The 140005-nt window shown below is 46.7% G+C and overlaps 7 protein-coding genes and 2 long non-coding RNA genes across 15 annotated transcripts in view; 4 read left to right on the top strand and 5 right to left on the bottom strand.

The window, feature by feature from the left end:
• The window catches only part of FUCA1 (alpha-L-fucosidase 1), a 19676-nt gene extending 1506 nt beyond the window's left edge, over positions 1–18170 (top strand). The window contains exons 2-8 of the mRNA XM_020874581.2: positions 5922–6056; positions 7912–8049; positions 10996–11101; positions 13604–13804; positions 15168–15352; positions 17085–17184; positions 17409–18170. Coding sequence (XP_020730240.2) covers positions 5922–6056; positions 7912–8049; positions 10996–11101; positions 13604–13804; positions 15168–15352; positions 17085–17184; positions 17409–17549 — 1006 coding nt within the window. The 3' untranslated portion in view covers positions 17550–18170. The remainder of the gene's footprint in view (positions 1–5921; positions 6057–7911; positions 8050–10995; positions 11102–13603; positions 13805–15167; positions 15353–17084; positions 17185–17408) is intronic.
• Positions 18171–28358: 10188 nt separating this feature from the next.
• Positions 28359–46174, top strand: HMGCL (3-hydroxy-3-methylglutaryl-CoA lyase). 2 transcript variants are annotated; one of them, XM_020874538.2, is made up of 9 exons: positions 28361–28467; positions 32156–32239; positions 34057–34164; positions 34832–34927; positions 36919–37067; positions 39556–39619; positions 42891–43079; positions 44369–44494; positions 45506–46174. In XM_020874538.2, exons 1-9 carry the CDS (start codon positions 28408–28410, stop codon positions 45605–45607), a joined length of 978 nt encoding a protein of 325 aa, XP_020730197.1. In that variant the 5' UTR covers positions 28361–28407; the 3' UTR covers positions 45608–46174. The 2 variants fall into 2 exon arrangements, with proteins under 2 accessions (XP_020730198.1, XP_020730197.1); XM_020874539.2 differs by lacking the exon at positions 34057–34164 and having other exon boundaries at positions 28359–28467.
• On the bottom strand, positions 46146–47461 carry LOC139032224 (uncharacterized). The gene is made up of 2 exons (XR_011484748.1): positions 47074–47461; positions 46146–46788 (listed from the first exon to the last, which is right to left on the bottom strand). It is a non-coding gene; the product is annotated as an uncharacterized lncRNA (long non-coding RNA).
• GALE (UDP-galactose-4-epimerase) lies at positions 47406–51869 on the top strand. 2 transcript variants are annotated; one of them, XM_020874533.2, is made up of 11 exons: positions 47406–47511; positions 49104–49320; positions 49478–49593; positions 49682–49795; positions 50004–50180; positions 50390–50503; positions 50577–50643; positions 50727–50812; positions 50926–51003; positions 51216–51330; positions 51486–51869. In XM_020874533.2, the coding sequence occupies exons 1-11, from the start codon at positions 47407–47409 to the stop codon at positions 51542–51544; spliced, it is 1248 nt and encodes a 415-aa protein (XP_020730192.2). In that variant the 5' UTR covers position 47406; the 3' UTR covers positions 51545–51869. The 2 variants fall into 2 exon arrangements, with proteins under 2 accessions (XP_020730192.2, XP_020730194.2); XM_020874535.2 differs by having other exon boundaries at positions 47432–47500.
• Positions 51870–51927: 58 nt separating this feature from the next.
• LYPLA2 (lysophospholipase 2) lies at positions 51928–56354 on the bottom strand. Of its 4 annotated transcripts, none has more exons than XM_020874545.2 (10): positions 56299–56354; positions 54667–54769; positions 54387–54418; positions 54228–54293; positions 53711–53758; positions 53550–53620; positions 53334–53407; positions 53153–53254; positions 52875–53048; positions 51928–52797 (listed from the first exon to the last, which is right to left on the bottom strand). In XM_020874545.2, the coding sequence occupies exons 2-10, from the start codon at positions 54742–54744 to the stop codon at positions 52747–52749; spliced, it is 696 nt and encodes a 231-aa protein (XP_020730204.1). In that variant the 5' UTR covers positions 54745–54769; positions 56299–56354; the 3' UTR covers positions 51928–52746. The 4 variants fall into 4 exon arrangements, with proteins under 4 accessions (XP_020730204.1, XP_020730199.2, XP_070315012.1 ...); XM_020874540.2 differs by having other exon boundaries at positions 56222–56331; XM_070458911.1 differs by lacking the exon at positions 56299–56354 and adding an exon at positions 56100–56170.
• Positions 53833–75190, top strand: LOC139032225 (uncharacterized). Its single transcript, XR_011484749.1, has 2 exons — positions 53833–53992; positions 73342–75190. It is a non-coding gene; the product is annotated as an uncharacterized lncRNA (long non-coding RNA).
• On the bottom strand, positions 58495–65557 carry PITHD1 (PITH domain containing 1). Its single transcript, XM_020874546.2, has 6 exons — positions 65260–65557; positions 64581–64624; positions 64126–64203; positions 60928–61032; positions 60179–60287; positions 58495–59424 (listed from the first exon to the last, which is right to left on the bottom strand). The coding sequence occupies exons 1-6, from the start codon at positions 65455–65457 to the stop codon at positions 59323–59325; spliced, it is 636 nt and encodes a 211-aa protein (XP_020730205.1). The 5' UTR covers positions 65458–65557; the 3' UTR covers positions 58495–59322.
• Positions 75191–75590: 400 nt separating the features above from the next.
• Positions 75591–89200, bottom strand: ELOA (elongin A). 2 transcript variants are annotated; one of them, XM_020874531.2, is made up of 11 exons: positions 89045–89200; positions 84334–84390; positions 83242–83348; positions 80706–81885; positions 80253–80367; positions 79172–79327; positions 78981–79078; positions 77973–78153; positions 77608–77719; positions 76873–77054; positions 75591–75969 (listed from the first exon to the last, which is right to left on the bottom strand). In XM_020874531.2, exons 1-11 carry the CDS (start codon positions 89195–89197, stop codon positions 75908–75910), a joined length of 2403 nt encoding a protein of 800 aa, XP_020730190.2. In that variant the 5' UTR covers positions 89198–89200; the 3' UTR covers positions 75591–75907. The 2 variants fall into 2 exon arrangements, with proteins under 2 accessions (XP_020730190.2, XP_020730191.2); XM_020874532.2 differs by lacking the exon at positions 89045–89200 and adding an exon at positions 87970–88121.
• A 35418-nt stretch (positions 89201–124618) lies between these two features.
• Positions 124619–128454, bottom strand: RPL11 (ribosomal protein L11). The gene is made up of 6 exons (XM_020874592.2): positions 128374–128454; positions 127442–127592; positions 126608–126714; positions 126246–126377; positions 125125–125235; positions 124619–124693 (listed from the first exon to the last, which is right to left on the bottom strand). The coding sequence occupies exons 1-6, from the start codon at positions 128377–128379 to the stop codon at positions 124664–124666; spliced, it is 537 nt and encodes a 178-aa protein (XP_020730251.1). The 5' UTR covers positions 128380–128454; the 3' UTR covers positions 124619–124663.
• Between the last annotated feature and the right edge of the window lie 11551 nt (positions 128455–140005).

Here is a 140005-nt window from a genome sequence, read left to right as displayed (position 1 = left end):
CAAATGAAGAAGTTAAAATCTGGGAGATATCCTTTGTCCAGGTCAAATGCCCCTACTATGGACAAGGTGCTGCTGCTACTGCTAAGTCACGTCAGTCGTGTCCGAGTGGGACAAGATGACCGGCCCAGATAGAGGAAGGGAACTAATGTCCTGGACTCCAAATCCCATGAGCCTAAGACGAAGGTTCTTTCCACCACACCAGGAGTCTGTAACCTTAACTAGAGGGATCGGTCCTCTGCCTGGTTTTTTGTAAGTTTCTTGAGAAAGATTTTTACATTTTCAAAAACCTGTTTTTAAAAAGTAGAAGAAGAATATGCCACAGAGAGGACTGTGGTTCCCCAGAGCCTGAAGTACTGTCTAGCCCTTAAAATCCTGAGCCTCCCTCATCAGCCGGGGATTAAATCATCCTTTTGGGCACCATTTTTCTGTGACAAAAGTAAATGAAATGTTGAGTGATTTGATTGTTATTTCAACACTTGCCTTTTCTCCCCTTTTTCTTTAGGCCTTTTGTCACCTCTGTAAATGAGAGGCACTTGATATGGGCTTGATAAACACCTTACTTTTCTATCATCTGCTCTTTCAGTAGGGGTTTCTTTCTCCTTTAGGGCAAAGGATTGGTTTTTGTTTTTTTAAATGCTTTACATTAATACAGAAGAGCTCCAGAACTGGAGAGCCAGTTTATACATATTTTCCCTTACCTATTCCTTTCTTCTTTCCTTCCTAGTCTCCTTCTTGTCTGGGAACTAAGGACTGTGGCTTCCTCAAATTTGCTTTCATTCCTGGAACAATACCCAAGGGGTGTTGTGACTGATGCAACTTCCTGGGTATCACTCATACAAGTTCAGTTGACCTTTGAACAACACAGGTTTGAACTTCTTGGGTCCACTTATATGCAAATTTTTTCCTCAAATTTTTTCTTTGTGTTTGGGCTAGACCACTTCAGTGTCTTTGTTGTTGAACTCTTGGGGTTCTAGGTGGCCAGGGCATTGTCCAATATTAAAAGAACTTTAAAATGCAGTTTCTTACTGGCCAGGTACTTCCTGACTTCAGGGACATAGCACTGATGGAACCAATCCAGAAAAAGGGTTTTCGTTGGAAAAATTTTTGGAGATTTGTTATAATTTGAAAAAACTCAGAAATGTCAAAAATTAAGAAAAGAGTATGTTACAAATGCGTAAAATATATAGATACTAGTTTATTTTACCATTTGTATGTGTCTTCTCAGCCACTCAGTCGTGTCTGACTCTTTGTGACCCCATGGACTGTAGCCCACCAGGCTCTTCTGGCTCTTGGGTCTCCTGCATTGGCAGGTGGGTTCTTTACCACTAGCGCGCCACCTGGGAAGCCCGTATTAAATCATAAATGCATAAAATTAATCGCAGTACATACTGTACTACCGTCATAATTTTGTACCCACCTCCTATTGGTGTCCTGTTGGTGAACTCAACTGTTGTGTTCATTTAAGATGCCAAGTGATGCTAATCATTTTCACATGAGCACTTATCCCTCTGGTAAATTGCCTATTGCAGTAAAAAGTCATCTCTCATGACTTAAGTATTTTTCTTAAGTATTTTTCACCTTGTTTAGTGCAGTATCATAAACCTTGAATAACACCTTGACACCCATACAAAGCTCCCCCAGTGATGACAGAAGTGCTCCCAAGAAGCGGAGGGAATTAACATTACAAGAAAAAGTTGAATTGCTTGATATGTATTGCAGATTGAGGTCTGCAGCTGCGGTTGCCCACTGCCCTTGCAATATAAATGAATCCAGCATTAAAAAAAAATAATAATAATGAAGCTGTCATTGCAGCTATGCCATAAGGTGTGAAAAACCTTGCACTTCTTGCAAAATATCTTTTTATCTCATATTGAAAATGCAGCTTTGATGTGGGTGCAGGATTGCTGTAAGAAAGGCATACATAAAGACACTAAAATGATTCGGAAAAAAGTAAAGTCGTTTCATGACAACTTAAAGCAAAAGGAAGGTGAAGGATCTAAAGCTGGAGAATTTAAAACCAACAAAGGATAGTTTGATAATTTTCTAAAGAGGTTTGGCTTTTTAAATGTCAAGATGACAGGAGAAGTAGTTACTACCAACCATGAGTTCCCAGAGGCCACTGAGAAAATCATTGAGGAGAAAGGATTTCTGCCTATGCAGGGTTTTTTTTTTCCTCCTTTTGTTTTTTGGTGGCCTCGGATGGCATGCGAGATCTTAGTTGGCCGACCAGGGGGCAATGTGTGCCCCCTGCAGTAGAAGTGCAGAGTCGTAACCACCTTACCACCAGGAAAACCCATGAACAGCTTTTTAATACAGAGTAAAGTGGACCTTCCAATGGGGGAGAAATGCCTCCAAGAGCATTTATTAGTAAGAAAGAGAAGTAAGCACCAGAATTTAAGGCAGGAAGGGACTGGCTAACTACTGTTTGATGCGAATGCAATCAGGTTTATGATTAGGACTGTCCTTTTCTATAAACCTACTAATCAATGAGCCTTGAAGGGAAAAGATGACACAAACTGCCAGTCTTTTGGTTGTAAAGCAAGTAGGCCTGGACGACGAAAACCCTTTTTCTGGATTGCTTCCATCAGTGCTTTGTCCCTGAAGTCATGAAGTACCTTGGAGTAAGAAACTGCCTTTTAAAGTTCTTTTAATATTGGACAATGCCCTGGCCACCCAGAACCCCAAGAGTTCAACAGCAAAGACATTGAAGTGGTCTACCCCAAGCACAACATCTCTAATTCAACCTGCAGATCTAGGGGTCATAGGATCTTTTCTTTTTTTATTAATTGATTGATTTGGGCACTGGGTCTTAGTTGTAGCAGATGGACTCTCCAGCTGTGGCATGCGGGCTTTGTTGCTCCGGGGCATGTGGGATCTTAGTTCCCTGACCAGGGATCGAACCTGCATCCCCCATTGCACAGTGGATTCTTAACCACTGGACCACCAGGGAAATCCCCATGGTGGACCTTAAGGATCTTTAAGGCTCATTACACATGGTACTCGATGGGAAGGATTGTCAACACAATGGAAGAGAACCCCAATGTAGATAGCATCATGAAAGTCTGGAAGGATTACACCATTGAAGATGCCATTGTTATTATGGAAAAAGCTATAGCCCAAAACAATAAAATTCCTGCGGGAGAAAACTGTCCAGATGTTGTGCATGACTCCACAGGATTTACAATAGAGCCAATTAAGGACATCATGAAAGAGATATGGATATGGGGGCGGGAGGAAGGGAGAGGGGAGGTGCAGGGTTTCAAGATATGGGTCTTAGAAAAATTCAGGAGCTGGTAGACCTCATACTTGAAATAACATAAGACAGTTTGATGGAGGTAAGTGCTTCTAAACAAGTGCCAGACAATGAGGAAGAAGACATAGAAGAAGCAGTGCCAGAAAACAGATTGATGTTAGACAGTCTGGCAGAAGGATGCTGATTATTCAAGATAGCTTTTGACTTCTTTTACCACACTGACCCTTCTATGATATGATATGAAACTAAAGCAAACCGTGGAAGGAGGATTGGTATCATATTTGTCATTGGTTTGTCGTTATGTCGTGTCCAACTCTTTGCAACACCATGGACTGTAGCCCAGGCTTCTCTGTCAATGGAATTCTCCAGGCAAGAATACTAGAGTGGGTTGCCATTTCCTTCTCCGGGGGTTCTTCCTGACCCAGGGATTGAACTTGCATCTCCTGCACTGGCAAGTGAGGTCTCACAGTCAGAAATATATGAGATGTTTCCATAATGTTACCCTGAATGCCCACCTCTCCTGCCTCCCTGTCCACCTCCTCCGCCTTTTCTACCTCTTCCACCCCTGAGAGGCAAGACCAACCCCTCCACTTCCTCCTGAGGGTACTCATCATGAACACCTTTATGATGATCCTCTTCCACTTAATGAACAGTAAATAATCCTTAGGCCGTGTAGTTAATAAACCTATCTGTTGTGTAAGTGTAGAAGTGTCTTCATTAACTCAGTGAAATCTGAGAACTCAATGGCAAGAACTGTATGAAACGTTTTGTGTCTCATCATTGCTGTCACCGCCTAAGTGTTCATCTGTAGGTTGTCACATGCAAGACTGGCATGGAAGTAAATAGCCAATCCTTACATAAGCAGAAAGTAAGTGATACTTAATATAAAATTAATAATATCTTTCCTTTTTAAAAACACTGCTTTCAAAGAATTATATTACCATTCGGTATGTACCCCCTTCCAGTCCCCTCTCATAGTTAAATAACTATGTATCAGACTGTTAAGGAAATTAAAATGGAGGTAGTCTTGTTCAGCCTTCAGAAGCAAGACACCAGGCTCTGACCAACTTCTAACCTTGCCTGGACCCTACCTGGACTATATACATGCCTGCCTGTAAGCACACCAGTTATTACCAGGAAGTCAGGCAGCACCTTGGTTAAGAGAGGCAGTGTGTCTTGGAATTTCCTGAGCCCCTGGAAGTCTGGAAAATCTTGTGACTCACAAGATGAAATAAACAGCATTGTAAAAGTTAAAGGAAAACCAGAGCTGCGTGCAAACTGATGATGATATCAGTTGTGTCCTGAGATTATAAACAGGAGCCCCCAAATCTGTAATTTGAAGTCTCACAGTGGGGTGGACGCACCGCCTGGGACCCTTTTCCCAGCTGGGACTCCAGATTGCTGTTACTCAGGACTTTCCAGCTCTGTTCAAGTCTGGATATGGGTTGGTGGCCCATTTTGGTGATATGCACACTGTTACTTCTGTCATTACTGTTTCTTTTCTCTTGACTGTATGTTGTAATTAAGTTAAATTATCTATTAAATATTGAAATTGTTTATTGTGTATGTAACCAGCAGTTTCTTTTGTTAACAAATCTTTCAAACCTAAAACAAAATTAAAGCTTTCAGCAAAACTCAACTGATGCATGAGACAAGTGCTCAGGGCTGGTGCACTGGGATGACCCAGAGGGATGGGATAGGGAGGGAGGTAGGAGAGGGGTTCAGGACACACATGTACACCCATGGCTGATTCATGTCAGTGTATGGCAAAAACCACTACAATATTGTAAACTAATTAGCTTCCAATTAAATAACTTAAAAAAAAAAACCTCAACCTATCATCACATTCAAGTGACTTTTTAAAAAAATGTAACAATGTTTCCCATCCCATATTTTGAATGAGTATAATACCATATGCCATAAAAATGTTATAATGATTCATTCATTAGTGTATAAGCTAGGCTATCATGAAGCAATCATATTGATTGCACTAGGCTACTATAAAGCAATCATGTTGCTGTTGCTTCATTATCAATGGATGAATCATAACTGCAAATAAATATGAATGGCTTTTTCACATTAGCTTTCCAGCTTTGATATTTAGTGTTAGTAATAACTAACGTCTACAGTGTTTTGTATCATGTAAGACAGTATTGCTGTAGATACTGATAGGTGGTTCATCTTGTAAACAGACAGTGTAAACTTATGGTAATACAGTACATATGCCCTATCTCCAACTAACAGCATTGTAAAGCAACTGTACTCCAATAAAATAAAATAAATGCAGTGCAGTACTATAATGTATTTTCTCTTCCTTATGATTTTCTTAAAAACATTTTCTTTTCTCTAGCTTACATCATTGTACAAATACAGCACATTATACATATAAAATACAAAATGGGTGTTATCCGACCATTTATGTTATTGGTAAGCCTTCCAGTCAAGAGTAGGCTATTAGTAGTTTAGGGCGAAGTCAAGAGTTACACATGGATTTTCTTCTGCACAGGGGTCAGCACACCCCTAACCACCATGTTGTTCAAGGGTCACCTGTACATTTCCTGTAGTTGAGTTCCCTCAACCGTTTTAAAAAGCCTCAGGCGTGCCAGCTAAGTTGGTGTTGGTGGCCCACTGCCTATTTCCTTTGTTCATATGGTTTCATTGTCCACAGATATGTGGTCCTGACGACAAAGCATCATGAAGGCTACACAAACTGGCCAAGCCCTGTGTCTTGGAACTGGAACTCTAAGGATGTGGGCCCCCATCGTGATTTGGTTGGTGAGTTGGGAACAGCCATCCGGAAGAGGTGCGTGTCCACAGTCACTCCATCATCACGTTTGATCTAACCAGCCACTGTCCCGTGCCTTCTCTTCTCTTCTGTGTTTTCTAAGTTTGCGTTTAACCAGTACGTGGGAGGGCTTGTACTGCATTGGCAGTGTTTGAACCTTGACAGTTTTCATGTGACCAAAAGTGACAGCATCAGAGAAGTTCATGGCCCTCTGGTTAGGTGAAGGATACCCGGCATAGACCACAACGCTGCACTTGTGCTCTCTATACAGGATTCTTTCTGGTAAGCCTTCCAGCCTAGGGCCTTTTCCAGTATGTGTTAGAGGCCAGGGTTGTGTTCATCTCTGTGTCCTCCTCAGCTGTCAACCCAGAGCTTTGTAGGCTTTCATGGAAGGTTTAGATGAGTGGGAGATCTGGAGAGACCTGAAGAGGGCAGTTAAAGCAACGAAAAGGGAGGTAAGGCATCACTCCTGATTCTAGGTAATATTTCCTAATATCTGCCACTTAAGATGTAACTTCCCAAGGTCAAAGAGCTGGGAAGGGGCAGAAGTGGGATTTGAACCCAGGTATTCTGATTTTGGACCCTATTGTTCTGAGTATATTTGTCTGTAAGGAGGAAAATGGTATTTGTGTCATGCCCACTCAGCTCTGTTGTGATTTGGCAAACTTGATGTCCTCTTTAAGGGGTAGACCAGCTGACTATTTGTATAAATAAAGTTTGATTGGAATACAGTTGTGTTCATTCACTTATACATTGTCTCTGACTACTTTCAAGCTCTAATTACGGAATCGGGGTAGAGATAGCAAGGCCTACAAAGCCTCAGATATTATCTGGTCATTTAAGAAAGCATTTACTGACTTATGTCACCTGTGAAACATTCTGTTTTCCAATATTGAGCTCTGTTAATAGTCCTGCTCTGAAAGTATGAGATGTTGATTAGATTTGGACCCTAAGAGCCTTGACTTTCAGCTTCTTTCTCTGTATCTAGTTAGTCCCTGAATCACATGATGAAATTCTTAACTTCAATTCTTTCTGCTTTATCTATGCCATTGCAAATGTTATCTTTACTTCTGTATTATAGCATTTCCAAAACACTCACTCTTCTTAATTCACGACAAGTTTTATTGTGTATATATAGGTAAATTTAACCATATTTTGTTTGAGGTATATTAAGGACTATTAATAAATCTTCTATGAAACAATAAACCTATACTCATTAATTTCAACTGTGCAGAAAATGACACTACTGATTTTGTCTGAGTGATGAGATTTTGGATATTCTTGATATTTGTCTCTCTTTTCCAGTATCTCTTCAATATGTATTATGAGTAACAGAAAAAAAAATTTAATAGGACTATATATTATTGAGATAATTGACTTAAAAGACAGAAAATGGTTTAAATAACATTTTGGTGTTAAGATAATTTATATATAAAAATAATTTGTTACTGCTAGGTCGCTTCAGTCGTATCCGACTCTTTGTGACCCCTTGGACTGTAGCCTGCCGGGCTCCTCTGTCCATGGGATTCTCCAGGCAAGAATACTGGAGTGGGTTGCCATGCCCTCCTCCAGGGGATCTTCTGACCCAGGGATAGAACATGTCTCTCTTGTGTCTCCTGCATTGGTAGATGGGTTCTTTACCACTAGCACCACCTGGGAAGCCTAATTTGTTATTTGTATCATCAAAAACAAAGTAAGCCAATCATTTTGCTTAAGTGAATGATGAGATAATTTAAGAAACTGGCTGTAGGTCCTGACCCATGTATGCCCTATGGGTAAATATCACTGAGATGTAAAAATGCTGGCAACTGATTTTTCTTAAAGTATCTTTTCTTTGCTTAATGACAGTTGCTGTCCTGTTTTTCTGTTTAAGGAACATACGCTATGGACTGTATCACTCACTTTTAGAATGGTTCCATCCTCTCTACCTACGTGATAAGAAAAATGGCTTCAAAACACAGTATTTCGTCCATGCAAAAACAATGCCAGAGCTCTATGACCTTGTTAACAGGTACAAAACAGAAATTGTTTAAGCCTTATGACTTTCATCAATGGCATCTGAGCTGCTTATACTGTTGAGAGGAAGAGGGTAGGGGTGGGATATAAAAAAACTCTAGAAGACATCAAAGTAATAATGAGTAATCATTGTGTTAAGACAAAGTATGTTTTTCCTTTTTGCTTTTCGAAACTTCTGTAGTTTGGTCATGCTGCCTTTCCAAACTGAAACAAAACTGAGGGTGGTAGTAAGTCAGAACCTCAGTTACCTCCTTCCGTACCATTTTCTTTGTCAGGAGCTTGGAGAAGGGCAACATGGTCTAATGGACCCCACAGAGGGTTTGGCATCTGGCAGATTTGTATTTGAACCCTGGCTCTTGTTGCCCTCAAGCATTTTTTGGGCTGTGCCATGCAGCTTGTATTCTGCATATAAGTTAAATAAGCAGGGTGACAGTATGCAGCCTTGACATACTCCTTTCCCTATTTGGAACCAGTCTGTTCCATGTCCAGTTCTAACTGTTGCTTCCTGACCTGCATACAGGTTTCTCAAGAGGCAGGTCAGGTGGTCTGGTATCCCATCTCTTTCAGAATTTTCCACAGTTTGTGGTGATCCACACAGTCAAAGGCTTTGGCATAGTCAATAAAGCAGAAATAGATGTTTTTCTGGAACTCTTTTGCTTTCTTGATGATCCATATGCAGAGTACATCATGAGAAACGCTAGGATGGAAGAAGCACAAGCTGGAATCAAGATTGCCGGGAGAAATATCAATAATCTCAGATAGGCAGATGACACCACCCTTATGGCAGAAAGTGAAGAAGAACTACAGAGCATGTAGATGAAAGTGAAAGAGGAGAGTGGGAAAAGTTGGCTTAAAGCGCAACATTCAGAAAACTAAGATCATGGCATCTGGTCCCATCACTTCATGGCAAATAGATGGGAAACAGTGAAAACAGTGTCAGACTTTATTTTGGGGGGCTCCAAAATCACTGCAGATGGTGACTGCAGCCATGAAATTAAAAGATGCTTACTCCTTGGAAGGAAAGTTATGACCAACCTAGATAGCATATTAAAAAGCAGAGACATTACTTTGCCAACAAAGGTCTGTCTGGTCAAGGCTATGGTTTTTCCGGTGGTCATGTATGGCTGTGAGAGTTGGACTATGAAGAAAGCTGATCACCGAAGAATTGATGCTTTTAGAACTATGGTGTTGGAGAAGACTCTTGAGTGTTGGAATGCAAGGAGATCCAACCAGTCCATCCTAAAGGAAATCAGTCCTGAATATTCATTGGAAGGACTGATGCTGAAGCTCCAATACTTTGGCCATCTGCTGCAAAGATTGGACTCATTGGAAGACCCTGATGCTGGGAAAGATTGAAGGCAAGAGAAGAAGGGGACAACAGAGGATGAGATGGTTGGATGCCATCACCAGCTCAATAGACATAAGTTTGAGCAAACTCCAGGAGACAGAGAAGGACAGGGAAGCCTGGCATACTGCAGTCCATGGAGTCGTAAAGAGTCAGACATGACTTAGCCACTGAACAACAATGACCACAACAGCATGGAGCTTGTGGGATCTTAGTTCCCTGACCAGGGACTGAGGGATCCAACCCAGGCCTTCAGGAGTGAGAGCGCAGAGTCCTAACCACTGGGCCGCCAAGGAATTCCTTTACAAGCCTTAAACAGGTTACTCGTCTGAGTCTCAGATTCTCAGTCTGTAAAGTGATAATAATGCCTTCTATGTAGGGCTCAGCGTAATATATGAAAAGTTTCTATCACTATGCTTGGTACAGAATAATAGTGACTTTATTATCATTAATTATCCTTAAAATGATGACTTTCACTTTGGGGTTTGTCACTAGTCTTCACCACTTTTTATTCTGCATTTGTCATTCTTGCTCCTGGGGACCCTTAGGAGGATGGTGGACTTTAAAGATAAAGAGGCAGCCGTCTGTGCTTGGACGCTCACTGTAGACCAAAAGAGGACAAAACTCCTTGCATCCAAATGACTGCTGTAAGGAAACAGTACAGTTGTAAGAAACCAATCAGCACAAACTTCAAGTCAGAAATCCAGTTCTTTTTTTCTTACTGACTGTATAACCTCGAACAAACAACTTAATCTTTCTATGGCTCAGTTTCTTTACCTGTTTATACATCACAGGGTGTTGTGAGAATGAATGAGGTTAATGAGTTAAAAGTGCCTAGCACAATCTTTCATACACAGTAAAACGCACACCATCTGTGTTTCTCTCTCCTCTTAGGCAGCCTTTTTCCTGGACTCAACCTGCTGACCTAAGCGTTTACAGAGTACAGGGCATGATTAGCTAACAGGCAGATTTACATATGGGTTCCAGCTCCTATTACTTACCAGCTTTGCACCTAAAACAAAGTTACTGATCATTACATTCTTGCTTTCTTAAGTGGGACTAATACTGCTTACCTTAGAGGTATAAATACACACACTCATAGGGCTCAGAGTAGTAAATATGTGAAAGATGCAACTGTGGCTTAAGTAAACTCAATAGATTTTTAAGATCAAAGCTCTGGGTAGTTGTGCCCAAAAATGCATTTGACAGAACAGTTCAAGATCTTAACACATCTTAAAAGCAGAAACAGTAATCCTATAGTTCTGGAGCACTACCCTTTTCATTGGAATTAGTTTCTGGAAGGAAATCAAATTGTATACACTCTGATTACAGCTCTACTTTTTAATTTAAGACATTGAAAAAGAAGATTGGGAAAAAATACACCAAAATGCTGTGTATTAAACTGTGGTTGTGCTAGCTCAGGGGGCTGTGTGTGGTCATTTTCATCTCTTTATAGTTTTCCATTTTCTTTGCACCATGGTACTTTGAAAATAGGAGGAAATTAATTTTTTAATATGTGTGGCAAAGATAGATCTGTCAGACTTGACTGTGACTGGATTCAGCTGATAAACTCTGTTGTGATTGTGTGTCTCTCAGGTATAAACCTGACTTGATTTGGTCTGATGGAGAGTGGGAATGTCCTGATACTTATTGGAACTCTACAGGTTTTCTTGCTTGGCTCTACAATGATAGCCCAGTTAAGGTATGTGATTAAAAGACCTCTCTTATTTATCTCTTATGATAAAACACAATGTGAGGAGCCAAGATCTGGAGTAATAACTGTAATGACAACAGTGACAATAATAAATACTAATCTCAGGACTTCCCTGGGGATCCAGCAGTTAAGACTGCCTTCACCTTCCAATGCAGGGGGTCCAGGTTTGATCCCTGGTTGGAGAGCTAAGATCCCATGTGTCTTGAGGCTAAAAAACCAAAACATAAAACCAGAAACAATATTGTAACAAATTCAATAAAGACTTTAAGTGTAAGTAAATAAATAAATAGCAATATTGATATGGGTGTGGTAGGAACAAGGGAACTTAATGGATGTTAAAGGTTTCTCCTTTAATTCTGTTTTTTGCCCCTTCCTTTTTCTTTCTTTAAGCTGTTTTCCTTTAAGCTTTCTTTTTCTCCTTTAATTCTTGATTTTTATAAGATAGTTTTCAAGCTTCTTAAATTTAAGTAGTAGGATAGAAATAGTATAAAGAAGCTCCAGACCACCATAGAGAAAATAAACTATTAAGCAAACAGACATTGTAAATGAGAAAACCACCCAAAAAATTAATATACAAAACTTGTTAAATGATAGGAATAAAATGTGAATATCTATGACCTCAGATACTCTATGTTGGTTGTGTAGTTTAACTCATATAGGGAAATTTCTTTTCCATGAGATCCAAATTCTAAGGAATTTGGAAGGAAACTTCACCTGCCTTGTCCTCTCTGTCATAACCAACCTATTGCACTGCACAATAGCTGCCCGTTTATAGTTCACATTTCAAGACACAAAGTAGCAGAAGTCTTAATCTTCACTGTAGAAAATTTGAAAAATTTTACAGATTCTAGCTTTGTTGTGAATTTTAAAGAAAAACCTAAGACCAGTTTGAACTGAGCTATCTGGGTAGGTTCATAAACCTCTTAGGATGTCACTGGCTAAATATTACTAAATTCAGAAAAGGGGAAGAAAGATATGTGACAAATGGAAGCAAATTCAGATTGGTTTTTTGGAACTTTGGGGCCGCGTGGGGACCTCTAGTGGTGAGATCTGGTGGTTCTTCCCCAGTGGTCCCCGGGCTGGGGTGGCTTAGATGTGGCTCCTCAGGTGGGACACCGCAGACCCTCTTCTGCCCACTCTTGTTCTGAGTGCTTTCTCATGCGTTAGGAAAGAGGGTTGTCATATACTCATGTTAGGAAATGACTTTTAGGAGAAGTAGACCCTGATCCTTACCCCTCTGCTGTCTGTAATTCCCACTCCTGACCTCTCTGCAGGTTTTCTTGGGAAGTCACACCTTCCCCACCACCCTATCTAAAATTGCAGCATGCCCCCACTGCGCTATGTGTCTTTCTTTGCCTTATCTTTCTCTTAACCACCTACCTGGCCCAACATATTTCAGATACCATTTACCTCGTTACTATGTCTCCCTCTCTGAAGCATCACCTTTGTGAGGGCAAGAATTTGGGTCTGTTCATACCTATGTCCCCAACTCCAGGAACAGTCCTTGGCACAGTTAGACACAGAGTGAGTACTGGTGGAATATAAACTAAATCTGGCTCCCGGCAATTTATATTCTTCCCTGGAAGAAGCAAGAAACACTCCTGAACTGGTGTTTAGGTGAATTCCCTAACACTGATGTGATGTCACATCATAACTGTCCATGTGTATGTCTCAGCTAGTCACTGCTGGACCTCTGAGGGCAAGAGGTGTGACTTGTTTACTCTGGATACCCCAGTATGAGCCGCATAGAGGTGTTAAACGTTGACATTAAGTGATTTCATGTAAAGATTTCTTGAAGTTTAGCAAAACCTTGAGGGAAAGAAAAGAATGTTTGATTACTGACTTCGCCTTACTTAGGTAAAGAAAGTCAGGGTTATATACTGAAAAGCATCCTGGGCTGGGTTCAAAAACCAGATTCATAGTCTCAGCTTTCAGAAACTCTGCCTGGGAATGTGATCTCGGGCAGATCTCCTCTGCATTTCTCTTCTGTTAGAATCAGTGGTTTACTAGATAATCTAAACCTTCCAGTTCTGACATTACATATTGCTAGACCAGGGTTAACTGCAAATAACGTTTGGAGTTGGATATTTCTTTGTTGTGAAGGGACAGTTTTCTGTGTCGTAAGATGTTTACAATTTTTTTTTTTCCCCACCACACCATGCGACCATGCGGGATCTTAGTTCCCAGACCAGGGATCAAACCCCTACCCCCTGGCAGTGGAAGTAGGGATTCTTAACCACCCGACGGCCAGGGGATTCCCTTGCAATGTGTTTAGAAGAATCCTTGGTTTCCGCCCACTAGAAAGCAGTAGCCCCACCCCGAGTTGTGACCACCAAAAAAAGTCTCTAGATTTCGCCCTTTAAGTCTCCCCCAGTTGAGAACCACGGTGCTCAACTGAGTCTGCTCCTTGCTTCCAAACAGGTACCTAATTTATCAAACTGAGTTAGATAGTTTTACCCCCGATGACCTCAGTACTCCTTCCTTCTTTAGGATGAGGTCGTAGTAAATGACCGATGGGGTCAGAACTGTTCCTGTCACCATGGAGGATACTACAACTGTAAAGATAAATTCCAGCCAGAGACCTTGCCAGATCACAAGTGGGAGATGTGCACCTCCATAGACCAGCGGTCCTGGGGCTACCGTCGCGACATGGAGATGGCTGACATTGCAAGCGAATCCACAATCATTTCGGTAAGAGGTGGTTATTTGTTAACTGCAGTCCTAGTCTGCCTTCTGACAAATAGTGGTGGAAGCACTCCGGATAGACATGTGGGCCGTGGAAACCCGTTTGGGTTATTGAACATACTCATAACACTTGTCCTAAGGAGACAGGTCTAATTACAGAAGAGTTCTGTACAGAGGTGTTCTCCCCAGGATTATTTTCAGATTGACGTTGCTGCTGCTGCTGCTGCTAAATCACTTCAGTCGTGTCCGACTCTCTGTGACCCCATAGACAGCAGCCCACCAGGCTCCCCCGTCCCTGGGATTCATCAGGCAAGAACACTGGAGTGGGTTGCCATTTCCTTCTCCAGTGCATGAAAGTGAAGTCGCTCAGTCGTGTCTGACTCTTAGCGACCCCATGGACTGCAGCCCACCAGGCTCCTCCGTCCATGGGATTTTCCAGGCAAGAGTATTGGAGTGGGGTGTCATTGCCTTCTCCGTCAGATTGACGTTGGGCTGTTTCAATTCCTGGCAACCATCAAGGAATAATTCAGTAGATTTGGGATGTAATATGGATTAATGCTTACAGGGTTGATGAAAAGACAAGTTATATAGTATCACAACAATATAGAATTAACTGCACAAGAAAAAGACCAGAAGGAAACATCAAAAGTTAATGGTGTGGTGTCTTTGGGGTACTCTAAAAAAAACCTCCTTTTAAAAATTTTATGTATATAGCCTTAATTTTTCTGGACTTCCTTGAAGAGCTACTGTATGGGGTCACAGTAAACACACACACACACATGCATCCCATCCCAGAAAACTTAAAGACTATATCTCTTTACAGCATGTTTTCCTGAAGGGGCAACATACACATTTATATAGCCCAGGGTATCCTGAAATTCATCAGATCTCTTCCACACCTCCCTGCCCGCCCGCCCGCCCCCCCATCCCAAGTCTCCATAGCACCTGCTGTAAACCTCTCATCTCTAATCTCTGTATTCTCTCTGGCTGGCTCCACAGAATCCTTTCAGGGCCAAGTGCTTTGTTTTCAGCTCCCTGGCTGACACTCTGGGCTTCTGATATCTGATACACTTCCCTCTGCATATGGCACTATGGCAGGTGCCAGCTCACGGGTAAGAGCCCATGATCACTCCCTGGAATCCGAGTTAATATATCTCTCAACCTTGTAGCAGAAATTTTCAATTTTCTCATGTAAGCCTATCCTGCTATGAAAATGACAAAAATATACTGTCTTTTCCAAAAGATAGAGGATATTCACAAAACACAGGGAAACCAGCCTAGATTCTCCTTCCCTTCATCTGTGTGTGTTAAGAATTCAGCCAGGCTTGGCATTCAGAGCTGGAATTTCTTTGTTTTCTGCTCCCACCAGGAACTAGTTCAGACAGTAAGTTTGGGAGGCAACTATCTTCTCAACATCGGACCAACCAAAGATGGACTGATTGTTCCCATCTTCCAAGAAAGGCTACTTGCTGTTGGGAAGTGGCTGAGCATCAATGGAGAGGCTATCTATGCCTCCAAACCATGGAGAGTACAATCTGAGAAGAACTCTGTGTGGTGAGTCTAGTCTGTTACAGGTAGGAACAGGGGTGGCCCATCCTGAGCAGGCAACCCCTTGGGTCCACAGTGGTACAAGCCAGGCTTGGGACTCATCTGGAGGAAACACAAAAGCTGTTCTGTGATATTAAATGTGTGCCCAGGTTTATGTTTTAGGCCCCAGGGTATCTTTGACTAGTGAGGGAGGTGGTAGGTTTGGTGAAGAAAGAAAGAGCTACAAAGTATCAGTCAATTTGCTCAACCCCTAAAAACAGTCATAGCTAATATTTGAACAGCACCCACATGTGCTGGACTCCATCCTAAATTCTTTCCCCTCATTTAGTTCCCCCAACAATCTCACTGAGTGGATAATGTCACTATCCCTAGGTTACAAGGAGAAAGCAGGTTCAGGGCAGTAATCATTGGCCCAGAATTATGAAGCTACTAAGCAAAGAAGGCATGATTCATCTTTGGCATTGTGGATCTAGTTATTTGATCTCAGGCTTCAGTTTTTTTTGTTTCCAACTGCAAAATGGGGTGATGATACCTAGCTTCCTAGAGTGTTAGGATTAAATAAGCTAACGTATGTAAAGTACCCAGCAGAGTGCCAGGCACATACTAACTGCTCAGTGAAAGACCTCTGCAAATGTTATAACTCAGAGCTGGGGGCTTTGAATCAGGAGAAACACATTCATGGTTCTGTTTTGGATGAGTTTCTATTTAGTGATTTTTTTCACCCTCTTCTATAAGCATGGGCTTCCGTGGTGGCTCAGATGGTGAAGAATCTGCCCACATTGAGGGAGATCCAGGTTCAATCCCTGGGTTGGGAAGATCCCCAGGAGAAGAGAATGGCTACCCACTCAAGTATTCTTGCCTGAAGAATTCTGTAGACAGAGAAGCCTGGCAGGCTGCAGTCCATGGGATCGCAGAGTCGGACATGACTGAGTGATTAAACACAGCATGCACAGTTAAGCTCTGTGGGAATAATGCAGCCCTGGAAGACTTTCTGGGCGGTATCTTCCCTTTCCTCTCTGTTTGGGGTTCTAAGTTTTCTTAAAACATTTTTTAACTCATACTAGTGACCCATACTGAAGCCATCTTCCTCATTATTCATCTTTTTTCAATTTTAAATCCATATGAAAACATCTGAGGGTATATCAAGGGCAAGATGTGCAATGAAGACAAATTTGAATTCCTTTCTAAAATTTAAAATTTTTGGTCATCCCACGTGGTTTTGGGGATCTTTAGTTCCCCGATCAGGGATCAAACCAAGGCCGATGGCAGTGAAAGCGTCTAGTTCAATCCACTGGGCCACCAGGGAAATTCCCAAGACAAATCTGTTGTGCTGAGATTTCACCATGCTTAAAGAAAGTGAAAGTGGGGGGGAAGAAAGTGAAAGTATTAGTCACTCATCGTGTCCAGCTCTTTGCAACCCCATGGACTGTAGCCCACCAGGCTCCTCTGTCCATGGGATTCTCCAGACAAGAATGCTATAGTGGGTTGCCATGCTCTCCTCCAAGGGATCTTCCCAACCTAGGGATCGAACCCAGGTCTCCTGCATTGCAGGCAGATTCTTTACTGTCTCAGCGACAGGGAAGCCCAAACCCTAACTGGTTTCGAGTTATTTGCTTGCTAGCAGCAATGACAGACTGAAGGGCTTGAAATTGGCAGATAATCGCAAGGGGAATATATAAGGTCATGTGGCAGGATAATAAGCCAGGTATCTTTGACAATGATGTTTCTTTTTTCCCAGGTATACCTCTAAAGGGTTAGCTGTTTATGCCATTTTACTGCACTGGCCAGAAGATGGAATCTTAAGCCTTATATCCCCCATAACTACTTCAACCACAGAGGTAAAGAGCCACCATCAGTCCTGTCGGAGATGTAACTCTTTGTAAAGGAATTGGCGGGCCTTCTCTAAACCTTCCTTCCTCCCCCAGGTTTCTCCTGTTTTCATTTCCCTTCTGGCCTGTCTTCCCCACCCTGGCCCAGGGTAGTTGTTTGCCACCATATTCAGGCCATATTCTGTGCTCATCAATGCATTTGTGTTTTTCCCATTCCCTTTTGCTTTCTGCAGGTAACAATGCTGGGAATCCAAAATGATCTGAAGTGGTCCCCAAATCCAGGTAAAGGTCTCCTCGTGTTCCTGCCCCAGTTACCACCCTCTGCTCTTCCAACTGAGTTTGCTTGGACCATAAAGCTGACAGGAGTGAAGTGATCATTGGAGTTCAAGAAGAAAGGGACACCGCCTGCACTTTGATTTTCCTCTTATATTGCCATCATTATAAATGACTCTTCTCTACTCAGACATATCTTTTCCAACACATTTTAATAAATGGAATGGATTACGTTACACTGATGTCTCACAGGATCAATGATCTGAGATCCAGTGCTAGCATCTCTCTCTCTGATCAATAGAAGAGACTGAACAGTTAAGCTCATCCATTTCTAACATTGGGAATTATCTGCAATGGAAACTTCCCTCCATCCTCTGTTTCATAACCTGATTGCTTATTCAAATGACTTCAAGAATAAGCCAAGTCATCCCATTGCCTATGGGAGGTGCTGAAAAGGATTTGGCAGACTCTACTATACGCTATTTATTTAGCATCAGCTGTCACCAGCTACTCCCATCTTCCCCCAAGAGCAGGAGAGCCTAGAGGGGAAAGAAAATGCTTCCAAGGCTGCTAATAGTCAGCTTTTTAGAAGTTTCCAAAGCAAACTAAGAGCTCTGACATTCAGTCTGTTTACAGGGATTCTATGAAGAAAATGAATGTGATTCTGCCTTGATGTAATACAGTCAAATAAATTTGTATGTCAAATCATTTTCTACTAAAAAGCATGTTGTAGCTTTCTTCTTCCAGTTTCTATATGGACTGCTTATAGCCTTATGTTTCTGTTTAAAAAGAAAAAAGAAAAGTAGAAGGGGTAGTACCTGCCAAGTCTCCTCAATGCAGAGCAAAGAAAGTCATCCCTTTGGTTCTTCTGCTCCTCACTTCTAGTCCCATTCTTTTGAGTTGACCAGGTGGCATCAGTGGTGAAGAACCCACCTGCCAATGCAGGAGACGTGAGAGACGCAGGTGTGACCCCTGGGTTGGGAAGATCCCCTGGAGAAGGGATTGGCCGCCCACTCCAGTATTCTTGGACTTGCCTAGTGACTCAGATGGTAAAGAATCCACCTGCAACGCGGGAGACCTGGGCTTGATCCCTGGGTTGGTAAGATCCCCTGGAGGAGGGCGTGGCAGCCCACTCCAGTGTTCTTGTCTGAAGAATCCCACGGACAGAGGAGCCTGGCGGGCTGCAGTCCATGGGGTCTCAAAGAGTCGGACACGACTGAGCTGCTAAGCGCAGCACAGCGCGGCACTCAGCACATGCCTGCATCTACTCAGTCTCTTTAATTGTTTCAGATCTAATAAAGGTTTCTATCTCTTTTTTGTTTACTAGATGTATTTGGAAACCCTTAGCCTATATTTACAGAAAATTTGTTTTTCTCAAGCGTATGTGTATGAAACATTTACAAATGTGAATACCAAAGAAGTAATATCATAAGGACTGTATCATATGTCTGTAACATAAAGGACCATAAAAACTTGAAGGAAAAACTAATATGTTTAGAAATTTTAAAACACACTTTTAAATAGTTATTGATCAAAGAAAGCACAAGAAAATTAGAAATCTCTTATAATGATAATGAAAACGCTATGCATTGAAACTTGTGAAATGTAGCTTTTAAGAAAAATTGCTTTAGAGAGGGTTCCAGGAAGATGGCAAAGAGGAAGCACCAAGAATCTATTTCCTCACCTAGAAAACAATTTCACTGGCAGAATCTGATGTAACTTTTGAAACTGGAAGCTACTGAAGGCTTGCAATTTCTAGAGGAATACCTGGATGGTAAATGATGGTTAATTCTGGTCAGTTTCAGCTATCCATCCCTCATCCCTAATCATGGAGTACACAGCTGTGCGTGTGTTCCTGGAACAACTTGCATATAGTCTATGAGATCAAGATGGGCAAAAGACCCTGTCGTCCAAATATCAGGGATTTGGGCTCTTTTTGTTTGGGGGGGGGCGGATTTGTGCTCTTGACTGCTGCTTTTGATCACAGAGGTGCAGGCGAGAGGTGGGCAAACCATTGTACCTTTCCCGTTGTTGCAAACCCCTCCTCCAATAGCTAAAGTAACTTACAGTGGACTTAAAGGGCTGGTGCTCATTCCCCACCCCCAGTTTCCTTTTTTTCCCCCTTCTGGGAGCTAGACATTAAAGGTTAGGAAATCCAACAACTGCTCATATGGGAAATATTAGAAAGTGACCATGTCTGCCTGTGGAAAGAGTCAGGAAAAGGCCTGAGAAGACCTTAAGTTTACACCTCTGACTCAGCCTTGGCACAGAGACAACCTACAACAATCAACAAGGAAAAAAGCAATGGACAAAAACAGTAACAAAAAAACCCAGCAAACCCTGGGGAAGGAGAATCTAGACTTCCAGAGTTGCTACATTATTAGATTCAAATGTCCAGTTTTCAACAACAACAAAAGTCACAAGACATACAAAGGGACATGAAAGTATGACCCACTCAAAAGGAAAAAGTCAATCAACAGAAACTTCCTGGAAAAGACCTGATGGCAGATATACCAGACAAAGACTTAAAAAGAATTCTTTTTAAAATGCTCAAATAACTAAAGGAAAATGCAGAGAAAGTAAAGAAAAGGATGTATGTGTGAAATGAATATATCAATACAAGGAAAATGTAACAAAAATTCTGGAGCTGGAAAGTAAAATACTGAAATGAAGATTTCACTAAAGGAATTCAAGGGCAGATTTGATCAGGCAGAAGAAAGAACAGCAATAAGACAGTGGAAATTATTGAGTCTGAGGAACATAAAAAAAGATAGAAAAAAATACCATCTATTTGGCCGTGAATTAGTCTCAGTAGATTTATTAAATATATATTTTTCAGAGTATCTTCTGTGACCACAACTAAATGAAGCTCTGGGGCTTCCCAGGTGGCTCAGTATTAAAGAATCTGTCGGCCAAGGCAGGAGCCACAGGAGACTCGGGTTTGATCCCTGGGAGGGGAAGGTCCCCTGAAGGAGGAAAGGGCAGCCAACCCCAGTATTCTTGCCTGGAAAATTCCATGGACAGAGGAGCCTGGTGGGCCACAGTCCATAGGGTAGCAAAGAGTCAGACACGAGTGAGCGACTAAGCAGGCACACAAATGAAGTCCAATATCAATAACAGGAAAAACTGGAAAATTCACAAAACTGTGGAAATTAAACAATGTAACTCTATCAAAGAGATCACAAAGAAAATTAGAAAATACTTAGACATGAATGAAAACAAAAACAGAACATACCAAAACTTATGGGACCCAGAAAAAGCAGTGCTGAGTAGGAAATTTATTGGTATAAACACATTTCAAAAAAAGCAGAAGATGTAAAGTAATTAGCCTCCAACTAATAAAAATAAATGAAAAAAATTTAAAAAAAAGAAGAAAGATTTTAAATCAACAACCTAACTGTAGAATGGAAGGAACTAGAAAAACAACAAACTAAAACCAGTTAGCAGAAAGAAGGAAACAAAGATTGGAGCAGAGATAAACAAAAAATATAAAAGCAATAGAGAAAATCAACAAAACCAAAAATTGATTCTTTTTTTTAAAAAATTGAAATAACAACTTGTAGCTAAGTGTACTAAGAATTGGTGAAGACTCAAATTACTAAAATTAGAAATGAAAGTGGGGACATTACTACCAATTCTACAGAAGAATTATAAGAAGAACTATGAACAACAAATAGGATAACCTAGATGAATGTGGACAAACTCCTAGAAACACAAAATCTACCAAGACTAAATAATGAAGAAATAGAAAATTATGAATACCATACAAACCTTTAAGTTGTAAACCAGGAGTGAGATGGGGCGCCAAGTGTCACTGTTAATATTCAGTGTTGTTTGGGTTGGAAGGTCCTCATAGATGCAGTAAAACAAGTTAAAAAAAAGAAAACAGAGATCTAAGAATCAGAAAAAATGAAACTACACAATCATTGTTCTTGGATGATGTGATTGTTCACATAGCAAACTTCAAAGAATATATACAAATAAATCATTAGAATTAGGTAAATTCCCTGGTCGTCCAGTGATTAGGGCTTGTTGCTTTCACTGCGGGGACCCAGGTTCTACCTCTGATAGGGGAACTAAGATCCCACAAGCTATGTTCAGTTCAGTTCAGTCGCTCAGTTGTGTCCAACTCTTTGCAACCTCACGGACCGCAGCACACCAGGCCTCCCTGTCCATCACCAACTCCCAGAGTTTCCTCAAGCTCATGTCCATTGAGTTGGTGATGGCATCCAACCATCTCATCCTCTGTCATCCTCTTCTCCTCCTGCCTTCAATTTTTCCCAGCATCAGGATCTTTTCCAATGAGTCAGTTCTTCACATCAGGTGACCAAAGTATTGGAGTTTCAGCTTCAGCATCAGTCCTTCCAATGAATATTCAGGACTGATTTCCTTTAGGATGCACTGGTTGGATCTCCTTGCAGTCCAAGGGACTCTGAAGAGTCTTCTCCAACACCACAGTTCAAAAGCATCAATTCTTCAGCGCTAAGCTTTCTTTACAGTCCAACTCTCATATCCATACATGACTACTGAATTTTTCCAGTTTCTGGTTTTCCATAGCTTTGACTCAACGGACCTTTGTTGGCAAAGTAACATCTCTGCTTTTTAATATGCTGTCTAGGTTGGTCATAACTTTCCTTCCAAGGAGTAAGCGTCTTTTAATTTCATTGCTGCAGTCACCATCTGCAGTGATTTTGGAGCCCCCCCAAAAATAAAGTCTCTCACTGTTTCCCATCTATTTCCCATGAAGTGATGGGACCAGATGCCATGATCTTAGTTTTCTGAATGTTGAGTTTTAAGCCAACGTTTTCACTCTCCTCTTTCACTTTCATCAAGAGGCTCTTTAGTTCTTCTTTGCTTTCTGCCATAAGGGTGGTGTCATCTGCCTATCTGAGATTATTGATATTTCAATAATCCAGCAATCTTGATTCCAGCTTGTGCTTCATCCAGCCCAGTGTTTCTCATGATGTACTCTGCATGTAAGTTAAATAAGCAGGGTGACAATATACAGCTTTGATGTACTCCTTTCCCGATTTGGAACCAACCTGCGGGATGTGGCCGAAAAAAAGTTATTAGAATTAATAAGATACTTCAGTAGATCATTGGATCCATCAATAAAAAGCAATTGCACATCTACAGTACAAAAACTAGAAAACAATGAAAAATATGTTTGCCTTAACAGTTATAAAGTATTACCTAAAACAATATTTACAAAAGTTGTGCAAGAGACTCAACAGCCGAAGCTTCAGTTTCGGCCTCTTAAGTTTTCAACCACAGTTTCCCCCAGAAGACGACGGAGGGGCAACAAGATGGCTCCAGGCGGCTCCTGGGACCTTTTGGACTCCGACACCGCAGTCTCCCTGACTGTATGCAGGGTCCCCAGTAAACCACGATGGGAGGGTCTGAGAACAGATCCGATTCCTAGCAAAGTCACGGCCACAGGTGTGTCCTCAACTTATACATTTTCCAGTGGATACTGAACCTCTGGAATGCTTGGGGGAGAGTGATTCCAGGATGATTCGAATGAAGATGAATAGATTCAAATTCTTAAAGATTCCACCCCAAAGAATGGTTCCAACTCTTTCTTCAGGATTGCATGAAATGTGATGAGTAAATCCGAGATGTTGGACTTGATTTCAGGATAGTTCCAATGGAGACCAGAAGATACAACTCCACACAAACTTGAGCTCCAGACTATGTCTCTAACTCTAGGTCACATCTCCCTCTCACCCTGCCATTTTTTTTTAAATATGCTCTGGATCTTAATCGCAGCATGCAGAATCTTTTTTTTTTCTTCTTTTTTTGCAGCATATGTGATCTTTACAGAATGTGGGATCTAGTTCCCTGACCAGGAATCAAACCAGGCCTCCTGCATTGGGAACTTGGAGTCTTAGCCACTGGACCACCAGGGAAGTCCCTAGATCAATCTTAAAGTCTGGAGTAAATCCATGCTGTAGGACAGGATTCCAGATTTCAGAAATGATTACAACAGAGATTAGTAGATCCAACTTCTTACAAAATAGAGATCTGAGGTATGCTGTTTCCTTTAGTGGAAGAGCTCAGGGGAGTGTCACAGGCCAGGATGGTTTGCTGTGCAGTCATGTGGATGGACCTCCTTACAAAATGGAGGCTCAAGGTGTGTTCCCAACTCTTAAACCTTCCAGATTGTGTCAGATGTCCTTAATAAGTCCACTATGGAGGATCTTTCTCAGTGGAGAGGAGTAAGTTGAACTCCTTGGGTCTGTCTTCAATCTCAAATAATTCAGTGCTGAGATTACCAGGCTAGGACAGTTCGCAGCGAAGAATGAATTGAACGCCTTACAAGATTGTGGCCCAAGGTATGTCTAAAGGCCAGTTCCTTTGGGAGGCCAGTTCCTCCCATCTGCCATCTAGTCCTAAACTGACAAATTATTTTTTCACTGTGTTTATCTTAGAAAGCTGATGAAAGTGACTCCCGTAGCCTGTTAATGGACTGGGAATATTCTGATGGTAGGTAATCCTGCATGGTGGCCACCAAGGGACGTGTGGTGCAGCTGGTCAAGGAACTAAGATCCCACATGCTGCACAACCAAAAATAATAAATATCTTATATAAGTGGAAGCATACAATATTTGTCCTTTGGTGTCTGATTTGTTTCACTTAGCATAATATTTACAAGATTTATCCATGTTGTAGCATGTATCAAAATTTTATTCCTTTTTAAGTTTGAATAACCTAGACTGTAAAGAATCCACCCGCAATATGGGAGACCTGGGTTCAATCCCTGGGTTAGGAAGATCCTCCAGAGGAGGGCATGGCAACTCAACCCAATATTCTTGCCTGGAAAATCTCCATGGAGAGAGGAGCCTGGCAGGCTACAGCCCATGGGGCCTCAAAAAGTTGGACATGACTGAGCAACTAAGCAGAGCGGAGAGAACATTCTATTAGAGCTTCCCAGATGGCTCAGTGGTAAAGAACCCGCCTGCCAATGCTGGAGATGAAAGAGAGGCAGTTTGATCCCTGGATTGGGAAGATCCCCTGGAGGAGGGCATGGTAACCCACTCTGGTATTCTTTTCTGGAGAATCCCATGGAGAGGGGAACCTGGCAGTCTACAGTCCACAGGGTCGCAAAGAGTGAGACACGACTGAAGCTACTTAGCACTCATTCAGCACACACAACATTCTATTATACGTATATACCACATATCTTTATCCATCAGTTTTTATTTATTTATGTCTGGCTGCACTGGGTCTTCGTTGCTGTGCACAGGCTTTCTCCAGTTGCAGCAAGTGGGGGCTACTCTCTAGCTGCAATGTGTGGACTTCTCATGGTGGTGGTTTCTCTTGTTGAGAAGCACAGGCTCCAGTGCCCGTGGCCTTTAGTAGTCGTGGTGCACTGGCTTACTCGCCCTGCAGCATTTGGAATCTTCCCAGACCAGGGATCGAACCTGCATTGGCAGGTAGACTCTTAATCACTGGACCACCAGGGAGGTCCTATTCATCCATCAGTTGATGGACATTTGAATTGTTTACACCTTCAGAATATTGTAAATAACTTTGCTAAGAACATTGATGAACAAGTTTTCTCTTTGAGTTCCTACTTTTCTATTCGCTTGGGTATAGACCTAAGATTGGAATTGCTCGATCATATGTTAGTTTCATGTTTTACTTTTGAGGAACTGCCAAACTGTCTTCCATAGAAGCTGCACCTTTTATAATACATTGCCACTAGTCATGTAATGAAGGTTTCAACTTCTCCACATCTCTGCCAACATTTATTATCTGTCCATTTTATGATAGCCATCCTAGTGGATGTAAAGATTCTTTTATTTTCAATCTACTTTTTAAAGCTATAATAGTCTAGGGAATCCATTTCAACAAAGTTTTCAGATTTATTGTCCATAAACTTGTACATTACACAATGCAATGTCTTTAATTCTGTCCTCTTGTTTTATTCATGCTTTTTGTTGTGTGACCAACGTGGTCACATAATGTTGTCAGTTTTATTGGTCTCAAAGAGCCAGGTTTCTTTTCTTGTTTTTTTTTAATTGGATGATCCTCTTTCAATTGTAATATTTTTCCTATGTCATTCAAATTTCTACCTTCTATTTTGTCCTTCATTCTACTTAGAGTTTTCCAGTTTTTCTTTTTCTTACATCTTGAATTAAAATAAGATTCTTTCTCACTCACTTCCCACAAACACTCCTTCTAGAACCCTGGTTGAAATGAGGCTTTTTGAAATATTGCTTAATAGTACAAAATCCGTAAGAGATTTGACAGTACAGCATGGTATTGCCTTGTGGCTTATGTACCATAGATAAGGAATCTATGGAAACTACTGTATATAAAATAGATAATAAGTACCTACCGTATAGTACAGGGGACTCAATACTCTGTAATGACCTACATGGGATAAGAATCTAAAAAAAGAGCTGTTAGATGTGTCTATATTACGGATTCACTTTGTTGTGTACTTGAAACTAACACAACATTGTAAATCAACTATACTCCAACAAAATTTATAAAAATTCAAAAAGTGATAAAAAATAAAATGATTCCAACTGCAGGAATCTAGTGACCCTAGACAGATTCTCATACATTTGCTAGTATTACTCTTAGGGTAAATATTTAATGCTAACCATGTGCCTGGTATTATGTACTCCACAGTGAATAGCCAGTTAAAGTCCATTAAATTAACTCATCCATTTTGAGTTAATTTCTGTATATGGCATCAGGAAAGAATTCAACTTTATTTTTTTGCATGTGGTTATCCAACCTTCTTAGCACAATTTATTGAAAAGACTCTTTTTTCCCCATTGAATGGTTTTGGCATTCTTGTTGAAAATTTTTGATCATATATGCAAGGGCTAATTTCTGAGCTTTCTAACCCCTTCCATTGGTTTGTATGTCCTCATTTATGCCAGTACCACATTGTTTTAATTAGTACAGTAAGTTTTGAAATCAGGAATTGTTAGCCTTTCAACTTAGTTCTTCTTTTAAAGAACGTGTTGACTATTCTGGGTCCTTGAGATTCCTTATGAATTGTTGTTATTGTTTTTCAGTCTCTCAGTCGTGTCTGATTCTTTGCAACCCCATGGACTACAACACGCCAGGCTTCCCTGTCCTTCACTGTCTCCCAGAGTTTGTGCAAACTTATTCTAATAAATCAATAATGCCATCCAACCATCTCATCCTCTGTCGTCCCCTTCTCCTTCTGCCCTCAATCTTTCCCAGCATCATGATCTTTTCCAATGAGTCAGCTCTTCCCATCAGATAGCTGAAGTATTGGAGCTTCAGCTTCAGCATTAGTCCTTCCAATGAATATTCAGTGTTAATTAATTTCCTTTAGGATGGACTGGTTTGATCTCCTTGCTGTCCAAGGAGATTATGAATTGTAGGATTTTTCTTTTCTATTTCTGCCAAAATCATCACTGGGATTTAAATAGGGATTGCAGTGAATCTGTGGATCACCTTTGGGTAGTATTAACACCTTAACAATATTAAATCTTCCAATTCATGAACACAGATATCTTTTCATTTATTTATGTCTTCTTCAATTTCAGCAATGGTTTGTAGTTTCCAGTGTACAGGTCTTGAAAGTCATATTTATCTTAAATGCCATCTAGTACTTTGGGGTCTCAGACAGTAAAGAATCTGCCTGCAATGCAGGAGACCCAGGTTTGATCCCTGGGTGGGGAAGATCCCCTGGAGAAGGAAATGGATTCTTGACTGGAGAATTCCATGGATAGAAGAGCCTGGCAGGCTACAGTCCTTGGGGTTGAAAAGACTCAGACAGGACTGAGTGACTAACACTTTTCACTTTCAGCCCTCTAGCTGCAGGCTTGAGGATTCAGTCAGTTCTCTAACTGCTATGATGGAGGAAACTTGGGGGGCTGTGGAAGCATAACAAAACACTTACCATGTCTTGTTTTCTCCTAGCTAAAGTCTGAGTCCCTTGAAAACAAGGACAGTGACTTTCCCGCCTCTCCCAAGAATGCCAGTCAGTGAACGTACTTACCCACCCAGTAGCCTCAGTGCTTATTTGCACAATGTGTATCTTCCTGCTTAAAATCCTTCCAATGCGTTGCTATTACGATAGCTGTTATTAAGGAGTTCGCCAAAGCCCTGTGGTATAGTCCCTGCCAATATCTCCCATCTGAGTTAAGAAGACCTCTTCTCTCTGCCTGCTCTCTAGTCATTCTGGCCTTCTTTCATCCTTCAAAAACAATGTTTTCAAACATTTCTAATTGCAGCGTACAGTAAGAAATGTATTTTACAGTGCAACCCAGTTTGTTTTGTAATAACAAACAGAAACTTTGTAAAGCATTACTTAGCTTTCCTGCTATACAAGGCACTGATTTTTCTGTTTCTTTTAAAAAGTACCCACTAAATTGATTTTGAAAAACACCGCTCATAAGCATTCCATTTCTTTGCCTCGGGGCCTTTGCATACACCGTGCTCTGTCTGAAAAGCTTTTCCTGTATCCGCTTTACCTAGGTAAAGTTTATTTATTCTTCAAGGTATGTAATCAAAGAATGCTTCTCTCTCCGGAGTCGACCGCCTGCGCCCGCCTTCATTTAAGTCCTTAAGATGATGATGAATGAGTTAATACATGCAAATAACTCAGAACAGCGCGTGGCAAAATAGTAATGCTTGGTCTCATTATTGTGCGTGTGATTGTTCACATCTGTCTTTCCACACCTCCCAGATTACAAAAACTCATTAAGTCAGAGATTGTGGTTAATTTTCGTTCATCTTTATAGAGTCTTCACTTCTCCCTCGCGCGCAAAAGGCGCTCAGAAATGACGGCTAAGGAAACTGCCGAGAAGGAACAGAAAACTGGGACAGGCTGGGGGCGGGGCCAGCACATGGCGTCACCACGGAGCTCCAGAGGCCCCGCCCCGTGGGCGGCGCCATGCCCGCCGGGCCGTCAGTGGTCACGTGGGACTCCGCTGAAGCGGCCGCAGTGGAAGCTGGGCGGAGATGGCGACAGTGAGGAAGGCGCTCCCGCGGAGGCTGGTGGGCTTGGCGACCCTCCGGGCTGTAAGTGCCCCGGCACGCCCAGGGGCGGTCTTGACGACACCATGAGGGTCAGGGTCTAGGACTTGTCCGCTAGCGGCTGCTCCCGGAGAGCCAGAGCCTGGGACTTCCCTTGTGGTCTAGCGGGTTAAGACTGCGCTGACAATGCAGGGTGCAGGGGTTTGATTCCTGGTAGGGGAACTGAGATTCCCACGGGCAGTTCTGCGCAACCAAAAGATTAAAAAAAAAAAAAAAAAAACAATACCATTTCTCTGAGAGGCGAAGCTGGACGGCTCTTTAGGCCGGAGTTGGGAGGTCTTTGAAGTTTTGGACACTCCACTCTCTGACCCGCCCAGATCCCTTGAAAGGCATGGGAAACTAACGCCCAGAGATGGGGAGCTACTCTCCGGGTCGTGGAGACTTGGAACGCCATCCCAGGCCTCCTGCTTCCCTGGCTAGGGTTCTTCTTGGTGACCCTGGCATCTTTCTCTCTATCATAGAGCTTCAGACTTCTTCAAGTTCCTCCTTAATGAAGGGCATGAATACTCAAGAATACCCTGCCAGCTCGAGTGGAAAAAGTCAGGCCATCCCCCTCTGTCCGTCTCCGTTTCTAGTTCTTGTTGCGTTTGGGGACGCCTGGGGAGCTGTTCCAGCAAGCCGAGCAGGACTTGGATCGCGTGTTGCTGGATGTGATCTTGGAATTGTACTTTGGGCCAGTTCGATGCTGATGTTCCCCCTTCTCTTCCAAGCTCAGTTAGTGGAGGGAAAGTGTTGGAGACCTAATTGGGTAAAGAGTTGAATACATTGTGTTGGTTAAGGCTCAAGCTGTGATGCCCCAGGGGTTCTGAAGCTACTTTTTAGGTTGAGTGACAAATCTCTAAATTCCAGTAATATTGACCTTTAACATGAAAAAAAAAAAAAAAAAATCCTCAGGGTTGGTTTGGAGGTTAAGGAAAATGGAACTAAAGCATTTGACATTCTTCTAGCTCTTAGTAAGTGATAGGTCACTTGTTGCCTTAGAGTTTAGAAGGAGTTAAAACTGTGTAGTGGTAAAAATTAAATTGTCTTGGCAGTGGGGAAGAGGGTAGGGGGCTCTCAAAAAGCCATTTAAGTGTCTACTAGACCACCCTCCCCCACCAATCGCTCATTACAAATAAATTCGTGAAGTCCAACTTGAGAAGTTAAGAAAATTAAATGAGATGGTGAATGTCAGTGTTCTTTGAAAAAATTCCTATTATAATGAGATGGTAGTGATAGGCATTCCATGGGGTTACTAGCATAGATTTGATGTCAGAACCAGACAGTTAAGTCCAAACTTCCTCACTTCCTAGCTGTGTGATTTGGGGTCTTTCTGAGGTCATTTCTCCCTCTGTGGAGTTGGGAGAGTGATATATGATAGTCCCTCATCATATAGGGACTAAATGAGGTGCTGATGGCTGTAAGTTAGCACTGGACTTTAGTCAGTATTATCTGTTGATATAGGTACCATAGCTCAGGAGGCTGTGGCTCAGGATTTGTGTGGTTAGAGGGGATTATTTCTATCCTGAACTGTACAAAGGGAATTAACTAGATGTTTAACCCAGGCAACCCAGGGTAGCTCAAACTGTAAAAAATCTGCCTGCAATGTGGAAGACCTGGGTTTGGTCCCTGGGTCGGGAAGATCTCCTGGAGAGCAACCCACTCCACTATTCTTGCCTGGAGAATTCCATGGACAGAGGAGCCTGGTGGGCTACAGTCCATGGGGTCACAAAGAGTTGAACACGACTGAACAACTAATACTTAACCCAGGCAAGAGAAAACTGGGGGGACCAGGGTGGCAGAGATAATGTGGCTTAGGGGTTAAGAGTGTGCACTCTAGATCCACACTGCTGGGTTCAGATATGGGCTCAGTAACTAGCTAACCATGTGACCTTGGGAAAATTACTTAATCTTCTTGAACTTCATATCTCTCATAGTAAAATGGGGACTTTAATAGTTCCTACCTAATAAGGTGTTGAGAGGATGATATGGGTTAATATGTAAAAGGCTCTTTTATGTGCCTAGAAAATAGTAAATGCTTCATAAATGTGAATTGTTTTGTTGTTAGTATATGAAGAGTTCTTACGATGAAGTGTGTTACAGAATCAAGTTGATTCTGTTCTCATAAAAGGAACTTGAAACAAGCTTAACATTCTTTCAGCAACATTTATCAGTTATTTATTGAGTCCCTGTTAGGTCTCAGGGCCTCAGGGAAATATAACAATTAATAAAATAGAGTTCCTGCCTCTTGGAGCTTACATTCCATTGGGATCCTTTTAGGGTAGTGTACCAGCAGAGGCTTAACATCCCTACTGGAGGGAGATTCAGTTTGCAGGGACCTTCCAACCTAGCCTGTTGACTTCATGAAATTCAGTGGCTCATCACCTTAGTCTCTAGGAAGCTTTGCTGGCTGAAACCAAGGCCAGTTTGGGCAAGTTAAGTTCCGGCTGATTGATAGCCAGGCATATTTCCTTCCTTAAGTGTTTCGGGAATGGGGATCCTTAGCAGATTGCTAGGGTATTCCCTCATAGCTCATTCAGTAAAGAATCTGCCCGCAATGCAGGAGACCTGTGTTCAATTCCTGGGTCAGGAAGATCCTCTGGAGAAGGAAATGGCAACCCATTCCAGTACTCTTGCCTGAAGAGTCCCATGGACTGAGAAGCCAGGCGGGCTACAGTCCATGGGCTCGCAAGAGTTCAGACATGACTTAGCGACTAAACCACCACCACCAAGTAGATTGCCAGTACCCCGTCCCCTTGCCCTACTGCAGTATGTTTATCCAGATTAAATCTGGTGAAATGAAATTAATTTAAACAGTAATAAGTAGTACTAAGAACAACAGAGGAAAGGGGAAAAAAACCTCGTAATACTTGGTGGTGAGGAGGGGAAGATTTTCTATAGAAGACTTTATATAGGGCAGACTTTATACAGAGGAGACTCCAGGCCGTTTTTTTAGTATCTTCAACTGCTGAAGGTTTCATCTCTCAGACTCACTCCCCTTGTCACCACCCACCCTGCGATCATAATAGAACGGAGCCTCTCCCATGCCTGCCAGCCCACAAAGGCCAAGACTACTCCTCTCCACGCTTAGTAATTGTCCTCCTCTGGGGCAGCTATGCCCCGGGTGTGTGCGCTAAGTCACTTCAGTCATGGCCAACTCTGTGCGACGCCATGGACTGTAGCCCACCAGGCTCCTCTGTCCATGGGATTCTCCAGGCAAGACTACTGGAGGGGGTTGCCATTTCCTTCTCCAGCAGATTTTCCTGGCCTAGGGATCGAACCCACGTCTTTTGGGTCTCTAGCACTGGCAGGGTTCTTTACCACTGGGAGGGTTCAGCACCACCTGGGAAGGTTCAAGTCAAACTGGGCTTTAGGAGAAATCAGACAGTTCTGTTTGGGGACTTCTAAGTTTGAGAGGTACAAATAGTTTTGTTTAAAGAACAATCCAAATGCTCAGCTGTCAAGTGGTTGGAAATGGTCCTGTACAGGGAGCATGAATCTCTTACTCTGTTCCTAAGTGAAATACTCTTTTTGTTGTTGATTCTAAAACAGAGCAAATATGGATTAAAGGTTGAGAAATATTGCTTCTAGTCTCAGTATTAATGAGAGGATGGATACATTCTTTCTGATTTGTCCACCTGGAGAATTGTGACAGTCTCTTCCTGTTACTTTTGTTTCCTCTTTTAAACCAAAGGTCAGCACCTCATCTGTGGGTACTTTCCCAAAGCGAGTGAAAATTGTGGAAGTTGGTCCTCGAGACGGACTACAAAATGAAAAGGTAAAGATGGAAATCAACCAAAAGAGTTTTTACAGGTATTGAGAGTTCCATGTCATGGGTACAGAGCTGTACCCGACTTTGGGCCCGTCAGGGAGGCCAGGCAGGCACCTGCGACTCTTCAGCCCCAAGTGTTGTGACCCTGGGTCCACCTCAGGGCCCTGTGGGGCAGGGTGGATGCTAAGTGCCGCAGGAGTGTGGAGGAAAGGTGAGGGCGTGCCTGATCCAGCAATGACACATCAGGGGATTTGTCCAAAGGAAGTTATGAAGGTCACATGCAAAGATTTAACTTGGGGATGTCCATTACAACCCTGGTGTAACAGCAGGACAGTTGCAAATAACCAATGTGTTCAGTATGAGGAAAATTAGATCAAATACATTAATGACTTCATAAAATGGAATACTGTGAAGCTGTTAATGATATAGGAGTATATTAAGTGATATAAGCAGATTATAAAATACAGTGTGTGTATATATATAATATATATTAATATTCATTTAATCTTATATATAAACACAAAAGCTTGTGTATGTGTGGAAGCATCTTCTGAGAAAAGGATCTTAGAACAGTGCTGTGTGATAGAACTTTCTGTGAAGATGGAAATGTTGTAGACTTGAGCTGTTCCATACAGTAGCCACTAGATACATGTGGTTGTTAAGCACTTGAATTGTGGCTTGTATGGCTGGGGAACTGAATTTTTAAAATGTAGTTTCAGTTAGTTTACATTTAAATAACCACATATGGCTCATGTCTAATGTACTGGACTGCACAGATCTAAAAAGTTACATATACAGGGTGTTAAGAGTATTATCTCTGGCAGGTGTTAGGGTGGTTTTCTTTTATTTTTGGCATGTTTTTCTGAAATAATCATGTGTTAATTATTTTTTAATTAAAAAAAACCTTAAAAAAATTTTAAAGCATGCTTAGCCTACCTTTAATAGTGAATGTTGGTTGTAAAAGTAAGTTGTAAGCTCTCTGAGGGCAGGATTGTGTCTGTTCTACTCACCACTGTATCTGTAGCTCCTAGCACATTCCTTGGAACAGGGTGAGCTCTCAAAAGTTACTTGTGGAATGGATTAAATTAAAGCAGCGGGAGAGAAATTGGGGGTGGAGGGACCTGGTGAGAAGGACTTGGGGGTTTTAAGATTTTGGACCCAATCTTGTGAGCACTAGGCAGCCAGGGGAAGCTTTTGAGCAGGAGAGTGAGATAATGGAGACTGTGTTTTAGAAGGATTCCTGTGTGGGATGAATTGGTAGAGGAAGACCGTGGCATAATCTACATGGGATAATGATGGAAGATTTGGAAATAGAAATCCACAGAGTCTGGTGAGCAGCTAGACATGGCGTGGGAGGGAAGGGAAGCAGTGGCGCATGGGAGGGTGAAACCCTGTGCCAGCTGAGAGACGGAAGGAGGCAGCTGGGGCCTGTTGGAGGCCACATCTCATAGGACCCAGAGAGTTAGTCATCTCTGCCCTTTCAGGCCATGGCTCATTGGTCTCAATTTGTTTTTGCTGGGGTCATAAAGTAACAAAGCTTTAGTTTAAAAGCCCATATGACAGGCAAATATTGTTTCCATTGTAAGTATTAACTCCTTTGAAAGTGAGAAACTGCATCCACTGCAAAATGCTGTCTCTAGAACTGGAAGACAAGCCTGTACTGCACCTATTGGCAGGATTATATGTGAATTCAGGTTAGTGTCTGAAGGTTGAGATAGTGAGGGGTGCTGTAGAAAAAGCTTTGAACTGACTGCATTCTGAGACCATTTCATGACTGAATGGGCCAGCCTATCTTTTTCTGGTGTTTTCTCTCTGCATTACAGAATATTGTACCTACTCCAGTGAAAATCAAGCTAATAGACATGCTTTCCGAAGCAGGACTCCCTGTCGTAGAAGCCACCAGCTTCGTATCTCCCAAATGGGTTCCCCAGGTGAGCCCCAGCCTGCAGGCCTATCTCAGATGCATTGGAAGTAAGTGGAGGTCAGGGATGTAGGTTTCCAGGTCTCCGCTTTTGCGAGCTCTCAGTGCTTCATGTAACATGTGCAGCAAAGGAGGGCGACTTGGGAGGACGACTCGGTCTTGGCTGTGCCCTGCCTTGCCTGGTGAGGCAAGGTGAAGCCCAGGTTCAAGGTGACGTCTCTGACTCTACAAGTCTAGAATCTCTAGGCCCGTCTAGAGATGTGGCTTCTGTGTTTGTCGAAAGGGGAAGACGGGCAACTCCTGCATCACAGAGACAGTCAAGTGGGAAGAAAGATCCTGGTCCAGCTGAGTGTTAGGTGATAGAGAGCTGAGCCCAGGGCCGGGCTTGGAGCATGTTCTCAACGAGCGGCTGGAAGTATCATCGCCGCTGGTGCTGCTCATGTAGAGTCGACAGTGTTAGCCCCATGGAGAAACTGGGGTTCTCACCCGTGCCAGGGAGCCTTCTGGCTCATCAGCTGTCAAACAAGTAGTGAAAGCCTTGGGGAGACTCAGCTCTGCAAAAGGCCTCTTTTCTCCAACGGTCCTGGAGAACAGAGCTTTTGTGTTAAAAAGGCTTTCTCTACCCGAGCTCTCTGCTGCCTTGGTGGTGAGTTGGCAATGTCTCCTTTGGCTCCCAGATGGCTGATCATGCTGAAGTCTTGAAAGGCATTCAGAAATTTCCTGGCATCAACTACCCAGTCCTGACCCCAAACTTCAAAGGCTTCCAGGCAGCGGTAAGAGACTCATTTTTGGTTGGGGAGTGCCCCCAAAATGAGATGGATGGCATGGGCCCCTGTCTTGTCCCTGGGCCTCAATCTTTGTCCAGGATTCTGTCTGAACGACTTGTCTCCAGTGGTGGTGGGCACCGTCAGACCCGGGGGCAGTCCTGGCCCCGCCACTCTCAGCTCTCTGGTTTGACAAGCTGCTAAACCTCTTTGAGCCTCAGGTTCTGCCCATGAAATAAGGTTAATGGTAGTACCACTAACCATTGTGAGGATTTCAGAGGACAGGATGCACATAAATTGCTTAGCAAGAGCCTGGTAGAAGGTGAGTGCTTAATAAATGTTCACTCTTGTTCCTGTAGTCCATCTCTTTAGAGGTAAGCAAGCTGTCCACAAGATTTAGAGGTAGTTTCTAGTATCTACCAACTTTTTTATCATTTCACATGAGAATTTCTTTGGAGATGTTGATTCTGAATTTAGGCCAAAAGTGACTTCCAGGGTGGTGCCGGCAGCAGCAGTGTTGGTCCTTGGGGGAAGGCCAAGGTTTCTTTGTTTTGGGGATATGATTCACTGTATTAATTTCCTACGGCTGCCATTACACAATACCAAAAACTCGGTGAAAGAGGTGAAAGAGAACAGAAACATTCTCTCTCTCAATCAGCAGGCCGGAAGTCCACACGAGGTGGCGGTAGGTTCCTTCCGAGGGCCCTGAGAGGGCATCTTTCCCTGCCTCTCTGCTAGTTTCTGGTGATGATGAGCAGTCCTCTGTTCCTCAGCCTGTGGGCACATCACTTCAGTATCCGCCGCTACCTTTGCCGGCCTTTCCTCTGTCTTCACACGGGCGCCTTCTTGTTATGGAGTGGAGACCAGTGTGACTTCATCTTAACTCTGAGCATCTATCTGCAGTGATCCTACTGTCAGACAGGGTCACATTCTGAGGTTCTGGGGGGTTGCTGTTGTTGTTCAGTCACCGAGTCGTGTCCCACTCTTTGTGACCCCATGGACTGCAGCACACCAGGCCTCCCTGTCCATCACCATCTCCTGAAGTTTGTCCAAGTTCATGTCCATTGCACCAGTGATGCCGTCCAGCCATCTCATCCTCTGACACCCTCTTCTCCTTCTGTCCTCAGTCTTTCCCAGCATCAGGGACTTTCCCAGTGAGTCCACTGTTTGCATCAAATGACCAAAATCCTAGAGCTTCAGCTTCTGCATCAGTCCTTCCAGTGAATATTCAGGGTTGATCTCCCTTAAGATTGACTGGTTTGATCTCCTTGCTGTTCAAGGGACTTTCAGGAGTCTTCTCCAGCACCACAGTTTGAATGCAGCAATTCTTTGGCGCTCTGCCTTCTTTACAGTTCAGCTCTCACAACTGTACATGACCACTGGGAAGACCATAGCCTTGACTATACAGACCTCTGTTGACAGAATTATGTCTCTGCTTTTGAACACACTGTCTAGGTCTGTCATAGCTTTCCTACCAAGAAGCAGTCGTCTTCTGACTTCATGGCTGCAGTCACTATCTGCAGTGATTTTAGACCCCCAGAAGAGGAAACCTGTCACTACTTCCACCTTTCCCCTTCTATTTGCCATGCAGTAATGGGGCTGGATGCCATGATCTTAATTTTTTTTAATTTAGTTTTAGACTGGTTCTTTCACTCTCCTTCATGCTCATCAAGAGGCTCTTTAGTTCCTTTTTGCTTTCTGTCATTAGAGTGGTATCATCCGCATATCTGAGGTTATTGATATTTCTCCCGCCTATCTTAAGACTTTAAGCATGACCTTCCTCGCGTGGGAAATGAGTGCAGTTGTCCAGTGGTTAACACATTCTTTTAGTACTACCCTTTTTGGGAGTTGGGTTGAGGATTGACCTTTCCCGGGATAGTACTGGGGGTTAGAGGGACACAATTCAACTTATAGTAGTACTCATATATCATAAAATTCACTCTGGGTGGGTCTTCCTTCAAGAGAAAAATGCTGAAAGGAATTCACCTGGCTGTTGGCAGGTTGCTGCCGGAGCCAAGGAAGTGGCCATCTTTGGAGCCGCCTCTGAGCTCTTCACCAAGAAGAACATCAACTGCTCCATAGATGAGAGTTTGCAGCGGTTTGACGAAATCTTGAAGGCAGCTCGGGCAGCCAGTATCTCTGTGCGGGGGTGAGTCTGGCCACACTGGCGCTGCCTCTCCTTTCCTCAGAGCATTCTGGAACAGGGCCAGCCTCTGACTCCAGCAACCTTCCTCACAGGCTCCTTATCCTGGGTGCAGGGAGCCAGAGCTCTACACCCAGATGTCTTTTCCCAAGTGAACGGGGTCAGAAGAAATCCTGGCAAGTGCTTTCTCCAAACCTGATTTTTGAATCCTTTCATCCCACGAATCTAGCAGGACAGGGTCCTAAACAGGGCTTGTGGAGGTCAGCGTAACCCTGGCTCCACCACCAGCTCGTCACACATCCCCGAGGGATCCCCTCGGCCTCTGAGGTATCTCCAGCATCACATCTTTAATGGCAGTAGTGCCAGGCGTTGTCCAGGTATTACCTGATGGTAGCGTCTCAGTCACCCAGCGCGGAGGGCACTCTCCCCGCTTCCAGACAACGAAACTGAGGCTCCAGAAGGATGAAGAGTCTGCTGTAAGGTCACAACTAACTGCAGCCAGAATGTGCATCCGATCACATCACTGCCCGGTTGAAAGTCTGTCAGTGCCCGTCAACTGCAGAGTTTTCAGCCGGTTTACAGGCCCCTATGCAGTTCAGCCCCTGCCACTCTCTGCAGCTCACGTCTCCCCTCTGGCCCCGTTTCCTCTGCACACTGCATTCAGCCAGTGGGAACTTCTTTCTGTTTGTCACATGGGCCAGTTCTCTCCTGCCCCTGGGCCTTTGCACGTGCTTTCCGTAGACTCAGACCACCCTCCTTCTACATCCTACTTGCCAGGGCTTACTCCTGCTCATCTTCAGGTCCTCTCCTGCTACCAGTTTCTTCAAGAGCTTGCTTCTCTTCCCTCAGGTGGAGATGGTGCCCCCTCCTCTGGGCTTCCAGAGTCCCCTGGACATCCTCTGACCTAGCACTTACCCACTTGCTACATTCTCCGCTGCCTCCCGCCTCCCACTGGACTCTGTGCTATATGAAGGCAGAGCCCACATCTCCGTCAGTTCCCTGGCGTGTGCTGTCTCCCAGCTCTGGGCCTAGCACATAGTAGGTGCTCAGAAACCGATGGGTGGATGGATGGTTGGGAAAGCAAGGACGTGTCAGGTCTGCCTGACTCCCAAGTCTGTGCTCTTTCCTCAGCAGTTCTTTTAGCTTTTCCATGCTCAGCAGTGATTGGAGGGTAAGGAGAATGAAGATGGCAAAATACACTGAGTTGTTTGAGTCTGAAATTATTTATCCAGCAAATATTCTGCCTCTTAATATGCAGCATCTTTTGTTAGACTCTAAAAGATTTTAATGGGGCCTCTGCCTCAGTGAGATGAGTGGGCTCAGAATCTGTCTACACTCAAGATCCAGACTCCTCACCACAGCTCAACAAGACCCCGTGCTCAGGCCGGCGGCCTCCTCGCCAACCCCCTGCTGCACCTCTCTGCTCCTTGCTCCCCACTCTCAGTTTTCCTGTCCGTTGTTGTCTGTTCTTAAATCGGACTTCCCTGGTGGGTCAGCGGTAAAGAATCTGCCTGCCAGTGCAGGAGCTGCAGATTCAGTCCCTGGGTCGGGAAGATCCCCTGGAGAAGGAAGTGACAACCCACTCCACTATTCTTGCCTGGAGAATCCCATGGCAGAGGAGCCTCGCGGGCTACAGTCTATGGGGTCGCAAAGAGTCGGACACAACTGAGCGACTAAACAGCGCTTCCATCCCGGGGCCTCTGCCTTGGTTCTTTGCCTGGAACACTCCTCTTCCCCATCTCAGCTCCAGTGCCGCATCCTCACAGAGGTCTCCCGGGCCGTCCTCGCTGCTGTCGGCCTCTCTGGGTGCTCCTGCCACACTTCCGTTGTCTCTCCTTCACGGCACATCACTTTCTGAGATTACCTCCTTCCCCTACTAGAGCCCTGATTTATCATCTGTCTCCCTCACTTGAAACCTTAAGCTCCGTGGTGGTGGGGACCTTCTCGGCCTTCTGCACTTCTCCAGCGCCTGGCGCACCGTGGGCAGCTCAGTAAACACCAGCTGAATAAACGCGCGTACGCGCCCCCTGGCAGCTCACCGGAACCGCAGATCCCTTGGGCCTCAGGCCAGCCCAGTTTTCTTGTGTCCGCTCCGGTTTCATCCACTCTTGGTCCTCTCCTGAGAGGAGCCCCACCGGGGCCCACGTTCTGCTCTCCTCACCCTGTGCGGTCAGCTGGCTGCTGTAGCTTCTCCTTCCCCGCGGCTGGTCTCTGAGACCTGGGCATCATCAGCTTCCTCACCCACAGGCCTGTTGGCTTCTTCCCTTCCCTGCGTGGCACGGTGCTGCCCACTCCTGGCGCTGAGCGGCACTGCCTTTGTTTGGCCCACTGTCTGGCTCACCAGCATGGAATCGGCCTTCGCCCCTCGGCCTCCTGCCGGCCTCAGGTTTGGGTGGGGCTCACCAGGGCGATGTGTCAAACAGCCAGCCTGCCCCAGCCCTGTTAGCCAGAGGGCCCAGGCACACTGACACCATTCCTTCCTGTTTTCCCACAGGTACGTCTCCTGTGTGCTTGGATGTCCCTACGAAGGGAAGATCTCCCCGGCTAAAGTCGCTGAGGTGTGTGTGTGTGTGTGTGTGTGTGTGTGTGTGTGTGTCCGGCAGGGGAGGGGCGGGTTCACAAGGTTTTGGCTAAAGTCGCTGAGGTGTGTGTGTGTGTCCCCGGCAGGGGAGGGGCGGATTCACGAGGTTTTGGCTAAAGTCGCCGAGGTGTGTGTGTGTGTGTTGTGTGTGTGTGTTGTGTGGTGTGTGTGTGTGTGTGTGTTGTGTTGTCTGTGTGTGGTGTGTGTGTGTGTGTGTGTGTGTGTGTGTGTGTGTGTCCGGCAGGGGCGGGGCGGGTTCACGAGGGTTTGGCTCCCATGACGGCCCCCTGAGTGTGCAGGTTACTCTTGCCACCTTTTCCTGGTGGGTACTGATTTCATTCGTTCCCTCAGCTCCTTCCTTAAGATCCTCTGAGAGCACAGCCCTGCACTCACCCCAGCGGGGGGCCACCTCCTAGCCTGGCAGGGAGTCTCTGAAGCCCCTGCCCTCTACCCCAGAGCGGAAGCCTCTGACTCAGTTTCCAGTGGAAGGTGATGACTGAGGTGAGAATCCTCTGCAGAGGGCCTCCTCCTTGTGCTTGGGGAGACATCCTGGAGTGCTAAGTGAAGTGGGCCTTAGGAAGCATCACTACGAACAAAGCTAGTGGAGGTGATGGAATTCCAGTTGAGCTATTTCAAATCCTAAAATCTGATGCCATGAAAGTGCTGCACTCCATATGTCAGCAAATTTGGAAAACTCAGCTGTGGCCACAGGACTGGAAAAGGTCAGTTTTCATTCCAATCCCAAAGAAAGGCAATGCCAAAGAATGTTCAAACTAACCACACGATTGCACTCATCTCACACGCTAGTAAAGTAATGCTCAAAATTCTGCAAGCCAGGCTTCAACAGTACATGAACCGTGAACTTCCAGGTGTTCAAGCTGGATTTAGAAAAGGCAGAGGAACCAGAGATCAAATTGCCAACATCTGTTGGATCATTGAAAAAGCTAGAGAGTTCCAGAAAAGCACCTACTTCTGTTTTATTGACTACGCCAAAGCCTTTGACTGTGTAGATCACCACAAACTGTGGGAAATTCTTCAAGAGTTGGGAATACCAGACCACCTGACCTGCCTCTTGAGAAATCTGTATGCAGGTCAAGAAGCAACAGTTATAACTGGACATGGAACAACAGATTGGTTCCAAATTGGGAAAGGGGTACATAAAGGCTGTATATTGACACCCTGCTTATTTAACTTATATGCAGAGTACATCATGCGAAATGCCGGACTGGTTGAAGCACAATCTGGAATCAAGATTGCCAGGAAAAATATTAATAACCTCAGATGGGCAGCTGATACCACCTTTATGGCAGAAAGCTAAGATGAACTAAAGAGCCTCCTGATGAAAGTGAAAGAGGAGAGTGAAAAAGTTGGCTTAAAACTCAACATTCAGAAAACTAAGATCATGGCATTCAGTCCCATCACTTCATAGCAAATAGATATGGAAACAGTGAGAGACTTTATTTTGGGGGGCTCCAAAATCACTGCAGATGGTGACTGCAGCCATGAAATTAAAATATGCTTGCTTCTTGGAAGCAAAGTTATGACCAACCTAGACAGCATATTAAAAAGCATTGACATTACTTTGCCAACAAAAGTCCATCTAGTCAAAGCTATGGTTTTTCCAGTCGTCATGTATGGATATGAGAGTTGGACTATAAAGAAAGCTGAGCGCCAAAGAATTGATGCTTTTGAACTGTGGTGTTGGAGAAGACTCTTGAGAGTCCCTTGGACTGCAAGGAGATCCAACCGGTCTATCCTAAAGGAAATCAGTCCTGAATATTCATTGGAAGGACTGAAGGTGAAACTCCAGTACTTTGGCCATCTGATGCAAAGAACTGACTCAATGGAAAAGACCCTTCTGCTGGGAAAGACTGAAGGCAGGAGGAGAAGGGGACGACAGAGGATGAGATGGTTGGATGGCATCACTGACTCAATGGACATGAGTTTGAGTAAGCTCAAGGAGTTGGTGATGGACAGGGAAGCCTGGTGTCTTGCAGTCCATAGGGGTCACAGAGTCAGGACACAGTTGAGCAACTGAACTGAGAAGAACACAGGATGGGAAATGAGTTCGAGCAGCCCAAGAGCTTGTGTCATTTTGTCCTTAAAGCCACCCTGCAGGAAATTCCTTGGTAAGAACTCCATGCTCTCAATGCCACGGGCCCAGGGTTCGATCCCTGGTTGGGGAACTAAGATCCTGCATGCAGCACAGAGCGGCCAAAACAAAACAGATCACCCCGTACATCTGGAGTTATTGTTACTCCATTTTACAGTTAAGGAAACCGACCCTGACTTGCCATGCAGGTTGCATGTGGAGAAAGGTCTCAGCCCGTCTGTTTGCCTCCAAAGCCCCCTGCTCTTCCTACACAGCAGCTAGCAGCCAGAAATGAGCAATGGTTAACAGCAGCCACTCCTTGCTGAGAGTGGCCGCTGCAGTCCAGACCTCAGCCTCCTGGTCCCCCGGTCCTCCCCAAAGGCTTGCCCTCGTTTTTCAGGAACAGAGACTGCAGCTCAGGAAATTGCGGTCCGCTGCCAAGGTTCCCCAGCCAGTGAGCAGCAAGACTGGGGCATTACTTCGGCATCGCGTCACTCTGCCGCCTGCCGCCTTTGTTGCATCCTCTCCCGCCCACCGGTTGCCACGGGCTCCTTGTCACTCTGCCTGCGTGGGCAGTGGAGGAGGGGGCCCGCTGTTTCCTTTATCCCCCAGACCATCGTTGAGTTTCCGTCCTCGGCCCCACATCCTTCCTCCCCCTTCTCCCCAGAGCAGCGGAGGGCAGCATCTCTTCGTGGAGCAGATCCCGCCCTGGTTCTGCCATGACCTTAGCGGTTTACGGATGGGCTTCTGAATTTTTCATGGCCAGGTCCTTCTCATAGAACTAGCACTTCAGACCCCTGGCTTCACACATCTTCTTACCAAAGGTAGAGCCACGTGAAGGGAATCATTCTCCTCATTCCCACCCCTGGGTCTGACGCCGTGTGTGAAGGTGGTGAGGGAAGGACCAGCTGGAGTCTGAGACCCTCGGAGGAGAGCCACAGGGGTTAGAGCCAGGGGCATGCACGGATGGCCAGCGCTGCTCCTCAATGTCTGTCTCCTGATGAGCAGAGTGAGGATTATCAGTCCCACTCCCAGTTAGTTGTAAGGAGTCTCTGGTCCAAGAGGAACTTGGTGCCTCGAACATGGAGGTGTTCTGCGTAGGCCAAGGACTGCGGCTTGAGGAATCGGGGTCCTCCAAGCCCGCTTGTCTCCCCAGGTCACCAAGAAGCTGTACTCCATGGGCTGCTACGAGATCTCCCTGGGGGACACCATCGGCGTGGGCACCCCTGGGGCCATGAAGGACATGCTGTCTGCTGTCCTGCATGAGGTGCCCGTGACAGCCCTGGCCGTCCACTGCCATGACACCTACGGCCAGGCCCTGGCCAACACCTTGACGGCCCTGCAGGTAATCAGGGCATGTCCTCGGATAAAGGCACACATCCGTTTTCCCAAAGGGCAGGGTGGTAGGACAGCTGTGTTTCATTTATTCTTTCAGCAAGCCTTCACTGCATGCCCACACCTGTGTGCCAGGCCCCAGGCTGGCCACGGGGGACACGGACATGCCTCCCTGCCCTGAAAGTGCCTGCATCTGTCAGGAGAGACAGTGGAGAGTTAGATGGTAATCCTAACGCACTGTGACAATACCATGGGGACTGAGGGCGGTCCCCATCCCAGCTGGGGGTGGGGGTGGGCAGAGAGGATTCCCCAGAGAAGGCCTCAGTGCAGCTTGAAGGACATGAAGCTGAGCAGTTGAAAAGGGGAAGCGGAAAGGTGACCAGGCAGCCTTGTAAACAAGACTAAGGTGGGGTCGGGAGGACTGGGGTGCCCTGGCCCCACCACGGCGTACACGGCTGTGAGTGCGCACGCATGCACCAGTGGCGGGGGGCGGGGGGGGTGGGCAGCAGGCAGAGATCACTCGGGAGAGCACTTTGATGCTCTTTGCCCAGAGACTGGACCATGACCTCAGATTGCGTTTCTCTTGAGGTTAGCTTCTTGTGGGTTGGCCCAGAACAAGGGTCCCCTGGCCCAAGAGTCCCTTAGAAAGAAAGTTCTGGGTGTCTGACCACAGGCTGCCTTGCTGCAGGAAGTCTAGTATAGTGTTTAGGTTAGTAGAGCAACCCTGGGCCGCCTTTTTTTTTTTTTACCCATTTTTATCTCATGTTCTCTCCTCGAGGCTTGTGTCTTTAAGCCAGATGCTTCTATGACTTTCTGGGTCTTATTTTCTCAGCGTTGAGGCTTAAGGAGAGAGAAAATGGATCAGTCATCTAGGAAAGTGGGATCAACCCAGAGAAGCGACCCTGGCGTCAGAGGCCTGACGTGGGGTGCAGGAGAGTGGGCGGTACATGAGCACAGTAAAATGAGTCTGAAACCTCAACAGCTGGGAGGGGTTACTTTAGGCGAGCCATCAGGAAGGGCGTCTCTGAGGAGGCGGCTTTTAGGCTGAGAAGAAGTTGAGTCAACCACTAAAGGAAGGAGAAAAGATTCCTGGCAGAGTAAACAGTGTAGCATAAAAGACACACTGTTTTAGGAACCAGAAAGAGGAACAGTTTCTTTCAGTGGGATTTCCATAAACTGAAGGAATGAATAATTTGTGTGGAATTTCAGGCAGCCACTGAGAGGGAGGTTTCCCAGGACCGGCTTGGTAGGCTCAGACCCCCCCCAGTGACAGCCGTGTTCCACCGTCCTTGTTTCCAGATGGGAGTGAGTGTCGTGGACTCTTCCGTGGCAGGACTGGGAGGCTGTCCCTATGCGCAGGGGGCGTCGGGAAACTTGGCCACCGAGGACCTGGTCTACATGCTGACCGGCCTGGGCATTCAGACGGTAAGCCCGCCTGCCCCCTGGTGGTCACAGCCCCAAACTGACCGGAGCGCTGCCTGAAGCCAGAGGACAGAGCTGCTGGGTTTGTTCCGGGATTTTAAGGTGGTGGTGCAGTTAAGAGGGGAAGGGTTCCAAGGAACTCGGGCCTTTCCGTCCTGTGATCTGAGATAACAGAGTGTGGTCGATGGGGGCTATGAGGCCAGGCCCTTGGCGTGGGTTTGAGAGTTCCATCCGAGGCGGCACCAGGGTGCAAGGAAGGAGCCCTGGAAGGGGCAAGGCCACGACCTGAAATGAGTCAGTTCTCTCTGGACCTTTGTTTCCTCCTCTGGAAAAAATGAGGGTAATAGAATTGCGTGCTCTCTCCCCACCCCCCTACCCCCACACAGGGCTCTGCCAGTCAGTGAGGGCCCGCAGCCTGGGCGGGAAGCACTACAGCATCTGTGCTTTGAGATCAGACAGGACTGGATTTAAAACCTAGTCCTGCCATTCACAGGCTGTGTGACCTGACAGACTACTTCAGCACTTTGGGCCTAAGAAATAGGAATAAATAACAGCACTTACCTCATAGGATAAGTAAGAAAATGTAGCCCAGAGCTAAGCAAATAGTACACAGCAGTAAATAGGAGCTGTTGTTATTAATATAAAGAGGTTTTCGGTGTGGCCTTTTTAGTTGGTGTTTCTACCCCTACTTCTCTGCCTCGTGACCCTGACTTCACACGCAGTGTTTGACCCCTGTGGGCCTGGCCTGTGCTAGACCCTGGAGTACCGAACAGGACTACTGGCTCCCTTCCGGGGTGGCGGCACCCCAAACCATGCCCTGAGGGCAGTCAGAGGGGAACCCCACATGCCAGGAGGACAGCACCTCACAGCCAGCCAGTGTCCCGCCGTCAGAGGAACAAGAACATGGCTGTCGTCACCTTCGCTTTCTCAGCATCATTCTGTCCAGTCGGATGTTTCCCTGGGTGTTGAGGGCACGTTGTGACTTAACTGCATCCTCTGACCTGTTTCTCAAAGGGTGTGAACCTCCAGAAGCTCCTGGAAGCTGGAGCCTTCATCTGTCAAGCCCTGAACAGAAGAACCAACTCCAAAGTGGCTCAGGCTACCTGTAAACTGTGAGCCACTTGCTCCCCGAAGCCCTGGGGATGGTGTGGGAATAGGGACTCCTGTGGATGAATCATGGATGGTCATGTGGAAATGGGAATGCAATCAACCGGAGCAGGTACTTCACTGTCAGCTCTGTACATGGGTCTCTCCTGGAAGGAAGGAGGTGGACAGGAGCTGCCTGGCTTCAGGCCCTCCCTGCCTGACCTGAGTACGAGTGAGAGGTTTGGGCAGCTGGAGTTCTCCTTCCACCTGGACCCAAAGGCCCAGGAGTTGAAAGGGCTCTTGGGAACCCAATTCTCTGGCCTGGGTTGATCCTCAAGTCTCATCTCTGGGTGGAACCCGCCAGCTGGCCACTCTCCACAACTTGTTGCCATATTCTTGAGGGCCATCGTTCTGTGACTTTGTAGGGCAGAGGGGCCTGGAGGAATTTTTCCCTCAGCGGGCAGAGGGCATTTGGTGAAGGGGTGAGGGCTGAGTAGCTGTGGTGGCCACCTGCCAACTCCAGCACCTCTGCAAAATCTCCACATTGAACATGATTGTTGAAAACAGATTACGTAATTAAAGGTTTAATGAGAACCATTCCAGTGTTCTCTTGTGCAAATGTGTGTATACATGAGAGGCGGGGGTGGGGTGGGGGGGCCATCTTTACATTTCCTCTGAGAGGAAAACGCAGGCCTCTGGATTTTCTCCCTCCTTGCCCTCCTGAGAATTGGGGAAATCAGTGGTAATGACTCACTCAGCACTGACCAGGGATCCCTGGAGAGTTGTTTCTGAGGCTGCTGGCTCTGTGACCAGGGCTGTTCGTGGCACACGGTCCTCTGGGCCAAGGCAGGCGCAGCTCTGGGCGCCCTGGGGACCGGGGGACCAGTCAGCATCCCCCCTGGGCACCAGCAGGCCCAGGGCTCTCAGGCTGGGGGGCCACGTGTGCGTTTCTTCCTCTGCGCGGGTTTCCTCATTCAGTATGTGTCTGTGTTACTGCTCAGTCGTATCCCACTCTGCAGCCCCACGGACTGCCGGCCACCAGGTTCCTCTGTCCATGAAAGAATACTTGAGTGGGTTGCCATTTCCTTCTCCAGGGGAATCTTCCCGACCGACCCAGGGATGGAACTGGGGTCTCCTTTACCATCTCAGCCACCAGGGAAGCTCCTCATTCAGTATGTCACAGCTTTATACACACCATTCCTTAGCCCTCCCTTTATTTTAAAGAGAAACAGAACATTATTTTCCAAGTCTACTATGGTAGGCAAGGTGCAAACCGTTCCGCGAGGTTGGGGGCCACGGTGTGCGTGAAGGCTGGGCGCAGCTGGCGCTGTAATTCGTGTTCTAGTCTCTCGGCTCCCTCCAGCCCTTTGGCGGGTTTTTAAAACTAGATTTTCCAGAACGGCAGCCTGTGAGAAACCCCGACCCACTCCCTTCCGTCGGCGCCGCCCCTCCTGCCTCTCCGTTCCACGCAGCCATCTACTTCAAACCAGGCTTACTGACAAAAGGTGGGAAACCTGGGGCGAGCGTGGAGCCGCGGTCTTCCGCGCCGCGCTCGGCTGTGGCTCCCGCTGCAGGATGGCTGCCGGGCGCTCCCGACCAGCCGCATCTCCCGGGGCGCAGCGCCTGCTTCCAGGGTTCGGGACCGGCGGGTATGCCAGGTCTCCCGGGCCCCAGGTGCCGACCGCGCGTTCCTCCGCCCACCGCCCCGGCACCGGTCCGTACCGCCCTCTGCGGACTGTGCCGCGCAAGTGCCCTGGAGCCGCGGCGCTCTTGGCCCACCCGGCTCCCCGTACTGCCGGCTCCCGACCGACACGTTTCTTGGGGGCGTGATGGGGGGCGGGTCCAGGGCGGAGCGTCGGCTCTTAAAGGGACCGGTCACGGAGCACGGGAGGCGGCGCCGTTCGAGACTGCGCGGGGCGCGTGGTGCGGAGCAGGTTTGGGAGGCTGGTGGGGGGTGGGGCCGAGCGGGTTTGCGAGGGGGCGGGTGGTCCGCTGGGAGCGCGGGGGAGTCTCTGGGGTCCGGGCTGCGTTTTGGGCAGAGTTCCGCCTAGGCGGGCTCGCCCCCGCGGCTCCCAGCTCCCGCTGCCTTGGATGGGGCGGCCAGGATTCATTCATTCCCGGCCGGGGGGACTCCTAGTTCTGCCCCCATCCAGCCACCGCCCGAATCCCCTGCCTGAGACTTTAGGGCACTCGAGCTCACGGCCCTGCGCCCCCTCCCCTCCATTTTACGGACGAGGAAGACTGAGGCAACAGCTGACCGAAGATCACCCCGCGTGTCGGAGGGAGGGCAACCTCACCGGCCTTCCTGCCTCCCTGGGACCCCCCCGCCACCATTTTTGGGGGGCCTGCACACTGTTTGGTGCTCGATGGGGCGGGGGCGGCTTCAGCGTCTAGGGCAAAGTCCGGCGGGAACCAGTGGGGACAGGGGCCGAAGTGTTTGGGGAGGGGCGGGACTAGATCCAGATTCTAAACCCGCCGTCACTGACTGTGTGACTTACGCAAATTACTTAACCTCTCTGACCTTAGTATCCTTCTCTCTAAACTGGCAGTAATAACACCTGCCTCATTAGGACGTTGGAGGAATTCAGGGAGATAATGCAGAAGTGCCCAGTACAGAGCCTGGCGCGCAGCGGGCGTTCAATCTAGTGGGTTAGAAGCTGTAGGAACCCAGAACAGAATTAAGGCTGCTTGGAGGAAGGCGGCTGCGGGCCAGGCTGCCCCAGTGAAAGGCCTCAGTGTCTGGACTTCCTCCCCCGCCAATCCCCCCACCGTCTCTGCCCGCGGAGTTTGTTAAGGGCGGCGGTGCACACCTGGCAGTGAAATCTGGAGCCAAAGCCACGTCTACACCACCCTGTTGAGTACCGCCTAGAATTAGGCGGGATTCTTAGCGCCAGGCCAGGAGTGGCATCCGCACTGGCTGAACCAGCCTAACGACCTGGGGGTGGGGCCCACTCCAGGACTAACAGTGCTGCAACCCCAGAGCTGGGCTCAGCCCGCCGGGCAGAGGACCCACCCTGAGGCCATCTGCTGTATTTCCTGCCTCTCCCAGTTGACCTTTGTGGGAGAAGGTGCTTACTCCAGGAGGTGTTAGTCACCGAACCAGGAGCCAGTTTGTACCCAGTGATGGCGGAGGACTGGGGAGGTCTGGGTCTGAGCAGACTGACCTCCTCCTGGGCTCTTGGGAGTCCAGTGCTGCTTGCCTTGTTTCCTTCTGTCCAGAATTGTCCAGTCCCCAGGCGCCTCAGGGAAGCAGTGTGGAGACTCCGGTTCCATCTTCCCAACCCCCGGTCAATTAGGGCTAGAAGTTATGGCGCCTGTGTATGCGTCTCCACCGATACGGTGTGACGGACCTTTAGAATCACCTCATCTGACCCTTACGTGACCACATACTGGTACAGTTATAAACTCCATGTTATAGAGACGGAAACTAGGGCCAAGAGAGAACTGGTCTCCAAGGCCTAAGGCCAGAGAGTGATGCTCTTTGACCTTGGACCAGGGCTGACTCCAGACCCACCCTATTAACTAGGACACACCACCCCTTTGGACACCAGACTCCAGGTTGAAGGAGGCTCTGAGCAGACCACCTCGGCCACTTCTGAGTCTTTGTCCTGAGCCGGGCATAATGGCAGAGAAAGTGCTGGTAACAGGTGGGGCTGGCTACATTGGCAGCCACACTGTCCTGGAGCTGCTGGAGGCGGGCTATTCGCCCATGGTCATTGACAACTTCCATAACGCCATTCGTGGTGAGTGGGGCACGGGGAGGGGGCTGGGGCTCCCGGGGGGACGGAAGGGAAACCCTGGGTTCTACGTCCACCTCCAAGGGGTGTATGCATGGCCAGTCCCTTGGGAACCCAGCTCCCCATCGCCTCTGATTTTGATGGCCTCTGTGTGCCCAACCAGGAGGGGGCTCCATGCCTGAGAGCCTGCGGCGGGTTCAGGAGCTGACAGGCTGCTCTGTGGAGTTTGAGGAGATGGACATCTTGGACCAGGCAGCTCTACAACGTCTCTTTAAGAAGGTGGGCGCTTGGCAGGAAGGCAAGCAGTGGGCACTGCCAAGGGCCGGGCCTGTAAGCCACATCTGATCCCAGTTTTGCCACCCCGCAGCACAGCTTCATGGCGGTCATCCACTTTGCGGGGCTCAAGGCTGTGGGTGAGTCAGTGCAGAAGCCCCTGGATTATTACAGAGTCAACCTGACGGGAACCATCCAGCTTCTGGAGGTGAGACCTGGGCTGGGGACAGACCCCGGGAGGGCCCCGGGCCAGGCAGGCAGTACCAAACACGGTGGGAGAACCCAAGCTGGCTCACACATTGGACACGTCTTCAGCTCTCAGCCACAGTCTCCCCTTCTGTAAACGAGAGTTCATGCCTCGGCCTCACCCGCCTTGGGGGAGGCAGGGGCCACTGACGCCTCTCCTCCGCGGGCAGATCATGAGGGCCCACGGGGTGAAGAACCTGGTATTCAGCAGCTCGGCCACTGTGTACGGGAACCCCCAGTACCTGCCTCTGGATGAGGCCCACCCCACAGGTGGCTGTACCAACCCCTATGGCAAGTCCAAGTTCTTCATTGAGGAAATGATCCGGGACCTGTGCCAGGCAGACAAGGTAAGGGCCCCTCACAGCCTGCCCCGAGCCTAGGATGGGGTCCTGAGCCACCCTTCCCGAGGTCAAAGCTGGGGCTCAGGAAGCGGCAGTGACTTCAGGCCTTTCAGGACAGAGAATCAGCAAGGGGGGGACGGGGGGCAGCGGCTCTGGATTTAGGTGGGACATACAGCTTGCACCTCAATCCCCTCTGTCTGATCTGCATCCCACAGGCCTGGAACGCAGTGCTGCTGCGGTATTTCAACCCCATAGGCGCCCATGCCTCAGGCAGAATCGGCGAGGACCCGCAGGGCATCCCCAATAACCTCATGCCCTATGTCTCCCAGGTAAGGGAGAAGGGAAAGGGGGTCGGCTCCACGGGTGAGGGTCTGGGAAGAGCTAAGCTGACCTCCACCCCAGGTGGCGATTGGGCGGCGGGAGGAACTGAATGTCTTTGGCAACGACTACGACACGGAGGATGGCACAGGTGAGCCCAGGAGCCACGAGGGAGGCTGAGGCGGGACAGAGACCCTGACGGGCCCCTCCCCGCAACCGCGTCCTCCTCTGCAGGCGTCCGGGATTACATCCACGTCGTGGATCTGGCCAAGGGCCACATCGCGGCCTTGAGGAAGCTGAAGGAGCAGTGTGGCTGCCGGGTAGGGGGAGAAGGGAGAAGTGGGGGAGACAGAGACAGAGGCCGGGATTAATGGGGCCCAGAGGGGAAGTCGGTCCACCCCCACCGCAATCTCTGCCCTCCTTTCCTGGGCAGATCTACAACCTGGGCACGGGCACAGGCTATTCGGTGCTACAGATGGTCCAGGCCATGGAGAAGGCCTCCGGGAAGAAGGTAGGCTGGCAGCCACCCTGCCCCACCCAGCCCCTCGCACTGACATACCTGATGGGCACCCGAGTTCCGCGGTCTACTCAAGCCTGCCTGAGGCCTCGATGCCTGAGAGTGAGACCCTGCTCCACACCTCCATTTCTGGAGGGCTGGTCAGCAACTTGGTGGGTGATGCCAGGGCTGGTTCAGCTAGAGTACAACCACCCCCTCTCCTGCAGATCCCATACAAGGTGGTGGCCCGGCGTGAAGGCGACGTGGCTGCCTGTTACGCCAACCCCAGCCTGGCCCTCAAGGAGCTGGGCTGGTCAGCAGCCCTAGGGCTGGACAGGATGTGTGAGTGCTCGCCTGAACCCCCGATCCTGGGTGCTTGCCTGACCGCTGGGAGAGACTGGGGGGCCAGGAAAGGGCTACTGGGGTCCGGGCTGCCCAAGACGCTGCGGGCCCTGCATTCAGTGTGGCCCCTGAGCATGGACCTCGTCCTGTTCCAGGTGAAGATCTATGGCGCTGGCAGAAGCAGAATCCTTCAGGCTTTGGCTCGCAGGCCTGAGACCCTGGCCTCCCACGGACCAGAAAAGGGAGAGAAACAACTGCCTGCTCTCCAGCCTCTGGCAGGAACCCAGGGGCCCCAGAGGCCCTGCGACCTCGGACCCCAGCTGGGCCCACTGAGCCCACCGGGCCCGAGGCCACGGTCTCCGGTGACCGGGTGCTGGGTCTGTGTGCCCCAGGGGCCAGGAACCCACGCGGACCACCGAGGCTGAGTGGCGTCAGCAGGGCCTGAAGACACACACAAGCCCCTCCTCCCAGCACTAACTTACACGGCTATGAAGGAGCATCCCAGAGTATTTAAAATAAACAGTTTTCCTACACTGGAACAGATACTTGCACATGGTCACACTCTACCCCTTGGATAGAATCACCCAGGCCTGAGAGTTGAAGCAATTTCTTTAATTTTATCGGAATCCAGGACACGACAAGAAAAACACCCGAAACTACATGGAGACAGAAGACGAGACACAAGACTCCTCCCCAGCTCCCCCAAGACCTAGCGTGGGGACAACGTGGGGTGAAGCGGCTGGGGGAGACCTTGAGCCCCAGTCCAGCCCGGCAGGCTCCAGGCCCGCGGGAGGTGGAGGGTAATGGGGAGGCAGGGCCCAGCCCCCACATCAGAACGGCTGAGGGGAGGCCCCCTCGAAAGACTTGGCCCCGTCACCCACACTCCTGCGCAGGGGCTGGGAGCCCACAGCGGCCAGGGGTTGGGCCATGGACACATTCATGATTGAGAAGCAGCTGGAGTGGAGGCAGGAGACACACGATTATCTGGGCAGAATCAGTTGGGGGAGGTGGGAGGAGGTGGGGCCTGGGAGGGCCCCATGGGCCAAACCCTGAGGTCACCGGAGGGGGCCCAAAGCGGGGCTAGTGAGTGAGGTCCTGAGTGAGTGGGTCAGCGGCTGGGCCCCTTTCTCCCGCTGCCTACAGCCCCTCTAATACTGCTGCCAGGGGGGTGGCCCCCACCTCCAGGGAAATGGGATAAGAAAGCAGCCCACCCCCTGCAGCAGACAGTCATGGGGCTGAAGCCAGGAAGGATGGCCTGGCCAGGCTTTGGCCTGTCTGCCCCAGAGGCATGTGGGAAGAGGGGATGGGTCCAGGAAGGTGAGAAAGGGGCTCGACCGGCTCAGATCCAAGATGGTGCCACGCGTGCCAAGTACCCCCCGTAAGCGGGGGCACTGTGCTGGGGGACAGCAACTCTGGTTAGACAGGAGGCAGCAGCTTCTCAAGAAACTCCTTCACAGCTGCCATCTCCTGGGGGTGAGGAGGACTATGAGATGCGCCTGGCCGGAGGGAGGTGGGGGGAAAGGAAGGAGCCCCTCCACACTGACCTGGGGACAGGAGCTGTGCATGACACCTGGGTAGGTCTTGAACTGGACCCTGGCAGGTGTGACAACAGACCGCAGCTTCTCGGCTGTCAGAGCCCCAAACCGTACGGGAACCATGGGGTCCAGCTCCCCATGGCACTGAAGGATAGTCAGGTCCTTGGCACTGCCGTTGGCTGCCTGTGGGCCGAACAGGACTTAAGAGGGCAAAGCCCGGGGCTTGGGCATGATCCCCCCAGGCCCGAGGAGACAGAGGGCAGGAGCAGGGTCGTGGAGACGCTCACCTGGGGGAAGGCCCGATGCAGAGGCAGCCAACAGCTCAACGCCACAATGCCAGCCAGAGGGTGGGGGCAGGTGAGCGCTGTGTAGAGGGACAGAGCTCCACCCTGGCGAAAGGAGAGAATGAGGGGTCACGAGGGCACAGCTCAGCACCCATTACCCACCCACCCCTCTCTCTGCCCTCACCTGTGAAAAGCCTCCCAGGACGATCCGATTGGCAGGGATCCCGTTCTTCATCTCATGCTCAATCAAGGCCTTGACTGGGGGGAGGGGGCATAACCGGGTGGGAGGAAAGCTGCTAGAGGGACTCCAGGAAGGGAGCCAGACAAGAGATTCTGCCCAGCACTTTCCTGGGGGGCCGAGGGGGACAGGGAGGATGCCGAGGAGGGGCTGGGGCCTTACTGTTCTCTGCTGCTTTCTTGATGCCAGCCTCGTCCTCTGGCGCATCTGGACTCAGCCCCATCAGGTCAAACCTGGAGAAGTAGAGGCGTTGGCAGCCACTGGGAGGCCTGGGCTGGCCCCGGGGCAGCTCCCTCGGCTCCTGTTCCCCTCCCCAAGCTCACCAGGAGGGCATCACCATCTTCATGTTGAGTGTCACAGGGATCCGAGGCCTGCGAAGAGACAGCAAGGAGGACCGTCATGTGCAGGAGGGATGAGGCAGCCACAGCAGACAGCCTGAGAGGGGGCAGGGCAGCCCCTGGGGAACCTCCCAGCGGGCAGGGCCTGTGTTTAAGGTGTTGCCAGGCAACCTGCCACGTGGGGCTGGAGGCTGTGGTTGGGGCATCAGCAGTGGCGATGGAGAAGCAGAGCCCAGCACTCGGTGTGACGGGGTTCCAGCTCAGTGGGTGAGTACTTGGGGAAGGGGGGAAATGGGAGATCCTGGTCCCAGGAGTCCTGGGTCTAGGAGGCCTTGGGCTGAACCCCCCGTTCCCAGGGGGTTCCACAGGAATGAAGGCTGAAAAGGGCCCTTCGGACGGCTCTGGGCCTCAAGCCCCAGCATGCAGCTGGCAGCAGAGAAGAGGCCTGGGACCACAGGACAACCCCCTTCCTTAGTCCCTGCCTTGCTGGGGTGACACTCACGCATGGGGACAGATGTACTTGACGTGAGGGAGCCGGATGGAGGAGAGGGCGTCAGCCCAGCTGTGCCTGTAGGAAGGAAGGGAGAAAAGGCGCCGATGTGGAGAGGGAAGGAGGAGGGTGCGGGCCTCCCCGGAAACACCCCCTCCCCAGCTCACTCACCCTGTGTCTCCAAGTCCATGTAAAAAGATAACCTGGAAGAGGGCCGGAGACGGGGAAGAGGGCAGTCATCATCCTGCCATCGCTCTCTGTCCTCCAGCTTCTGGTCACCCCTCCCTCACCCCCGAGGACCTGGGGGCGGGGGGTCCTGAGGGAGCATCCCCCTGCCTCCTGGCTGCAGGGCCGCTCCCCCTCATCACCGCCACCTCCATCCTCCCCACACCCACTCCAGTCAGCTCCCCAGGCGGCCTGGGGGCTGCGTGGGGTAGGAGAGGACCCTTACCGCAGCTGTTTCCCGCTCAGCTCCAGACACAGTGGCAGCGTCGGTGAGCAGGGGCACAGACATGGTGTTACCGCACATACACTGCAGGCTCCACGGCTGGGGCCTGCGCAAATAGCGGGCAGTGGTCAAGGGCAAGGCCAGGCAGGAGAGAGCATCCTGACCCAGCAGCAGAGACACACACCCGGGCCATGAGCCCCTCAGTCCCCCTAGTTCTATCTCCTGGGCACAAAGGGAAGGCAGGCCACACAGTCCTGGGGCTGAGTGGGGAGGAAGTGTGCCTTCGTTCCAGGGTAGAACAGCAGAGGCAGCCACCCTGGCAGCCCTAGGTCTGGCCCCCCACACAGCCTGAGCTTGGGCTGGAGGTGGGCAGAGGCTGGGCTCAGGAGCCTTGGTGGGAGGGGAGCCAGGGGCTCCCTGCAGCCTTCTCCCCACTGACAGTCCTTAGCAGGTGACTGCCTCCTCTCCCTATTCTACAGTCACCTCCCTTCTCTAGAGCCCTTGATCCCCTCCTCCCAGCCCTACTGGGAAATGAAGGGGAGAAAAATGCCAGGGAAAGAGGCTTCAGGCCCCTATCCTCAACCCCACGCAATTTTGTCCAACTCCCCTCCCATCCAGTCCTCCTCAACCATTCTGAGAGCCCCTCGGGCTGCCCGTGTCCGCAGGAGGCACACAAACTCTGATCCACCACCCACCCCCGCCCCGAAAGAGGCTACCTGCTGCTGCCCACCACTCCCAAACAAGTCTCCCCACAGCTCGACCACGCTCCGGGATTCCCAAACACACAAAAGAATGTCAAGCTGGCGGGCTCCTCCCCATCCTTAGCATCCTCCAAACTCCCCGGAAGCTTCTGCTACCGGAGCGTAAGTGCCTACCCTTCCTGGCTGTGCCCACCCCTCCCACCCTACCAAAGGGCTTCCACCTTCCCCCTCGGACCCCGAGTGCCCCTCTTCACAGGAGGATCCCTCCTCACCTCTGACCCCGGGGTCCCTCTTCCCACACAGGAATTCATCTTTTGCCCCAAGCTGGGATTCCCTTCCTTCCCCCACTGAGCAACTTCCACCTCTCACCCTAGGTCCTTCCTCTCAGAGTGGTGCCTTCCCTCCCCCCAACCCCCGCGACCTGGGGTCTTCCTCCTCACAGTAAAAACTTCCACCCTGATTCAGGGTCTCCCACTCCCCACAATGGGAACTTCTGTTCTGACCGAGGGTCGCCAGCCTCACAGTGACATTTTGTATCCCGATCCCGGACCCGCTTCTGCCCACACAGGGGCGTTCCACTTTTAACCCTGGAGAGCGCCCCGCCCCCCCCACTCCGGCCCCACAGTGGGATTCTCCAACTTCCGACCCTGAAGCCCCTCTCATCATACCCGGACCCCTCCTTCTTCCCCGTCTCTACCCTGAAACTCCCCAAGACCGGCCGGCGCCTCTTCGCACCTCACTCCCCACCCCCATCCGTCACAATTGCGGTTGCCCCTCCTCTCTCGCCAAGACCCTCGTGGTGAAGCCGAGGCCACTCCAGTGCCCTTCCCCCGCCTGCTGGCCCATGATCAGGGTACCTCCACTCCCTGGGGGGTTTCAAGACCTCTCGGGCGATTTTCTCCTCTTTCTCCAGCACAGACACACACACTCTTACCCCCCTCGGCCGCCCCCGCCGGAACTTCCGTTCGAGTCCCGGGAACCCAGCCATCGCGCTGCCGGAAGTAGCCTGGCCAGCGCTACGGAACCCGGAAGTGGGCGTCAGGGTTTCCTCGGATGAGGGCTGCCATGTTGGGTACGGTGGGACGACTCTCCGTTATTAGGCCACGGAGTTTCCTCAGGGTCTAGACGACGCACCCGTGATTCCCACTTGCTACCACCACCCATGCGTCGGTCTCCTGAAGGAAACCTTCTTGAAGGAGAGGCAGTCTTCCTGAGGCTAAAGGCATTCTCAAACGTCGTTTCCTACCTTCCCATCCATTATGGTCTTGGGGTACTCACCACTGGTCCTATCCCAGGATCATGGAGTCATACACTCCAGCTGACAAGACCCTTTGAGACTATCTGGTCTTCCGGTCTTACTTTTAAAGATAAGGAAACAGGCTCAGGGGAGGGAAGTAAACAGCAATCTCAGGATTACTCTAATGCTGCCTCTGAGTCTGCTTCCTCAGCTATAAAACGGCGGTAATAACCACCCTGCTTGCTTCACAGCTTTGCTGTTAAGGCTCAAATGAGGTCGTGTGGCAGTGCTTTATACAGTGTAAAATCAGTGTGAGGACTTAATGACTATAAAAAGGACCCTGGGAAAAAAATGAACACTGGCATCAGCAGTGTCCGGGACCACTGGTCAGGAATCGGAAGTGTTCTCTTAGCTCTGCCCTCGGCAAGCTATGGCATGCAGACAGTGCCCAAAATACTAGCGTCGGTGAGCTCCAGTTGTTCACAAAAAGGGTTTCAGTTGGGGACCACTGAGGTCACTCTTTGCTCCTTGTTGCCCTGGTAAGATGGAGCAGGACTCAGGGCCCACATAAAGGCTGGAAGGGGAGGCAAGCTGATTTGAAGGACCACGTCCCCGACAGAGCCTGTGGACATCCGCACACAGGAAATGAGTTAGCCCTCAGCAGCTCAGGACTCACTTGCCCAGTGTAACCTAAGCTGGTTTTTCTTTGAACTGAAAGAAAACAGTATCTGGAAGCTCAGCAAAGTACTTATTCCCAAGTTAAGAGGGGCTTTGGTCTTAAGCACTCAGCAGGTCAGAGATGGCCCTGAATAGGAAAACTTTGGGTCCAGAGGTCCACAGCAAGCCAAGGACCCACGACTGGGAGAGGAATGAGTGGATGAAAAGAATACAGCTGTCCCTTCTCCCAGGCTCCTGGTTGGGTCTGCTTGTGGAAAAATAAACAATTCCTCCTGCACCCCAATCACTTGAGACATTGTGGCAATTAGAGCAAACTCTTCAACTGCTACTGCTGCTAAGTCACTTCAGTCGTGTAAAGGGAAGCTCAAATTCAGAGGCCTTGCCCCAGAGGCTACCTATGACTAGTGCTTTAATCAGTGGGATCAATGAAGGGCTAGTCTGCTCTAACATTCCTAACTTTATTTTCCCCCTACTCCAAATTAAACATAGCCATTATTTTTTATCTCCAAATAACCCAAGTGACAGCGAGCCTGTGGTAGAGCGAGTACTACCCCAGTGCATCAAGAATAATGTTTGCATTCTGGTTTATTTCAGACTGCATATTTAAAAATTCTGAGGCTTGACAGGCTTGGTGGTGGCAGACTTTCCCCAGGACAGGCTGGAGAAACAGGCTAATAACTGTATGGGCCGATTCAGAGGAATTCTCTCAAGAGGATCAAATTCAACACTAATTCCCATTAAGTGTTTCTATTTTCTGCAAGGGAGAAAATACTATTTCAAATCTCTTTTGAGTTACTTAAGTCCAACTGCTGTACTGACTTTCAAAACTTAAGTCCAAAGTCTTGGGTCCACCTTCAGACCGTATCTGCTGCTCACTTAATTTCCTCACCATCATTTCTTCTAATGAGCTCGAGAATCTGTTCTCCCTTATTTTTGTAAACTTCACCCCACAAGTTACTTCCTTACGTGAGAAATGAAATGTAAGGGTTTTAACCTCAGATTCTTTACAAAATGTGGGTTAGTGGGTGTAGGAGTGTTTTTATCCTACTATACAGAACGCGGCCTGACCTTTCCTGGAGACACTGATCTAGTGTTGATACAATTGTGGCACTTTTGATCTACCTAGTCCAAAATCACAACTGATTTCAAAATTTCATACAGTTTTCAACAAAGGTTTCATAATTACTACCAAGAACACAAAAGAATATACAAACATTAAGTCTGGCAAGGATTTATTAGGAAGCTGATTAGTCACAGTGAATAAAAAGCCATGAACAGAAGAACTCAGATCTCCAAATTCTGCCATTGGGCTTACAACACTAGTTAAAAGCTGATAAACATTAAGGATGTCCCAAAGAGAAGCATATCAAAGTCCCAATCTTACCCCGACCAGGATACCCACAAACACAGCAACAATGCTCTCCTCAGACTGCTTACCTGGGCAATAGGAAAAAAAGACCCTCTCAAGCTATTAAGCAACATCAGATTTCTGCTCTTCAAGCTATAAGATGGGACACTGGTGCATGACAGACAACTCCAAGCTGGGCAACTTGACAAGAATGTTGAAAGATGACAGGGAGAAGGAGCAAGCAGGGACAAGTATTTCTAGCTGGAGACCCTCCTGATGGTTAATACAAACACAATGCTGAGGCTTCAGAAAGTTTACTGCAGCCCAGGAATAGTTTCCATTTTAAAAACAAGTCACACAATAATCCTGTCACAAAGCAACAAGACACTTGGGATCCCATGGCCACATAAACTGGGAAGGCAGGCATTATCCACGGCTGCCAGGTACTGACCAGCCCAAGACCCAATTTCTGTAGGGCCCTAGAGAACGACGATTGTCCCTTGGCACCCACACAACCCTTCCCGGGGGTGTGGGGTCTTCCATAGGCCAGGTTTCGGCAGCAAGCCCCAAAGACAAAGCTTGGCAGAGGCTGTGGCAGCCAGCTCTCTTCGGAGCCCCATCTCTCTTTGTCCTTCCCAAAAGGATGTCATACTTCTTCACCAACACAACACCTCTGTGGGAGTCTTGGCCAGCCCTTAGGAAATAAAGTGTGTCTGTGGGGTAACCTGATGGACCTTGTGGTCAGCTGGGTTGGCTGATGCTTCATAATTGCAGATGGTCACCTCATGTCGGCGAAGCTGCAAGAAAATTAAGAGGCTGGGTCAGCTGGCCACTTCCCAGACCACACACTGGAGTAGTCCTTATTCAGGTTCATTTCTAGACATCATCCTCTCATTTCTTCCCCATTCTGATGCCTTTTATCCTGAGAAGCCTGCACTGTGTGCTCGGCTGCATCTGACTCTTTGCGACCCTATGGACTGTATCATCCCACCAGGCTCCTCTGTCCATGGGATTTCCCAGGCAAGAATACTGGAGTGGGTTGCCATTTCCTCCTCCAGGGGATCTTCCCGACTCAAGGACTGAACTCACATCTCCTGAAGCTCCTACTTTGGCAAGTGGATTCTTTACCACTGAGCCACCTGGGAAGCCCGTGAGAAGCCTGGATAAGATCAAATCAATGATTTACCCTGTAACTTCGAAGATTCATTTTTCCACTATAATGGAGGCACCATGAGAAGAACTTGTCTATCTTGTTTATCACCCTACCTCTGGTGCCTGGAACAAGAAAAGTTATTAACAATGTTAAATCAAGGAAAGAATTTTAAGGTGAAAAACCAAATTGCTATCAACTGTATTATTTCAACCCTCTTAAAATTCCTATAGCCTGTCAAATGACATAGTTTACAGTGATGAAACCATGAAATATAGAGACTCAAAGTAATCAATGTCTCAACTGCTCTTTTTCCTTTCCTTCAAGCTCCTACTAACACAGCCTATAGCTACAAATGTGCACATCATGGAAGGGCAAAAACACTTCCAACCCCATCTTACCTCAGTCCATTCTCCTCTCAGGCCAATATAAAAGACCTTTGTGGTATCAGCTCCAAAGTTTTTTGAAATATGAATTGAGAGATGATAGACATTTGAAAAACGAGAAATTCTAGAGGATGAAGGAGTAGAGAGAGAAGACAACAATTAGAGGTCAATGAGCCTGCTCGCCACCATGTTAAAAATGTCAATTCCAGCTCCATCTTGTGGTAAAACCCAGGCAAATGTCAGAGAATAATCTTGGGGTCTTAACGTCTCATTCTTCTCCTCTGGACAAGCAATTTTACAGTGAACATTTACTGAAATTGGCCAGATCTTGTCCAAGGCAATAGGGACGAAAAATAATACTGCCCCCACTGTGCGGCTACACAGGAATTTGAAAGCAGGCTCAAAAAAGAAATCAGTGAAGAGATATGTGGTCACATGTAACTTGGCTGCTGTAAGCCCACTATGCAAAGAGCAATTCTGAAAACATCTTTCCTAAGACACCACTAGGAGCTCATTCAGATCTGTCTGTTGATTCCAGGTTAACAAGTCTATGGCTTGCACTGAAACTCTGCCAAAATGTGACCAAGCCTAGGATCAGGATTCTCCACTGTTTTAACTTGTTTCTGATGCTAAGACAGCAGGAGACTGGCCAAAACCAAATTGCAAGCCTAGTAAGCGCTAATGCACAGATGCTCACTGCAAACAAGGGAGTGCCTGCTATTCTCAGGAGAAGCCAGGGAGCGGAAGAGGGGCCCAGTGCTTACTTTGTAGCATACTCTAATTCCCCTGTAAGATCCCGGTTCAGACTAAAGGTCTGATCTGGCTCCCTGTCTGTATCATCAAAGGACATCTGTGGAATGTTCTTGTACCTGAGAAAGGAAAGGGGAGAAAAATCAAGAAATGTGCACTATCACATTTTTCAGGTTCTCTAAACTTCCTATTGACTCCCCTCAGTTCTACCAAAAGGAGATAAAATTTTGGAAATGACATTTTACTGGCATTTATACACAAATATCTTTAACCCAGCAAGAAAAGAGCTGAGAACTGCAACACCAGCCAATAACATCTTTGAGTGGGTTAGGATCACATGAGAAGCAAAACACAAAGAGACAGCTCAAACTGGTCACAGGCAGCAAATGCATGGAGAAAATAAGCAACTCAGCACATTTGGACCAAGCTGAGGACGTTAAATAAAACAGCTTACTCATGGGGAAAAAAATACTTTGGCAGAAACATATTAAATACAGCTAAGAGATAAGATCAGGAAACCCAACATTCACTCTTTTCTCTCTGTCCAAAATTATCCTATATACCGAGTCACCTTACAATTCTTAAAAAAATACAACCAGGGGATTTCCATTCTGAAAAGGGTATACAAGGCCATCAACTCACACTGGGCTTTGGAAAGTCAAGTTAAAGTGCTGAGGAAAAAAAAGTTTTTTTCAAAGACATATCTAAGAAAGAACAGTCTCCTCTATAACTCACAAATTCTAAAAGACTGAGCCATACACCTCAATCTCTAGAGTGTTTTATTAACACACCCACATGGGATGGGTCTAGATATTAGCTACAGCAAAACACATGTAATATAAGAAAGCAAATGTTTGCATCAAAGTGTTTCTAAGAATGATGCACAGCATAGTACTACTACCAACAGTAAGCATTTATGAGCAGCATTATGGGAGGCAGTGCTCTGAAGCCAGACTCCCTAAGTTTAAAGCCTGAGTCACTGACCAGCTGTGTAATTTTGGGCAAGTGATTTAACCTCTCTCTTAGATCCTCACCTGTAAAACGGGAATAGTGATAGTACATATCCCATACAGCTGATGTGGATGTTAAACTGAACCAATTCTAAGAGACACACTTGTTAAAAATTTTTACTACTGAAAATTTCAAACATACACAAAAATAAAGAGAAAAATATAATGAATCTCCATATACTTATTACCAAGTTTCAATAACCAACATTATGCCAATTTTTTCTATCACCCCCATTTTGTTTGTGCTTAATCCTTTTTTTGGGGGGAGGGGTAAACTGTCAAAGATTGTTTTTTGGTGGGGCTTTTTTGTTATTGTTGTTTTTTCCAACTTATTTATTTTTGGCTTCACTAAGTGGCATGTGGGATCTTGGTTCCCTGACCAGGGATCGAACGCATGCCCCATGCAGTGGAAGCACCGATTCTTAACCACTCCATACCAAGAAAATCCCTATGTTTGATATTTTAAAGCAATCCCAAGCATATCATTTCAGTCATAAATATTTTTGTATATATCTTTATAGAGTAAGGACTTCTTAAAAAACCTATGATACTATTTTACAATTAACAATTTAACAATTAGCAATAATTCTTTAATATCATCTAACAACTAGTCTGTGTTCAAATTTCACTAATTTAAGCCTCAATTTAACTTTCCTAGATGGGTCAATGACATGTCATAGTTGAACAGATGCTATGTATTTCTTTATCATTGGTTCACAAAATAATGGTGCATTTTATAATCAATGATATCTTAGATTTAATAAAGTACAAAGTGCTTAGAATGGAGGGCTATCTGGGGACATACTAGGGAATTCCCTGGTGGTCCAGTAGTTAGGATTCTGCACTTTCACTGCTGAAGGCCTGGGTTCAATCTAAGATCCCACAAGCTGTGCAATGGAGCCCCCAAAATAACCCCCCACACACACACCAGAAACAAAACCGGGCACATACTACCTTCCAGATTTCTTCTAAGCTCTTTATATGTTACAGTGCATTTCTCCACAATCTTAAGAGGTTCAGACTATTATTACCATTTTACATATGAAAAAATCGAGATATAGAAAAGTTTACTGCCCAAAGACAAGCAGCTAGCAAGTGGTACAGCCAGAATCTAAACTCCAGTTTATTCCAGAGCCCACGCTTAACCAGAATGCAGCACGGATGTCTAGTCTAGTCCAGCCAATCCATCTCCCAAGTAAATAAGTCTCAAAAAGCATCAACTCAAACCTACTTCATTTCCTTAAAATCATTAAATATGTGGGTTTGTTTTCCAATTCATGTTTCTAACATTCAAATATAGGGTTCATTTCTTAAATCTTTCACTTAAATTGATCGATTTTTCAGAAGAACTTTTTATGTAAAGTTCTTCTGATTTCTGTTTCTCCAGCACAAGTGGTGTCCCCCTTCTTCTAGAAAGGCTGCACTGAAATAAGGCAATTTGTCAGAAAGGGAGTACTAGCTCTGGTATCAACCGATTCAGTGTTATAACGAGGTATACGTGTGTGTATACCTCATTTGCTCAGTCCTGTCTGACTCTTCGCAACGCCATGGACTGTATCCCACCAGGTTCCTCTGTCCATGGAATTTTCCAGACAAGAATACTGGAGTGGGTTGCCATTTCCTATTCTAGGGGGATCCTCCCAACCCAGGGATTAAACCAATGTGTCTGCTGCACTGGCGGGCAGATTCTTTACCACGATGCCACATGGGAAGCTGCTACAAAAGATATATTGAACTTTGCTAACTAAAGCCTATGCAAACTCAGATGGAGTTATTCCATCTCAACAAAACACACAGAAAGATTATAATTGTCTGAAACAGTAAGGGAAAACGTTGACGCTAACCCCAAGAGTAGAGTCCTTAAAGATAATTTGAGATCTGCAGCTGGGTTATTAAGAAAATTGCAAAGTCATCAACAGTTGGCATTTAGAGGATGCTCTCTGAATGAATGGTGCCGCAACAAGTACTGTGAAGAGAGACAAGCTGCTGGTCCAAAAGATACCTAATCTAAAAATGTCGTTAATTCAGGAAGAGATTAGTGTATTCTGATGCAGAACAAATATACGACTTTTTTTTTAAGAGGAGGAGGGGATATTTAACCCAGTAAAAAGAACAAAATTAGCCAATCTAGAATAAAGTGCTATCAGAGACCAGAAAAAAAGGGACAGGAGCTTCTTGAGGGCCAAGACCCTTGCCACTTACAGTCTCATCTCAGAGGGGTGTGAGTCATCATCTTCTCCCATTATAATGATGCCTTTTAGCTTGACATTGCCTGTAAATCTGCCAGAATGCAAAAAAAGAGGGTTGTCAACCTGAGTTTGAGTCTCTGCTGAGCTGTGTGACCCTGGGCAAGACCCTTCCCCTTTCTGGGCTTCAGTTTACTCACGTGTCAGACTTGTACTAAATAATTTCTAAGATCCTGTCTGCCTCTGGCATTCTGCGGTTCTAAGAAATTTACCTTGACCTCTCAGTTATGTTTTAACAGATGTGTCTTTTTTTGCACCAGGAAAAGTTTTGATCCTTTCCTACTCACACACCCACCTCAGTAATTTAGCCCATTTCTAGAAACAGATGTGTGTTCTCGATATAACCACTGAATGAATCCTGATAAGGCAACTGGGTTCAGCCTATTTAACCTGAGGCAAGGAGATACTTACGGAATATTAAACAGAAGCTCTTCATCAGCATCACTTTCAACAAACTGGAGGGGAGAAGAAGGAGAAAGCAACAAATATTTGCTGAGTGCCCACAATTTCAGGCATCTTCCACCCTGTTAACTGGCGTGCAATGCAAATAGTCAACCTCCCTCTGTTCTCCAGCACATACTAAATTCCAGGGCCGAATAGGCTCCTGAAATTGTGTGCAAAGATCTGTACCTCTGCGGTCCACAGCTTTCCAATGGCTCTGCAACCCCACAATGGTAAATGCTCTAGATAGGATCACGTGCTTCATCTCCCAAAGACTGGTCTTTGGTCTTCATCAGGTGATTAAGTTGATCAGGCAGCCATCGGGACCAGTGGTCAAACGGTAGGGAACACGCCCTCGTGGACACGCTCCCTCACTAACCCCTTCCTAAGCCCTGGACCTGCATGCTGGCCGTGTAAAAGCAAAGCGCCCCTTCCCGTCTCTGGGCCTCAGTTCCCCGACCTGCAAGATGGGGAGATTCAACCCTGTTCGCCTCTCAAAGAGCTGGAAGGGCACGGGAAAGCGCCTGGCAATCGGGCCGCGGTTATTTTTAACTTCAGGAACTAGGCTGACAGAGCAGCCGGGTGGCCTGAGCCCCCGCGCAGGTCCCTGCCTTGCCTCAGCCGCCCGCCCAGGCCCCCGAAGGCCCACCTTGGAACGGTCCGTCCGCTCCTCCCACGGCTTAAAGACGCCGCGGCCGCTGCCCTCTCGGCTCTCGTTGAGGCACTGCAGCCGCTCCAGGTCGATGCGCAGGTACAGGCCGTAGGCCAGGCCGCGCTGCTCGGGCGGCTCCTCCCGTTCGGCGGCGCAGTGGCAGCCGCCCCCGCCGTGGCTGTGGCCGTGCGACATGGCGACGCCACCGCCCGCGCGTCCCCTGCAGCCGCCGGCGCCGGCGCTCCCCGCGACTCGCTCTTTTCGCTCTGGCCGCCAAGCGCGCCGCTGCCGCCGCGTCGTAAAACGCGCCCCCTGTGTGGCGCTTGCGCCTGGGTAAAAGAGGGCGGGGCTCGGAGAGGGCGGGGCTCGGAGGGGGCGGACGTTCGCTTAAAGCGCTTCCCAAGCCTGGGAATTTCACGTTGACTCAGTCCTGAAGATGGATGCTATTGCTCTCCCAGCTTCACAGATATGGAAACTTGGGGGGGGGGGGGGGGGGGGGGGGTGGGGGGGGGTAGAGATTACGCTGATGTTCCGAGTAAATGGTGAGGCTGGGTTTCGAATCCTCCTCCTTAGGCTACAATCTGTTCTTTTCGTTTTACCCACCTGCGTTTTTTGGAGGAGCTGGTGATGGCAGTGATAAGGCCCTGAAGAGTAGGGAACACAACGTTATCACTACCTCACATGTACAGGCTTAGGCGCTTAGAGCTCTCGAACCTACATGATCACTTTCCTACAGTGGGCTTCGTGTTGGAGACCACAGGCTTTATGGACAGCTGAATCTGAAACAAGTCCCGGGTCTGTTATTGACCGTGTGAAAGCCTGAGTAAGTCACATTCCCCATCCTGAGACTTCGTTCCTCATCTGTAAAGTGGCAATAGTAATATCTGTTTCATATGATCACAGTGAGCATTAAATGAAATACTGCACTTCAAGAACCCAGCACAGTTGCTGACACATGGTAAGAATTCAGTAGTCGGGTCAAATCTTGGTTCACATCCATGCTTACTAGCTGTGGGGCCTGGGGCAATTAATTTAACCTCTCTGAGTATCAGTTTACCCCCTGTGAAGTAAAAGGATTGGGCTAGATGACCTTTAAGTCCCCTCCCGATATGACATTTCAGAGCAGTTTTTTCAAACTGCTAGTTATGACCCATTAATGTCCTAAAATCCATTTAGGAGGATTATGACCAGCATTTAAAAAACTAAATAGAATAGAATTAAAAACTCAGAATGTATTACACATTTTAGTATAAGTTTATGGAACTTTTGTTTCAGCTTCAGATTTGTATACTCAGGTGCAAGTTAAAATGTTCTTCATCTTGTGAGTTTGTTACTGAACCCAGGTCCGGCTGATTGCTGCTCAGAAGTCATTATATAGGTTGGTGGAAAGGGAAGTTTGCTTTATTTTGGATGCCTGAAATGGAAGGTGCTGGGTTTTAGCAAATGCCTATCCAAAGGCTGACTCCCCAGCTTCCCTGACAGTCAAAGGGCAAGAGTTTTTCTAGACTGAGGGAGGGGGCTACATGCAGAAACAGCACAGTCAGCTCTGACAGTCATCTTCAAATTGGTCATTGGTGGTCCAACCAGTGTCATCTTGATTGTTTTAGGTACAGTTAATTTTCAGTTCCAAGGTCAGTTTGTTTGCATTTCTTAAGGCCAGTTCTTGGAATTATGGCCACTTGTGTCATGACATTGTGTAGTCAACTTCTTCCACCTGGTGGGGGTTTCAGTATCTATAAGACAGTTCACAGGATATGGCTCAGAATGTTATCTATAGCTCTTGAGAAGGAAGTAAGGGTCCTTGAATATGCTTCATGACTACGTTATTATTATTTGGTCTCCTTTGACTGTTCTATGTTTCTGCATTTTCTCCCTTCTCTGATTAAACTTATTCTTTGGCTAAAGTTTTTTTCCACAGACAAAAGGCAGGCTGAGGACATGACAGGGGGACAAGGACTGTAGTCCTGCTCTGTTTCAGGTTGAAATCAAGAGTGGAAAACGCTGTTTAGAGCTGGAGTAATTCTGGTTTTGGGGTGAAATGCATTCTTATTCCTTGGTGGAGATGGGGAAAGATAGGATGCAGGGAGAGTTAAGGGATCCTGTGAATATCCCTTGCCCTTCACTTCTGGCTCTGAAGTATCCAGACGAGACTGAGGGCAGCCACCAAATATCCATCTCCTCAAGTTCCATTCAGAAATATTTTGATGTCCTAGTTCAATTCTTTGTGAAGGCAAGCTTGATTCTGATTCAGATAACTCAATGTCATGACCTATTCCTGCTTTTATACTACAGTTTCTGGGATGGGGCCCAGCATGTGCTAAACACTTAGCAAATACTTGTTTAACTGAATGATACACTCAGTAGTCCTTCTTTGGAAAGACTGTGTCCCACTGCAGGACTAACCCAGGCCTTACCCTGCCCTTCTACCCATTTTTGTCTTCTTTCCTGTCATTTGCATCATTGTCATACTTTACTGATTTATCATGCACCCTGTGCCACGCTAAGCACATTACGTAGTTTGTATGCGTGTGTGTCAAGTTGCTTCACTCATGTCCGACACTTTGTGACTTCATAGACTGTAACCCACCAGGCTCCTCTGTCCCTGGGAATTCTCCAGGCAAGAATACTGGAGTGGGTTGCCATGCCCTCCTCCAGGGGATCTTCCCAATCTAGAGATCAAAGCCCGGTCTCCTCCATCTCCTGCCTTGGCTGCTGCTGCTGTTCAGTTGCTCAGTTGTGCCCGACTGTTTGTGACCCTGTGGACTGCAGCACGCCAGGCTTCCCTGTCCTTCACCATCTCCCTGAGTTTGTTCAAATTCATGTCTGTTGAGTCGGTGATGCCATCCAACCATCTCATCCTCTGTTGTCCACTTCTCCTCCTGCCTTTAATCTTTCTCAGCATCAAGGTCTTTTCCAAGGAATCAGCTCTTTGAATCAGGTGGCCAAAGTATTGGAGCTTCAGCTTCAGCATCAATCATTCCAGTGAATATTGGGTTCTTTACCACTAGCGCCCCCTGGGAAGCCCATGTAGTTCATGTGAAATGAAAGTCGGTCTGTCATGTCTGACTGTTTGCAACCCCATAGACTCTACAGTCTATGGGATTCTCCAGGCCAGAATACTAGAGTAGGTAGCCTTTCCCTTCTCCTAGGGATCTTCCCAACCCAGGAATCGAACCCAGGTCTCCCACATTGCAGGCAGATTCTTTACCAGCTGAGCGACCAGGGTAGTTCATGTGGTTCATCTTAATTATTTGTCACATGATCTTTAAGAGATATAGAGTGTTGCCCAGTATTTTCTCCAGTTTGAAGGTGAGGAAAATTGAGGCTGAAAGAGATGAATTAATTTGCCCAAGATCAGATAAATTTGAGAAGAAACTAGGCTTTGAGCCTCCTTTGGTTTCCTGAAACAAAAAGGTATACATAAAGCAAACATGTTGTATCAATTAGCTTATACTGTGTAACAAATCATCCCCAAACCTAAAAGCTTTAAACAACAACATTTACTGTTTCTCATAGTTCTGCAGATCACCAGGGCAGTTGTTTTCTGGGCAAGTTGGCTTGGGCTGATTAGTTCAGAATGGCCTCACTCACATCTCTTGTTGACATGAGCTGTTAGCGGAGCTGATGGCCAGGGGTCTCCAGCAGGCTACCTGAGCTCACTTACATTGCTGCAGTTACTGAATTCCAGGAGCACAGGACGAAAGAGCAATTACACAAGCATTCAATAACCTCTGGCTTCTATCCTTTTTGTTAATGTTCCATCAGCAAAAACAAGTTTTACTGGCCAAATCCAAATTCAAGAGTTGAGATATAGACTTTACCTTTTAATTGGAAGAACTGCAAAATACTTGGCTCCCTCCTCCTCTGCCCCCAGTATACTCCTCTTCACCTTTTGTTGTGTAACAAATCACTGCCAAATTTAATCTTAAGGCAACAACTAACCTCCATCTCACAATTTCTGCAAGTCAGGAACTTGGGAGTGGCTTTGCTTGTTGTGGGGAGGGGGTCTGTCTCTTCTCTCATGAAATTCAGGTCTTCTGAAGGCTTGGCCGGGACTGGAGGATACACTTCCAAGATGGTGCGCACGGCTGGCCAGTTGGTGCAGGCTGTTGGCACAAGACCTCAGTTCTTCCTATGGACCACTCCATAGGACTGCTTGAGTATCCTCCAGACATGGTGGCTGGCTTTCACCACAGCAAGTGATCCAAGAGAGGGCAAAATAGAAAATACAGTGTCTTTTATGACCTCACCTTAGAAATCACATATTGTTCATTCTGCAGTATTCCATGATTCCATAGGTCAGCCATATTTCATGTGGGAGGAAACACCATAAGGGTGTGAATACCAAGAGGTAGAACCTATTAGAGGCCCTCTTGTAGGTGGCTACCATGTCACCATACATAGGAAGTGACCCCCTGAAAATGTCTGTAAACTTCCCTTATATTTAATTGATAATTTGGATGAGGATGGAATCTTAAGATTTTGAAGCTATTATTCTATTTTCTCCTAGCTTTGAGAAATACAGTGTCATTCTGATTCTTTATATTTCCCGCATTTCCTCCCTGGAAGCTTTTAAGATCTTCTCTTGGTCCCTAGTCTTCTGATGTGATGCTGTGGCTCTTTTATCATTCACTGTGCTGGATGCCTGATGGACCTTTTCAGTTTAGAAACCCTACCATAGAATGTGAGCGAGCATGCAGATTAGGACCCTTGCGCATCTGTGCTCAAGCCCCCTTGCAGGGAAGCATACTTAGGGGTATGAAAAGAGGGGTGGGGCTAGGGCCTTGCCTTTTCCCATTCTATGACCTTCTAGTGCAGAGTTCCAAAGGCTCAGCAATCTAAATGTGGCCCCCAGGTCATCGTTAAGGTATTTATTTGTCAAGGTGGCACAATAGGCTGTATGTTTGGTTTGTTTGGCTGTTTGGGGCCAGGCCATGCAGTCTGTGGGATCGTAGTTCCCTCACCAGGGATCAAACCCAGGCCTGCAGCAGTAAAAGCTTGGAACCTTAACCAATGGACTGCCAGGGAATTCCCTAGGCTGTATTTTATTGAACAGCTCATTAGTTCCATTTATAACTTTTTTGGGGGAAGTCATATGGTCTTTATTAATTTGACAAACTACAGGAAAATCTGCAGTCATCTATCAAAATTATACCTTATGAAGAATTTGAAAAGTATTTTTAAAAGATATGTTCACAGTCTGTCTGAATCAGATAAAAAGCAGCATCTGTAGAAGCAAAAGCCAGACAATGAACAAGTGAGGGCAAATGATTGCACTGAACTCCGCAGCCAGCACCTCAGACGTGCTACCGTCCTGTACTGGCTACTCCACCCCCATTGACTTTGAAGCTTCCTTATTTGTACTCTTGCCCCAGTCCTGCAAATATTGGGTATGGCCTGCTGGGCAAGTCGCGTAGCTTCTTTAAATCTCGTATATAAAAAGGGAATAATAAGAGTGCCTATTTTATAGTGTTTTATTATGAGGGCTTTATAAAATGATGTATGAGAAAGGTTCGAAACAACATCTGCTGGGTAGAAAAAGGTTAAATAGTGTTGATTGCTTATTTCTAGCCAGACTTTCAGGCTTCCCAGGTGCCTGTGGTAAAGAATCTGCTTGCTAAAGCAAAAGGCAATTCAAAGCCAGGCTACCCCTCCCTGCAAGAGCTGGTTTCCTCCAAAGCCACCTCGCTTAGCGATTGCAATTTCCCATTGAACCAGGCGGGGGCGCTGAGCTGAAAGTCTAGTTGTGTGTGTATGTGAACGTGTGCGTACTCGGTTGCTAAGTTGTGTCCGATTCTTTCTGACCCCATGGACTGTACCCTGCCAGGCTCCTCTCTCCATGGAATTTTCCAGGAAAGGATACTGGAGTGGGTTGCCATTTCCTCCTCCAGAAGATCTTCCTGACCCAGGGATGGTCTCCTGCGTTTACCACTGCGCCAGGTGGGAAGTCCTTCTGTGTTGGGTACTTCCCCTAATTCATCATCAGTGTCCTGGCTGACATGCTTTGAGCTCTTTTTATGTGCCAGGTCCTCTTCTAAGCACTTGACATGTTTTTATCTCATTAAATCATTATACTATAGCTCTATAAGGTTGGTGTATTTTCCTCATTTTTGGAGGAAAATATTGAGACACACAGAGCTTACCTGACCTGCTGAAGCTCAGAAGTGTGGGATCCAAAGTTGGGTGGGCTTGTGGATTACCCAAGTCCAGGCTACTATGATTGCCTTTGGAGTTAGCAAATATTTCCGGTGCTCTGCATCAAGGTGTATGGATGGATTGCACTTCCCTGTACCCTTGAGTTCTGGTGCAGCCAGTGAAATGTGATGGAAACGATGGATGTGTCCTCTGGACACAGCTTAGGGTCCAGTGCAGTATTCCTCACTTACTTTGAAAGGCCTCCCTAAGGGACACTGAGTAACAAACTTTTTTTTTTTTAAATATTTATTTAGTTTTCTGCCTCAGATCTTAGTTTCAGCACATAGGACCTTCATTTTGTCATGCAAGATCTTTCACTGTGGTGCATGGACTCTCGAGTTGTGGTATGAGGGCTTCAGTAGTCACAGCCCATGGGCTTAGTTGCCCCAGGGCATGTGGGATCTTAGTTCCCAGACCAGGGATCAAACCAGCGTCCCCTGCATTGCAAGGCAGATTCTTAAGCACCGGACCACCAGGGAAGTCCCCAAAGCTTTGTTGTTTTGAGTCACTGGGATTTTAGTTGTTACTGTACTATAGCCAAGCCCCAAGTTCTTGGGGGAACTCTTTGCTTTGCTTTGCAGTAAAGTGACCTTGGTATTATCTGATCTTTAAGGCTGAAAGAATTCCCCTACGACATCTTGGGTCTGGAGCTTTTTTTATAGGGCAAGCACTGCAACCACTTTCCCTATTTCTTCTATGGTAATTTGTCTGTTTAGATTTGCCATTTCTAAACAGAAAGTTGTATTTCTGGAGAATTATCCACTTCATATATAGGTTTTCTGAAGTATTGCATATAGTTGTGACAGGGTTTTAGAAACTGGGACACTTTACACAGACATCTAGATTTATTTAAAACTTGTAAGATGTGCCTTCTACCTGTAAACAATCAAGTGGAGCTGGGTTAATAGCTCATTTTCCTTCTGTTCCCACCACTTCTGTCTTACACCAAACTCCTGGTTATTTGTGATTCCTGAGATCACAAGAAATTAGGTAGTCTCTGCCTTCTTGGTGGTTACTGGGGGCTATGGTTTAAGGGATCTGGAAGAGACAGGAATCTGAAACAGAGAAGTTGAACTAATCTAGCTGGAGCAGCAGGGGCTAAGATTTCAGTTATCAGGAAGGACTAACTGACCTCAGAATAGTGCTCAGCTTGTGACCCTAAAACTTTAATTCCTGTCAACTGGAAACAAAACTTTGCCTTTCATTCCACCTTTAGAGAGAATGAAGGAAGGACACTAAAATTTATTGAGCTCTACTTCTCTCATTTAATCCTTATAAGAATTCCTGCGAGGTGTCACTATTCCCATTTCATAGATGAGGAAACTGAGGCTCAAAGAGATTTCACAAAGCTAGAGTGGTGGAGCCAGGATTTAAACCTGAATCTGTTTTATTCCAAAGGTCACGCATTGTCTTCCCATTGTACTAGGCATTCCCAAACCAGGCTACTTATCCAACTCGAGGGAGGCCTATGAAAGAGTTCCTTTTCCCAGATCATACTTCTGACCAATTCAGGTTTCTGTAGCGGGGTCAGAAATCTGTATTTTAAACAATGATTTTGGGAATTCCCTGGCAGACCAGTGGTTGGGACTCTGCACTTTTAACTGCTGAGGGGCTGGGTTCAATCCCTGGCTAGGGAACTGGGATCCTACAAGCTGTGTGGTGCGGCCAGAAAAAAGAAAAATACAAACGATTTGTGTTATTTCATTACTCTCTCCCCTATTTGATGAATGCTGCATGAAGGCAGGGCCGTGTCTGTCTCACACAGTGACAGAGTGGGGTCAACACAAGTATTTGCTGTGTGACTGAACATGCAAGCTCCCCAGCCAGCGCAGAGCTTTTGAACTAAGTGCTCACTTTATCTGAGTTGCCTTGCTTTGCTCACAGTGTTCTCCCCGCTGGGAGCCCGCCTTTCCCAGGAGAGCTGTGCTACAGTACAGACAGAAATCCAACGTCCTTTAAGGCCCAGCCCAGGGATTAAGATCTCTGCCTTCAGCGCAGGAACCAGACATGGTGACTGACTACCATTCTGACACAAGAAGGGAGAACGGAAGAAAGACAACAGAATATGGGTGTGTTTGTCTTTTTTTATTTAGACATGGAATTTTCCTTTCTTTTCATATAACTTATCTAATTAAAATATTCATCTTGGTAGTTACCACAAAAAAGTAACATAGAAAATTGTATTTACATTTTGGGACCAAAATACAAATGAAGAGCAAGATAATACCTTGCTCCTTTCCCTCCCACTTCCCGGAAAGAAAGAAAAAGCCCCAAAGAAACTGTTCATTACACCAAGGATCACAATGGGTTAATCTGCAATTTGGTGATTTGTGTGTAGTGTAGCACAGAGAAAAAGATTGCACAAGTTTCCACAAATGAGACCAAAGGTTCAACACCAACCTGTGTCTGTTCTAGAGGCAGCCATTCCAACAACCCAGGAGAGGCGAGCGCTTGGAAACTCAGTTTCTCCTCTTCCCTCACCCTTCCCACCACGTCATATCCCTGATACAGACACTCAGAGGGGGCGGGAGAAGATCTGGCTCTGTGTAAACAGGGGTGATCCAAAGTGATGGTGGGGTGTGTCTTTTATTCCCTCCCTGCCCAAAGACTCCTAATGAAGGAAATCAAATCACACAAAACTGAATCAAATATGGAAAACTGGTTTCAGTGGCAGAGACTTCAACACACAGGTAAAGAGACAAATTCAAGGTGTGGACACCGAGAGGAAGCAATCCCAGGCGACAGATGTCTGGCACCTGACTCAGGTGCTCATGTGGTTTTAAAGAAGAGGCTTCCTAGTGTCACATTTGGGGAGTGGGCTGGGGGACTGGTGGAATGGTAATACATATGATCAAGAGAAAGGATGCTTTTACCCAGTTCAAAAATACAGCAAATTAAAACACAGCAACACTTGCGTCGCTCAGGCACCTTGCACAGCAGTGGACACTGAACAACGCAGCTTCTGCCGCAGACTTCTTGCTGTGCTGCTCTGTAGTCTTCAGAATGAGCCTGAGGTCTACAGGATGGTTAAAAACCGTGGACTCCATACTCTGAGCTTTGAGTGACCTTGTCAAAGGGACTAGCCACTGCCAAGCTCCATGGGCTGCCACACCAACCACACCCTCAACCTGCTTCTCAGATTTCTAAAGGATGGGCATCTCCAATTTATAGTATCTACTTCTACCAGGGTCACGACCAACAGGGTTCCTACTAGGCCACTGCCTTCAACAGCCAAGAACACTGACGCTGTCCTCCTAGTTCTAATCTTTCCTCCTATGTCAACTCCAAAGTGAGATTCTCCCTTTCCAAACCTGTGGATGCCCCGTGGCTCAGACCCTTTCCTTAAACTGGTCCTTTCCTCCAAATTCTAGCTTAAAGACTCAAAAAGTAGAGAGAGTTTCAAGCTGCAAAGTTCTCTACAAATACATAGCAAATTGTGCTCTTTCAATCACATGATCTTAAAGAAAGGCAAAAACAAAACCGATTTCCAACGCAGCATCACTTTTTAAAACCATTCAGCAATTCACAGGGAGTAAGAGATTAAAGTGCTGGTTTTAAAAACTTTGTAAGTTGCATTTGGGGGCCCACAAAAGCCCAGCCAGGTGTTTGCGTTTTGCCCCATGCCAGTAGGGAGAAGGAAAAATAAGGGAGGAAAAAGGAGTCTAAAGTTTTGAATTAGAAACTGGAAACTGTAAAAATACTTGGGTTCTGTGTCCTCAGCCTCAAAAGAAGCGGGACCTGGCAAAAACAAGCGGGGGGGGAGACTCTAGAATGTCCCTTAATAAATACTATGTGATGAGGGGGGAAGAAATGCACCGGGGCAGGACTGCAGCGCGACACTGAAATAGGTCCCGGAGGGAGGGGGGCCGCCCTGCACACGTCCGGTCTCCAGGCCGGGGCTCCCCTTCCAGCACAGGCAGCCCGCAGCGCAGCGTGCCACACACAGACTCCGGGGACGCCCAGGTCTCTCTCTTGACCAGAGTCCGCTCAGGAGAGATGAACCGGGACAGGAGAAAGATTTCCACTAGGCTTCTAACAAAGAACCCTAAAAATAAAAGGCTAAGTGTGTGGAAGAGGACTGAAACAGAACAGAAAACTTGGGGGCGGGGGGGGGAGGTAATATAAATACAATCTGGGGGCAATATTTATTAATTAAAACTATGTCTTATAGTTTACAAAGAAGCTAATTAACAATGAAGGTACAATTGACCTTAGAATCCTCAGTGAGAGCGAAGCTTCACGTCTTCAGAACGGCTGAAGTGCTCGCCAGGCAAGGAGGCAGCGGCTGCGGACACCGGCTCAGGCACACGCCCGCTGACGGCGCAGGACTCGAGGACTGAAAGCTTCCACGGAGTGAAAGGCTCTGGTCTCCTCTGGAAGTTCCATTCCCCAACCCCCACCGTCCTTGTATTCCTCCCCCCAGATTTCATTTCCAAGGTAAGTCCTCGGTTTATCGTCGGGAGAACCTGTTCTTGAAAGCTTTAATCGTCTTGGCCATCATTGGGGCGATTTCTGTGAAGAGAGAGACAAGGCAGTTGTTTCAGATCCGTGGCAGTTTGGACATCAGACACCAGTGGTTTAGGCAAACCAAAGGCCTGCTAACTCATGGTGCTACACAGCCAGAGGAATGGATGCAAGGAGCAGCCCAAAGCGAATGATTCCTGAGCATCCACCAGGGCCCGCGGCAATCACTCCAAGTCTCACAACTCACTGAGGCTCAGGCTGGCCCCTCTACAGTAAGTGGAGGAACTGGGGTTCAATCCCTGCCAGACTCGAAGGCCATCCTGAGCCACAATTTAACTCTGCTTCACCAGCATCCAAACCAGCACAAAGGCCACACTCTCATACCTGTCTGTCCTGGGCAGCACAGGCCTGGGATGAGCTAAATGCAAACACCACCTAAGAAGGATGAGCCTGCTTCTGAACGGGTTAGCCTGAGCCCCGCCAGAGCTCCCACCCTCCTGTGGGCCCCGAAGTCAGTACAGAATAATGCTTAAGTCAGGACACTCCTGTAGAATACTTAGGATCATCTATGGTAGTAAAGTTAGTAAAACATGAACTAGATTCAATTAGATATAAAAAATAAATACTTGGAAACTGAGATTATAAAACTTGAACAAAATCATTCAGCTGTTAACTCCATGCTGTTGCCTAGAGAAACAAGTTTACATTTAGGCTGAAAAAAAAAAAGAACAAGCAGAGCACCAAAATGAATATTCACTACGCTCAAAACTTAATACACACAACACGCCTGTGAACAAAGGCAGAGAAGGAGGCGCTGACGTCTGGACCAGCCACGTGCAAGGTACCCCACCTGCTGCAGCTCACACACAAGCCGCACTGACGACGTGAAAGGGGCTCGAACACTAGCATGAGCTGGCTCTGAGATGTCTGAGCGGGAGCCCCATCACTTACTCTTCACGGCCGGTTTCCTCGGATCATAGGAAACAGTGCTGCTGAGCACCGGAGCCGGGTGGGCACCGCTGGTACTCGGGCCGTCGTAGGCTGGCTCCTCAGGGCTGGCGTTAAAGCTGTTGCTGCTGCCACTGCTGAAGGAAGCCCGGCTGCTTCCTGTGGGGTACGGCGCTGGCTTGATCCTGGGACACAGAGCAAAGCTGAGTCAAACACAGGAGAAACCAACCCCCGGCACAAACAGCCTGAAGTGGGCTGGTCTTCGGACTCGGTTCTGTGGCTCTGACCAGTGGACCTGGTTCCTAGAGTTTGCTCATGGCTTGGCAGTGACATGGTAGTCCTTCACGATGAATGATAATCTTGGCTAACTTCTCACTGTTTCGGTGCAAATCTGTATTTTGGAAATGCGAACGTACTTAGATAACACAGTCACTGCAGTAATACGTTTTCCGTTTAAACAGAGAAAGGGAAAGCCTTAGGGAATGTGTCCCAGAGGCAGGCCCTGTTCTCCACGTAATCCTGACCTCTCTGAGGGGCAGGGGATCATCATCCAGGCCACAGTGCAGCCACGGAAGCTGAGGCTCAGGGGGCTAGGGCCCAGTGGGTCAAAGTCAGCCTCCAGAACCCACTCTGGCCTCATGCTTCCCCCACCTCCAAAATGAACTGCTTCCTGCCCTGGGCCCTCCCACTGAGCTCTCTCCCTGAACAGGCAGAACCACAGAGGAGCAGAGATCTTACCTGATTTTTTCAGGCACAGCTGCTCCTCCAGTTCCAAATTTCTCCTGCCTCCTTCGAACATCACGAGGTGGCTTGGCCACAGAGTTGACAAAGGCCATTTTTGCTTGTCGGCCTGTGGATAAATGGAGGTTAATACCTGCCTTCCTGAGCTGAGACGCTACTGTTAATAATCTATGCTATTAAGAGACAAAGGCTTTTCAAGGCTCTCCAAAAGCAGGGGATAATGGACCAACCCTGGGAAGCCCTCTGGAGGGCAGCATGGGGAGTGGCGGAACAAACACCTCACCCTCTGCCCGCTCCTGCAAGCTCCGGGGCGCGAGGGGCCAGGGGCCCCGCCGTAACGGAGGCCGGCACAGCAGCCTCACCTTTGGGCTTGTTGGCGTGCGCAGACCGGATGTGCTTCGTGAGGACTCGCAGCCGCTGCTCCCGCGCGTCCTGCAGCCGCAGGTACATCTCCCGCCACGACTCGTACTCCTCCGGCCGCTCATCCTTGAAGTCTCGGTGACAGTGAACTTTCCACAATGGATCCGTTTCCTCAATTAATACCTAGGATCAGAACCGGGACTTCATTTACATGCGTGCACGCCTATATACCTCTTTTCCATCCTTCATCTCCCAGGGTGACCCGTCTCCTAACAACACTTTGGTCCTCACAGTAACAGCAGTAGTATGGTAAAACACCACAGTTCTAGGGAAAAGCAGAATCACTGAATTAGAATATTCCGTGCAAGGCACTACTAACTGCAGCCGGGGGTGTGGGGCTAGGAGAGAAGACAACGTCGAAATTAGTTTAAGATCAGTCTTTTCCTGTGCAGGGAAGGAACTAAGGTGAAGTCCAGTCCAAGCATTCCCCCAGCACTGCACTGAACTGCCATGGCCAGGGGCCACCTTAGGAGGAGATGTCACAGATCCTTTTGATCAGAGAGGGATAGCTCATGCAATCAAATGAGTATCTCCAGCCTTAGGAGGATTTGGGGATAGATCTCTTTGCCTCTAGAAGACACTCAGTCAATCTTATGTGTTGACACTCAGGTGTCTGGTGAACATAGCTCTATCCCTGCCTTGGATCCCAAGGGCTGTGCTTCTAGAATTTTCCCTTGATTTCTGTATCTAGGAAGGCTCAAGGGACGTGTGGGAAATGGTCCACCTCTCCCCGCTCCCACCTTTTAATCCCACCTTGATTCTAGCCTAAGGGGCCTACTTAAGATGCTAGGGGCAGGGGCTGACACTCTGCTTGTTTAAAGGCCTATAGGCAAACCCAGAACAGTGCTCTGACAGCTGCCTGCCCATCACCGTGGCAAATCAGAGACAAACCTGTTTTTTCAGACACAAGCCAGCAAACTGCCCTCTTGCCATCCAAGCAGGATACTCACGTGATTGTACTCTTCTATTCGATACAACTGATCAGGTGTACACCTCTCCAAAACAGGTTCAAGGACAGAATATGGGACACCTCCCACTTCAAAGATCGCTGAAGAGAATCAAGGGAAAAAGGGACTGAGTAGCAGTCAAGTCACCCGGTGACCCAACGTGCCTAAGAGCAGGAGAGGAGCATGTGACTTACAGTCGATGTTGTTTTTAAGCACCCGGATGCACTGCTCATGCAAGGTCATCATCTTGGGGAGATAGGCACACTTGGAGCCGGAATAGACCTGCATCTTAGAATTCATTCTTCTTCCGGTGAATCCAGCTTCCTCCTCTTCCTGGGGTGAGGAGAGTGCTGTAAGGCAAGGGAAACAGGACCGGAAGTTATGAAAGGCACTAAGCTGGACCTCCCTAGGCATCCAGTGGTTAAGACTCTGAGCGGCCAACGCAGGGGGCCCAGGTTCAACCCCTGGTCGGGGAGCTAAGGCCTCACGTGCCATGTGGTGCCGTCAAAAGATTTTAAAAAAATAAAATAAAAAGGTACTGGTTCGTCAATGAAAACTCTCCTTCCACCCCATTCTTCAGCCTCCCAGTTCCCTTTCTCAGAGGCAACCAATGCCACCAGTTTCTTATGTCCTTCCAGAAAGTCTATGCAAAAACAAGCTAATATTTATTTTATTCCTTTTAATAACATACTATCATTTTGTCATTGACTGAATTTTAGAAATCACCTCAATATATAGATTTTCCACTTAAAAAAAACCAAAAACCATGGCATATGATGCCACTGTGTGGATGAACCATGATCCACCTGTTAGTATCTTACTAAGGAACACCTAGGTAGCATCTAATTCTTTTGCTATTAAAACTAGCCTTAAAAAGAAAAACAAAAACAAAAAACCTAGACTTTTTTTTAAGCCCCTGTGGAATGTACAGAACAGAAGGCTGCTAGTAACAGCAGCAGCTAAGATTTAATAAACACTTACTCTGTGCAAAAACCCAGAGCTCAGAGCTTTATAAGCATTATCACTTTCAATCCACCTCATAGGCAGATATCATTATTACATCCATTTACAGAGTATGAAACTGAAGTCCAAGGATAGTAAGTTATTACCCAAGATCATATAACTTGTAGTCGAGGCCAGAGCTGGGATTCAAACCCAAGCCATCAAACTCCAGAACCTGCGCTCTTAGAAAATGCACCATTCATGATGTCAGATCATGAATTTTTATATCACTTTTTCCTTAACAAAGAAAAAAAAAAACACAAAGCAAACTACCTTTTCGCTTTGGTTGGAAGGATGACATCAATTCAGGGGAAGGAAGTGGACGGTAATTGGCCTGGATCACAGGTAATGGGAGGTCAGGTAATACTGGCAACACATCGCTGGGGACCTGCAGAGAAGAGACCAGTGACTGGAGAGCCCCTTTCTGCCAGCACAGCTCGTTCCCACAGTCGATGCCCAGCGGTGCTGACGTGGCAGTAACTTCACAGGCAGCCTGGAGTAGAGGCAGCAGCCATGCCTGACACCACCTAAGTCAGGAGACACAGAGATGGGCCCAGCGCGATGGAATGCCTCAGAAAAGACTTTTCTCGGCTTCTACCGACCCTGGTGGCCAGAGAGGCCAGGAGGACATTATTTCAGACTGAAATTCAGCAAGTCACGGAAAAGCCAGCCAAGCAAATCAGCAGTGGGGTTGCAGGCCCAGGTGGAAGGGGCCGCAGGGGTTACCTTTTTCAGCTTGGCTGAGTCGGCTCCAACTGGCGGAAGCTTCTCGGGCTTGTTTTCATTCACCTTAGGTAATTTCTGAACTGAGTCCAAGTTTTTACTAGTGCTTTTTGAGTCATTTTTTTTAAGTCCTTTTTCTCTGGGAGTCGTGGTTGAAGTTTTCACAATCTTTTTCTTTTTCTTCCGGGGCTGGTCATAGCTGAGGTATGACTCAAAAGACATGGTGGGCTTCTCAAACTCATCATCCGTATCTGCCTCCTCGCCTTTAGGGAAGGAGCCCCCGGACTTTCTATCTGAATGCGAAGGTTTGACTCTCCCTTCTCGAGCCTTCAGGTTGTTAGAAACCTTCTCTTTTGCCTTGGGCAACAGCTCTCCTGCCCCCTTGCCTACGTCGGAGTTTTCCAGACTCGGCTTGTTTTTGTCCGATTTGGTTTTCTCCGAGTCCCTAGGTTTTGGCCTTTTAAGGTGGTTGTCTGAGGCCAGCTCCAAGGGGGGTAAGCTCTTCCTCTTGGTGCTGCCCTCCTTCTCCTTCTCCTTCCTGACCCCAGAGGGCGGTTTCTCCTTCGCGCTGTCCCCGGAGGGCGGCCTCCGGTTTTCCTCTTTGGAGACCCTGTGTGACTTTTCTTTGCTCAGAGACTTCTCATCTCCTTTGGCATCCGCCAGACGTTTCTCTTTATGGGAAGATCTCTGCTCCTTGCTCTGACTCATGCTCTCTCTCCCCTGGGCTTCCCCCAGGTGTCGTTCTTGACTGACCCCCAGCCTGTCCTGAAAGGCGTTACTGTGGCCTTTGCCAGGCTTCTGGTGGGGAACAAAGGGTTCATGGTCCTCTTCCAGGGATCTGAAATGGTCCAAAGACATCTGACGAGGGCTGGTGGATGGTGGAGGGGACTGAACATGGCCGTAATCGGAAGACTCATGGTCTGAAGAGTAAACTGGAGAAGCTCTGTGGTACCTCTTTCTTTCATCTCTCCTCTCATGACTGTGAGATACTTTGTGAGGCCGCTCGAGCTCTGGGAGTTTTCTGTGCTTTTTCTGTCTATTATCAGGACTGTACGACTGGCTGCTGGAGGCTTTCCAGCTTTCCGGGTAGTCCCCCTGTATCTCCGCCTCCTCCCTCAGGGCATCCCTGGGGCGCTTCCGAGAACTGCTCTTCTCAAAGTCCTGTTCCTCGGGCTCTGTGGTTCTTAAACAAAAAAAAAAAAAAAACAGAAAATGTTCAGGGTAATCCTTGGTCACAGGACAAAGTCACAGAACCTGAACTCACAAAAGAGATGAAGAATTTATAGTTAGAAACAAGGGCTTGGAAAGAAGGTTCTGCTTAAAGATACCCAACTAGGTTGTTGTTTTTTTTTTTCAAGGAGAAAAATAAAGTTTTATTTGTACAACCTGATAAATAATTCTCACCCCATACAGTTCACACAAAGAGCACAATTCGGTGGTTTTCAGTACAGTCACAGAGTAGAACCTCCACTACCACAAAATCAGTTCTATAACATTTTCATCATCTCCCTCCCCAAACTCCAAATTCATTAGCAGTCACTCCCACTTCTCCCCAGCATCCCCAGCCCGTTCTCCATAGAGACCTGACAGTTCTGGACGCTCCATACAAATGGAACCACACAATATGTGGTTTTTCCTGCCTGGCTTCTTTCACTTGAAGTTCATCCATGTCATGGCGTGTATCAGCACCCAGTTTCTTTTTAACTGCTGAATAATATTCCACTGTCTGGATATGCCACATTTTGTTTATTATTTGATGGGTATTTGACTTGTTTTGATTTCTGACTGTGACGAATAATGCCACTATAAACATCTGTTTACAAGCTGTGTGGATACATTTTCATTTTTTCTATACCTAAGAGTGGAATTACTAGATAATATGATGAAAGTGAAGTCGCTCAGTTGTATCTGATTCTTTGCACCCTGTGGACTGCAGCATACCAGGCTCCTCCGTCCATGGGATTTTCCAGGCAAAGGTACTGGAGTGGGTTGCCATTTCCTTCTCCACCAACTAGGTTTTAAAGCTGAGAAAACTCAAATATTCCATAAATGGGATATGATGAGTTTAACTACAGGCTACAAAGAAGATCAAGTATTTTGTGTACATGAAAATGCTTAAAAAGCTTTCAACACAGGGAAATATTTAATTTGTTACATTAAAACTGGGCAGTAAATTATGTCAGTTTATTCACAAGTGTATAAAAATGATTTTTAAGACCAAGCTTAGAAAGAAACATTCCAAAATGTCAATAATGCTGATCTCTGGAAGGTACAATTTAGAAATTTTTAATCTTTTGAGTTCCCTGGTGGCCTAGTGGTGAGGATTCTGGGCTTTCACTACTATGGCCCAAGGTTCAATCCCTGGTCAGGGAACTGAGATCCCATAGGCCATGAGGCAGTACCAAAAAGAGAAATTTATTCTTCTATTTTTTAAATATTTTATAATATTCTTTAATGATCATGGATTGTTTTTTATAATTGAGGCAGAATAAATATTTTAAATAAGAAGGCAGAGAAGGAATAAAAAAACTTTTCCTACCGTTCTACAGGAACCAGCTTCTTCCACTGGGCCACTAGGTCCCTGGCAAAGTTTCCAACGTGCTCGTGTTTTCGCAAGCTGTTTACCGTTTTTCCAACTCCAGTCTCCTACAAAGTTGACAAAGGAATCGTTAGAAGGTTGTGGAACTAGGCTCACAATTTTCTAAAGAAATAAAGCCTCCTACTTTCCAACAAACCGATACTTCATTCCAAAAACATACAAGTCTCAGTACAAAATTAGTTCCTGTCAACACGCCAAACCTCTAAAAACCCGCAGTAGCAAAGCAAAGCAAATTCAGAAGAGGAAAACACAAAATTAAAACACTTCTGGAGGACCTCCCTGGTAGTCCAGTGGTTAAGAGTCTGCCTGCTGGTGCAGGGGACACAGGTTTGATTCCTGGTCCCAAAGATTCCACATGCCTCAGGGCGACTCAGCCCATGTGTCAGAATTCCTGAAACCCACTCGCCCTGGAGTCTGTGCTTCACAGCAAGAGAAGCCACTGTGATGAGAAGCCTGCTCGTGGCAACTAAAAAAGCCTGTGCACAGCAATAAAGACCCAGCACAGCCAAAAATAAATACAGTTTAAAAAAAAAAAAAGGCAAGCCCATGGATTATAAGACAAAAAGCACTTCTAGAACTTTACAGATAACAAGAGTGATCATGGCAGGTGTCAGACCCTGTGCTAAGAGTAGTGCATCTGGTGTCTGAGTTAATACTTTTTTTGGCCACACTGTGTGACTTGTGGAAACTTAATTCCCCAAACTAGGGATTCAACCCAGGCCCATGGCACTGGAAGCACAGAGTTCTAACCACTGGTCCATCAAGGAACTCCCTGAATTAATACTTTAGGACATTTTCATCACCTGAAAAAGAAACCCAGTTCCTCCCACCCCTGGTAATCATCAAACTACTTTCTGTCTGTGGATTTGCCTACTCTGGACATTTCATATCAATAAAACCACACAATATGTAACCTTGTGTCTGGTTTCCTTCACTTCTAGAGCCCATGGTCTTAATCTTACTGTATAATCTCTCCGATTGCAAAGGGGATGGGATACAGTTGCATAATACCTAAAATTACACAGCTCTTACCGCAAGAATATCTACTGTAATGGGCAAGGCGGAGAGTTTCTTCAAATATTTCAGTAGCTGCAGAGAGAAATTAAATACACATTAATTTTTATAAAATCATAATCATTCCCTGAACAAATATCAAAGAATAATATCTAATGGCAAAGTGCTTACTCTGTGTTATACAGTATGAAGTATGGTTATTATCCTATTTACAAGAGTGAAAACAGACTCAATAAACTTAAATTACTTGTCCCAGGATGCATGTAGGACAAGATTCACTCAGGTCTGTGGCTTTAGATTCTGTGCTTTCAACACTACGCAACACCAAGGGAAGACCTATCAGTTCTAATATAAGTCATCAACAGCTACCGTTCTGCCCCGGCTAGAATTTCTGAGAAAGGTGCCGAATGTAGGAAATTACTCATGGAGGAAAGTAAAAAGAAGAGGTCTCTACAGGAAAAGGTAATCACATTTCCAGAGAAAGTGTGTTTAACAGAACTGGAGTTTTTGTTTGTTTGCTTTTTGATGTTAAGTGGGAAGCCAAGACCAATTTCGAGTTGCTAGAATCAGAACTTTGCATTGCAAATGGTGAACGAAACTGTCTGGGTAGACTGGAGAGGTAATCCGGGTTCGGCCACACATCCTTTCTATAGTATAGTCTCTTGAACTTGATCACAATCAGGATAGCAGATCTGTTGAGATAGAGTCTCAGGCCAAGCCAGGCTTCAGTGCGCCCCTGCCAGTTTCTTGCGGGGTGATCTTGTGCAAGTCACTGACCTCTCTGAGCCTCAGTTACTTCATCTGCAAAACAGGAACTGAATCCAGGAACTGAATCCTGTCTCTACTTCACAGGTTGTGAGGATTCAAACCATGTCTGTAGCCCTAGTGCCTGGAATGCTATACAAGCTCAATAAATTCTTATTAATCATTTCATTCATCAACCGACCATTCGTTAAACAGCTACCCTTAATCTTCTACCAGACATTCTCAGCCAGTTCCTACTTGCTCCACTTCTACCCAAAGTCATGACTGCTATGCCATTCTCTAGGCAAGGTTTATGTATATATAAATAAATTTACATTCAAGGAGTGCTGAAAAGTACACGTTGTTCAAAATAGATTAACTATGACTGCCTTTATATTTAAATATCTGGTAACAGGATCTGTTCTTTTTACATGTGTAGCCCAGGCTATAATTAGTATGCCATATTGCTACTAGGTGGAGTAGCAAGTATGTTTTTCTGGTCATTCTACTTCAATAATTACTGAACACAGTCACTAGGCAGAGCAACTGGATCACATGTGATCATCTTGTTTGACTGGGAACAACTGAGAAACCAAGTAGTGTATCTATGGAGTTTTACCTTCATAGCTGAGCGAAAACTATGCTCTACTTCCAATTCAATCACCACCACCATCCAACTCAGGACAAAGTAAATGTGTATTTCCTGTCACCCAAGTGATGGGTGCAAAGATTCCTGCCAAATCCTTTTCTTAAAAAGGAAAATTTAGAATATCTGAAGAGATCAAAAACAGATTGTCTCCTCTAACACCATTCTCTGGAAGGCATTTATATATTGAATACTATTTATTGTGCACTGACTACCATGTTAAGTTCTTACACCTGTTTGCTCATTTCATTCTCATTAACCAACTCTATAAAATGGATTTTATGTTCCCCATTTTACAGATATTGAAACTGAGCTCAGTGAGATTAAGCTGACTTGCCTAACAAGCAAGTCAGTCAAGTGTGTTTAACACAGCAGGCATTGGGTTAGTAAAATGTTACAGAAAAACCCCTTTGGCCAACTCAATACTACAAAGCCACGTTAAAAAAAAAGAAAAAACACTGTCCTTAGAAGATAGGAAAAGAAACCGTGCCTCTTAGCACACTTGACACAGAGCAGAAGAGTCCCTCCCTGGTGTTACAATGTCAGACAGCTTAGAGTCTGCAGAGGAAAGGCGGTCACTACGAGGACCTCTGTAAAGGCCACATATAAGAATGGGGCTAGAAGTCACTGAAGGTGTGCTCATCTTGAAGCCTATCACTAACTCAAAGTGTAAATCCTGTCTTTCTGCTTCATTTTCGGTTAGAAGGGGCCACTTAAAAGCAGACAAAACGAAAACCCTGGAGAGAGTCAAACCAATTTAGCCCAAGCCAAGAGAAACACGTCTTCAGAGCCTCTCTATTTTCAATGAGGTTCAAAGAAGAACAAAGCATTAAAAAGGTAAAGCTCTTGGGGCATCCTCAGGTAGGTGGAAACTTGCTGTTACCAAACTGAGGGACCAGTTGTAGTTTGCAAGAACTGATAACGAGTCATTGAGAAACCGAAAACATTTGCACAGTTCATGCTTAGGAATCTCAGTTGTCCTCTGCACACTACTTCATCCCAAAGAGCTAAAGATGTTCGTAGTGTTGACCCCTTGCTCCCCACTTGCCTTCAAACTGTGTTCCTGGTAGTTTCCATGTTCAAAGGATAACATGTGACAAGTAACTTGACCAGCCATGAAAACGGTTTCCACTTAAACAGTAGGAACCAAGTGACCCTGGTTTGTCTGATACATTTCCCCCAAGTAAGCTAGATTATACATGGGCTTAAAGTGCAAACAGAGTTATAGTCAAACATCTAAATGTTTAACACTGGAAAATCCATGCACAGAGGTGTAGAATCAACCCTTTGGCTAATAATGGTTTTGAAATCAAGATTTAGTTTCAAATTTCAATACTGCTATATAATCATCTTGCAATTTCAAGAACAACCTGTGGGAGCTTGTTGGGTTAACAGAAGGTTGAGAAGGCCAGCGTGCCAGCTTGCAGTTTTCCCTCTGCATTAGCTCATTTGTGAATGCCAACTATTGTGCCCTTTGCAAAAATGATCTTCATAATGCAAAGTCAGAAGTTTAGGGTGTCTATGCCCAGATACTCACAATCACTCCTAGTTGGAATAGGCTGAGAAGTCAAACAAACCTTTTCTTACTTTGAAATTTCATGCAAATCAACAACTAGAAAAGCTACTTCAAAATTTAAGTTCTAGTGGGAAAATGGCTATAGATACTAACATGGTGCCTTTTTTTTTTAAACCCAATGGAAGATGAAACTGGGGAGATAAGGGGATTTACATAATGTTTTAAGGTTTGAAAAAGTCAGTAACAAACCTACAGTGTCTGGGAAAACAAGCTAGTACTCAGAAATAATGACCATTGATTAGAAGCCCACAAAGGGTTATTGTAAAAAGAAACTTGTAAATATGCCTGTCCACTAGGTACTGAAGCCAGGAGAGAAAATATAACACAAAACAAGTGACAGCATTTCAGTTTTCACAAGACTTAAAGCTCAAATGTCCCTGAAGAAGTGGATCTTTGAGCTAGGTACGCATGAGGCAAGTGGTCTGATGAGATACAGCCTTCAGAAACAGAAACCCCCCCACCCCAACCCCCCACCCCCCCAGGACAGACTGAGAACAAGGTGAAGAGAAAGGGACCCATCAAGAAAAACTGTGAAGAGTGGAGATTAACCCCTACGGAGCACTTCCGCCTTTGGTACTGTCCCAGAAGAAGCAGGTGAGGAAAGTGGCTTAGCAAGGAACATTCCACACCACCCCCCGCCCCCACCAAATGTCTATGGCTAGCAAATAAATGAGAACTCAAATCTCACCATTTTATCTCTAATGACTCCCTGGATTATTTCCTCTTTAAAAGGCACTCTGGGATTTACAGATCCAACTCTTAAGGACTGTACACAGCAGCTACAATGCTGACAGAAATGTCAAACACCTTGAGTGTTTTCATCACTGTATTTCAATTAAAAACAAAAGAAAACAAAAAAACCTAACATCCACCGGACCCTCACCCAGACACTGAGAAACCGGGTGAAAAGAAAAATCGGAGGAAAAAAAAAAAAACGCATTTAACTTATGGAAACAGTTAAGGAGAGGGGATAAAACTAGCCGAGCACAATTAAAAATGGTTGCCCATCATTCGCAGCTGCCAGAAACGGTAGCCCTTACCTTTCTGGCAATGCCAGAAGAAAAAGGAAAATTTAGCTGCAACTTCTAACCCTGTTCCCCCCGACCCCCTTCCTATTACAACCTAAGTTTTTAGTTAAGGTGACATGTGGTTTATTTTTGCTTTGAAAGAGATCTACTGAGAAAGCAAAAAAAAAAGGGTCCACGTTCTAATTATCAAGGCAGAAAGAAATTAAAAAATGTCTTAAAGACGCAGAGACCACACACCGAGCCTAGGTTCCATCAGGCGCAGGCAGAGAACCACCGACCCGCTACCACTTTCTCCCCAACAAACATCAAAAAGACGGGAAGAAATCAGGGGACGGATCGCGCAGAGCGAGGAGCTGAGCGGGCAGGAGTTAACTCCGGGCGGGGAGCTCTCCCGACAGGAAAACAGCTGGCCCGGGACGCCCGGGGGAGGGCTCGGCGAGCCCCGCCGGCACGCGGCGTTCGCGCGGAGCGCGCCCCTGGCCCTCCGCAGCCCTCGGGCTCCCGGGCCCGGCACAAGCCGGCCCGGGCCCGCCGAGGCCGGCCGCCCTACGGGCTCCACCGCGTGGGCAGCGGCCGGACGGCCACGAAGTTCCCCGCCGCAGGCCGCAGGCCGGCGGGGACCGCGCCGCGGGTCCGAGCCCCCCGCGGCCGCGCCCGGGCCCGCGACCGTTACCGGGCCGCGCCGCGCCCAACGCCCGCCCCGCGCCGCGCCCGCCCGACCGCCCGCTCGCTCACCTTCTTCGGGTCTGCGTTCGTGGCCAGGCGCGCCTGCAGCTTCTCCACAACTTGCAGCGCCGACTCCGCCGCCATCGCTGTCACTGGCGCGGCCTCCTCGCCGGAACTGGGCTCGCGTCGCGTCCTCGGGCTGCGGCTCCGCCCTCCGTGCATCCCCGGCGGAGACGGAAGCGCGACCGGTCCCTTCCGGGCCTCACGAAGTGGGGGGCGGGGGGCGGGGAGGTGCGTCTGGGGCGCCGCTCGGCCGCAGGCCCCGCCCCCGCGGCCGGGGACCGGGGTCCACTGCGCGCACCGGAGGGGCCGAGCGCTCCGGGAGCCGGCGTGGGGGGGTGGGCGGGGCGGGTCGCTTGGTCTCGGCGCTCCGGGTGCTCCGCACTGGTCGCCGCTGGGCAGCCCCAATTCTGGTCCTCGGGAGCGCGGAGCCAAGTCCCCGAAAAGACCACGCTCCGATGTCCAGCCGAGGCGGAATGTAGACCGCAACCCCGGACCCTGGTTTTATAAACCCGGGCCCGTCCCTTGCGCTGTTAGCCACGCCCTAAATAACACCTGTGTGTAGTTCCTGAGTGGGTCTGTGGCTAATGAAATCAGCAAGGATTAACTCTAGTGACCACTCTTGATTGGGCGCACTGAAGACCAGTGATTGAGTTAGCTTAATTTCACTCTCAGTACAACCCAATGAAACAAGTCATGTTATCCCCACTTTACAGATGAGGAACCCGTAGCTCAGGGGGATGAAGTTAACTTGCCCGTGGTCACATAACAGCAAAGAAGTGATGCTGGAATTTGAATCTAAACAGTCTAGGTTCACTGTGAACGCATATCTCTGAATAGGTCAAGGATCTGAGGCCCAGAGTGTGAAAGGGATTCGTTAAAAGTCAAACAATTTAGCTACAAGAGGTAACAACAGGCCATGTCTCACTTTCACCCCAAAACAGTGCCTGGTACCCCAGTACCAAATAAATACTTCTTGAATGAACCAATGGCTATTTCCTCTAAACCAGTAGGGCCTGAATCAGACCAGTCCAAGACACCATCCCTGAGGGTTCTTACCCTCATCCCAGAAGCACTAAATTTAACTATTAATAAACTATTATCATGGCTAAAAAGAGCTACTAAACAGTTGAAGGGAGAAGGCAATGGCAACCCACTCCAGTACTCTTGCCTGGAAAATCCCATGGGCAGAGGAGCCTGGTAGGCTGCAATCCATGGGGTCGCTAAGAGTCCGACACAGGACTGAGCGACTTCACTTTCACTTTTCACTTTCATGCATTGGAGAAGGAAATGGCAACCGACTCCAGTGTTCTTGCCTGGAGAATCCCAGGGACGGGGGAGCCTGGTGGGCTGCCGTCTATGGGGTCGCACAGAGTCGGACACCACTGAAGCGACTTAGCAGCAGCGACAAACAGTTGAAGGGGCTTCCCTTGTAGTTTAGCTGGTAAAGAATCTGCCTGCAAAGCAAGGGACCCTGATTTGATTCGTGAGCCAGGAAGATCCCCTGGAGAAGCGATAGGCTACCCACTCCAGTATTCTGACCTGGAGAATTCCACAGAGGAATCTGGCAGGCTATAGTCCACGGGATCGAAAAGAGTTGGACTTTCACTTTCACTGAGGGACTTTCACTTCAAACAGTTGAAAATTGGTTTAAAATACCAGCACTGATTATGTCTTGTTTGATTAGATCAGATCAGGTTACAAACTAACCTGATCACCATCAGCAATTCCCCAATGTACCCAGCCTGACTCCTCACCCAACCTGGGAAAGCCTAGCGGCTCTTCAGGTCTTTGCTTCAGGAAAAGTAAAAGAAATGACATAAGTTGTTTCTTCCAATGAGCTTTCATTCACTAAATTGAGAAGCCCTCCACCCCTCTGCTCCAGGTCCTTTCCTCTGCAACTAACCCTTTTTGGGTGTAAATTGTCAATTTATTCTTCAGTTTTGTCACTGGGCTGTTTATTCAGCATAAAGTGCAGGTGACTGACCTGACCAACTTTATTTAAGCCACAACGTGCAGCTTGAGGGATCTTAGATCCCCAACCTGGGACTGAACCCAGGCTCCTGGCAGTGAGAGTGCACAGCCTTAACCACTGGACCTCGAACACATGGGAACTCCCTGAGCTACCCAACTTTAAATCTCTGTTACCCAGCACCAGCCAATCCCTATAGTCAGCAATGGATAAAAAGTCCATGAAGACTAATACTCATTCGGTGCTCTAGAACTCAATCACAGGGTGAAAGGAAAAACACATCAAACGGGGTGAGGAGCCTTGCATTCTAGTCCCAGGCCTAAAATCTCCCTCTCCTGCACAGGAAACGCTTAATTTATATTTATATTTTAAATGCATTCCATTTTGAAAATGTAACATTGGTATAATGGATACATGGGCCCACTCCTGAAGCAGAACTGCTGACTAACTGACCTGGCATATACTTAGGGCTCTAGAACAGGATCTACCCAGGGAGAGAGCTCAACAGCCAGGATGGGAACAATGCTGCTCCCACCCATCTATCCCAGCATGAGGCAGGGTCACCTGCAAAGCGGAGAACTCTTACACTTGAATATTGGCCTACTTCTCACATCAGTTAATTATGTTGTCATTCTGATTACAAAGAACGTTTTTAACCTGTTTTAAAAATGGTACTCTGTATATGTTCACTGGGGGATTACCATCTCATCCTTGGTTTAAGGAACAGAGTGAGTTCCTTAAAGTCTGCCGTTGTTTTGTCCATCTTGGATCAGCAACACCCAGCATACAGGTGACGTCCCTGTAAATTGAGCTAATTACTATTCAACTTAAGGCCAGTCCAGAGTGTCATCTGAAAACCTGAGGGGGTTAGAGCGCTCAGGTTAGATACCTTTGTGAGAGAACGTAAAAGACCCATCTTTTAAAACAACAGCAAAACATGTTCTGAAGGCATGTTTAAAGCTATATGGGGGGGCGCTGTGGAATGGGCACAGACAGGCTCATCTTCTATGCACACTTGACCTTTTGTAACAAATATGTTCTACGTTTATAACAAACACAATTTAAAAGTCTTTTAATTTTTGGAAAAGAGCAATTTCAGGCTGGTTGGCAGTAGAGTCATTTAAAACACTGAAAGACAAGAAGAAAACAGAAAAGAAAAAAATAAAAATAAAAATAAAAACCAACCAGTCTGTCTTCAGTAGCAGAAAGGAGCTCTTGCCTTTCATGGAAAAAGGTCCAGTGGATTCTCTGGGCCGGACTTGCGTGTTGGGTGAGGAATCCTGGTGGATGGAGGGCTTTCCCCTCGGACCTCTTCTGGCCTGGGCTCTGCCATTCCTCTGTCTGACCTAGCGGGCAGCGTCTGAGGTTTGCGGGTGGTGGGTGAAAGGACACTGGGTTGGGGCTCAGTGACAATCTGAGCTCCAATCCCCACCGCTACCAGTGCTGGCTGTAGTCAAGTTACTTAAACTGGCTGAAATTGTTTCCTTATAGATTTTCCTATTAATATGTCACATTAAGTAACTGACATACAGAGGTATTTTCTTAAGCAGAAATTGTTAGAGAAAAATCATGGCCTCGGTAAAAAGAATGCTACAGCAAGCCTGCCTCTTGGCGGTTTCGCTCTGCACAGCTGTAGCCACTGTTCTCTTCCTCAGTGGGCTCATGTTTCTCAACTGACTACGTTCACCTTTGTTTCACATCCTTCAGACATGTTCAGCTGGTGACTTTACTTAGGCATGGCATCTTTCTGAGTTTAACAGACTGGATTTGCCCTCCTCAAATTGGTGATGCAAGTGAAAACCGCCAGCTCCAGGCTCCAGGGAATGGTGTCTGAGATCCAAAGTCCACACCTTTCATAGACTTGCCTTGAAATCCAATTTGATTAAACTCTCTATTAACTAAGGCTATTAACTGAGGCCCTCTTGTCTAAGAGAGCAAGCTCAAGCATTCTGTAATGCCCTTTAAGAGCAGTCCACTGAGAATCTGTATTTAACAGGGGAAAAAAAGCTACCATAAAAATTTAAAAAAATTTTTTAATTAAAAAGTAACAAGGATATACTTTGATACTCTTATACTATGAATTTATACAAGCTATATCCATGTAGAAACCTAATCACCTTCCCTTAGCTCTTGTTTCACATTTGTTACATCGTCTATCACAATTTGAAACTGCCTTATTTAGTGGTTCATGTTTTTATAGTCTTTTCCCACTATGTAAGCTCCATAAGACATCACTGTGGTTAAAACTACATAGAACATAGTAGGCATTCAATGTTGACTGAGTTGTATGAAAGATCTACTTCATGAAATTATTGTTTGGACTTAATGAGACTATGTGTGAACATACCTGGCAAAGTGCTATCAACCAACAATGTTTACTTAATTAACCCTCACCATTTTACTTTTGTTCAATGCTTTTGAACTGTGGTGTTGGAGAAGACTCTTGAAGAGTCCCTTGGACTGCAAGGAGATCAAACCAGTCAATCCTAAAGGCAATCAGTCTTGAATATTCATTGGAAGGACTGATGCTGAAGCTCCAATACTTTGGCCACCTGATGTGAAGAGCCAACTCATTGGAAAAGGTCCCGATGCTGGGAAAGATTGAAGGCAGAGGAGAAGGGGACGACAGAGGATGAGATGGTTGGATGGAATCACCGACTCAATGGACATGAGTTTAAACAAACTCCAGGAGATAGTGCAGGACAGGGAAGCCTGGCATGCTGCAGTCCATGAGGTTGCAAAGAGTTGGACACAACTGAGCAACTGAACAACAACAACTCCATTTTACAGATAAGGAAACTCATGCTTTGGAAACTTAAGGGACACCATGCCCTTAGCCCCAGAAACTGAGAGTGTGGGTGCGGTCTTTGCTGAAAATGCCCTTGGAAGGAAGTTGTAAGATCTGAGAATGCCCTTGGAAGGAAGTTGTTAGAAAAAGTGTGAGATAAATAAAGGCATCTTGCCCAGAACACATAGGGCTGTACAATAAAGAGAAGGAAAAGAGAAGAGGGAGCCAGAAGAAGGAGAGACTGATTGGATTCAGTCTGGATCTATTAAATTTTCACCCCCACTATTAGCAAAGGTTTAGGAACCTTCTGAGTTTGGGTATCCACAGATTCTCAAAGGGGTCCATGTCTCCCTTATCTCTTTGAGAAAACAAACTAACCACCCACTGGGTTAAGTACAGAAGAAAGCAGCACCGCCGCCGAGGTGGGGAGAACCTCGGCTTGCTGAGCGCTTTCGAAGTGGCCCTGCTCTCCACTGCCTGTACATGTGTCCTCGCTCCACTTTCCAACCATCTCATGAGGCATTTTAAGGATGGAGAACCCAAGCTTCAGAGAGGTCAAGCAACCAGTTCAAACATAGTAAATGATAAACCCAAAACATGAACCAAGGTCTCCTCAGCTTGGAAGCTCATACTGACTTACACGCCATGCCTAATCACCTGGGTGCTGGTCACCGCTCCCCCTTCTCTGACTCACTGCTTACCTCTGGTGAGACCTGCTTCCTCCCCTGTTAACTGAGGAGGCCTGATGTAGTAAAGCAATGGTAACAACAGCAGGGATGGTAACATTACTCCCATTTCTTGGTGCTTACAGTGTACCATATATTATGCTAAGCAATTTGCATGAACTATCAACTCTACCTAAAAACAGTCTTGCAATATGGATATCATATCATCTCCATCTCACAGATAAGGAAACTGAGAATGTGTGACCTACCCAAAGTCAGAGAACCTGTAAGCGGCACAGCTAGGAATCAAAGCCAGGTTTCAGCACCAAAGCTTAAGCTCTTTGATCCTAAGCCACCTGCTTTCCCTTGCCACAGAGGCCGCTTGGGAGGACACCATCCAAGTGACACACTTCACTCACTCATCCACTTCAGCTTTGGGGCTGGGATGGACCCAGAAAGGGCAAAGACAGCACTAGATGAATTTGGTGAGGACGGCAGGGGGCAGATTATGGAGGGTTTTAGAGACCATGGTAAGGACTTCGTGTTTTATTGTTGGGTAGGGGGGTGGTAAAACCTATCAATTAATTATTTTAACACTATAGACAATATATCAAGAATTAAGGACTATAATTTATTTGATACTGTGCTTTAAAACAAACTCAACAGCAACAAAAAAAACACAAACTCAGCAATGCCTTATAACAGCCATTTGATCAGAGAGACTTTCATCGCTTTATGTAAAACAGCGTACACACACATGCACACACACCCAGACCCCTCTGCTTTTCTTCAAGGCACTTATCAAGACCTAATAGATAGTTGATCCTTAAACAACACTGGAAGGTTAGGGGTGCCAACATCCCTCAAAAATCTCTGTATAGCTTTACAGTCAGCCCTCTGTATCCATGGTTCCCCATTTGTGAACTCAAACAACCTTGCATGGTAAACAGGGTAGTATAAGTATGGGAAAAATCTGTCTACAAGTGGACCCGTGTAGTTCACACCCACGATGTTCAAGGCTCAACTCTATTTTATACAGTGTCTGCCTCTCCATCCCTAGAATATAAACCCCATGTTTTTGCTCACTGTTTTATTCATCATCACCTACCACAGTGCCTGGCACACAGCAGGCAGTCAGTAGATATTTATTGCATGAACAAATAACAAAGGTATGTCATATGCCCCCTGCAGAGAACAGTCTACGTTTGCTGTCTATGCTTGTTCATTTCCTCAATCAATATGAATGTTGGTTTCTATTCTCACCACTTTACAGGAAATAACTTTTCCAAGGTCAAGAGTAAAATCCCAATCGCAACACCTGAAGATGTCTTCCCCATGGCAGACCTCTCTGCTGTTTCTGACACGGTGCTTTCTCCTCTCTGGGCAGCCCCACTTGTTGGCTTCCTTGACACTTCCTCTCCTGATTTACTCTGAAGGTTTCTGACTGCTCCTTCTCTGTCTCTTTAATGGCTTCCTCTCCCACCACTTTTCTCTCAGGTTTAGTCCTGGGCCCACTACTATTATGGTACTACATTGTCTTTGGGCATTCTCATCTATTCTCAGGATTTCCATCACCAGCTATTGACTGGTTATTCCCAAATACAGTCCCAGGCTTTAGACTGCCTGAATGGAGAGCAGGATCTATCTGGACGGACATTCCCCATTGATGTCCCCCATGGCCCCATGGCTCGGCAGATTCAAGACGGAACTTGCCATCTTCTCCTTTCCTCTGGTGAGCCAGGAGCTGCTGAGACCAAGGTGGCTGAGAACACTGATGCCCCTGGACTTCCATCTACTCCTTCCTAGAGGAGAGCAAAGGTGGGTTTTTAGCCTGGGAGGAAATTTGGGGAAGCACCAACACCAAGACAGCTGCCCCGTAGCTGGTCTATTAGAGGCTCATGTCCTCAGTCTCGAGGACTGCCTATGCCCAGCAGCTCTGCTCTGAGCCCTCATCCTGGCTGTTTGTCGGCATCTCCATCTAGGTGGCCCCAAGGGCATCGCAAATGCAAAATGTGCAAAACCGACCTCATCATCCTTTCTTCCTCAATCATTCTTCCCCACATCTATATCTGGTGCCATCACCTAGTTTCCAGGATAGAAACCTAAAAGTCATTCTTGACTCTTCTTTTCTCTCCTGTCACATTTAATTAATCCTGGTGATTTTTATTCCCCAACATCTTTTGATTCCATCTACTCCTCTAAAATTCTATTGCCCTGAACCCTTCTGGGCTCTTAAAAGACATCTGCTCTCTCAGACTCTCTGAACACTTCTCTAACAATTGCCTAGACTCCTTTTATTTGTGGAAGGGGACATTTTTACACAAAGCAAGGACCTAGCAAGAGTTTTATTTTCATTGAGTTTCTTTGTACAGCTAACTTCTTATGTCAAGTAACAATTTTTAATTTTGATATGAAGTTTCATTTCCTTCTAAATAAATTTACTTAAGTAAAAAAAAAAGAAGAAGAAGAGTGAACCTCTTTACATAAAAATTAACTGGGTATTCAGTAATACCCACTTGGGCTTTACAAGTGGCTCAGTGGCAAAGAATCTGCCTGCAATGCAGGAGATACAGGAGACACAGTTTCAATCCCTGGGTTGGGAAGGTCCCCTGGAGGAGGAAATGGCAACCCACTCCAGCATTCTTGCCTGGAGAATCCCAAGTACAGAGGAACCTGGCGGGTTACAGTCCATAAGGTCAAAAAGAGTTGGACACAACTGAGTGACTGAACACACACAGCAGTAAAAATCATGAAGGTGGTTTAAGAATGACAGAAGTGTGGGAAACACTAAGATCCAAAACCCTAAAGGGAACATATTAGCTGGAGCCATGTGAAACTGATGATATCTATTTTTGTTTTGACCTATGAAAAAGACAATTTCATATGGCTCAGCCTTCAAAGTCCTAGGAGTTCCCTGGTAATCCAGTGGTGATGGCTCCAGGCTTTCACTGCCAAGGGCAGGTGTTGGATCTCTAGTCAGGGAATGAAGATCCCACAAACCTCAGTGCAGAGCTAAAAACAAACAAAAATAACCCTAGAAAGCGTTATGCTTTCTAGCCCCTGCCTGTGTTCCAACATAACCAACTGCTTGCCACTGTTCTGCACACACCGAGTCATTTCTGAACTCTGTGCCCCTGCCCAAGGCAGCCCTTCCCCTGCACACCCCACACTCTTCGGGCTCAGGTGTCGCCACCTCCAGGAACCTCCCCTGCCATCCGCCCCTGAAGCACGGCAGGCAGCCCCCAGCGCTTCCCTGGCGCAGTCAGCACACGTGTCTGCGCGCCCGGGTTTGTCTCCCCAGCTATGAGCTCCTTTAGGGCAAGCGCGCGTTTTAAACGGGTCTCTGTAGCCTCTGCCTGCACACAGCAGCCCCTCAATTAATCTGCAGCCCACCAAGTGGGTGAGTAAATGGAGATCTACAAAGAAGGGAGGCCTGATTCTGCCTGGAAGACCAAAAGAAGCTTCAGAGAGGAATCATTTGACCTAGACCTCCTTGAAGGATGAAAAGGAAGGAATCTGCTAGGTGAGGAGTGAGTGAAAAGACACTGCAGGTGAGGCGGCAGCAGGCACAAAGGGCCTGCAGTTCGGGAGGAAATGGAAGGTTGGCTCGAGCGGAGCGTAAAAAGGAAAAAGGAAGGAGACGAGGGAACAGGCGGAACTCGTAGTGTGTATATCCCCGCACCCAGTTTTGGTCAAGGTACCCCAAACTGATAAACACATCCACCAGTTCTTTCCGTGGCTGCTGCTTAAAGGGGTGTGAGGCTGGCGCATTTCTCTACCTTGAAGATAAAAAAGATCATCTGAGTACAGAAGCAGAACCAGCCATGCAGAACCACCCTGTTCAAACCAGCATGACTGTCCTGCAGCCCTCAAGGAACTTACTCTCTAGAAAAGCAGCTGTGTACCCTAGAATCAGAGAGACTGCCACCACAGAGACCAGACTCAATGTGCAAATCCACAGGAAGACCATTCCTGGGAACAGCGTTGCCCAAGACAGGCAGATTGATTCAGAGACAAACATGCATTAGATCCCTAACCACCAGATAAGATATCCCTTCACCTAGCAGGAAGGCAGACTAGTTATGGTAATCACAACAAAAATCAAATGGGAATCTTAGTATTGTTAGGAGAAATGAATGTTTTAAATATTTTCTCATTTAAAGGACAGCCTTTTTTTTTATTGCTGTGCCAATTAACAGAAAAAGAAGCTGAGGTTTGGTGAAGTAATGAGAACCAGTGGGACTGAAATCAGGTCTCTGACTATGAAAACAGTGCTCTTCCCACTTGAACACAAGAGGCTTCACTTCAAAACTGAAACCAGTAAAGGAGGGAGGACCCTCTACGCCATGGGGAAAAGGGTACGTTCAATTCCACATATTAATACGCTGTGCTACCAAGTGAGCACTCATACCTCAGGCTTATCGTCCTCAGCCTCCAGTCAGGATAATTTCTAAGCAGTTGGCTATCAGAGTTCCAATCTCTCCCTCTTTTAAGCCCCAGTACCTCCTTCAGCAAACACTACCCTAATCGCCTACAAGAATCACTGTTCCCTTAAGGCAAGTCTTTCTACTTGTTTCTAAGTTCCTCTTTTTACTTCCTGGTTTTAAAGGGGCAAGACACAGACAAATCTCTTCATCTGTCTTCTCACCAGACTGGGGGAGGTGTGCCTGTTGAACAAGTTGATAGCTAAATCAATATTACTTGTGCCTGGAACTGTAAAATAAAAAGAAAGAAACATCATACGCTTGAAATGGGGCCTGATTCATTCAAACATTTACTGAGTTCCTATCCTGTGTGTAGCAGGCAGCGTGCTTGCTGCCGGGCCCTCTTAGGATGTGCGGACAGCCTCAAAGCTAGGAGTCCAGCCTAGTGGGCATGATGTTATTCAAGAGCAAGATTCCATTAGGGAGGCCCTAAAACGATCAGTGACTAGAGCCTGATCTGAAAACTTGAAACAAAAATTCGGAGAAAGAAAACACTTCTACAGATACATAAAGAGAGGTTCAACCTCAGTAGTAATCAGGGAAATGCAAATTAAAACCACAATGAAATACCATTTCAAACCCAGATCGAATTAGTACCCGACAGCAACACCCCCATGGACTGTAGTCCACCAGGCTTCTCTGTCCATGGGATTCTCCAGGCAAGGACACCGGAGTGGGTTGCCATGCGCTTCTCCAGAGTGATACGAGGCCAACAGACCTGAGGCTGCAGAACAGTGCGCATGACCAGGTGCTGAGGAGCACAGGCGGAGCAGGCGTTCAGTAAATGTTTTGCTAACCCAAGAACAGAAGAGCTGGAGCAGAGACAGCAGAGCGGCAGCTCGTGCGCTACATCTGGTCTGCTGCCGTGTTTTGTTTGTCCTCGTGGTGTTTACAAAATTGAGCTAATTGCCAAGAGTTAAAAATCAGAGATTTCACAACTTCTCTTGAAAGCTGGTTAACAGTTAACAGTGCTTGGCCAGTCCACAGGGCAATATGCGGCTGGGGCCAAGCAGCAGCTGAACCCCACCTCCCATGGCATATCCCCACTCTCCCACGGGCGCTGCTGCACCCACTTCCATCACTTCAAGCCCCGAAGCATGCTCCCGCTCAACTGAATATCGAAGGAGACGCACGCCCAGGCAGAAGATCCAGCAACTGGTATTACCAACTCTGCAACGGGGCCAGGATCCACATCCAGAGACAATTTCCTCAGCAAGATATTTACATACTATTAATCTAAATCCTTGGTGGGTCAGACAGTAAAAAATCAGGAGACCCAGGTTTGAACCCTGGATTGGGAAGATCTGCTGAAGGGAATGGCAACCCATTCCAGTATTCTTCCCTGGAGAATTCCATGGATAGAGGAGCCTGGCGGGCTACATCTAATGGGGTCGCAAAGAGCTGGACACGACTGAGAGACTAAAACACAACCCAACCCAAATCCTTCCCACCCTGCCAGAAACCAGAACTCAGAGAACTTAAGAAACTTGCCCAAAGGGTGGCGAAGCAGGAATGGAAACTCAGGGATCTCTGATTTAGCTAGTATTGATTAAGCATACTTGATTACTTAAGCAATTTTAAGGGTTGTATATGAACTAATAATTCTCACTGCAACCCTATGAAATAGGAACAGTTATTATTTCCATTTTACTTATGAGACAATGGAGGCACAGGAAGGCAATGGCTTGTCAAAGGCCACACAGGAGAGGCGGAACAGGGGTTTGAACCTCGCCATTCGTTAAAGAGCCTGAATCTCAGGGTTAGGCTGACAGGCCTCTGGAGCACCGTCAGAACAAGTCCTCACCTCCCAGATCCTGGGCCTCACCAACGCACAGTTCAGGGCCTCCCTTTCAAGACAAACATTTAGTGCTGGCCTTTAACAAGAAAATGGAATACCACATACCATCCTGTCAAGTATTCCCCCCACTTAACAATACACCATGGAGCTCTTTCCAAATGAACATGGTCTCCCATGTCTATGGACATGTCATGGTTCACTTAATTTATCTCCCTATAAGCATCAGTCTCCAATTTTTCCTTACTTCAAAAAGTGATATAGCAAACATCCTTGTTCACCTAAGTTTGTGCATTCTGAGTAGAGTTACCAGGCTCAGGCCATGCATGTATGAGATTTTGATAGATGTTGTCAAGTTGCCCTGCAGAGAGGCTCGATTAGCGCACACTCCCTCCACCACACCAGCAGGCCTGTTCCAAGGCCTTCCCTCCACTGGGTGTATTTTTTCTACTGCTTTCTGTGCACCATTCTCAAGCTGTCTCCCTTAAGCTGCTTCATAATTTTTATGAATCATTTTATGAACCAGTGTGATTACAACAATATAAAGAACATAACAAAATAATCTATGTCTAGCCAAAAAAGGGGAAGGGGGCAGGACACACCCCAATGATGGCAGTGACTGGATCTATGCGGGCATGATTAAATTTTTTCCAAATGTTCTTAAATGAGTGTTACTTTGAGAGTAGTAAGTGAAAACTTCTCCTAGTCTTATACCACGCTCCACTCTAATTCTTAAAGTTTTTTTAGGCCTAGACTATGTCTTTGGGGCAGCATGGAGGAGAGGAACTAAAGAGACATGCCAGCAGTCAGATTTTGTGGGAGAAGTATGGTCCACCCCTCCTTGCAAGCTCAGGTGGACAGTGAAGGTGGGAAAGAAGAAAGTAGCGAGAATTCCTCATCTTGCCTGAGGCAAGATGCGAGGAGATTAGGGAAGCCTTGGAACTTAACAGTCAGAAGGCCAGTAAAGGAGCAGACAGCTGTTTATAGAGGCCCGTTAGGTTTACAAGGCCAAGAAAGTGAAAGTGAAGTTACCCAGTTCAGTTCAGTTCAGTTGCTCAGTCATGTCCGACTCTATGACCCCATGAATCGTAGCACGCCAGGCCTCCCTGTCCATCACCAACTCCTGGAGTTCACTCAAACTCATGCCCATCAAGTCGGTGATGCCATCCAGCCATCTCATCCTCTGTCGTCCCCTTCTCCTCCTGCCCCCAACCCCTCCCAGCATCAGGGTCTTTTCCAGTGAGTCAACTCTTCGCATGAGGTGGCCAAAGTATTGGAGTTTCAGCTTCAGAATCAGTCCTTCCAATGAACACCCAGGACTGATCTCCTTTAGGATGGACTGGTTGGATGTCCTTGCAGTCCAAGGGACTCTCAAGAGTCTTCTCCAACACCACAGTTCAAAAGCATCAATTTTTCAGTGCTCAGCTTTCTTCACAGTCCAACTCTCACATCCATACATGACCACCGGAAAAACCATAGCCTTGACCAGACGGACCTTTGTTGGCAAAGTAATGTCTCTGCTTTTTAATATGCTGTCTAGGTTGGTCATAACTTTCCTTCCAAGGAGTAAGCATCTTTTAATTTCATGGCTGCAGTCACCATCTGCAGTGATTTTGGAGCCCCAAAAAATAAAGTCTGACACTGTTTCCACTGTTTCCCCATCTATTTCCCATGAGGTGATGGGACCAGATGCCATGATCTTAGTTTTCTGAATGTTAAGCTTTAAGCCAACTTTTTCTCTCCTCTTTCACTTTCATCAAGAGGCTTTTCAGTTCCTCTTCACTCTCTGCCATAAGGGTGGTGTCATCTGCATATCTGAGGTTATTGATATTTCTCCCGGCAATCTTGATTCCAGCTTGTGCTTCTTCCAGCCCAGCGTTTCTCATGATGTACTCTGCATATAAGTTAAATAAGCAGGGTGACAATATACAGCCTTGACGTACTCCTTTTCCTATTTGGAACCAGTCTGTTGTTCCATGTCCAGTTCTTTTTTTTTTTTTTTCTCCATGTCCAGTTCTAACTGTTGCTTCCTGACCTGCATACAGGTTTCTCAAGAGACAGGTCAGGTGGTCTGGTATTAACCATCTCTTTCAGAATTTTCCACAGTTTATTGTGGTCCACACAGTCAAAGGCTTTGGCGTAGTCAATAAAGCAGAAATAGATGTTTTTCTGGAACTCTTGCTTTTTCCTCGTGAAGTTGCTCAGTCGTGTCCAAATCTTTGCAACCCCATGGACTATAAAGTCCATGGGAATTCTCCACGCAAGAATACTGGAGTGGGTAGCCTTTCCCTTCTCCAGGGGATCTTCCCAACCCAGGGCTCGAACCCAGGTTTCCAGCATTGCAGGATTCTTTACCAACTGAGCCACAAGGGAAGCCCTTCCTAAACCTGCGCGTGCCAGTATTTCAGATTCCAGGAAATAGCCCCAGTATTCACCAAAGTTTTTCAAACCTGAAGAGAGGAGGCCATCCTAGATTCTCACCTGTCCACCCCAGCCACCAGATCTTGACTGTATCTTCCTAAACTCTCTCCAAATCCATTTACTTCTCACATCACACTAGCTGGGGCTCTCACTGTCTCTCACCTGGATCATTAAACTGTCAATACTTCCACCTCTAAACCCAATTTCACTCATTTCCCATAGAGTTGTCAATTCAAAGCATTTCCAATCTGCTAGTATGATTTGGGTAGAATATTTCCATGGTGTGTGGCCCATAGCCCTGATTCTTAGCCTGGACTGCACATTTAAATCACCCAGGGAATTTTTTACGTGATTTCAATGCACCAAGTGCCCACATCCTGAGATTCAGACTAAATTGGTTTAGGGTCGGGCCCTAAAAACTACAGATTTTTAGTTTTTAAAGCTCCCCCAGGAACTTCCCTGGTAGTTCAATGGTTAAGACTCCGGACTTCCACTACAGGTGGCAAGAGTCCGATCCTTGGTGGGGTGGGGGGTGGGGGGGCTTCCCCAAGTGATTTGAATGTGCAGCCAGGGCTGAAACCTGCTGGCCTCCAGGTTCCTCTGGACAGTGTTCAGGAATTCCAAGTCATTCGGTCTTCCAGCAAATACTGAGCACCAACTATGTACTAGATGCCTCACTGGCACGGAGGCTAAGTGAAGAATAAGATGTGCTCTTCATGAAGCCTATGGTCTATCAGGGTCAACCTGAGGCTCTTAGTATTTTAAGCCTTTGATCTGCCTCCTCCCTCCTCCCACTCTTTGTTCTAGTCATCTTGTCTGATTTGGGATTCCCCAAATTTGCCCACTACAGCTTCAGGGCCTATGAACATGCCACTCTCTCAACCCCAAAAATCTAGGCCCCAGCCTCCTGGCCTAGTTGAGAGCCTGTTTGAGAACCACTTCCTCTGAGAAGCTTCTACCAAACCCCACCCCCAGATCTACCCAGATTAGCAATGCACTCAGCTCTGTGCCTACGGTTGTCACGGTCCATTTCACTCTCTGGCACCCTCGCTAGGCTGAGAGCTCCTTGACGGCAGGGTTAGCGACTACGCTGTTTCTGTATCCCCAGTGGAGGTGCTAATTAATTGTTTGGTGAATCCATAAATGAGTGAACTTGAATGATGAGAGGAGGAGGGTCTGTATAAGACAACGTATGGTATGAATAAGGTATGAGCAGATAGGAGGCTACTTAGAGGAGGTATACAGCTTCAGAAGCTTCCACTTCAAGGAAGCCAGGCTCTGGATAGGAGGTTCAAAAATAGACAGCTTTACAACCACCAGGGAGTCAGATAGATACATGATGTAGTATCAAAAAACTGAGTAAAAAAAAAAAGACAGTGGTAGTTGACTTCTCCCTTACTTCTCTTTGAAGAAGTGGCCTGTGTGGATGATACAAAGGTTTAAGAGAGGATCTGTGTTCTAATTTGGACGTTGCCTTGTTTTGTGACTTCGGGTTAGGTCCACCCTCAATATTTGGAGGGCCAGTAGCAGAAGTGCAAAATGGAGGCCCACGTGCCCACACATTCGTTTAGTCACTCAGTCTTGTCCAACCCTGCAACCCCATGGACTGTAGCCCGCTAGGCTCCGCTGTCCATGGACTTTTCCAGGCAGGAATACTGGAGTGGGTTGCCATTTCCTTCTCCAGGGGATCTCCCCAACCCATGTCTTTTGCGTCTCCTGCGTTGCAGATTCTTTACCACTGAGCCACCTGGGAAGCCCAAATATCTAAAGGTTATCAATTAAACTAATAGACCATGTAAATACAGTTTTTATTCTATTCTCCTGTTTTGATAAATACATCTTCATAATGACCTGGAAGTCTAGGTTTGAATTTTGAATTCTCAAGAGTTCTGGGAATACACTGGCACAAGAAAAACTGTTTCTCTTCCTACCAGTGGTGGGCAGAATAATTTCCCAAGATGTCCACAACCTAATCCCTGGAGCCTGTGAACAAAGGAGAATTAAGGTTGCTGATCACCTGACCTCAAGATAGGGAAATTATCCTGCTGGGCCTAATGTAATCACAAGGATCCTTCCAAGTGAAAGAGATAGAATCAGACTGGGAGAAGATGTGGTAACGGAAGCAACAGGACTGCAGGCTTTGAAGACGGATGGAACCGGCCACAAGCCAAGAAACATGGGTGGCCTCTGGAAGCTGGAAAAGGCAAGTAAGTGGATTCTGCTCTAAAGCCTGCAGAAAGGAGCACAGCCCTGCAGACGCCTGGATTATAGCTCATTGAGACCCATTTCTGAATGTGGAGACCACGTTCTGGCCTCCAGAAATGTGAGAGGATACGTTTGTGACAACTTTACAGCAGCAACAGGAAATTACTAAACGGCCCAGGCTCTGCGTGAACCATGAGGTCTCAAGTTCACCTGCGGGGCCACACTGCCCCTGGCCACTGCAACACACCAGTGTTCTCAGGAGGAGGGGCCCAGGAAAGAGGCTCTAGAAGAGAGCTGGGGCCATTTAAGCAAGGAAGTGTGGGTTTTCTGTCCTTGTGGTTGGCCTGGAAGCGGGTATGGGCTCTGGGATGGCACAGTTCCTGGGTCGTGTGGGGAGGCCCACAGCTCCTAGAGGGGGGTCCAGGGAAAGACCCTTTAAAGCACAGAGGCCAGAATCCCACAGGCAGTACTGTCTTGAGTCAATTGGCTTCACCTCCCTGAGCGTCATCTGGAACACCAACCATTCGGACCATCACTGAGCAGCTCTGTGCCAAGTGTTACACTTAGAGACGGTGGAATGGTAGATAAGGAGCTGGCTGGCACAGAACAACCCCTCGATAAGCTTTAATTTCCTTCCCTTTCTATTTAATCTCATCTGAAACAATAGCCTTGCAGACTGAAAATAAAAACCCCTTGCTTAAATCCTTCGGTGGCTCTCGTTTGCTCTTGGGAGGAGCCTGAAACCCTTTGCAAGGCCCTGCAAGTCCACCCTTCCCTTCCCACTCTGCCGCCTCTCTGCTCCACACACCAACCTTCTGCTTCCTTGACTGCACCAAGGGCCTTTGCTGCTCCTGGTCTTCCCCCGCTATTCCTTCCGTCTGCAACATTCTGTCCTCCAAACATACCCACCCCAGTTTCAGCAAGCCGACTCTTTCAGGGCTCAGTTTCAATGCCATTCTCTTGAGGACGCCCTGCCCTGTTCCCTAACCCTGCTAACCACAGCAGGTTCTCTCCCAACTCTAGGGAGCACCCTCTGCAGCACCTGCCATGACGGCCATCACATGCCTAATTGTATTACCTTATTGTGGTTAAATATAAGATGAATCTATTTTCTTAGTTTTGCATTTCATTTTCTTCAAGACAAAGTCCAAAACGCATTACTTTTTATTGTGGTAAAATACACATAATACAAAGTTTACCATTCTAGCCATTTTTAAGTATATGATTCAGTGGCATTAAGGACACTTGTCATACAACCAGTACTACTGTCCATCTCCAGAACTCCTGATTACCTAAAACCGAAACTCAATACCCATTAAACAATAACTCCTCATTTTCCCCTCTCCCCAGCCCTTAGTAACTGCTGTCCTTTCTATGAACTGACTAGTCCAGGTACTTTATATAAGTGGAATCATACAATATTTGTCCTTCTGTGTCTGGCTTATTTCACTAAGCATAATGTCCTCAAGCTTCCTCCATGTTGTTGCATGTGTCAGAACTTCCTTTTTAGGGCTGAGTAATATTCCATCGTATGGATGTACCACATCTTGGTTATTCATTCACCCACTGATGGACATTTGAGCTTCATCGACCTTTGGCTAGTGTGAATAATGCTGCTTCGAACAATGGCATATAAACATTGGTTGCCCTGCTTTCCATTCTTTTGTGCATATACCCAGAAATGGGATTTCTGGATTCAATGGTGAAAAACTGAAAAGTGTTAGTTGCTCTGTCCTGTCCAACTCTCTGCAACCCCATGGACTGTAGCCCACCAGGCTCCTCTGTCCATGGGATTCTCTAGGCAAGAACACTAGAGTGGGTTGCCATTTCCTCCTCCAGGGAATCTTCCTACCCAGGGATCAAAGCCAGGTCTCTTGAATTGCAGGCAGATGCTTTAACCTCTGAGCCACCAGGGAAGCCCAAATCAAATGGTAACACTGTGGAGTGCACACTGTTTTCTCCATTCTTTTACATTCTCCCTGCCCTTTTCCTTACCATAGACTTTAGCACCATGAAGAAAGGAACTATGTCTGTCTTACTCCTGGGACCAATCAAGCTGGTGTTTCAATCAATGTTTATTAAATGAATAAATGACTTGCAATTTAGCTGACTTGGGTGAAAAAGAAACAGAAGAGTGACAGCAGTTCCTCGGGGATCTGAGCTCCTAGAAGTCCCACGGAAGCTGCCTACACTTTTTTAAGTTTTCACACGTTACTACAGGATTCGCCCTGACTATGGCTTTACACTGGAAGTTATTGGGTAGAAATACATAAAGCCACATCCAGGTGTCTGTGGTTCACTCATGGGGCAACCAGGGCACACTGTGAACTGCAGCTTTGAGTCAGAGGAACAGGGTTAGAATTCAAACTCCACGACCTCGGGGTGTTTACTCTTGAGCCTCTCTCCTTACCTGTAAAATGGGAATATTGTGATTCACAGGAATGGCAGCATTACATTATTCATCACGCAACTACAAAGATTATCTCAAGTACATAAAGGGCCTGGAACCAAAGAGGTGCTGTCAATGAAACGTGAGTTCTCCCTTCTCTCCTTTACTTGCCCCCCACACACAGTGTGTGCTCACCTGATAGGCATGATCGTCTGTTTTGGAAAGCCTTTAAGGTTTTTGATCACCATGGGGGCAATTTGTAGAACAAAGACCAAATGAAACATATTCGAGAGCACAGAGGAATTCATTATACTCCACACATTCTCCCCACAGAGGCTCAGTCCACAATTAGAGCTGAGAGTCTCCTTACAATTCCCAGTGCTTAGGCACATGGACAAACACTGACCACACATGAAATGATGATGATGGGAATGCCTCACAAAGGTAGACAAACTGTGTTGGAGTTTGCATGACACCGATATTCTCTTTTTCAAGCCAGGCAGCAAACAGCTGTAGAGCTGAGGCTGAAAGGTGGGTCTAAGGTTCCACAGCCTGCATGTGGCGGTAGGGGATCACGCAAAGCATTCAGGAGATCTGAGTTCATATTCTGACTCTGCCATTCACTCATGCTGTGATTTCAGACAAGATAAAGTGAATCAGGGGCTTCCCTTGTGGCTCAACGGTAAAGAATCCGCTTGCCAAGCAGGAGATGTAGGTTCAATCCCTGCGTTGGGGAAGACTCCTGAAGAAGGAAATGGCAGCTCACTCCAGTATCCCTGCCTGGGAAATCACAGGGACAGAGGAGCCTGGCGGGCTAAAGTCCACGGGGTCACAAAGAGTTAGATGTGACTTAGCAACTAAAAAACAACAACAAAGTAAATGAGACTCATACTACTTGTTTTTCTAAAAAAAATAATTGATAATTACTTGAGGCATATGACTTCTTGATACTTGTCCTCCAGAGTATGATATTTTGCTTCTTAGAGAGAGGAAGGAAAAACTGAATACAGAGGGGGAAAGGCCAGCACCAAGTCCTACTCAGAGTATGCTTCGAAGACCAGCGGCCTCAGCATCACTGGCTGAACTGTTAGAAATGCAAATTCTTGACTCCACCGAATAGCTACTAAACCAGCATCCCTGGGAGGCCTAGGAATAGATTATTTAATAAACTCTCTAGGAGACTTGTAAACCCACTAAAGTGTGAGAAGTACTTTGCTACACACAGCGAATAAACCGATTCATTCTATATCCTGGTTAACTCCCAAGTTTGTATCAATTTCCCCCAATGATCCAACTGCTTATGTGACTTCTACATTTGGACGACTAAAAGACATCTAAAATGAAACATGTCTAAAACCAAACTCTTGATTTTTCTCTTTGAACCTGCTGCAGCTGCAATCTTCCCACTGGGAACAAGCACAGCTACTGACCCAGCTCTTCAAGCCAAAAACCTAGGTGGAATTCTTGATGCCGTTCTCTCTCAGGTGCTGTATCCAATCCAATCCATCAACAGATACTGCACATCCAATCTTCAAACATCCAGATTCCCCCCCTGCTCACCATGGATGTCTTCACCACTGCCAACCTAGTCCCTGCCCTCTCATTGCAAGGGCCTCCACAACTGTTCCGTGACCCTACAGCCTGCTCTCCTCATAGCTAACACTGATGATGTTCATCTTTTTCTTTTTTTAAAATATTTATTTATTTGTCTGCGTTGGGTCTCAGTTGCACAATGCAAGATCTTTCACTGTGGCTCATGGGCTCAGTACTTGTGGCACATGGGCTTAGCTGCTCCACAGCATGTGGAATCTTAGTCCCCTGACCAGGGGTCGAACCCACGTCCCCTGCATTGCAAAGCATACTCTTAACAACTGGACCACTGGAGAAGTTCCCTGGTGATGTTAACCTTAATTGCCTGGTTTAGGTGGTGTTACTCGGGCGTTCCTTTATCTAGGTCTTCTCAGCAGAAAGAGCTAGAAAATACATGTGTTTAAACTAAGTCATGTATCCACACATATTTATCTCTGTTTCAAGCTCCAACCAATATTTCAAACTTCAACCCAGCACCACAGGGTTCCTTCTAGTATTTATTTCCCTTTTGCTTACTGGGAATTCTTCTGGTCACTTCTTTTTCAACACTGAGAAACCTGGTTCTCATTATCTGCAATATATTACTTATTGTTCAATCCTAGAATAAATATCAGGTAGTTTCAGAGTTGCTAACGCACACTCCTCTTCTTCCTCTCTCTTCCCCTCTCCCAGTGTGACGAACAAATTTACCAACTAGTACAGCGGTAGTCTACAGTTCTCTGTGTATTTAGCCTTACACTTTACAATCGGGCACGACTGCCCAAAGTTACTTATGTCAGATGTTTTTGTCCTCTACCTCTTCGAGGGCACATCACCTCTGAATGTGCCAACTCTATTCCTCCCCAAATGTATTAACCTCAGTCTAGTCGTGAGAAAACAGCAGACAGTCCCAAGGTGAGGGACACATTCTACATAGGAACCGATCAGTACTCTTCAAAAATATCAATGTCATATATGTAAATCCATGGCTAATTCATTTCAATGTATGACAAAAACCACTGCAATGTTGTAAAGTAATTAGCTTCCAACTAATAAAAATAAATGGAAAAATAAATAAATAAATAAAATATATCTACAAAAAAAAAAAATCATTGTCAAGAAAGACAAGGAAAGATTAACAAATCCCACAGACTAAAGGAGACTAAGGATAGATAACAACTAAATGCAATGTGGCGTCTGGACTGGATACTGGAATAGAAAAACTGGTGCAATCCAAATAAAGTCTGCAGTATTCTTCTACCAGTATTAACTTCTAAGTTTTGATATCATTGTGCTCTGGTTCCATAAGATGTTAGTATCAGAAGAACCTAGATGAAGGATCTATAGGCACTCTCCACCATTTCTTTAATTGAAAATTTTATTGAGGTGATTGTAGATTCACATGCAGTTGTAAAAACTAACGGAGATCTCTTGTACACTTCATCCAGTTTCTCCCAATGGTAATATTTTGCAAAATGATAGTACAATATCACAGTCAGGATACTAATATTGATATAATCTACCCATCTTCTCCATTTTACTTATATTCATTTGTGTGTCTGTGACATCTATTTTTTTCGAAGTCTAAAATCAATCCAAAATAAAAAAGATTTTTTAAAAAAGGTTGATGAATTGGCACAATTGACATTCCCCATCCCCACTTCCTCTGAGAAAGTGTCCACCACCATACCTGCTTCACCCATCTCTTTACTCATAGCCCCTATAGGGATTTAAATATGTGAACCCTGGAGCATGTAATTTTTAGGGACCATTCCAACAATAATCCTGTGTAATAGCATTATTGCTATTTTGCAAATAAGAAAACTGAAGCTCGCAGAGGTTAATGCACACGCTCAAGTTCAACAGTACAAGGCAAGTCTGAATTTAAAGCCTTTTTATTTCATCTCTAACAGCTGCTATGGCTCAAGGGGAGTCAATCTAGGCTGAACCCACTGGCCTTGACAATTATACGCTTCTAGGTTAGATGAAGGAGTTGTATTTGCACAAAAACTCAAACAGTCTAGACATCTTTTATATTTTATTCCTGGAGGCCCTCCTTGGACCTTATTTTGTCAAAACTTCCAAACTGACCCCAGCCTTCCACATATGCTGGAGAAGGGAAAGGCTACCCACACTCCACTATTCTGACCTGGAGAAGTCCAAGGACTATACATTCCATGGGATTGCAAAGAGTCAGACACGACTGAGCGACTTTCACTGTCACTTTCCACATATGCTGTGGTCAGTGGCATATATTCTGAAAGACTGTACCGGGATCCTGGATTAACATATCTCAAACTAAACTCCGTGACCTGAATCACTTTTCACAATCAATCAGTCAGTGGTTGATTCTGACTTCATTTGTTGCTGCCATCTTTGAAAACATGAGAAAAGTATTGCCTTGAAAATTACAGGCCAAAGCCTATCCATTCTACAGAGAACACTTGATATTCTGGAAAGAGAAGAGATTTTTAAGACTTCCCCAAATTCACACTTCCATATAATTGCCTCCAAAACATGATATAAGGTATACCTGGGGGGAAAACCCCCCAAAACCCCTAAGATATCCTACTGGTCACATAAATCCAGGACAATGGTGCTTTATAGAGCTATTAAATATGTCAACTTTTATCTGACCTTTTTCTTCTCCTTGGATGAGTGATTTTTACTACGAATGAAAATGATGGACACAGACAGCCGTTCCTCTCCGCCGCAGAGCACACGGCCTTCTGACCACAGGAGGGCATCTCACAGGGCGGGCACAAGACCGCCTCATCCGGCCTCCACTCTCACCCCCGTGGGTCTGTGTCGCTGAAACCAACTTTCCTGATGGCACATCATTTTCTCTTCACCTCCATCACCCCCACTGGCAAGTGATTTTCCTAACAGATACCTCCAAGGGTGTCCCAGCAGAATTACAAATTAAAATCTGCTACAGATTTTCAGGTTTGCTTGCAAACACCTGCAATCCTGACTAAAATTCACAAACACCAGACACCACTCAGCTATGCCTGCTTGTCATACCCTTTCCAGCTGCCTCAACTCAGGTCACGCTGTCTCACCGTTAGGAGCGTGGCTAAACGCCCCTGGGGCTTCTGTCTCCGGCTCGGTTTGATGTGCCGATAGTTTTGATGCTGCTAGGAGGAACTTTCTAAACACAAAGGGGACACTGATAATAACTTGAACATTTGGGTCATAATAACTTCACTTACATTATTTTCACTTTTGATAATAACCAAGTCAGACAGGACTTATCTATTCCTATTTCAAGGAAACTAAATTCAGAGAAATTAAGAAACTCACCAAGGGCAGAGGGTTAGCAAAGCCGGGGGGGGGGGGGGGGGAAATTCCATCCTTGGTCTCTGTGGCTCCAGAGCCGGTGCCCTCCCCATCACAGCCAGCAGACTCCCAGGCCTTCCTGTCATGCCCCAGACACTGCTCTCAGCTCCAGACACAAATAACTCAACGCCCTTCTTGCAGCATCCATATGTCAGAGATCACTACTGCCTCGTCCAAAATGATTTTTCTCAGCCCTTTTCTTTGCCTGGTTCACACTGACATTTAAATCAAGTGAGTTTTTTTGTCATTACCAACACCCCTCCCTCCTCCTCACTCACACCACCCTTCCCCTCCCCACACACACTCCTGACCCGACACAACTAATCACAGAACAGCCCAAGCAAACCTCTGCACACCATCCATCAGTCTTCTAACCTGTTGTATCCTCAAGTGTGGGATGGGTATATGGACACAATATCAAATAATAGTGAATCACAAAGTGAGAAACTTACTCCCTCTCCAATGCTTTTCCAGTCTCTGACTACAAGGAGGAAGTTTCAACACAGATAGTTATCAGGCGGTGGTGAAGAGCGTGGACTCTGGAGCCAGCCTGCCTGGGTTCAGTTCCTGCTGTGCTACCTAAGAGCCAGTTGACTTCACTGTGCTTCTTCACCTGTACTATACAGATGAGAGTTCAAATGGGGTCGTTCCAAGGACTAAGACAGTTAATAACACATTACCTGCTCAGGGCAGGTGCTCAGGAGCGGATAATTATTATAGTTCTCCTTGCTTGCCTGCTAAGTCGCTTCAGTCATGTCTGACGCTTTGCGACCCTATGGACTGTAGCCCACCAGGCTCCTCCGTCCATGGGATTCTCCAGGTAAGAATACTGGAGTGGGTTGCCATGCCCTCCTCCAGGGGACCTTCCCGACCCAGGGATCAAACCTGTGTCTCTTCTGTCTCCTGCACTGGCAGGCAGCTTCTTCACCACTAGCACCACTTGGGAAGCCTAACAGTTCTCTTTCGCTCCTTTAACTACTGCTCTTTGCTCTTGAATAGAGCAAGCCTCAGGCCCAGGATCTTTAGTAGACAACAGAATCTAAGCAGCTAGTGATACTGATGTTCCTTTTATAATAGGATACAGAGACATGGGCTTCCCAGGTGGCACTAGTGGTAAAGAACCTGCCTGCCAGTCCAAGAGACATAAGAGGCATGGGTTCAATCCCTGGGTCAGGAAGATCCCCTGGAGAAGGGCATGGCAACCCATTCTAGTATTCTTTCCTGGAGAATCCCATGGACAGAGGAGTCTAGCAGGCTACAGTCCATGGCGTCTCAAAGAGTTGGACATGACTGAAGCGACTTAGCATGCAAGCATGCACACAAAAAGAGGTATGGGAAGCCCCGGTGGCTCAGCAATAAAGAATCCGCCTGCAGTGGAGGAAATGTGGTTCAACCACTGGGTGGGGAAGATCCCCTGGAGAAGGAAATGGCAACCCACTCCAGTATTCTTGATTGGGAAATCCCATGGACAGAGGAGCCTGGTAGGCTACAGTCCATGGGATCACAAGAGTCAAACATGACTTAGTAACTCAACAACAATAATAGATAAATAAATTTAACAACTGAGTCCACTTAAACATTAGGTAACTACCTCAATATGGCCAAAAAAAAAAAAAAAAAAAACCCAAACAAACAATAAAAGCAGCGTTGGAACAACATTAAATAAGTATATGCAAGTGTTCTCACATACACACAAAAAAGATAACTCTATGAGGTGATAGCTGTTAGTTAACTTGATTGTAGTAATAATGTCACAATTATACATTAATCAAATAATTACATTGTATACTCTAAATATGTAGGCTTCCCTGGTGGCTCAGTGGCAAAGAATCTGCTTGCCAAGCAGAAGATGCAGGTTCACTCCCTCTGTCGGGAAGATCCTCTGGAGGAGGGAATGGCTACCCACTCCAGTACTCTTGCCTGGGAAATCCCATGACCGAGGAGCCTGGTGGGCTACAGTCCACGGGGCTGCAAAGAGTCGGACACGACTCAGTGACTGCGTAACAACCCTCCTCTGCTCTGCTGCTCAGCCACTCAGGCATGTCCGGCTCTTCGTGACCTCATGGGCTGTAGCCCACCGGGCTGCTCTATCCAAAGGATTTCCCAGGCAAGAATACTGGAATGGGAAGCCATTCCCTCCTCCATGGGATCTTCCCAACCCAGGGATGGAACCCAGGTCTCCCACATTGCAGGTAGATTCTTTACCATCTGAGCCACCACTCAGCTCCACAACTCCTCTAAATAGATGGAATTGTATTTGTCAATTATAAGTCAATAAAGCTGAGGGAAACAAGCCATGGAAGTATTTGATGATTTCCTCACTTGTCTCCCCCACTAAACTGTGAGCTCCTCGGGGACAGAGACTGTCTTCATTACCGTAGCTCCAAAACCCCAATACACATTGCAAGCCCATAGTATACATTTGCTGAATGAATGAGTTACAGAGACATAGATAGCCTGGTCCAGTGGTTCTCAAAGAATGATTCTTGAGTCAGTAGCCTCAGTTATTACCTGGGAACTTAGAAATGCAAATTTTCAGACACCACCCCAGATCTACTGAATCAGAAACTCTTGCCGGTGGGGGTCCTAGCAAACTGGTGTTACAGGAGATTCTTACAGTCTTACAGGCACTCTTAGGTCTGATCATCACTGATCTGTAGGACAAAGATAACAGAGCAGGGCTGGAAGACAGCCAAGAGAATCCAGAGACCAAGAGCCGAGATGAGAGAAAGCTGCTCGCACGACAGACAGCATTCTGTATCAGGACAGACCGGCAGGCTGAGTGCTGCCATGAAGAGCAAAGAGTCTATCATGGAAAAGATAGTTCCTCGCAGATCTACCACGTCTGAGGCCAGGTGACCGGGCAGTCTGGGTTGGGCTTGGCTCTGCCTTTCACCAGCTGTGTGACCTTGAATGTGACCCGTTAGCTCTCAACCCGTTTCTTCACTCACAAGTGCTTCGCTGAGAGGGCCCCGCCCTTCAGGAGTGTCCCTGTATTTAGTGTGGGACTCTCCCAGGTGATTCTCTCCTTCCTTCTCTAATGCCTAACACCTCTCCCCCACCCCCAACCCCGACCCTTATTCTCCTACCTCACTGGGGAAATAGAAGCTCACTGGGGAAATAGAAGCTCAATCACAAGAGAGCATCCACGGAGTTCCATCTCACATCCTACCACCTACCAACGTCTACACCCGCACACTCAGCCTCCTGACTTACCAACCACGATTCTACCCAAACCGAATCCCTCCACTTGTGTGCTAGAAGCAACCCCTCTCACTTATTCAAAGGTACTGCTACAGCATGTCTCCTCTCTCACACCAATTTTGTTTTTCCCCCTTACTGGACTTTTCCAATCACCAGAAAAGAAAGGTATTTCACCCATCTTTGCTCCCCCAACAGCAAAATTGCCTGTGAGAGCTGTCTATGCCCGCTCCGGTCACTCTGCTCAGGCTGTCACGTCTACCATCCTTCGGGCACTGCTCCGGTCAAGGTCACTAGTGGCCTCGTGCTGAGAAATCCAGTGGTCTCAGCGCTCCCCTCACTTGACCCCCATCAGCAGTGCTTCCGAGTTCATCACACCCTCCCTGTATACTCTCTCTCCGGGCTTCCAGGACACCAAGCTCGCCTGTTTTTCCTCCTACTTTACAGGTCCCTCCTTTTAAGTCTTCTTTGTCAATTTCTCTTCTTTTCCCAGACCTCTTACTACTGAAGTAATCCAAGGTTAAGTCCTGGACTGCCCTTCCATCACTCACTCTCTTGTGATTTCATCCAGTCTCAAGACTTTAAACATGGGTATCTTGATGCTGAAGACCCCCAAATACACATTGGCAGCCAAGACTCCAGACTCTGGCTGCCTCTTCCACGTCTCCCCTTGGATGATTAGTGGACATCTTAAATACATTCAAAATGGAATTCTTAGTTTCCAGTCAAACCGGCTCCAAACACAGCCTTCCCTGTTGAAATTCATGGCAACTCCATACTTTCTGTTGCTTGGGTCAGAAATTTTAATCATTCTTGATTTCTTTTTCTCCCATATCCCTTCTCCATTCATTCAAAGAAATCATGCTGGTTTACCTTCAAAACCTATTATCTGACCATTTCTCCCCACCCTCAGCACTGTTGCCTCACTCAACATGATTGCTTGGATTACCACAATCCTTCCCAACAGGCTTTTCTGCTTCTAGCACACCCTCATATTCCAGGCTTAACACAGCAGAGCTGGCTATAAAATGGAAGTCAGCTCATGTGATGCTTCTGCTCTGACTGCAGAGTGATTCATTTCACTTTCAGAGAAGGCCAGCGGTCTACCAGGCCAGCAGCTGCCCCCCGCGCCCCGCCCCGACCTTTCTGACCTCAGCCCCTCCTCCTCTCCGCACCCCACGCCCCCCTCCAACTCTGCCTGGCTCTACCGACCCGTGGGCCACATGCTCTTCTCAGGAGGGCCTTTGCTCAAGCTGTTCCCTCTCTGGAAAGCTCTACCTCACAGGCCCATTTGGCCAATTTTTATCTCCTTCAAGCCCTCTCAGATCTCACTGAGGCCCCACCCTGACCACCTTCCCCATCCCCCTCACCCTACCCTTTTTCTTTTCTCCACCATGCACATTGTTTTATAGCATATAAAATGTATAATTTACTTGTGCATTATTATCCATCTCCTTCCAAAAAGTTAAAAGCTCTACAAAGGCAGAAATCTTTTTGTTTGCTGATGTATCCTAAAAACTTTACACAGTGTCGGGCATAGAGTGGGCACTCAAAAAATTTACAGAATAAGTGACTTAAGCAGGACACATTTCTTAAAGACAGTTACACATCTATTTGGTATATTATATTTAGTATATTATTATAAAAGTAGAGGCATTCCCTGGCAGTCCAGTGGTTAGGACTCGGCACTTTCACTGCCATGGTCAGGTCAGGGAACGAAAATCCCACAAGCCTCACAGAGCAGCCAATCAAGTAATAAAATAAACATGTGAAACCTGTAAATTCAGTGACAGGTTCTTTTATGAGTTTTAAAGAAAACATCTGGTAACCAATAGTACTTCAGAAATTATTTAAAGATGGTTTACAAATTGAGAAACTCTGTCCTCTAAATACACACAGGCAAATTCAAATCCTCTCATGCTGGAGAGCCTTCACAACGTAAGGGTTACATACTAGAACTTTCAAATCTGACTGTGCACACAAATCATCTCAGAAGCTTGTTATATTAAAAAAAAGAAAAAAAAAAAAAAGCCTATATCCTACTCTAAGCTCTTTAGGGTTGGGGCTGGAATTTATATTTTAAATAAATGCCTCATGTGATTCTCCTGTAACCAGCCCAGTACTGGACAAGGCTTAAGGCTCAGATAACCTCTGACGGCTCTTGTAGCTCTGAAGGTCTGACTTTGTGATTGAAACACAACTGACTAGCCTAGAAAGCAGGCCTTTTCAAACTGCAGATTTACTGGGCTAGAACCAGCATCAGGGGGAAAAAAAATACAAATTAACAGACAAACCATAAATTGAGAATGCATTACCTGTAGTAAAGGTTATGGTCTCATGAAATATTTTCCAGAGGTGAGTATATATGTAAGTAATAAGTGGTAATATTAAAATACTTTTGTGGTAAAAAAAAAAAAACTCAAAGAGAACAATAAGCCTCAACTTTCAGTGTTGTAACAGCGTGAATTTCTGAGCCCCAGCAAGTTCAAATCTTTGAGTGGCGTTCAGGAATCTCTATTTTTCATGGCTGACTGATGCAGGTAGCCCTAGACCACACTTAACTGAGCTCTGTGAACACAAAGCTACCTCCAGAACCCATCTCATGCGGCGCTTTTCAGTACTGGGGGAGGGGGAAGAAGAGGGTTGGAATGCCCTTGGGAGGAGCAATTTCCAGCCCTCCATGTTTATAAGGGATGATCTGGAAAAGCACAGTTAATATCACCATACTGCAGCACTGGGGAAGAACCCTACTTCGTTATTTATAACATTAAAAAAGGACACTGGATTTTTTTCCTGTCTAAAAAGTGCAGCAAGGAGAAACATGTACTTTTGGTCCACTTCACAGAAGACTGTTACCTGTCTGGTTCAATGTCACGCTTCAGGTAGGTAAGCACTCGAATATTTGCTGAATGAATGACGAGAGAGAAACGCTGAACTGAGAGAACAGGAAGCTGCGCCTGGTTCCTCTGCAAGTCGTCATCCTCAAGGCCCACTTCTCTGAAAATAACCCCGAGTCTGAGCTTGCTCAGTGCCTTTACAGTGAGTAACCACCATCCTCATCTTCTTTCCTTTCCCAGGAAAGAGAAGTGCTCAAGTCACAGAACAAAAGCTCTCCCATTGAAGCCTACCACAGGCCACAAATACACATTCAATAAACCTGTAATACTGCACATCCTGATAACAACTCCTACACTGTGCGATTTGCATTTACTACCTTTAGTTCTTGAAAATAACCCTGGAAGGTAGGTGGTGACCTACTTTACACAAAACCTTAGGCCCAGAGAGGTTGGCTGACTTGCCTACGGGCTCACCCTGGCAGCCCTGGCAGTCGGGGGCAGTGCTGCGGGCTGGCTGTGCCGCAGCTGAGCCAATCTTGACGGCCAGACACTGGGAGCACGTGGTGAGACACAGCCTCGAGTCTGAGGTTACAGAACACCAGCTACAAGATGCACACATCTGGCGATCTGAAGACCTTTCTTCCTTTAATTACGGCTAAGCTGTTAGTTGGGCGTTTGTCCCTATAGACCCAGTCTTTGAAAAGTAGAGACCAACTGTTTCTATGCCTGTCAGCCCTCTTGGGGACTTGGAAAATGTAGGCCAGCATTCTGTGGGTTGGTCAGCCTAATTTAAAGAAAAATTCGATACAAGCAGATGTCAAGGGGCAGATGTGTGGTTTAACCTTATTACGACAGAGGCTACAAAAAGGCTCAACCTTATCACAGGAGCTATGAAACTACAGAAGAGAGAGCTGGCCTCGAGGTTCCGGAGTCTCGGCTGCCTTCATCTGAAGACTGGTTCTGCCACTACTACTTGGGACTCTGGGCAATTATACCCTTCTCTATGTCCTCATCATTGTAACACCTCACAGAGCTATGAAAACCAAATGAGTTAATAACACACATCAGGAAAGAATCCCAACCAGTATCTGGGAAAGCATGCCCCTCCCCTGGTGTGTGCCTGGGCCACCACTCTGAGAATAACAACTACTACACAGCTATTTCCTAAAATGAGAGTTGGAAAATGGTTGAAGTAGCAGCCAGTGGGACTCTTCATGGAAAATAAGCCTATACTATCTGCCAGGGACCTGAAAGGGATTTGACAGGCTTAAATTCCAAATTCTGTGCTCCGATCCACTCTGAGGTACCATGCAATGATTAAGTAGAACCAGTCTTCCCGCACCCCACATAGATGCCTTTTTTTTTTTTTGGCTGCACCACACAGCATGTGGGAACTCAGTCCCCTGACCAGGAATCGAGCCCATGCCCCCTGCAGCAGACCACCAGGAAGTCCCTCAATAGGTGGTTTTTAACTGCCTAACTGTTTTCAGTCATTTTGGAGTACAATAAGAAATTTGGAATTCTGAAAATAGAGATAATGTAAACCGTATTTTCTCATAGAATTACACTTTTTTACATATTGATACATAAGAAGTTGCACACGCTAAAAACAACATAGGAAAGCAAAACACAGAAATACTTTTAAAGCAAAAAATAGAAATACTATCTTAGGGAAATACTATTATAAGGAAAATACTTCCAGAGGCAGTCACCATAGTATTACAGGGTTAGAAGTCATGTTATCCAAGCAATGTGTTCAGCAGAGTAACTGGGGGAGTCTAAAATGTGGACGAGGGGGAGGGAGATGGGTTGGTAGCAATAAATTGGTAGAACTAAAAAAAATAAATAAATAAGTAAAATGTCACTTCTGCTTAAGTTGTTTAATATCTTTGCCTTTTAAACTACTTTCAGATTTTTCTAACTATTGAAAATTTATCATATAACAAATCACATCAATAGTGATAAATATCTAATTATGAAACAGAATCCTAAAATCATGTTACGTAAGGTCCTTAATTGGTACAATCACACATCATTTTGCTCAAATGTGTAAAAAGAAGCCATCTGCACTTGTTTCCGAAGCTTTCTTGCACCTGCACCTTGAACAGTCCCGTTCGGTCCCCCTGGTGCCCCCGGGTGCCTTAGGCTGGATTCCCCCCTGACAACAGCAACTGCGGTTTCCATAACAAGCTGCACTTAACGGTGTTCTGTACCCCCAGGCACCAGCCAGGTCCCCAGTGGCAGGCAGCTTCAACTGTGGGTGGTTTCTGGGCCCTGACCTCGCCACTCCCCTAGACAGCGTGGGCCTTAACCCTTTAAGACTCAGACCCCTCTGACAGCCTATTCACTGCAGTCTTTACCCAACAGTTGGTTAGAGCCTCAGTGTACACGCAGAGTTTAACGGGTTGGGACTGACAAACTCCATGTGTGGTTAATTTGCACATGCGGTGGTCAAGCTGCAGGAAAAGGCAAAAGCACAACATCAAACGGGCTCTGCGATCAAGGACCAGAAAGGAGAGTGCGCCGTTACTCGCCTCTGATCACAGTGCTGGCAGAAGCAGAGCACAGATTATGTGTAGTCGTTTCAGTCATGTCTGACTCTATGTGACCCTATGGGCTGCAGCCCGCCAGGCTCCTCTGTCCATGGAATTTTCCAGGCAAGAGTACTGGAGTGGGTTGCCATTTCCTTCTCCAGGGGATCTTCCCAAGCCAGGGATTGAACCCGCGTCTCTTATGTCTCCTCCATTGGCAGGTGGGTTCTTTACCACTAGCGCCCCCTGGGAAGCCCATAAATTATATAATACTATCTAACAGCTTGAAGATACAAGAACACTCACTGGACACATGGACAAGTGCTTCTACTGGGACAGTTCTATGGAAGGAACTGACATTCCTGGCATTTGGGACTGGCTGCATAGATTAAGGTAGTAGAGCCTATACATCTAAAGGAATGGCGTATTATGAAGCCACTAGGACATGAGAACACATTATGCAAAGAGGGAGAAAAAAGCAGGAATCAAAATGATACCTACATTTTCAATTTGTATAACAATTTTGTTTCTGTTTACCATAACCCAGGTGGAGCCTCCAATGGCAGACTCCTCACAGGTCTGATTTGACCTACTATCCCCCTGCCCACCTGGCTCTCTCTGGTTGTGGTAAGTTTCTCAACCAGACTAGGACCTCCTAGTGTTTGCACAGCAGACCCCATCATGTAGCCGAGGTCATCAGTAACCACCCTGTACCCACCCCCACAGTGCTTCACACATTTTTGTGATCATCTCAAAGTGGAGCTTCCCTGGTAGCTCAGTTGGTGAAGAATCTGCCTGTGATGCAGGAGACCCGAGTTTGATTCCTGGGTCAAGACCACCCTGGAGAAGGGAATGGCAACCCACTCAGTATCCTTGCCTGGAGAAGGCTGGCAGGCTACATACAGTCCATGGGGTCACAAGAGTCCATATACTGCTCTTTTGTTGTTAACACTCTTAACTTTTCTAATGGTGGAATGTTTGGTACCCTTTACCTACAGGTCCTAGTGCCAATAGCAGCTCTAGTTAATGTGAATCAAAAGCCTACGTCAAACAAATACCCCAGGATGGGGATGGGCAACATCGACCCTGTTTGAGAGCTGTCCTAAAGACCAGTTGCAGGACAACACTCAGCTGAGCCTGAATGTCCCCGGGCCTGAAAGTGGGGCACAGCCAGATGCCCGCCAGGGACACCACCTTATTCTGCAGACAACCACATGTAGCATGGGGCAGTCACCTAACACCGAGGTAAGCTTTCACGGGTAGCAGCTGAGGAAATGAGAAAAACAAACACAGCAGGAACCTTGGAAGACTACATTTTATTAAAGAGACCTCCCCGGACGTTATGCCTTCCCTCCCTCCCTCCGCCATTAGGATGTGGGGAGCGCTTCTACTCTTTAGGTCCATACACATCACCAGCAGGTCTTATTAAAAGGAATTCAGGTCTCAAGTGGGGTCTAGTAGTTTTGACCGCTCTCCAGGCAATTCCAGCAAACACCAGTGCTTCAGAGCCTGTGTTTGGAAGCCGAGTTTCTAACAAGGCTTCCCAAGTGGCTCAGTGGTAAAGAATCTGCCTGCCAATGCAAGAGACCTGGGTTCAACCCCTGGGGTGGGAAGATCCCCTGGACTAGCAAACGGCAACCCATTCCAGTCTTCTTGCCTGGGGAGTCCCATGGACAGAGAGGAGCCCGCCGGCTACAGCCTCAGACACAACTGAGCACGCACACACACGCGCCTCTAACTAGAGGGGCTGGGGTGGCACGCTTTCCCGCACTGCTGCTCAAAACTAAGCTAGGGATGTGTTGCCTGTGCCAGCTCCCAAGGTGTCACTCACTCACCTAAAGCATCACTGCTAGAGCTAGAAGCAAAACCCAGCTATTCCTCAAACTCCTGAGGGCCTTTGTTCCCTCTGGGCCAGAAGCCTAGGCAGTTTTTAAATGGGAAGTGAACTCACAAGTCAGCAGGACCAAATGAAGGGTGGGCATGTACACTGTTAAACTAAATAGTAAGTACCACAATAACTTAAAAACACAGCCACACAGCAAGTGGCTAACAGCCAAGCGCAGAGGATGGCAATACCATTAGACTTTCTACCTTTCATTTTCCTGCAATGCTTTATTTAAATGAGTACACACTCCCATCACTAGAAAATATTCTGACTTCCACAGCACCCAGTACTAGATAGCCAATATATTCACCAAGAGTTAGTTTGTTCTCAAAGGTATTTATTTCAGTTGTAGTTATTAGTATAGAGATGTTAAAACAGTGAAGCCGTTTACAAGGTGGAGTCCCACAGTAAAAAGCTGAGAAATGAACGCATGCTGATGTTTTTAGTTAAACAGAGCTTATGCTAACATATTTCACGATCCTCCCCTTCAAGCATCTGGATCTGACGGATAAGACCATCAGGAAAACAAAGAAAGCCACATTTTCATAAAAAGCTAGGTATACCAAATAATCTCCAGGTTTAAAAATACCTTACAAAGGCAGCTAATAAATTAAAGAACCATTTAACAGCAATGAAAAGGTGGCCCAAGGACAACTGAACTCATTAGTCACAAGTGATGATATTGAGTTAACTTGTGCTAGAACCACTGGCCAAGTATTATGTCCAATAGAGAAATGGTGACTTTTGAATGTCACTGCCTCGGTGACCTGGAAAAGTACAGACAAAGGTCCCACTTTCATATCAAAGGAGGGCACTCTGGTAGCAGTAAGATTTCTCAACGACAGTAGCACAAAACTAATCATTTTTGAGCACTATGTGCCTGGTGCAAGTTAAAGCAATCAAGAAATATTAAACCGCTTAACCCTGAAGGAGGTTAACCATCAATGCCCCCACAATACAGATGGGGATGCTGACACAGATATAAGGTGTAACAGAGCAAGATGCAGGGTGGGGAATCAAATCCAGCCAATGGGTCTCAAAGACCACCACCCCTTCTCTAGTTACATTCTCATCAACCCTAGATTCTCATTTTAAAGGAAAAAAACGAGTCCAGTGTTTAACCCCAAAGCACCACATCAAAGACTGATCCTTTCAGACATCAGTGCTGGTAAAAGCCCTAGTGGACGGCAGAATCACTGAGCAGAGGGGAGCCCTGCACCCCACTTTAATCAAGGCTCTAAATTCAAACCAAGCCCCAACCACACCGCCCCCCCTACAATCAGTTTCCACCGGGCCACGGCACCACAGCCTGCCAACAAGGGGGCGGTGGGCACGGGCAGTGCCGCGAAGCTCTCAGCCTGGCGTCTGCCAGGAAGCACTGGCGCCCAAGGGGAAGTCAGGGTGGTTACCAGCTATTCCCATCGAAGCTTTAAGTGGCTTGAGGTCCAAGGACTTGAATAGGGCCAGGCTCCTTGCACAGAATACACAACAGTAATTGTACATTTCATTGAAAATGTTTTATTGGCCTTTTGGATAGAAACGGGAATTTATTTGCCAGGAAGGATGATCCCATCATACTGAAAGAGAAGAGATTTTATTTTTTCAGAACAGGAGGTAACAGCAATGATTGCAGCAATGGCTAATGTTCGAGAATTCAAATCAGATACATGAATTTTGGCTTGGAATCCCATATCCCTAAGCAGCAAGCTGGCCAGTTTTAACAATCACTCCACTATGCTCAACTGCACTGGACCCTGAGAAAAAGGGGTTCCTATTAAAGTCATATTCCTCCCCTTCCAGTTACCTGCATTCACGGGGCTGGGGAGAAGCCTGGTTCTGGGTGTTCTTTTAAACCACAAACCCTGGAAGCCCATTTGCCAAGCTGCCCAAATGTTCTACCTTTAAAAGAGCTACCCGTCAAAGGGTGCTAGGCTTTGCATCCCCATATCCCAACTCCATTCACCAACACCACCTTCCGCCACTCCACCTGAGACAGGTCAAGCTTTACCTTCTGCTGGAACCAGCGCATGGCCTCCTCTTTGCTGATTCTGTGTTTGGCCCCAATGCAGCCTGTCCTGCGCTTCTTGTCTGCGATGCTGAAACCTGGCCTACCCAGCACCTGTCCCAGGAATAACCAACAGTCACCTAGCCAGCTCAGAGTCAAGAGCAGACGGACAAGACTCACACACTGGAGCGATCGATCTTCGAGAGTCACCTGGTGGCCCCGTGAATTCTGGTGCAAGAGACCCATGACTCCAAGGTCTGATGGAACCAGCATCCTGGACAACTCACCACCTCTCGATAGGTTTGCTCTGGAGGCTGGCCTCCCAGCACCTCCCCTCTCCCCACACCTAACTCCCAGTGGTGGCCAAGGAGTCACCAGACTGCTCTTATTTTAAAAAACAGCAGATGAAAAAATCTTACTTCAGCATGTACATTGTACAAATCTTAACATTTCAAGAAGCACAAAGAAATAGTTGTATTTCTCTCCTCTGCTTCAGCTCAAAAGTGCTTCTAATTAAAGGTTTGTGGTGCCTGTGAGCACCGAACTCAGTCTGTCTGGATATTCAAATCTAATAGGCAGAACGCTGCCGTCCTTCACGCTTACACTAGTCAGGACTTCAGGGTTTTGTTATTTGATTTTGGGGGACCAAAACATTACAGTGACACAAATGGTCATGTCTACATTGAAATTCCCATCCCGAGCAAACAGTTCCATCATCAAACCTGCTTCTATGCCCCCAGATGGAAGCCACCCCATTCCCGAGGTCTAAGGGAAGAAGCAGAGAAAGAGCAGCCAACCCAAACACCAAATGCAACCTCAATACCATCTCTCAAAATGTTAATTCAGTGGCTGGAATCGTTCCCTCCATCCACCTTTGAGCCACATCAGGGCTCACTAGATCCTAGACCCTAAGCACCACGACAGTAGGAATCTTTGTCCAGCTATATAGTGCATAGTCAGGGCTACACCCCCACGCCTGCCACCAATGAGGTGTATCCTCCCCAGGGAGCAAAGACAGACAACACTCAAAGCCCCAGTCCAACGTGTGACCGCCAAATAGCACAGACAAAAAGAGAAGCAGCGCCCACTCCCAGAGTGGAGTGGGGAAGACTCAGTGCTCATACCACGTAGAAGTCCAGGCCGTAGATACCGATGCTCGGGTCATACTTGATCCCCAGGTCGATGTGCTCTTGGATCCCAAAGCCAAAGTTTCCAGTATCTGAGAAGTTATTTTTTCTCAACTCGTACTCTCGCACCTGAGGAGAAAAATGCAGAAATCACTCCCTGTCAACTCAACACCCCAATATCTAGCTCAGCCTGCAACACTCAGGACCCCCAAACACAATGCAATACAACTTGGCCAGGAACAACATCTGATTTCCCCAACACAGGGAAAAACCCTTTAGAAGCTCCCCCCACATTGGAAGGTTGACTATGTGCTAGGTTGGTGCTCTCTACTATCACCCCACGAAGAGACAGGCCTCACCTTTAGACCTTTCTCCAGGATTTCTTCTGCCTTGGCCCCACGGACAGTGCAGTGGACGGCAATCTTTTCATTTCTCCTGATGCCAAAGGATCTGACAGTGTATCTAGCTGCAGGTGGGGATAACAAGGAGTCAGCTGCTGTCATACAGCCACTGCACTCTCCTCTTCCCACATCATCTCTGAGATTCCAAAAAAAAAATTAGCATTCTATATCAATCAATATTTGCTAAAACCCTACTGTACTCTATCCCCATTTCACAGAAGCTGTGAGAAGCTACTTTGTACAAACCGGTTGCTAATAAAGAGGCGGGCTGCGAACCCCCATATTCCATTATCCTAAAGCAACAAATCTCTGAAAACAAAAAATGCAATGCCTGCATTGTGTTTGCTGGGCAGCAAGCATTTCATATAACCCTGTCTACCCTCCACAATCTTACATAAAAGTATTACCATCCCCTGTATGCAAATAAGAAAGCTGAGGCCCAGAGGAAGAAATCAGACTTGCAAGTGATGGAGCTGGAATCTGAAGCGTGAAGCAGGTTAGCTTAGGTACGCATCCTTGTTCTTACCCTCGCCTAGATTATCCTCACTGCTAATCGAACCAAAATGGCATTTTCTGCATTCCCAACATTTCCACCTGACTGCATATCCTCCTTAGTTGGAAAAAATCTCTATCTGGGGCTAGTCTGAGCTTAATCTCGACTCACACAAAGCTCAGGAAAGCAATACTTTTAAGAGATGCCACTTGTCACCTTCCCGCTGGGTACAAAACGGGCCTGACTTTTTTCCGGGCATCCCCCAGCTGCCAGCCCTCCCGCTGCCGGCCAGCACTCACCTTTGGAGAACACTGGGGTCTGGCCCGTGAGCTGCTCCAGCACCTTGGCCGCCCGGGTCAGCCTGTCTCCGCTCTCCCCGACGCAGATGTTGAGGCAGAGCTTGCGGATGCGAAGTTCCCGCATGGGGTTCTCCTTCTCACCTTGATCCTGCTACAAAAAGGGAAGCGGCGGCGGTCAACACGCCTCAACCCCGCCACGGTGGCCAGCCTAAACGCAGAACGCCTTTCCGCTCATCCCCCAAAGCAGTCCTAACAGGTTTAACAGCGATCACCACCCTTTCATCTGGGAACCACCCAGGAAGGCCTCTCAGGGAGGGTCTTGTCTCTCCTTCCCTTACGTTCGGAATGAGAGAAACAGGACAGGTACCGGGTGGTAAACTTACAGACGCTTGAGAGTGAACCCCACGGGGCCCAAAGTATAGGATGACAGAAGGCGCCCCCTTTTTCCGATGAGCGGGGGGAGGAAAAAAAAACAGCCAGCACGTAGCTGTGCAGCACCCCCCACTCCATCGGGAAACCGTCTAGATAGAAGCTGCGGCCAAAATCCGGGGTCGGCCCCGAGGGGAGAACCCGGCGGAGGCTTCCCCCAGCACCGAGTTGAAGTGTCGAGTCCCCGGGCCGAGCAGCCACAGGTCCCGGACCCCGCATCCCAGACTCCCCCCTCCGATCGGTCCGCTGGCCCTCGCTGCAGCCTGCGGGCCGTGTTCCTGGGCCTCCGGCGGCTGCCCGAAGCCTACTCCTGGGGGGTGGGGGGGAGACAGGCGACAAGGTCCATCTCCGCGCCCTCGGCGCACACGGTTCTGCCGGCTTCGGCAAGGCCGGCACTGTGGGCTCCGTTCTCCTCGGGCGGCGGGCGAGGTAACCCCCAGCAGCTCGGCAGGCCGTGGATGGAGGTGGATGAAGGACAGCTAACCCGGGTATCAGCTACTCACCGCCATGATGGGAAACAGGAAGAGAAAGCGAGCTTTCCGACCCAGGGCCTTATGGGCCAGGAGGCGGGCTCTTTTCCCAGGCCAGCGAGATGGAGAGGAAGAGAGGCGCGCCTGAAGCCGCGTAGAGTCGGCTGCCCCCTCGTGGGAATAAATGGCAACTGCAGGAGACTCTGGCGGTCCTCGGGGCCGACCTGGGCCTTTTGCAACCCCGATTTTTTTAAAGCTGAACACTTTGATTTGCGTTTCTCTGATAATGAGTGATGTTGAGCATCTTTTAATGTGTTTGTTTAGAAAATGGTAACGATGACCCTATCTGCGAGACAGCAAAAGAGACAGATGTAAAGAACAGACTTTCGAACTCTGTGGGAGAAGGCAAGGGTGGGATGATTTGAGAGAATTGCATTGAAACATGTATATTACCATATGTGAACTAGATCGCTAGTCTAGGTTCGATGCATGAGACAGGGCACTCAGGGCCGGTGCAGTGGGACGACCCGGAGGGATGGGATGAGGGGGGAGGTGGGAGGGGGATTCAGGATGGGGGACACATGTACACCCATGGCTGACTCATGTCAATGTATGGCAAAAACCACCACAATATAGTAAAGTAATTAGCCCCTAATTAAAATAAAGAAATTAATTTAAAAAAAATTCCCCAAAATTGCGTTTCAATCACAGGAATGGTATTAAACTTTAAGTTGAAAAAAATAAAGCTGAATGCTGTTTCCCCACTTACAGCCTCAGGAACAAGTGGTTCTTGCGTCTTGAGAGGAGCCAGGACTACACCAAGTCAAGTAGGCAAATTATGAAGTGAGAGTTTTATTCTATAACAGTGTAAACAAATGGAATTTAAATAGTTAGAGAAATTCCCTGGTGGTCCACTGGTTAGGACTGTGTGCTCTCACTGCTGAATGCCTGAGTTCAAGTCTTTGTTCGGGAATGAAGATCCCACCAGCAGCGCAGCGTGTCTATAAACAGATAAATAAATAGTAATTGAACAGCATTGGCCTAAGAGTCTCGAGCTGTGAAGACAGATGTGGTCCTGTCTTGGCTACCTCAATAGCAATGAGATCTTGGGGGCAGGTTACTAATTATTAATAGATCGCCTTCAGCCTCAGTTTCCCTCAGATTTGTTTTTTTTTTAATTAAAAAAATTTTTATTTATTTTTACAGCTGCACTGGATCTTCGTTGCTGTGCATGGGCTTTCTCTAGTTGTGGCAAGCAGAGGCTACTCTCCAGCTGTGGTGTGTGGGCTTCTCACGGCAGTGGCTTCTTTTGTGGCAGAGCATGGGGTCTCAGCAGTCCAGCTCAATACTTGTGCTCCCCAGCTCTAGAGATCAGGCACCCGGGCCTGGTTATTCCACAGCATGTGGGATCTTCCTGGACCAGGGATCAAACCTGTGTCCCTTGCATTGCAAGACAGATTCCTAACCACTGGACCACCAGGGAAGTCCTTATTTTTTAATCTTTAAAAATAATTTTATTTAATTATTTTTTGGCTGTACTGGATCTTTGGTGATGCTCAGGCTTTTTTCTTGTTGTGGCAAGCTGGGGCTGCTAGTCACGGTGTGCTGGCTTCTTATTGAGGTGGCTTTTCTTGTTGTGGAGCCCGGGCTCTAGGGCACCAAGGTTTCAATAGCTGTGGCCCACAGTAAGTGGGTACTCCTGTTAATAGAATACAGAAGGAAATGGCAACCCACTCCAGTATTCTTGCCTGGAAAATCCCATGAACTGAGGAGCCTGGCAGGCTACAGTCCATGGGGTCACAAAGTGTCAGACACGGCTGAGCGACTTTACTTTCTTCTTCTTTTCTTCCTATTAATATAAAACCACTATATTCAAGCAACCTCCTCCCCCTGCCCCCCCAAGAAATGTTAGACATGGTACATAATTAAGAAAAGGTCATCCTGCAGGCACGTGGCTTACAGATTAGTCTCTGACAGACAAGGACCCCAATCTCAGACAGCGACAGATCCCCTTTGGTTGGCACTGAATCTGCACCAGCAGGACCCAAGGAGGTGCCATGCCAGGACACAATCTGGACGGAAACTGGCCTTGAGTCAGAGAGTTTCTTTGATGGGGAGAAATAGAGAAAACAGAATGTACAGGGCTTTGGTGGAAAAGGAGTCAGGGGCTTTCTTCTATAGCCATAATTCCATCTCTCCTCTCTGGAGGGGAGGTAGAAGCCTCTAGGTTCCCCTTGTATCATCCTTAGGGACAAAAGGACACTTCTGAGAAGCAGGGATGATGGAAGAAAGCCAAGAGAAAAGGCACACCCTTTGAGCCTTCTCTTCCAAGCCCCAGCACTAGTCCAGAGCAGGGGCCTCTGGAAGATCCCTAGGACGGGCAGAGCCAAGGAAGGGACTGCTCCGGAACTCCAGAGATAAGAAAGCTGAATGTAGCCTGTGATCTTGGATTTTCTCTTCCTATAAAGCACATTACTGGGACCACTGGCAAAATCTGTTGACTTCCGAAATGCCCGTTCAATAACGTTTATAGACACTATTTAAGTCAGGAGGTCTGACCCCAGAGTCCAGTCCTGTTCTAGGAGCTAATGCACGAAGCCAGAGCCAGAAGCTGGGCCAGGCTTCCCCATTTTATGCCTTTTCCTCCCCATGACCCCAACTCTCTGGGTCTTGCCCCAGTCAGGTCCCGAGGAGGAAGGCAGAGGGGCAGAATTCGACCCAGTCCCCCTCTGCTTCCTCCTTGCGTGAGGCATCTAGGTCAGTAGAAATGGAAGCCAAAAGACTTGTGTTTTATCCCTGTGCCTGAAACTCATCCATAAAAACAAGACCGAGTTAGCAGGGGCAGCTTTAGCACAGTTCAGGCATGAGAAGGGCAAGTTCAAGTCTTCTCCTTGAGCCACTCTTCCCGGGTGCAGCCCTGCCTGGCCGCCCTGGCCTGGAGAGGTTGGGTAGCCGTCACCTCTCACTTCTTTGCAGGTTTATGGTCACCGTGGTGACTCTGCCTTCTAGTAGCTGCTTTTTCTCCGTGGCTATGATGACTGTGACGGCCACAGTCTGCCTCATGTCCTGAGCGGCAAATCGACCTAGGATACAGGACGTGGAGAAGTGGTGGGGAACACTCCCAGCAGACAAGGGATGGGGACAATGGCACAGCGGAGGCAGGTGAGCCAAATAAGTGATAGTTGGAGTAGTACAAGGGCTTCCTAGGTGGCGCTAGTGGTACAGAACCTGCCTGCCCGTGCAGGAGACGTAAGAGACACGGTTCGATCCCTGGGTCGGGAAGATCCCCTGGAGGAGGCCATGGCAACCCACACCGTATCTTGCCTGGAGAATCCTGGGGACAGAGGAGCCTGGAGGGCTGCAGTCCATGGGGTCACCAAGAGTCAGATACGACTGAAGTGACTTAGTACGCGTGCACAGAGTGGTACATACGAGCTCATTTAATTCTCCCGACAACTCACAGTAGAGCTCATTGTCTCCATTTCATACGTGGGAAAACAGGCAGAGAAATTCAAGTTTACTTGGCTGTAACGGTTGGAAACCCAGAAGCCTCAGCACTCATAGTCTTAGTTACTCGAGTCTCCTGCTTCCACGAGTAAAAGACACAGGGAAAGCTTGCTTTTGAGGCATCCACCACCCAACCTTTGAATGCCTCCCGCCTCAAGGCTCCTAGCATATGCTCTGCGCTCATCACAACCTGGGGGATGGATTGCATTTACATTTCATGGTGTCTGGCAGTTGCTTCTCTTGGGGGTTCTTGATTTCTCCCCCACCTTCAGGTGGTGGAGGGCAAGGCTTTGGCAGCTGGCTTCAAGTCTCATAGACTTTTTGGCAGGTGGAGAAACTAATGCAACACTGCAAGATTCAGGTGGCAGCCTCTGTGGCCCACTTCTAAAATTAGCCATTGGATTGTCCACCTGAAGCTGTCCCATTTTTTTCTTAATATATATTTATTTTATTGAAGTGCAGTTGATTTATAATGTTTCAGATGCACAGCAAGGTGATTCAGTTATACCTATACAGCTACATTATTTTTGAAATTAGTTTCCATTCTAGATTATTACAAGACTATAGTTCCCCGTGCTATACAGTGAAACTTTGTTGCTTGTTGCATATTTATTTATTTTTTAAATTAGAAATCTAGCATTCTATTCCTACCAAATCAGACAATTGGAAACAAAATGTCATAAATTTTTTAGCTGACCCAAAATTCACAAGTTTGCTAAAATATATGTATTACACATATTATTTATACATGGAGCTTCTCCCATGGCTCAGTGGTAAAGAATCCACCTGCAATGCAGGAGGGTGGTAGGAGACACTGGATCGATTCCTGGATCAGGAAGATCCCCTAGAGAAGAAAATGGCAACCAACTCCAATATTCTTGCCTGGAAAATACCATGGACAGAAGAGCCTGGTGGGTTACTGTCTTTGGGGTTGCAAAAGAGTCAGACACCACTTAGCGATACAACAACAAAGCTTTTCTACTATGCTTGGTAAAGGCTGGAGAAAGAGCAGGGAAAAAAAAAGGAAGAAGAAGAGATGGAGAAATTGGAAAACAAACTAAATGAAATGGGAGTGCTGAGTATGAAGTAGAAAAAGTGAAACAAACTAGACAAGAGGAAATGATCATCATAAAGTCCAGTTGTTTTTAAACATGACTGCTCATTAGAAATGTATCTGGAGCTCTGGAGGGAAAAAAAAGCAATAGCTGAGCATTTGCATTTTTCAAAAAAATTTCAAGATAATTCTGATATGCATCTGGATTTTAAAAAATGATTATGAGAAGGAAATGGCAACCCACTCCAGTATTCTCGCCTGAAAAATCCTATAGATGGAGGAGCTTGGCGGGCTACAGTCCATGGGGTCACAAGAGTCAGACATGACTTAGTGACTAAACCACCAAAATAATTTTGTTCATTAAATTTCTGAGCACTGGAATAAAAGCAGGGGAAATGCTCTAATGAAATGTGGAAGAATGTTTTTGTAAATCTAATACAGCTAAAATGTACATTTTTTCAATGGAAAAGATTAGAATTGGATTATGATATAAAATAAAAGCTCTTATTGACATAAAAAAGTGATTGAGTTTTTCTATTAAATCATAGTTTGCTCCATTATTTTTCTGTTGACCAATCATGATAGAATGATATTAAGTGAGTAATCATTATATAATCACAATAGAAACTATCACATTGTTAATCAGCTAGACTCCAATATAAAATAAAAAGTTAAAAAGAAACCCGTAAGAAAAAAAATAGCCATTTTAAGATCACTCCCTTCTCTGATAACTGGGAGACCCTGAGGGCAGGGGCTTGTTTATTTGTAAATATCTAACAGTTAGCACGGAGCCTAGCACAGAGTACGAGTTGCCTGCTCACTATGGTTTGAGTCCAGAAAGTTCTAGAGGTTCAAGCCCAGCCATGCATAAGATACCTGGGGGATCTAAGCAGTTGGAGAACCTGAGCCTCTGGGTTTAATAGGCTCCATCAGTGGTTCTGGTGATACACTAGGTTTGAAAACCACTGCATCAGAGAGTCGGGGAAGGGAAAAAAGTTCCTACTCATCTCTTTATGGTCCACCTTCTCCGGGTCAGTGCTTCGCAGACCTTGATGTGCACCCCAGTTGCCTGGGGATCTTGTTAAAATGAAGATTTGAATTCAGCAAGTCTGGATGGAGCCTGAGATTCTGCATGTCTAACCAAGTCTCGGGGGATTCTCACGTTGCTGGTTCACGGACCTCGCTTGGAGTTAGCAAGGCTCTAAAGTGGCCTCTGACTCCCTGTGTGACACTAGGCAGGCTGCTTTCGCTTTCTGGGCCCTTCTAACCTGGCACACAGATCCTCTGACCAGTGTCTGCTTGCTGGCTCAGTTGTGACATGTTGGCCAACCAGCTCCTTGGAGCCAGGAGGAGGGGGCAGTCTGGGTAGTCAGTTGCTACTGGAGCTTATCCAGGGGTGGGTGCTCAGGGAAGCTTCCCACATACATGGGCTTGCTCAGAACCATCTGGATGATGCCTGCCTCCCTAGACTTCAGGGCTTTGGGCTTGTCCTCTGGTTTCATGCCCAAGCACCAGTCAAGCTTCTCTCTCTGCTCTGCAAACTTGCAGGTGGTGTGGCAGACCAGAATGGATGAGTAGCAAGCTGCAATGCTGCCTGGGTGGCTAAGGATGATCACCTGAACCAGGGAGAAGGAGGTGGGAGGAATGGCAGATAAGGAGGGCAGTAGCCAAGCATCCTTCAAAGGAGATGGCTCTCGCCAGCTAAGGGATCAGCTGCCTTGGACACATGGTAAGTTATAGTGAATGTTTATGGGGTGCACCAAGTTCTGTGCAAAGCAAATCTCATTCATTCCAGCTTAACTTTCACAGCAGGGAGTCCAAGAAACCCCAACTTTCTTACCCAGGATGTGGCAAAGCTGAGGATAAATGGTATCTATTAGTGACAGATAGTATTATGTGTGCCACTTCTCCTCACCTTTGAGAAAAATGAATTATAATAATTGCAGCTATCTAACTTGTTAGGTGGCCCCAGGCCAGCTGTTTGATACATCACCTCATTTAGTAAATCCCAAGATCACTGCAAGGTAGCCCTAGTCATAGTCCATGCATAAGAAAGAATGTTCTAGACATTGCATTAAGAAAGGGCTTCCGGGACTTTCCTGGTGGTCCAATGGTTAAGAATCCACCTGCCAATACAGGGGACATGGGTTCAATCCCCGGTCTGGGAAGATCTCACAAGCTGTGAGGCAGGGGCAGCCGCAGGGGCTTGTCTGTAGGGCGGGCAGGGGGCTTGATGGAGCCTAGGGCTTCTAGTAGCATTGTGCCTACCACGTTCCCTTGCTTCCTAGTAATCCTCCAGTCTCTGGACCAGGGCATCTGGAAAAGCCAACAAAGGTGCAGCTCACTCAGCCCTGAGAAAGCCTGTCCTAGGTACCAGCCTGTACTTAACACGGGACTTCAAGCAATTTCTTTCTACATTCTGAGCCTGGGCTTCCTCAGCTATGAAACAGCAGTATCAGTGCCTATTTGCAGACCAGTGTAAAGACACAAAAGAGCACAATCAGTCCACCAAGTGCAATACCTGACACATACTATGCACCCACTAAATGGTGGCAGTTACTGTAAATCTCAGAGGCATTGCCCCGAGTTGAGCAGAGATTCCTAGAGTCTGAATAGCCCTTTGATCTCATTCCTTGTGCTCATTACGCAGATGGGAAAACTGAGGTCCAAAGAAGAGAAAGGACTTGTTAACACTCAGCAAAGTTAAGTAAGCATTGGGGATTTCCCTGGTGGTCCAGTGGTTCAGACTTCACCTTCCAATACGGGGGCTGTTCAATCCCTGGTCAGGGAACTAAAAGCTCACATGTTTTGTGGCCAAAAAAACAAAACATAAACAACAGAAGCAATATTGTAACAAATTCATAAAGACTTTAAAAGTGGTCCATGTCAAAAAAACTTCTAAAAAAAGTTAATCAGGATAAGAAGAACAAGTGTCAAGTACTGTAAAACTCAGACCTTCCAAAGACTAAGATGTTCTCCAACCAAGGTACCCCAAAGAAGGTGCTGCAGTGTCTGAAGACCAAAGAAGCTGACTTATAAGCAAGGGTGCATTATTGATGAAAGAAAGACCTTCCCAGAAGATGACTTTCAGTATGACAGTGCGTTTTATGCATGCCTTTGAAGCAGACATTATATTTACTCCTCTAAAAACCCTACTCAAAGCTCATCAGAGGCATCACCTTTGCCCTCAAAGATGTATCAGTTAACTGGAAATCCAGGACAGAGGACACACAGAAAGAATCAAGGTGGTTGATATTAAGGGTCAGGTGGGCTGACCACGAGCTGGCCGGCACTTGGGCCTTATTGATTGGGTAGACTATTGGAATCCTGATGAAGTGCCTCCTTTTCAGCTGTTGGTCCTCGAGTAATCCTCTAGGCTACCAAACCTCAGTATCCCGTTTGTATCAATTAAACACTAGCCCCCACCACGGCACTATACAGAGGTAGGTTCCCTGGTCCTGAGATCACACACAGCAAGCTCTGTGAACGGTCACTCTCAGTTCTCGGTGAGACTCCCAGAAGGGGGAAGAGGTGACATCTGCCGTGGGTGAAAGGGTTGGGAAAGGCGATCAGGAAAGGTTTTGGTGGATGAAGGAGAAGGTTCCGGTCAGAAGCCTTCTTCCCTGGAGGAGAAGCAGAGCTGGGCAGCACAGAAGCCACAAAGAACCGTCAGCCTTGCCGACTCAAAAATGAGTGACCTGAGGAAGGGAGCTGCCATTTCCACAAATAACTCAGGGGTGAGCTTCCCTGGTGGCACAGATGGTAAAGAATCTGCCTTCAGTGCAGGAGACCTGGGTTCAGTCCCTGGGTTGGGAAGATCCGCTGGAGAAGGGAATGGCTACCCACTCCAGTGTTCTGTCCTGGAGAATCCCCTGGACAGAGGAGCCTGGTGGCTGCAGTCCATGGGGTTGCAAAGAGCTGGACATGACTAAGCACAAGAACAAGAACAAGAGTGTTGTGGAGAGGGGAGAGATAAGAGGCTTTGAAAAAGTTTAATGAGCTATTTTATATAAATAATTCAAACTTTTAAAAAAATTTCTTCTCTTTCTAAAGGGGATAACTGAGGGTAGAAGTACGTTGCCAAAGGACCGATAACTGGCAGATGGCTAAACCAGGATAATGAAGTCAACTCTTCATCGAACACCAGCCTCCTCAATGAAGACAAACTCTTCAATTAACTGATGAACTTGGCAACTCACTTGGCTCTGTGCCAACTCACAGACCTGCACAACCAGCCTATGAGATTGGCATCATCCCCATCTCAAAGCAGGGGAAACCAAGGTCTCCAATGTAACAGATAGTTCTTGAGAGCTGAGTCTAAATTCCAAGTCTACTAATCTAGTCCACTCACTGTTGTTGCTCAGTCATGTCCTACTCTTTGTGATCCCGTGGACTATAGCCCACCAGGCTCCTCTGTCCATGGAATTTTCCAGGCAAGAATACTGGAGTGGGTTCCCAGTTCCTACTTTACGGGACCTTCCTGCCCCAGTGATCGAACCCACAGCATCTCGCATCTCTTGCATTGGCAGGTGGATTCCATCTAGCCCACTGACTGCATGCTTTGTGCTTTGTTCTTTTAACATCTAGAACATGGTAGGTGCCTCAGTAGGACATAAGCATGAAACTCTTATCTCACTAGCCAAAATGTGTGGGGACTCAGGCATCAAGAGCTTCAGATTTGTCATTTTAGACGACTCTCTCTTGGCCACTGTTGCACTCATACCTTGTCCCCTCGCCTTTTAGATTTTTCTAGCACTTGTCATCATCCACGATATTATCACTTACCTCCACCATACACTCGCGCGTGCGCACACACAGGTCCCCAAGACTGCGAATGCCATAAGTACAGCTTCTTTTTCTTTACTGTAGTGCCCTCAGCACCAAGGACAGTTCCTGACGCGCAAAAGTTCAAATACCATGGAAAGGAACACGTTGCCAATGGCAGTTCTAATCTTTCTCAAGGACCATTGGGCAGGATATGTCAGAAGACTCCAAAGTGATGCCTACCCACTCTGTTTCATTAGGAACTTATTCTAATCAAGTTATTGAGGACACATGCAAAAATTTATTTACCAAAATGCTTACAGAAATTTTTAATAAAGTTAGAAACCATATTCCTAGAAGATTGTGGCCTTGGGCTACCCTAAACTCTAAACTGTGTCCTAGTTTTCTTATTTCATATGGGAGTAAAGTGCCTTCTTCATGGGGTTCTGCGTGTGTAAAGAGCTTAGTCTGGTATCTATCACATAGTCATTTCTTCAATCATTCATCACCATTTTCATTTCATAATGGATATGACTAAACAAACTACAGCACTTTGAGATTCAATACAAAACACTCATTAGCTACTGAAATTGAGATTCAATATAGAGCACTCATTAGCTCTTAAACATGTGTAAATGGCAAGGACATTTTATTTAGTTAGCTTTGGCTGTGCTGGGTCTTCATTGCTTTGCAGGGGCTTTCTCTACTGGCAGCAAGCAGGGAGCTGTTCTCTCCTGGCTATTCTTGTCATATTCCATAGCCTCTAGGCACATGGGCCTTAGCAGTTTCAATGTGCAGGTTTAGTTGCTCTGAAGCATGTGATATCTTCCTGGACCAGGGATCGAATCCAAGTTCCCTGCATTGGTAGACAGATTCTTATCCTCCATACCACCAGGGAAGTTCCTGCAAGGACATTTTTAAAGTAAGAAGTGTTATAGAATAGTATGTTTAGTTTGAGTGCTGCTGTGAATATCTAGAAAGAACTGTATGAAAACTAGTTTATCTGTAGTGAAAGTGAGAGTCACTCAGTCGTCTCTGACTCTTTGCAACCCCTGGACTATGAGTTCTCCAGGTCAGAATACTGGAATGGATAGCCTTTCCCTTCTTCAGGGGATCTTACCAACCCAGGGATCAAACCCAGGTCTCCTGCATTGCAGGCAGATTCTTTACTGTCTGAGCCACAAAGGAAGCCCAAGAATACTGGAGTGGGTAGCCTATCCCTTCTCCAGAGGATCTTCCTGACCCAGGAATCAAACTGGGGTTTCCTGCATTGCAGGCGGATTTTTTACCAACTGAGCTATCAGGGAAGCCAAAGGGATTTGCAGTTTATGTTTCATATCTGCTGCAATGAAGAGTAGGCCCTGCTCCTTGCAACTAGAGAAAGTCCACGTGCAGCAAAGAAAGCCCAGCACAGCCAAAAATAAATAAATAAATAAAATACATAGAAATGAGCTCTAGTTCACAAAGATACTTCCATTTTTTTTCTTGAAACATCTATCCCTCATTGGCTTCTGTTTTCTTATGTTTGATGGAAATTGAAGCATAAGAAAATACTCTCTAACTGTGAAGACAACTTCAAGAACAGGATGAAAGAAGAATAAAATGTCACAAGACTATGTATAGCGTCTACTCTAGGTGTTACACCTGGTTCTTCAAGGTGCTTAAACTTTCATAAAATCATTATTTGGGCCAAACTCAGACCATATGAGCATTGAGTTTGGCCTGTGGGTCCCAGTTTTTGGCCTCTGTTTGAGTTTTCTACTTTGGACCTTTTATTCCCCATCGGAGCCTTCAACCAAGTGAGGGAGATGGACATGTCAAGGAGGTGGCGGAGGGGAAGGAAAGGCCTCACCTGGGGGTGGAGAAGACTCTTTTGAGAGTCCCTTGGACTGCAAGGAGATCCAACCAGTCCATCCTAAAGGAGATCAGTCCAGAATATTCATTGGAAGGACTGATACTGAAGCTGAAACTCCAATACTTTGGCCACCTGATGTGAAGAAATGATTCATTGGAAAAGACCCTGATGCTGGGAAAGATTGAAGGCAGGAGGAGAAGGAGACGATAGAGGATGAGATGGTTGGATGGCATCACCGACTCAATGGACATGAGTTTGAGCAAGCTCCAGGAGCTGATGATGGACAGGGAAGTCTGGCATGCTGCAGTCCACGGGGTGGCAAAGAATTGGACACGACTGAGCGACTGAAGTGAACTGGGGTTGATATCCATCAGGCTCACCAAGAAAAAAGAAAGGTCAAGGTCAAGGTCATGGAGAGAAAGAACTGGTCATGGAGAGAGGCAGTACTGGTGACAGACCCATAGCCATAACCAGCACAGAGAAGC

Source organism: Odocoileus virginianus, chromosome 30 (assembly GCF_023699985.2).
Source record: "Odocoileus virginianus isolate 20LAN1187 ecotype Illinois chromosome 30, Ovbor_1.2, whole genome shotgun sequence".
Taxonomy (NCBI): domain Eukaryota; kingdom Metazoa; phylum Chordata; class Mammalia; order Artiodactyla; family Cervidae; genus Odocoileus; species Odocoileus virginianus.
Note: the sequence above shows the minus strand (reverse complement) of the source record. Positions and strands in the feature narration are given on the sequence as shown.

Excerpts from the sequence above, each read along its gene's own strand:
- ELOA (XM_020874531.2), bottom strand. The coding sequence starts at position 89,197 with ATGCACGGAGGGCGGAGCCGCAGCCCGAGGACGCGACGCGAGCCCAGT. Across the intron at positions 81,886-83,241 it reads AAGCTGGTTCCTGTAGAACG|AACCACAGAGCCCGAGGAAC; the intron begins GTAGGAAAAGTT and ends TTTTTGTTTAAG. Across the intron at positions 78,154-78,980 it reads GAATAGAAGAGTACAATCAC|GTATTAATTGAGGAAACGGA; the intron begins GTGAGTATCCTG and ends TTCTGATCCTAG.
- LYPLA2 (XM_020874545.2), bottom strand. The coding sequence starts at position 54,744 with ATGTGCGGTAACACCATGTCTGTGCCCCTGCTCACCGACGCTGCCACT. Across the intron at positions 54,419-54,666 it reads CTGAGCGGGAAACAGCTGCG|GTTATCTTTTTACATGGACT; the intron begins GTAAGGGTCCTC and ends GCCCTCTTCCAG. Across the intron at positions 54,294-54,386 it reads CATGGACTTGGAGACACAGG|GCACAGCTGGGCTGACGCCC; the intron begins GTGAGTGAGCTG and ends TCCTTCCTACAG.
- GALE (XM_020874533.2), top strand. The coding sequence starts at position 47,407 with ATGGGGGGCGGGTCCAGGGCGGAGCGTCGGCTCTTAAAGGGACCGGTC. Across the intron at positions 47,512-49,103 it reads GGGCGCGTGGTGCGGAGCAG|GACACACCACCCCTTTGGAC; the intron begins GTTTGGGAGGCT and ends CCTATTAACTAG. Across the intron at positions 51,004-51,215 it reads AGAAGGCCTCCGGGAAGAAG|ATCCCATACAAGGTGGTGGC; the intron begins GTAGGCTGGCAG and ends CCTCTCCTGCAG.
- HMGCL (XM_020874538.2), top strand. The coding sequence starts at position 28,408 with ATGGCGACAGTGAGGAAGGCGCTCCCGCGGAGGCTGGTGGGCTTGGCG. Across the intron at positions 32,240-34,056 it reads ACGGACTACAAAATGAAAAG|AATATTGTACCTACTCCAGT; the intron begins GTAAAGATGGAA and ends TCTGCATTACAG. Across the intron at positions 34,165-34,831 it reads CTCCCAAATGGGTTCCCCAG|ATGGCTGATCATGCTGAAGT; the intron begins GTGAGCCCCAGC and ends TTTGGCTCCCAG.
- RPL11 (XM_020874592.2), bottom strand. Across the intron at positions 126,378-126,607 it reads TCCTGGAGAAAGGTCTAAAG|GTGCGAGAGTACGAGTTGAG; the intron begins GTGAGGCCTGTC and ends TTTTCTCCTCAG. Across the intron at positions 124,694-125,124 it reads TGCGCTGGTTCCAGCAGAAG|TATGATGGGATCATCCTTCC; the intron begins GTAAAGCTTGAC and ends CTTCTCTTTCAG.
- PITHD1 (XM_020874546.2), bottom strand. The coding sequence starts at position 65,457 with ATGTCGCACGGCCACAGCCACGGCGGGGGCGGCTGCCACTGCGCCGCC. Across the intron at positions 64,625-65,259 it reads AGCGGACGGACCGTTCCAAG|TTTGTTGAAAGTGATGCTGA; the intron begins GTGGGCCTTCGG and ends TCTCCCCTCCAG. Across the intron at positions 61,033-64,125 it reads CACCCCTCTGAGATGAGACT|GTACAAGAACATTCCACAGA; the intron begins GTAAGTGGCAAG and ends TTCCTTTCTCAG.